General features: G+C 38.7%; 2 protein-coding genes across 2 annotated transcripts in view; both read right to left on the bottom strand.

The window, feature by feature from the left end:
• Positions 1-53,632, bottom strand: part of LOC150082029 (rho guanine nucleotide exchange factor 17-like) — an 862,761-nt gene extending 809,129 nt beyond the window's left edge. The window contains exons 1-2 of the mRNA XM_090380403.1: positions 53,242-53,632; positions 1-2,785 (exon numbers count right to left, since the gene is read on the bottom strand). The exon at positions 1-2,785 is cut by the window's left edge and continues 975 nt beyond it. Of these exons, the coding sequence (XP_090236529.1) occupies positions 1-2,679 (2,679 nt within the window). The 5' untranslated portion in view covers positions 2,680-2,785; positions 53,242-53,632. The remainder of the gene's footprint in view (positions 2,786-53,241) is intronic.
• A 21,973-nt stretch (positions 53,633-75,605) lies between these two features.
• On the bottom strand, positions 75,606-130,572 carry RpS3 (ribosomal protein S3). Its single transcript, XM_090379914.1, has 5 exons — positions 130,457-130,572; positions 103,618-103,842; positions 94,836-94,930; positions 87,492-87,679; positions 75,606-75,827 (listed from the first exon to the last, which is right to left on the bottom strand). Exons 1-5 carry the CDS (start codon positions 130,484-130,486, stop codon positions 75,649-75,651), a joined length of 717 nt encoding a protein of 238 aa, XP_090236040.1. The 5' UTR covers positions 130,487-130,572; the 3' UTR covers positions 75,606-75,648.
• Between the last annotated feature and the right edge of the window lie 13,607 nt (positions 130,573-144,179).

The following is a 144,179-nucleotide window of genomic DNA, read 5'->3' as shown; positions in this document are numbered from 1 at the left end:
ACGGTGGGCCTCTGGCACTAACTGTACTGCCAAGCTTACACTTGTTTTGAGAGATTTCAACCCATTACTATCCACAGATGTATAATCCAGTTCTTCTTCTGATATGGAGCATTTTCGTTGCGGTGGATAAGTAAGTGAACGACCATTTCCCGATTTAGTAACCTCAGTTCCGCTTGACTGAAACCCCACTGCCGGACTTCCAATGCCCTTCCGCCTTTTCCTTTTATCTGATGCTGAAGATACAACTGCAGCGCCACTTTTCTTGTCATCGTTTTTACTCCGATCTTCGGACAAAGGTTGTTCCTCTGCGGAATTTAATTTATTTCCTGGGAGTGACGGAGATCCTACTGATGTAACACTGCAATATGCGTTGACGAAACAAGGTGCAGAGTCGGAATCTGATACAAGACCTTCATCGGTAATAGAGTCTACTGCAGAATCTACAGACAAAGTTGATTTCACTATATCACAAGAGGGCATTTCCAAACGAGTGATATCGGGATGAGATGATTTAGTTCCTTCACACATGACAGCAACGGTAACTGGTGTTTTTCTCCTGGGAAGTGTAGATATAACCTTAACATTCCTCGTCTGATCCTCACAAGAAGTATCCTCACTTTCTTTATTCCCTCCACAACTAGATAGTTCCACTTGAGAAAAAGAGGAGCTTCGAGCCACTAGAAAAGGTTTGCGATGTGAAGATATGGTTGATGACCGTGATTCTCGAGGTAAATTCAAATTAGGCGATGCAGGAGCTGTAGCAGGTCCTTGTGGCTTAAGTTTGTCTGTCAGGTCTTTCAATTTCGAACTATTAGGCTCAGGCGGTGAAGGAACTTCTGACGATTTCTCCATTGTATCGTCCTCAGGTATGACAGCTGGAGATTCCTTAGGATTCTCAGCTTTATCTCTCTGCCGCCCTGACCTTCCACGGCGATATTTAGAAAAATCCAATCCAGCTAATATAGCACGAACTTTTTCTAATTCCGAAGATCCCAGTTCATTATCTTCACTAACAGGAGATTTATTTTTGCTTGGTCCTTTCCTTCCTAATGTTAAATACGCCGGTAGGTCGGGCTTCTGTCGTACAGGTGATTTTTGGAGTAAATCCAAGGAAAAAGAAGAATCAACAGACTCTGCTGCAGGAACTTTCGCTAACGTGGTAACCAACAAACTGGGAAAGATGACAGATGTAGAAATTGAGGGTTTAAATCCATGTTTGTAAACATGAGGTAGTGAACTGTTGAAACTATCATGAAGGTCATTTTTCTCATCACTTTCTACCCCATCCTTAGGTGAACTGGAATTAGAAAGAACGAAACAACTACGGTCATTACATGCATTAATAGGTTTTACCTGCTTTCCACAGGAATCACTTTCATAATCATACAGTCTAGGATTTACCTCCTTATATTTGTTAACAGAAGGATAATTTATCGAGCCATTTCCTTCATCGGAGGTCGTTATGGCAGGATCACTAAAGGTGTCATGTGAATCACTCGCTTTTCTTTCAGGACAAACAATACGGGAAGCTGTCACACCAGGCTCTTCTTCCGCCCATCCCGCTGTACTAAACTCATCACAAATTTTCTCTAACGTACTAAGGATCTCATCTAAAGGTGATTGCGGAACTGTCTCCGCCTGTTTCTTCAGTCTCTCTGAATGAGAAGGCAATCTATCATCGGAGGAGCGGTCTCTAAAGATAGACGCACTATTCCAAGACTCTCCAGAAGCACGCGAAGTTCTAACTGAAGTAAATTTAGAAGCCTCCTCGTTCTCAGCAGTTTCACTGCTTCGACGTCCGCGTTCACAGTTTAGGCTTAATTTCGTTCCAACGGTCGAAGCTGTTTGCTCTTTTACAGGTGAGTGTGAACTGGCCCCCGCACCCTGCAGACCTCGTTTCGACTCTAGACTTCCTCTTGTGGAGTCCGAGTTGTTGATTTGAAGAGTACAGGTAACTAGGTAAGTGGGTGCTGCCGACGGCTCTGACCTGTTGCTGGCGTCTACACAGTCGCCTCCTTGATCACTGGGACTATCTTGTTTCTTTGTGCTGCTCGAGCATGTCACGTCACATTTCACATCTCCCGATTGTCCAATGTTAGAAAGAGCAGTCCGTTCACTTTTCACCGATTCACTAGGTTCTCTAAGGTCGCTGACGTATGTATGAAACACCGAAACTTGCCTTTCTACTGCACTGGTACTAGTCTCCTGCCCGCCATTTTGGCCCAACTGCTCTACACAGCTTATGACATCAGAAGCCAGGCCCTTCTCGTCTATTTTTGGCGCACACTCCCCGTACAAACAACAAGTTGCCTGTTTGCACCTTTTGCAGTGGCTGGAACCTAGTAGTGCCAGCTGGCCCGTGTCTATGACACTTACCGATTGAGGAGAAATGCTCCGACTCACTGCGAGACTGACCGATGGCTCTGATTTAGAATGATTAGATTCAGCATGAGTTTCTTTAGTTGACCACTGGTGACCACTAGCCGATGCCAAATGAATAGGAGCTGGGGACCGATCCGATTCCCCGTGCAGCTGTTCCTGCTGCTGTTGTGGAATCCATCGTTTCTGACTGTCCCAAAGCGTATTAGCAGGTTGAACTTCAGTAGCAGTTCGAGCGTTTATTTCCCGAGCCCTGGCCTTGACCGAAATGTGTGGCGGCTTCAGCTGTAACTCAGTCATTAGGCTAAACTCGTGGTGTCCATCACCCTCCGAGAGTAAAGATGCCTACAGTTTTAGCAGTCTAATGGAGAAAACATACGGATGGTCTATACTGCATCATCAAACACTGCAAAAGAAATAAAATTAATTAATATTTATTTTGGTGTGTGTGTGTAAGAATATCTACTTATTAAAATAATAAATAAATTTTCTGTTTATACTCCGGGACGACCAAACGGTCAGAGGAGTTCACAAGATAGACAGATTACAAGAAACAGTACCGTATTCAGTAGTCACGGGCTTGAACCCGGTCACTCAAAGCACGTGTACTTATGCACCCGCGCGCCTGACCACTAGGCTACACATGTATATATAACATTGAACATGCGATATTGTGCAAAAGGAGTTTTCTTGAAATACTGGATGAATAGAACAGTAATAAAGAACTGTAAAAAAAAAAAAAAACTATATGGAATAAAATAATAAATAAATTTTTCTGTTTATACTCCGGGACGACCAAACAGTCAGAGGAGTTAACAAGATAGACAGAATACAAGAAACAGCACCGTATTCAGCAGTCACGGGCTTGAACCCCGGTCACTCAAGGCACGTGTACTTAGGCACCCGCGCGCCTGACCACTAGGCTACGGCGGCCTATTAACAGTTGAATAGCCAATTAACAGTTGATTGATTATTTAAAATACATCTCAAAGCAACTAAGAACACGAAGTGTCAATATACTGAAAGGCTAAATTACACATCCGTAAATTACGGGTGTTTACGGCCTGTGTGCTTGCTTCGTTAAACTAATTAAATAAAACAATATTTCTCATTTTATTTCACGGTGCTTCTAATAAAGGCAACACATACGAAAATACACAAAAGAAAAGAAAATTACGGGCTGATCATTATTAAAACAATTTTTCTGTTATATTTAAACAATGCATCATAATTATTGAAATTAACTGTTCGCCACCAAGACGTTTTTACTTTCTTACTGAAATTGTCCACAGGAATAAATATATCCAGTACCAGTTGTCTGAACAAACTTATTAACTCTCTATTAAAACAAAAATAATAAAGACGATGATGTTTGGTGAAACTGGGGGGAGGCGGAATAAATTGGTATTGAAAATACTTTGGTCATAGTGAACCAAGCCATATGACACTGTAGTACCGCGTGGCACTTTGTGTTTTTTAGTGTGAGTATTATGTCTGCAAACTGTGTTCACAGAACGTAATGATGTGGTCCAACCACTGGTGTAGGTTTCCAGGTTGTTTCAACGGATCGAAAAGTACTAATTTTAGGGGAGAAGAGAAACAATTCCAGGAGACGGTAAAATATAGCTGCAAGAAAAAGGCAAACGGTGCTCCCAAGGGCGGCAGCAGCAACCACAACAACGACATAGAAAGATGATCAATGTCTGTTTTGAACAGTCGACGAAAGAGAAATAACTATATTTCAACTTGCAAAGGAACTCTCATCGGCCGCAGATCATACTAAACCAAAGCAAACGGTGTCTCCTAGACTTAAAAACAGGATCTACTCGAGCAAACCTGACATTTGCGTTCCTAAAACCTTGAACTCAGTCCTACAAGAAAATCTCTTATCACAGAGCACAAAAACAACCACAACTCGGTTAATGAATGTTTTCTGATCAGTCAACATTCAGCCAAAATCTCGACTTAGCAGCGAAAATAAAACTTTACTCTCAACGGTATCACCACTGGAAAGAAAGCGGCAGACGAAATCATTCCCCCAACATATTAGACAAGGATAGTTTGGATGACTGGAAAATAAATGGTATGGGCCACACGCAACTCTGTCTTCAAGCACGGAAACTTGACTGCTCAATAACTTAGAGGAAATATCTTAGAACCCAATGCGAGCCAAACCGAGAATGCAATTGACCCTAAATTCCTTATTAAAGCATCGCCCCATAGGATTCAGCTAGGGGACGAATTTACGGAGAGCAAAAATGACCAGAGAAGAGTGGCCTAGCATTCGTAAATCTCAACTCTACTATTAGATGAAGAGAATTGAAAGTCGCCACCCTTCCCCACGACCCTACATCAGCAAAAATCTGTCCTCAAAGAGTTGTAGAATTTTTGCCATTTACAGGAACTCCCCGACTTACGTAAGGGGTGCGTTCCGCAGAACGGTAGGTAGGCGGATTTTACATAAGTCGGAATTTCCATAAATAAGCATTTAGGGAAATTCCGCATTCGCAACGAATTTCATAGAAGCAAAAAAGCAATGTTCGACAAACATGTACACTAGTGTTCAAAGAAAGTGCATCACCTAGGAATTTCACATTTTTAATTCCCTTTTTCGCGATGGTATGTGACTAGCATCACAAATAGAAATAAAAACAAAAGATATTTATTAATAGTTAAGGCAAAGCTAAGTAATATTTGACAGGTGCTCTCAAAATATTCCAAAATCAGCATTTACAACCTTTATACAACAGCTTTGGTAAACACGACAATTATGCCTGAAATGTTATCAGAAGTCCTCAATTTTCTTCAGGTTATCATTTTAAATGGAAAACAAAATGAAAAGTTCACCAGGTGCAAACTATATTTAGTTCAACCGCCTCTGGCCCTGATGACAGCAGCACACCGTCGAGGCATTGACAAGATCAATTTCTGAAGATAATCAACTGATAGTTCGTGGTTCCAAACACGAATTACGAAGTTCACGAAGGATCTTTGGTTTCTTTCTGGCAACTGCTGTTGTTGTTGTTTGAGAGCTAATGGCGCAAGAGCAGCTTAGGCTATAATGCGCCTAGTCTAGGTTAGAGAGTTTCATATTTCGACATTTTTCATTATGTTGTTCAGAAGGAAGCCAAGATTTTATTTTATAATTACGTAGCTTTTTCGTAAATGTTATACTATTAATTTTTATATGTTTTGGTAGTATCCGATTAACTTAAGGAAAAAGAAACGTCGGTAATATTTGGCCGGTTATCTAAAATTGTTTTGAGCGTTAGGTTGTTTTCGGCATTCATGAGTGTTTGAAAGGCTCTTATACGTTCTGAATTAAATCTTTGACAGTTCACCATGAAGTGATGTACAGTGAGCGGAACTTGACAGCTTTGGCATTGAAGAGAGTCTTCACCTGGTTAGAATGAGTCATATGGGTATGCCCGATTCGCAATCCAGCAAGGATCACTTCTTCGTGTCGGATCGGCAACTGGTAGTCCATGGTCGGAGTGTTTGTTTAATTGCACGAAGTTTGTTGTTATTTTGATCTTTCCAGTGTTGTTGTTGCCATTGTTTTAAACTGCTTTGGTGGATTAAGGACTTGTAATCGGTATATGGTATTGAGCGGAAGGCATAGTAAGAGGTAGCAGCTTCTCTTGCCACTTTATCTGCTCTTTCATTTCCAGTTATTCCTGTGGCCTGGAATCCAGCAGAATCTGATCTTGTGATTATTTTGTAATAGCTTTGATACTGAATATTGGACCTGTTGTAAAACTGGGAGTGCTTTAGTATTGGCATTCTGCAAGGCAATGACAGAGCTAAGCGAGTCAGTGAAAATTATGCTGTCTGTTATCTGTTCATGTTTAATTTTGTTTACGGCCATCAAAATGGCTTGTAATTCAGCTGTAAAGACGCTGCATTCTTTTGGGAGTGGTTGGATGAGAGTAGAGTCGTCAGAGTGAATCGCAGCTCCTACACAAGTCTCTGTTTTTAAGCCATCTGTGTATATGAAAGTGTGATGTTCATATTTTTCTTTGTATGCTGCATGTAGTTGCTGGTAGTTTGTTTTCGGGAGATTTGTTTTCCCCCAAGGATTGAAAGTGCAGGTCATACGCAGGTTGAATTATAATCCATGGTAGAATGATCTGTGTAGTCGTAGTAGCTATGCTATCATAATTAAACTCTCGGCTTAACAGTAAATCTTTTAGAGGGATGTTAGAAGGTCGGTTTATTCGTGGATGGGCTTGGTATAAGTTTTCCCAGTACGATGAAAACAGAACCTCTCTATTTGGATGATCGGTGATGGATTTTATCTTTACGGCATAGTGTAATAATAAGTTCTGTCGTCTAAGTTGTAGTGAAGGTTCATGGGCTTCTGCATATAGGCTTTGTACAGATGAAGTGCGAAAGCTCCAAGTGCTATACTGAGCGCATTGTGGTGTATGGGATCTAACCATCTCAGTGCACTTGGTCTTGCGGAGTCGTAAACAGGTGCGCCATAGTCCAGCTAGGAACGCACTATTGCTCGATAAAGTTTAAGTAGTGTATGTCGATCTGCACCCCAAGTTGTTGCGGAAAGAATGAGTAGGTTTAACTTCTTGATGCAAGAATGTCTTAGTTGCTTAATATGTTCAAGGAATGTCAGTTTCTTATCTAAGAGAAGCCCTAAGAATCTTATGTTTGGTGCAACTGGGATCATATATCCCTCTAGTTTAAGTTCAGGATCAGAGTATAGGTTTCGTTTCCTACAGAAGTGTATACATGCAGTTTTTTGTGTGGAAAACCGGAAGCCACTTGTTTGCTCCTTGTAACTGCCATTCTATACTTCGCATATTCTGTGTGGAAAACCGGAAGCCATTTGTTTGCTCCTTGTAACTGCCATTCTATACTTCGCATATTCTGAGAGTGATAGGAAATACTGAAATCGTCAACATATAAAGCGGTATCAACAGGTTTTGGTATATGTTCAGTTATGGAGTTTATTTTGATAGCAAAGAGGGTTGTGCTAAGCACAGACCCCTGCCTGAGGCACGCCCTCTTCTTGGGTGAAGACTTTTGAAAGATCATTCTGCAACCTAACTTCAAATGACCTGTGGAGTAAGAAATTTTGAATATATTTGGGAAGTTGTCCACGTAATCCAAGGTGGTATGGGTTTTGAATTATTCCATAACGCCATGCAGTATCGTAAGCTTTTTCTATATCGAAACAGATCATTACGTGGTGATCTTTTCGGATAAAGGCATTCCGCACATTGTTTTCTAATTTGATAAGTAAATCGAGTGTTGAACGATTTTTCCTGAAACCATGCTGTGCTAGATTGAGAAGGTTATTTCTGTTCAAAAACCATGTTAGACGAGCATTGATAATTTTCTCTATAACTTTTCCCAGGCAACCGGTTAGAGCAATTGGACGGTAGTTGCATGGGTCAGAGAGGTCTTTCCCCAGTTTTGGGAAAGCAAGAATTATTGCATGACGCCAACTGTCTCTGGCAACTGCAGATTCCACACGATGCCAACAGTTCTCTGTAGGATTTGGGTCTGGGCTGTTTCCTGGCCAGCTAAGAGTTGTAATGGACCGTTCTTCCAACCATTTTTCACCTGTAACAAATGTAAACACGTTACTGTCGAACTTTTAATGCAGAAATGAAGCAAAAATAACTACAGAAGTGCCTACTTACACTTTTCGCCCGATGACAAGGAGCAGAGTCGTCCTGAAAGATGCAGTTACTTGGCAGGTTGAAATGGTCTCTAATGGCTGGCAGCAATTTGCCTTCCAATATAGCCAGGTATCCAATTGGCATTTACGGAACCTTTTATAAACTGCAGGTGACCTAATCCGCGATACGAAATGCACCCCATATCATTTGGCTGGTAGGGAGTTTCACTCTAGACACCATACAGTCTGGATGGTATTCTCACCACATTTACATTGAATCATTTGTCTCCCCTCAGAGCGATTCAGGTTGAATTTCTTCTCATCCGAGAAAATAACTGACTTGCACTGCTTTGGGGAGTCCATTTGACATGCTCCTTACACCAAATTAATCGGGCCTTTTTTCATTTTTTGTGTGAGGAGGGGCTTCTTCTTAGGACGACGAGTTACAAATCCATTTTTAAAGAGGCGTCTTCTTATGGTTACTGCACTTGCTACCACTCATGTATGTTCTTCCCATTCTCTTTTCAACTCAGACGAAGAAGCTTTACGGTTTTTAAGGCATAAGCGCTTCAAAACGCGGTCTTGTTTTGGCGTAGAGACTCGTTTGCGTCCGCTTCCTTTTTTCCTATCAACAGAACCAGTATTCTTGAGTTTGAAAAGAAATCTACTCACTGTCGACCAATTACAAGACACACTATAAGCAATATGACGGGAAGAACATCCTTCCTCACGTAAAGCAACAATAGCACTCTTTCTTCGTGGCGTCAACTGCACGTAACTCGCCATCCTGACACAAGCAAAGGAATCAGCTGTTACTTTCAGCTATATAAACAAGCTCTGCAACTCTTGCAGAGCATGCTTATATAGCTAAAAGTAACAGCTGATGCAATATTACATCATTCTTATTTGATGCAATCTGTAAGAAATAATGCCACTTAAAATTGTGCTTAAAATCACAATTTTAAGCAGTGATGCACTTTCTTTGAACACCAGTTTAAATAGAATTATTCAATTTTTTCATCTCATGCACAGGAAAAATTACAAAAAATTCAAAATTATAAAAAGAGAGAGGAGACAGGCATAACATCAGCAAGTTTTATCTTTCGAGCGTTGTTGCCAGAATTAACTCTCCAGCAGATAAGCACGCCACTGGCGAAGTTGAGGGCTGTGGAGATTTAGAAGGGATTTTTTTCCAGCACATCACAAAATTTATCTGCAGCTGCAGAATGGGCACTGGCGACTTCACCGCACACTTTGATTTGGAAACCAGCGGATGCTTGAACCTATTAAACCAATGTTGCTTGCCACGAACTTGGCTTGGAGTTTGCCGTACTTATCGTTATCTTCATAAATACTTCTTGCTTGAATGGCCGTTAGATTCAGGGGCATTTGCTTCTGAATCTGATTTTCCATCCATATTATTAATAGCATTTCCATCTTCGATATAGCACCTGAACACTGTTTTGTGATCACTGTTGGGGCGAACTGGCCCCGGTGTGAAATACGCTGATCCTTGAACATGTTCTTTTATACGTACACTGTCCCTTAAAATAGTATTCACTGTTTGAGAAATCGCGAGACCAAATTCCATGCAGCAGATGACAAACTTTGTCCTGCTTCGTACTTCTTAATTAATCATCTTCATTTCTAAATCAATTTTGTTTCGTTTCTTATCACTGCCAGCACTTGCACTTTCCGTTCGTCCTTTCCCCTTCACTATTGTAATAAGTAAATAGGAATGAAGAGAAGATTCTGAAAATTTATTTCACCATAATACCGTAACGTAAAAACCCACACAATTCCAGCTATCGGTATTATAGCAAATGCAATAAGATCGAGTTTACTACCCGTTTATAACAGACTGCGCTAACAGAAAAGCCCAATTAACCGGAAAGTGCATATTGTTTTATGGTAGTGATGTGTTTTAGAAAAATATCGCAAAGGTGGTCAAAATTGATTCTTATAATGGAACATGATAATGATGAAAGTGTTGTGCAATTTCCATTATAAAAATGACTTTTTAGAAAGATAAATAGCTTAGTTATATAGCGAAAATTAGCTTCCAAGGTCTTGGAACGAATTACAAAAAAAAAAAAAACAATGTGTTATTGGGTTCACATTACGATATTTTCACGGTACCTCCATTTATTCCTACGGGATGCAAAATATGTTTCCACGATTTTTTTAAGTTTGCACCGGCCGATAAAAACTTATGTAAAGTCGAATTTCTGTAGTCGAGTATTGCGTAAGTCGGGGAGTTCCTGTATTTCCTGAGTAACTTGGTTGGAAGCATGAGGGGCTCGATATGAAAGTTTTATAGTGGTAAGAGGTGATCTCAAACGTATTAATCCTCGTGAAACCGTTTATTAATGGTATAAAATTTACATGATTCTCTTCAGCTTCAGTTGATTACTCTTTAATTAACATAAACTTTCATTGTGCTTTTCCACTGACTCTCTGTGGTTTCATTTGAATGGCAATAGTTATAGCAATTGCTTTGTTACGAACGTAATCACAATGAAATGGGCGCCTCCGTAGCCAGGAGCAGCAGTGCGTAGCACACGCTTCTTGATTAGGCCGGGATTCGAGCCCGTGACCACCAAATACGAAGGATGCGGAAAGGTCAGGGAATGACCACAGCATATCCCCGGAGCAATATGGCCTTAGTTGCTAATGCTCCTAAAAACCAAATAACAAACAAACAAAACAACAATGAAATTCGTTTCTCAAAAAGAGCCTAATTTAATACACTGTCTCAAAAATATGCATGCACATTTTAGGAAATAAATAAAAATAATTAGAAACCGCAGAAACTATTGTTATCGTGCGTGTACAGAAGCAATAACTTCTGCCACATGGCAAATTAGTGTAGATGTTCAAATTGTCCATCATTTGCTTCCAGGAACTATTCACAGTGGGAACTCCTGAACGACAAACGTTCTGCAATGTAACTGCTAGGGCAGCTTTGCTTCTTTAATTTCATCCTGTAATTGTTGAATAGACGAAGGAAATACGGATGGATGTAGTATACCGTAGGTTATGCCCTACTAAATAGAGGCCTTCAGATAACCCCAGAAGTAGAAGTCGAGTGGGGGGTTAGATTAGGTGAACGTAAGGGATACTCAATACTTTCTCGTCAACCTAACCACCTTTCCAAAAATGATTAACAAGATAAGTCGTGACAATATGATGATAATGTTGCAGTGCCTCACCATGTCGGTAGTAAATAACTTTATCCCCAAACAGCTCATAAATGGCGGGCACAATGGATACATGAAGCATGTCTAGCCAACAGTCCAATAGGTCTCCAGGATAAGACATCCCACCAGGTTGTGACTCCTAGTAAATTCACTTCTTTCCCTACATGGATGTTTAGATTATAAGGGGATCAATATACCCAATTATGTGGGTTCACTATCCGACCAAATTATCTTTCAGAAAACTTTGCATCCTCCTCCACCTTCGCTTTAAGCCATTCACAAAACTCGACTCGGAGAGTCGAGTTTCGTAAACGATTAAATAAAAAAAATAAATAAATAAATAAAAATCATCTTTTTTCATACAATGTAGCAACCTTGGTACACACGATTTCTATTTTGCTCTTTTGAGAATGTTGTGTACACTTGTTCTAGAATTTTTCCTCACCCATGAAAAGCAGAGTCTCTGAGATCTCTGCTTGCGTAAAAATCTTGTAGAGTATCCAACCATACGTCTCAAATTTATCACGAATCCTCAAAATTTTTGTTTTCGTGATATGGTTGACAAATTTATGTCTCCGCTGTCTTTGAATTTCACACTCATTCTCGGGTTTCCAGTACCTCATTAAAATTTCTTTGAACGTCAAATGTCCAGCCGCCATGTTGATTACGCTTACTAGCGCCATATTTTATCAACAAAATATACAAATAAAACATGAAAATATTTTAAGTTCAACTATAAATTAAATATTTATGATGAAAATATGTGTGTACATCTTTTTTGAGACAGTGCATATAGCAGAAACTTTAATTTTTTTCTATCTTCCCTTTATATCTGTTTGATAAAAAAAATACATAATAAAAAAATGTAGGGTTTTTTTTTTAAACGAATATCTTTTATTTATTGTCCGTTTTTAATTTCTATCTGTCACCAACTTCTTTTAGATACATGTTATGCATCGGAGTAAGTAACGCTGTGGAGCACATCAGCATAGTGTGTCTGTAATTGCGTGCATTGTCGATCGGTTTGCTCTTTGTTGGGCGAAAAATCTGGGAGGGAAAAACCATTCTGAGCCTGATGAACTTAGCCACATTACGAAATGAGTCCAAAAAATTTCTTGCATTAACGACGGCATACAAACGCAGGCCTTTTCCATCCAGTGCGAGAGAGAGGACGGTGATAATAACCGCTGTGCTACAGTGATGGCCCAACTCCTTTTACTTGTGCATTTACAACCAAACAGAATATGAGGTGAGTTGAGAAAATTAAATCATCTGTTATATATTTCATTGAGTTATTCATACAAATGTGTCTACAAAATTTTACTGAAATCTCGACAGGTGGCGATGAGAGTTCTAGAAATATGCAACTTGCTTAGCTTTTTGCACATGTAAACGCAAGGGTAAATCTAAAGGGGTGAATATACTTAGGGATGAATTCTACATGCCAAAATGAACTAGAGTTGTACACATTGGTCGTAAAGTGCTCCTCTTCTGAGATAGTTAAGTAAATAAACCCTCATCGGCCACTCCTAATTCTTTAGTTTTAATTCTTTAGTTTTAGTCCGTCAAACAGTGAGTCAAGAATTTCTCTTACTCTGTCCCTCTCCCCAAGTTTAGCAGCACTGGCCTTAGCGACAGAAGAAGGAAGTGAGTCTGTTATCAGCAGAGTTACTACAAGACAACTGCAGGAGAGGGAGCTATGTGACCGGTCATCAAACAAAGAATGCCAAAGAGTTTTGTTCAGGGAAAACAGGCTAGGAAATTGAAAATGAAGTTTAAGTACACTCAGGGTAGTTGAAAATTAAAAAAAAATTGTGTGTGCCGAGCACGCATAGCGGAAGTTAAGTTTAGGCGAACATTTATCGCTTGACCGAGAATCCCGTATTGACCGTATGATTGCAGCAAGCGCCGAATCTGCATGAATGGGAGCCTCGGAGAAATTAGACGTTCCGTTACCAAATCTAGTTTCAGCAAGTGCTGTGGCATTGGATGATATTTAAAACCATTTGACTTCGATAGGGCGGAAGCCGACCGGGCTAGCCGGGTGGGTAAAGTGCCTGCCCGGCAACCCAAAGGTCGCGGGTTCGAATCCCGCCTCGGGCTTGGATCAAATTACTGCAAAAATCTTGGGAGGTGCATTATGGCCACAGAAGCCGATGCGCCAACAACTAACTAAAAATAAAAAATAAAAAATAAATAAAAAGATAGGGCGGAATCACTTTGTTCTTGAGAAATCCACGACAGCTGTTACATGCCGAAATTTGACTTACATCCTCATTTGGAAATGCTGTTTGAAGAAGAGCGTGATCTATAGCTGCTACAATCTTTACATCGTTCTTGAACCAAAGCCAATTACACTCGTAACAGACTGAACCGAAATCATTATCTAGGAATGTAGGTTTAAACCGTGGATGCTTCGGTGTTTCTTAAAATCCAGTTCTTGCTGTGTATTACGCCCGCTACGTATTGAATGATTTGATAGAGTACTTTTGGCGGTCGGTTTTCGCTTCTTCCATCATCCTCCTAACGCTGCTTAACTTCGCTTTTCGTTTACGGCTGGACTTCGAGGACTTTTCATTGTTTTCATTTGCAGTGTCAACTTCCATGACTCCTTCGAAATTCACTCCTAACATTTCTGGGGAGATGTAAGGCTCTGAAGATGTGGATGGACCTTCTATGGGGTCCTTTATTCAACTACATCGCACGCTGTAATTTCTTCTGCTGTCGAAATAGCTTAGATCTCTCCTTTGCACTCAATAGAGGTGGTTTCGATGGTCGCACATACAAGTTATTATTATTTTTATTATTATTATCTGTTTATTTCTCTTACGAGACACCCATAGACAGCACGTGGCTAGAGGGTGTGGTTACATTATATCAGTATTTACAAGCATATTTACGTGAACTTATTTACAATATTTGGAGATGAAAAAACACAGAGTATGTGTTAATGGATTAATTGAGAATGGTTGTTATATGCTAAATATTATTATATAAATTATTAAATTAGTCTTCTTATTATATTTGTACCTGCCGGAACACATTACCAAATATTTCTGTCCTATACATTTTGTCTGTACATAGTTTCTCTAGATCTATATTTAAATTATTAAAATAATTCACAGTATTTGCTGGGAAGAATCTCCCCAGAGAGTCCAATTGAGTCAGTTGGCACTTGAGACTTGGTTCTTCTCTGTTTATTCTCGGTCGTATCATCCGGGGGCGAGTGATCACGTTTCCCACTTTCGGCGCATCTGTTCTCTCCGTTAGTAGCTTTGCTAGAGTTAAGATGTTTCTGGTTGTGATGATATACTTCCAGGGTGTGATGTCCAGATTGGCAGACAAGACCGCTCTTGAGATGGTAAATGGTTTCCCGGAGATCTTGTTTAGCCATCTCAGGAGCCAGTATTCTACTCCTAAGAAGGCCTTGATGTTGTTCTCGGGGGCCGATGACCAGATAGTCGATGCGTACAACGGAATCAGTGTAACGCATTTAAGGATGTATTGAATCACGAGATGAGGGCTTCGGAGACCAGTGAGTTCTTGTCTAGTGCTCCAGAGTGCTGCGTATGTCTTTTTCCTAATGTGTTCGAAGTGAGGTATGAAGTTTAATCCTTCATCCCACTTGAGGCCAAGGTCAACATGTGCGGGGGATTTTTGGACTCTGGTATTATTCACTAGAATCGTAATTTCATTTTTCTTCTTTTTGTTGGTGAAGGTCATTTGGGCAGTTTTCTTTTCATTAAGTTTCAGGCCAATGTAGTGCAGATATTCTTCTAGTTTTCCTGATTGCCTTGTTTGCTTCCTCTGATAGATGGGGTGCAGTTTCTTGTTCTTTAGAGATTACAAAAAATTTCAAATCGTCAGCATATGTAATAAATTGCAACACAAAATGTTTCATCCCCCCGCCGTTTTTTATTAAGTACGGTGGAGAATGACGAAAGAAATAGCATGACGCAATCAGCAGGGGTACTGATTGGGTCATGCCTTGCTCGTGCCTCGTACGAAGTGGTACAATGGTGGGAGGGGGGATATGAAACATTTCGTGTTGCATTTTCTTGGAGATTTTTGTCAATCCATGGACGCATTGCACGTGTACGTACGCTATACGCCTTATAACGCTCACAATGCCGTTCACTATACTATATGTAGTAAACGCCGGTCATTGTGATCACGTTTATGAATTGAATTTTAATTTATTAACGGCGATTCTAATAAGTGAAATTAGGAGGAATGTTAGCCACAGGCTATAAAAGTAAAGATATAAAGCACAGATTTACACTTTATTATCTTACCAATGAACAAATGTTCATCTCCTTTGCGGAGATGAACTGACGTTCAGGTGCCGTCCTACATAAGATACTATACTATACTATACCAATGAACAAAGTTAAATGATACGTGAAAATCAGAAGAATATTTACCACAGGTTAACAAAAGAAAAAAAAGAAAGGAACCACACCCAGTATTCGCAGGTGTTTCACCCTACCAATTTGAAACGGCGTCTAACACTGCTTAACTTCGGTGATCGCACGAGAACCGAGGCATTTATCCTAGTACGATAACTTGCTGTTCAGAGTGCCTGTAATGCGTTTACTTATGGTAACGGTCGCATTTCGTTGCGATTTTTTTTTTTTTTGTCAATCCACGAAAGCAAGTTACTCCCATCTGAAAACTGCCTGGAGTGCGCCTAAGAAGTTTCACTTCAAAAAAAAAAAAAAAAAAAATATATATATATATATATATATATATATGTATATATTTTTTATTTTATCTTATTATATCATCTTATTTGATTATATTACTATCCATGTGAAACCCCTGGCAGTATGCCGTGATGGGTATATTGCATCTTGTCCTTATGTACAATAAAGAATAATAAATTATTATGAAAGTAATTTCCATGCATTTTCTGCCCTTCAATTTAAAAATAGATGCAACCCGAGTTTACTTCGCGGGTAGCCTGATATAAAAAAAAGTGGAGGGGGGGATCTATCACATAATTATCCACGAAGAAAATTTATTTATACATTTTGGTTAACATGTAGGTTAGCGCAAAAGATTTTAACATAGCTATCTACCAAAGTAGTTAAATTAATTAATTAAATTGGCATCATTTTGGTTATATCTCATATTGTGAATGCCTTCACAACGAGTTGCCATAGTATTGTACTACCAAAAATAAATAACACAAAATGATGCTTTTGCACTAACCTACATGTTAGTCATTCTACCACACAGCATGAGGCCTTTGCCCTTAAATATTTATAGTCTAGATCACTGCACACAATTAGACATCTCTCATATTGTGAAGTTATACTTCATAACTGGGTTTTCACTATTGCAACACCAGGGTACCTGCCCACCCACCGAAGAGTAGCCAACAAGCTTTGAAACGGTGCCGTCTGGGTGGTGGTATCCGCTGAGAATAAATAACAGTAGTCTTCTCCACTGGTGAAGTGTTATTTATTCGAGGTAGTACAATACTGTGGCAACTCGTTGTGAAGGCATTCACAATATGAGATATAACCAAAACGATGCCAATTTAATTAATTAATTTAACTACTTTGGTAGATAGCTATGTAAAAATGATGCTTTTGCACTAACCTACATGTTAGTCATTCTACCACGTAGCATGAAGCCTTTGCCCTTAAATATTTATAGTTTATACATTTAGGTTATGTTTTTGTTTTATTTATACAGCTGAACTCTTTTTTAGTAATAAACATATTTTTACCATCTACGACAGTTCAGTTTTATTTTATTTTGGCAAGGTAGCGTGTACAAGAATCATTGTGGAATTCAATTCCAGCCGTCATTAATTTTTAATTAAAAGTTTGGAGGGTAAACTTATTCCACAAAGTAAGACAAAGAAAAACGTGCCATTAATATCGAATGAAGAGATAAGCTGATCACACTTATCCTTCGATACTTCGTGAAAATGAAAAATAAAATAAGTTCCAAAACAAAAGGGCGGATTAGCGAGTTCGAAGATGGGAGTTGAAGACCAGTCAACTTCCAACTACTTCATAAACTAAGGGGGGGGGGGAGAACAAAATATGCAGTTTTCAGAATTTCTGAATAGCAGTACATCACACAATTAATGATTCAAAAGAACACCTCATGGTGTTATTCAGAAACCCACAGAATTAAATTAAAAGATAAAAACGAGTGCGAAATAAGATAAACGTTTCATTTATTACGAAGTTCAAGCTCTGAAAATATGTACTGTATATAAATTTATATTTTTATAAATTTCTACGGAATATAAGTTATATAAATCTGGCAAACATGAATGTCGTTGGTTGAAACGCTCACTCTATAAAGTTGAATTCTTTACAAGTCTTGACATTTTTCCTATCCGAGGTCGTTAACATTGTACAACTATATGAAGATCTGGATCAGTGTTTCTCAAACTACCCTAAGTTTGAGGGAAAAAAAATTTTTTTTTTTAACGAATATTAATTTCTGATACCTTCGTGCGAAAGAAACGTGGTAGTCGGGTATTGTTTGGTTAGGATTTTTGGCATCTCGATTGTTTTGGTCACAATGTGCAAATTCGTATGGTGCTTGGCTCAAGCAACCGCTCATGGTCCATTTGATTTCTGAATAATGGTTAGTTTGACGTTCTTTGGTGCAGAGGCGTCAAACCTTTTTAAGGCCAAGAGTCAAAACAGATAAAAGGCAAAAGGTCGCCGGCCGTATGGGATGTAACGGCAAGTGAGTTGCAGGCAAAAAAAATCCAGTTCCTTGCCACTAATTATGTATTTTTCGAAATAAAATTTAATTTTGTTATCAACATTCGTATTTTTTTTCACATTTAATAATTAATACAAAAAGCAACCAATAATTACATAATACTAATAACATTCCTACTGTATGGTTATAATAATATTGCTGAATTCTGAGGAAGATACATAAAATGAGAAAGCAATATAGAAAAATGGAATATTTAGATATTTTAAAAAATTAATGCGAAACTATATTTTGTGGCACGCTAGTTTTAAGCTCGGGAACACATAATACTTGAAGACTGCATATATGGCCGAGGGTTGGTGACCCCTGCTTTAGCCCATAACTGCAACTGTACTCGGAAAAATAACGTGGTGGTACTCCGTTGCTTTCCACGTCGCAGTACTATAGCAGAAAACATAGTTTCAGTCTTCCACTCGCAATGCAACTCTTTCAGTACTGCATGCGGTAGAAGTCATGAAGGCTGGAACAGCTGTGGTAAAGCAGGACGGATTGTTATTATTATTGCTCTTATATTATTTCTCCCTGACTGGGGTTCCACCTCTTGACGGGTATTGCTGCCAAGTACACAGGGTGGTGGTTGTTGTTATGCATGGTGTTACTGTTGGTCGAGAAACTCTCTGACTATCCTACAGGTGTTCAGGATTGCGACTTTCTGGAGTTCCTTGTAAGTGTTCACTGGGAGACCTATTGCTGCTAGGCTGTTATGTAGGGTCTTTGGCACCACACCTGTGGTTGACATGATGATCAGGATGGTCGTTATTTGTTGCATATGCCACATCTCTTTGATCTCCTGTCTTAGGTTTACTTCCTGATTTTTTCCCCATGGGTTTTCTGCAGGTTGCCAGTGTTGGGTACCGCTATGTCAATCAATTATTATTATTGTTGCTCTTATATTATTTCTCCCTGATTGGGGGATTCCACTCCGTGACGGGTACTGTTACCAAGTACACAGAGTGGTTGTAATGTCTATTATTACCGTTGGTCGAGGAAATCTCTGACTGTCCTACAGGTGTTCAGGATTGCGACTTTCTGGAGTTCCTTGTAGGTGTTCTCTGGGAGACCTATTGCTGCTAGGCTGCTGTGTAGAGTCTTTGGTAATATATCGGTAGTTCACACGATGATCGGGATGGTCGATACTTCTTGCATATGCCACATCTCTTTAACCTCATGTCTCAGGTTCGCGTACTTCCTAATTTTTTCCTCATGGGATTTCTAGACATTGCTAGTGTTGGGCACCGCTATGTCAAGCAGGTAGATAGCCTTTTCCATCTTGTCCACAAGGGTTATGTCCGGTCTGCTGTGCGGGATGGTCTTCTCAGTTATTATGGCGCGGTCCCAGTACAGCTTGTGGGTTCGGGTCTCTAGTACTGCCTGGGGTTCGTACTTGTAGTATGGTACACTTTCTTTGGTCAACTGGTATTTCCTCGCTAGCTTCTGATGTATTATCCTGGCTACCTGGTCGTGTCTATGAGTGTACTCAGTCTGGGTGATCACCTTGCACCCCGCGATGATGTGTTGGATAGTTTCTGAGGCCAGGCCTCAGAAACTATCCGCTCCCATAAGCAACAATGGGTTATGGGAGCGGCCGATCCACCAAGTCCCATTGCTAACACCACTACACAGGGCTCTATGCCTCAACTGGGCGAAAGAACATCGGCACTGGACTTTAAATGATTGGAGACTGGTCTCCTAGTCCGATCTCCCGTTTCCAGTTATTTCAAGCGGATGGGAGGGTACGTATCTGGTGGAAACCACACGAGGCTATGCATCCGTCATGTCAATAAGGAACTGTTTAGGCAAGTAAACGGTGGGTAATAGTCTGGGGCCTGTTTAAGTGGCATTTGTTGGGACCTCTGGTACATCTAGATGCATCTCTGAACGGTCCAGGTTACGTGTCGATCCTTGCAGATCATCTGCATCACCTTCATGGTCATTGTGCATCCACAGGGCAATGGACTCTTCCAGCAGGACAATACGACTCCCCACAGAGCCGTGGTGACTAGAACATGATTCGAAGAGCATTGACATGACGGGTGCATGGAATGACCTCCCCGTTCACCGGACATGTACTCTGTGGAGCATCTTTGGGATGCTGTGGAAAGGTCCGTTCGGGCTTTCGATCCTCCACCCAGGAATGTGACGAATTATAGACGGCGGTGCAACAAACATGGATGGATCGAAAAACCTGTGGAACGCTTTCGTCAACTAATGGACTCAGTGCCTCGCCGTGTGTCTGCCCTTATCCGGGCGGAAGGTGGGCCTACCCGTACTAGGTAGGCATCCCATGATTTCTGCCCACTTTTATATAACAACAGTAATATAAAAAAAAAGCAAATTTATCAGTCGGCATTTAGAGCTTTACGTTTTTAAACAGTTTTATTAAATACCATATTATTATTATTTAGTTTATTATTAAGATTGATTTCACCCCTGTACGGCTGGTTGGCTAGAAGGGTGTACATAGAATTATAAGTGAAAAAGACATACTGTACATACATACTGTATATTAAAAGGCCAATAGATAATGTTTGACAACCTGGAGTTGGGATAACGTGTGTACAGTGTATACAAATTTACAGATTTTAACATATATACCGGGAATTAATTAATTTTACAATATAAATTCAGTTTACAGTCTATTAAAAGACAGCCAAAATCTTGAACTTCAGAGAATTTTATGCGTTTGTGAATGGCATGTGGACTGGAAGATGGAGTGACTTGATCATGTTTGTCGAGATTCATTGGAGGTCGGTGCTTCTATGCAATTCTTCCAGGATATTCTTCCTGTATTTTTTGTCATCCAATAGTTCGTTGGGGTTAATTTACAGATTGTTGAAATGTTCCATAATGTTTGCTGGGAACATATCTCTAAGGCAGACAAGGTTGGTGAGAGTCGACCTATACTGTTGTTTATGTCGCTCTCTTGGATGGGTGCTTGAGGCTAAGATATTTCTTGCATGTTGGGAGAATCAATCCTATTAGTTAACAATTTGGCAAGAGTGATGAGGTTCTTTTCCAGAATTTTGATTTTCCACGGTGTCATGTTCATGTTTGCAAGTAGAATAGACCTAGAGATGGTGAACGGGTTCCCATGGATCCTGTTCAACCACCTCAGAATCAAATATTCAATTTCCAGGTATTTTTTTACAATACTTGATGGGGCTGAGGACCATAACTCAGACGCATATAAAGTGATCGGCGTGAGACACCTTTCAATATATTTGCATATTAGGGACGTAGTTTGGCAGCCAACAAGCTCCTGCCTGATCGCCCAGAAAGCTGCATATGTTTTCCCTTTTTGTGTACTGTATATGAAATGGTCCTGGAAAGTAAGCTTTTCGTCCCAGGTTAGACCAAGATCCGTGTGAGATGAAACTTTTGTGACCTTATTGCCATTTATTAGAGCTTGGATATCATTTTTGTTCCGCTTCTTGGTGATGGATATTTGGGAGGATTTTTTCTGATTCAGCTGGAGCCCTGCCATATCTAAGTAGTCAACAAATTCATTAATTTGTTCAGCAGTGTTTTGATTTATTTCCTGAACGCTTTTAATGTCATCAGAGATGACGTACAACTTCAAGTGATCAGCGTAAGAGCTGAAGTGAGAGAATAAAAATTCAAATTTATTAATTGTAAAATGCGCATACTACATATAATGTTCATTTTACACATATTATATTACTGTACCTGTTTAATAAAATCTTTTTAAGATACCGTACGTACTTTTACTGCAATCACTGTATGTAATAACTATTATCCCAAACTCCTACAAAAATAAAACTTGGGTTTCTAATATCCGAGGCAGTCTCGTCCTATTCACCTCAGATAAGCGAGATGCCACTGTATACTTCGTAAAGGCGCCAGTCCCACGATCTCACAATTCATAAATCATCGTTAAAAAATTCCCTAAGACAGAAAACTGGTGTTTGTTTTAATTGCTGTCGCCAGGGTTTCCCCTATATACCATATAGATAGAAAGAAAGCTGGTAAGGGCTGAGGCGATAATATGATTACTGTATATGTGTCGAGAAAGAGGCAAGCAACACTTCGCAAACCATTTCAATACACAGGAACCACCGCCGAGAAACCAGGTCAAGGCAATCCAGCAGTTCTAACACAAGAATTAAATCAATGATGTAGGTTTTTAATTAATGAAATAAAATAATAAAATAAATTTAGGTAATGTATGCATTGCAGTATTTCAGGCACGTTCGATTAAACCGGGCAAGAAATTTTTCCGCAGCAAGCATAAACAGTAGGTGATTCCTACAAATTTCCGGAACCGAATTCGGAACGGTAAGGCAAAATGTTCCATCACGCACAGCGTTGAGTAAAAGTGATAAGCAAAAAAAAAAAAAAAAAAAAAAAAAGTTTAAACAACGGTGTGTATCCAAGTAAACGCTCAACCAGTGTTTGAAAGTGTAAAGCAACTCTGCGGGAGTAAAAAAAAAAGTGTTATCGAGAAAAGATTCATATTCATAAACACAAGACAAACATATCAGAAGAATATGTCCTCATCATATAAAACTGGAAGTTCATCAACAGCAACCACTCCAGAAAATATGAATGAAGCTCATGACATAGTGATGGTTGATCAGCAAGGAACTGTAACAGAAATAGTAAAGGCTACAGGCAAAGTCCTGGAACCTATCTTCTAGGATTCAAAATAGATAATAATGGTATATCTTCCAAAGGTGTTTAAATAAAAACAATAAACTGAAAAAAAAAAAAAAAAACAATAAACGGATTAAGGATGCAGTCAAATAAAAGGCCAAGAAAGCTGACTAAAAATATTTTATTTCACCTGGACACGCACCTGTTCACATACTGGCTGTGGCAATTCATCAGGCTGGCTATGAAATGTTTCCCTACCCAAGATCTAGCCCCATTTGATTTCCCCCTGTTACTTGAAACTAAAAAAAAAAAAAAAACCACCGATTATAAAACAAATCATAAATCTGGAAAATCATTGGGGGGAAAATTATTTGTACTCTAGGACGACACGTTCAGAAGCGTTCAAAAAAACAGCACTATATTTAGCAGTCACGAGGACTTGAACCACGGTCATTTAAAGAGCGTGTACTTATGCACTCTAAGCCTGACCACTAAACTACGGCAGCCATAAAAAATTTCTGTTTATACTGCAGGACGACCATTTGCCAGAGGAGCTCACAAGATGGAGAGAGAGAGAATACAAGAAACAGCACCATATTTGGCATTCACGGGGGCTTGAACTACTCTCACTCAAAGCGCATCTACTTATTCACTCTGGCGAGTTTCAAGGAGACTACATCGAACAATAGTATAAAATCAACAGTAGATAATAACTCCTCTCTGCTAGGCTTAAAAACTAATCAAACATCTCTCGTAGCATCTACCTACAGAATTTTGATGTCAACAATGAGAACGAAATGTACAACTTTAATCAGGTCTTTAAATGAGACGTTTTCTTCGCGTGTGCTATCCATCAAGAAATAAACTATTCCAACACTTTACACCCAACGATAAATACACCGATAAAAAACGAGCGTCATCTATGGGGTACAAATTTGCCTTTCTCAAAGTGCTGATATCCTAAGAGGTCCATTCCATAGTTCTCCTCTTCTTTCTGTTTAAAGCAAACTGGCTAAATTTTTTTGTGTAAAAGGTCGCTTTTATTTTTATTTTTTAAAAGTCTCTTTCCTCTCCTACATTGAATTACCGCAAAGTTCTTATCACTATATGCCTGGACTCACTCGAGCGCATGCCATCCAAACTCAGATTATTTGGTGATCCTTTTAGCCACATATTTGTTGTATTCATCTATACGAGTTTCAATTCTCCACCTAAGTCTCCGTCTTGAAATTTTCAAATCTCCATCTCGCCTAAGTATACCTTACCACATTTACACTTATTTTTGTAAACTGCATGCCTTCCATCACAATCTGGAGTCAGACCACTGGACAAATTTAGTATTTAAAGATTACCTCAAGACAGTATTTATCACTGATTCTTTTTTTCTCACATGTCTTTTATGTGAGAAATCATTACCGCTCTTTTGCAATCAATTTCCATATTCTGTTATTATGTTAAATATATATACACAGTGCTGTCACTTTATTAGGTACACCTACCTAGTAGCGTGTTGAGCCTCCTTTAGCCTTCAAAACACCTGAAGTCTAGGAATGGACTGAACAAGATGCTGAAAACGTTGTGCAGGAACAGCGTACCATGCAGACATGAGTGTGTCACGCAGTTCCTTGAGATTCGACGGAGGTGTAGCCCTGCAGCGAACAGCCCTTTCCAGCTTATCCCAAAGATGTTTAAATAGGATTGAGATCCTGGGGACTGAGCGGTCCACTTCAGCAAAGAAAAGTCACTGTCATGTTCCTGGAACCATTCCGTAGTGATTCGGGCTTTGTGCACCGGCGCATTATCCTGCTGGAAGTAACCAGCTGACTGAGGATAAACTGTCAAGATGAACGAATGCATTTGGTCAGCAACAATGTTTACATACGATGTGGCATTCAGACGTGAATCTATGGGTATCAATGGACCCAACGTGTGCCAAGAAAACATTTCCCACACCATAACACTGCCCCCACCACCGTGCACAGTAGTTGTCAGACATGACAGATCCATGGATTCGAGTTGTTTTCGCCAAATTCTGAGTCTTCCATCAACATGACGCACCAGGAACTTCGACTCTTCAGACCAAGCAACTGTTTTCCAATTCTCGATAGTCCAGCGCTGGTGTTGCTGTGCCCACAGGAGGCGTGCTCCCTTGTTCTTCATTGATAACAAAAGTACGCGATGTGGCCGTCGGCTGTTGTAGCCCATTCGCGACAAAGTGCGATAGTGGTCCGTTGCGATATTTTGTTCTGCGCACCAAAATTGTATTCTGACGTGATGTGCGACATTATGGCCCGTCTGTTTGCTTGCACAATTCTAGCCATCCTCCTCTGACCTCTCGCATCAACATCTGCAGGTCCTAGCAGGAGCTCTTCCGCTGGACCTCGAGGTGACTAGATGTGGACTCATGTATTTACAGTCCAAGGATATGCCTGTCTCCATCTATGACTTTACTTTGGACCCAACCAACAGCCGGACGACAGAGAAACAACGAATAGTGGCTCACATGTTGAAGATTTGGCAGCACAGATGGGAGATGTAGCCAAAGGGTCAAGTTACAAGAAACTTCATACCGATAGTCGCAAAAATGTACCCAAAAGCACCCTCGTGGTTCTATCCTGGGCTAAATACAACCTTCCTCCTGACGGGCCACGGCCCATTTAAGGCAAAACTGAACGCACTCGGAATAATAGAAGAGTCCGCATGCACCTGTGGAGAACCTGAAACCTGGCAGCATATTATGCACGACTGTGAATCCTACGAAGAACGCAGAAGTAGACTTATAACTGAGATTCAATACTTGCCGAAAAATCAAGAGTACCATCTACTGGATTCAGAAGATGAATACAAAGCTCTCAGCCGATTTGCACTTGACGTCTTCAATAGACGACGAACAGAAATAGCCATCCACAACGAATAGATGACCACAAATAATAAATAAAGGCAAACTGTTAAAACATCAACACAGAGGAAAGGATCACAAAATACTAAGGACAAACGGCGTAATATGCAGCAGAATAAATGAAACAGCATCGACCCAGGAACCAATGGGAGTGGCACCAGCCAGGATGTCGTCGCTCCCAGGATGAACCCACACACCTAGAAAAGGACTAGGCCCCACCAATGAGTCATCATCGGACTGCACTTGCTGGAGGGCACTGCAAATTGCCGCTATGGCGAACTAGGCGGGGCTCCCTTGCCCAGCCCACTTTCTCTCCCCATCCCTGGTGGGGTGAGGGGATGGTCTTTCTGCCCACCCCACCACCCCCTCTTTTCCCTCTGGCAGAGAAGGGCATGCCCCACTGATATACCTGGGGTCGCCTTCCCTATTTACCCCATATTTCTGTCTTTTCTCCCCAGCCTTCCGTCTCTACCTATATCGCCAGCGAAAAGCGAATGCCCCAAACAACGAAAAATTTTAAATGCCAAACTCGACATACTTGCAACCTCTTTCGGCCTAATTAGATTCAAGCGTTTATTCCCCCCCCCCCCCATTTGTATAGTTCCTAGCCACTGAAACCTCAGAAAATTATGTGGCAAGACCTGCCAGAGTACTTATCTAAAAATACTGGTGTACCTGGTCTGCCTCCACGGGGCCAAGTGTGGGCAACGTTGGGCCTCAGTAGGGGGTCCAGCGGCTAAACGGCCAGATGACCAACAGAACACAACACTACACATGTACAATATCCATACACTTTTAAATCTCTGGGCTTCCCAGCGAACTGGTATACCCACAATGAAAGCAACGCGGAGATAGGGGAAACCCTGGTGCCGTTAGACACTAAATGCACTTTACACTTTTTCTCATCAACAAGTGATTTTCTTCCACCGGAGTGCAGTTGAGAGGATGTTCTGTTCGTTACACCATTCTCGATACACCCTTGAAACTGTGGTGCGTGAAAAGTTCAGAAGAACTGCCTTTTCAGAGATGCTTTGTCCAGCACCTACTACCATGCCACGTTCAAAGTCCGTTAGATCACTCCTTTTCCCCATTCTTACTTCGGTTTGTACGCTTAACTGATACTAGAAAGGTTGTTCTGCTGCATTTATATCCACAACTGTGGTCATGTGACTTGCAACGTTGTGGGACAAACCATTTGTGTGCACAGCAGGGGTGTACCTAATAAAGTAGCAGCACAGTGTATATTATTTAATTAGATTAATTAAAGTATTTAATTAATTTAATTTAAATTTTAATTTAATTAAAATATTTTCCATTTTATATTCGAGTGTTTTCAGTATTTTGTGTGGTCATCTAGTTGATTAAATGCCTTAAGGCCGATTGTTTAACAATCCTTAATAGTACTGATTTCATCGGCATTTTCTGTCGGTATTACAAATTTTCAGACACCTACTCATTAAATTGCAGGTGATTTTTTATAATTTTTTTCAGGTGATTAGACGCATGATTCTTTCATGGAAAACTCTGAAGGGGCAGAGTTTGCCATGAAAACTCTGCCCCTTCAAAGTATGAATCCGTTTCGTGGATGACTTGTTCCTAATTTGGGTACATGGGAAGGAAGAATTACTTAAATTCAACGAGCACCTAAACAGCATTCATCAGCCCATTACGTTTCAGCTTGAGGCCAATAATAGCTTGCCTTTCTTGGATGTCCTAGTGACTAAAGAGAAAGACAAACAAGTTCTCAGGTTTACATGAAGCCGACGGATTGGAAAATTAAAACATTTATATTCAAATATCATATTAAACAGAACAACGAATAATATAATTTTAAAAATAAATGAATTGTTACAAACGTTACTAACTGTAATTAACTAATTAAACATTAGTTAACTGTAATTTAATAAATGTGACAGTCCTTTCTAATCGTATTGTCTTTTTGAAAAAATCGGAAATACTCCGTTGAGTAAAGGTCCTATGTACTGCTGTTTCATAAATAAATTCTTCACCTCCCCTATTCTAAAAATATATTTTTAAATTTCTCTCAAATTAGAAAATTTGATAAGAATATCGAGGCAGCTTCTGTCTTCGCGTTATTTAACTTGTTCTTCCTCTTCTGTACTGTATTCGTTGAAAAGCTTTTGTTAATTTTTCTTCCGTCACCAAATCCAGCCTCATCTTCATCTAGCCACTTTCTTACATTCAACCAAATTAATATCCTTTTCGTCACTGTTGTGAAACAAATCTTGACACCCTCATCTTTGAAGTGATCCTTTTTCACCATCCGTCTAAATCAATACGAATATCGTCATCGTTTCATAGATTTTTCCACGCACTTTCGATTCTATTTTACTCTATTCCAACTTGCAGCCCAGTTGTATAGCACTTTTTATGTTATCTTCTTCTTAGGATTTATTTCGTTATTACAACGGTTCTCCTCAACCTAACGTAGAAAAGTCATTCCTTTATTCTTATTTTCCATTTTCTTCTATCTTCCCAATCTTCGTCCGCCAGTCCTCTTCCATTCATAGCTGCTCTCACACCCTCTATCTGCGTCCTTCTTGTCTTCCTCTCTTTTTCTTTCTCCATGGCATCCATTTCATGGCTCCTCTGGACAATCTGTAGTCCTCCATTCTCTTCACATGGCCAAACCATTCCAATGTTTTCTCCTCTATTTTATCAGTGATGGGTTTTTGAACGTTCACTGTATTCCTTATTACGTCATTTCTAACTTTTTCAGTCCTAGACTTTCTTGCCGATCTTCGCCAGAAATCCATCTCAACAGACAATAGTTTATTTATTTATTTATTATTATTTTTTTTTTTTTTTTGTCTTTCATTTAATATCGAACAGCCAGAAACGTTTGTAGCTAGAGACCAAACGAAAAAAGAGACCCTGGTCCTCCAAGTTGTGGGTTGATGCAATGGTCCAGCTCCCCATTCATCATAAAACATCCTTTCAATGCTAAAAGACCTTTTTATGTTATAATTTTTAATATTTGATAGAGACGTTCCGCTTTTTATGTCCTGCTCAGTGTAAAAATTGGAAGGAAAAAAAAAAAAAACACAGCTGTTTCCCTCGATACAATTGCCTACGACTTCCAAATCCATAGTCTATATGATGGATGTATTATTGGCAAAGGCACTTATTGCTGTCATTACTTGACAAAATATGAGTGGAGGCATGTGTAGGTACATTATATGACAATAACAATGCCTCAATGTTTACACTGTATTTGCATTTAATTTTTGCCTTTTAAATGATTTTACTTCCTTTGCAAATTGATTGTGAAACATTCTGAAAAAAATTTCAAAACTGATCTGCATTAATAGAATAAATACACCGATGAGCCAAAAGATTATGACCACGTACCTTATATGATGTCGGTCCTCCACGTGCAGCCAAAATAGCAAATGTGTCTTGTGGTATCGGGTACCAACATGTAACAGGTACCAACATGTTTGTGCTGTTCCAACACAAACCACAGATGCTCGATGGGACTGATGTATGGGGGATTTGGAGGCCAGGGCAATACCCGGAAGTCTTCCTCGTGTTCCGCGAACCAGTCTCGAACAATCCCGGCGGTGTGGCATGGCGCATTATCCTGCTAAAAGACGGCACTGCCAGAGGGGAAGACCGTTGCCATGAAAGGGTGTACCTGGTCAGCAATGATATTTAGGTAGGTGGTAGACGTCAGAGTGGCCGACACATGGATGACTGGACCCAGGGTATCCCAGCAGAACATCGCCCAAAGCACGACACCACCACCGGCTTGGTTTCATCCCATGGTGCATCCAGGCGCCATCACTTCCCCAGGTAAACGACGCACACATACCCGGCCGTCCACATGGTGCGGCCAGGTACGTGTGCCAGGAAACGTGATTCATCGGACCAGACGACCTTCTTCCAATCACTCAAGGTCGAGTTTCGATGTTCGTGTAGTGAACTGTGGTTAGCATGGGCACTCGGAGCGGCCTGCGACTACACAGCCTCATTTTCAGCAGAGTTGGATGTACTGTGCGTTGTGACACATTACTCCCGTCACCAGCATTCCAATTACCGGCGAGTTGCGCTACAGTTGCCCTTCTGTTTCCATGTACCATCCGGGAGCGCCTTCGCTCACCTCGAGCATCGATGAGCCATGGTCGTCCAACACATTGTCGACGGTTCGTGGTTTCCCCCTCCACGGACCACTTTCGGTAGGTACTAACCACGACTGACCGTGAGTATCCCACCAGTCGTGCCGTTTCGGATATGTTCTGATCCAGTCGTCTGGCCATTACAATTTGGCCTTTGTCAAACTCGCTCAAGTCCGCTACCTTTCCCATCTGAAGAACAAGAGTAACACTGATTAACAGAGCTCAGTATCAGGTGTTTTTTTTATACCGTGTCCCGACCTGCGCACACGCCATAGTTCACCTGCAATTGCTTCGATTTGCATAACGACTCGCTAGTCATAATGTTTTGGTTCATCGGTGAATCCGGTAAATCCTACAATTTATCAATCTGCACTGGTAAAAGACGAAATTCTGATTTTTACCAAAGCGATTTGATCAAAGTTCGCGATAGGACATTTCACTTGATTTTTCACTATTACATTACTGCTCTGCTGCACTAAATCATATCATTTAACAATTCATCATGGCCAAAACCCTGGCATGACGGAAGTACTGAACATTAGACGCTCCTAATATAGTGAATATCTTATCCAGAGAACCTTGCAGGATATCGGAAAAGTGAATAAAGCAGAAAATTATCATTGCTTCCCTTTTCGTACTGTGATACAAAAATTTGTATAGTGAATATATTTTACCGGGACATTGCGGGGATAGCAAATATATAAATATAGATACATAAAAACACGAAAATATTCTTGGAGTGCGTCTTTATTTTTACAGATTTTACAAATAGATTTATCTTTATATAAAAATACAGATAAAAATTAGTAAAAACAGAAATATCAAAGAAGACGTCCTCCTTGCAAGCATAGATGGCCTCTAGACTGAGTTAAACTTGCTCTTCATAACTTCCTCATGCAGCAAATTTCGGTGGCTGCTCCTCTTTTTAGCATGCAGCGGCAGTCGGCCATTATATTGACATTCGTCCCCCGCCCCTTACCGTTTTTTCATTTCATTTATATCCTGATGGAATTTATATTCCGCTCATCACTTAAACACTAAGACAGCTGGAAGTCAATCAGGTTGCTCACTTCATGGTAAAGTGTCTCTGCCCATATCTAATGGAACCACTGCTAGCTATTTATTATTATTATCTTTATTTTCTCCTAAGAGACACCCGCTTACAGCTATTAACCAGGGGGTGCACATTCATATATACAAATATAATTTATATACATAATTATCTATTTATAATTTATACAAATCAGTCTTTATAAATTATACAAATTATACAATGTCTAAATTATACATTTTCTAAATCATACATTGTGTGATTAATTATATTATACACATCATTGCCTTATTTTACATGACAGGCAGATAGAAAGAGAGCACAAGCATAATTTACAATTTTACAAGGAATTAGAGAATGTTCACATCTACAGCACTATTTACAGCGAGTTCACAGAAAGACAAGACGTCCAATATAAACATAACAGGAGCAAAAACAGTCCCGACCAGTTCATTTTCTTCATTTCCTGCATTCTCTTTTGTTTCCCTCTGTCGGCATCACTCAACATTTATAGGTGGAGTAATGCCTTTTGAAACACTTCGGTCCTGTATCTCTTCTCTGCGCAAAGCCTTTCTGGGTCTGCTTGAAGATCGTTGAACATTTTAATAGTGTTCAAAGGAAAAAATCGCCGAAGGCTTTCCAGCTGTGTGAGCGCGCTACTGATTGGAAGGGATGTTGTTCTATTCGCCCACCTTTGCGTCATGTGGGGCCGAGTCAGCAGGTGGTCAGTTTTCGGCGAGTCGACTCTTCCGGTCAGTAGTTTTGCAAGCGTGAGGATGTTCTTGGTGACAATAATGTGAGACCAAGGCGTGACATCCAAGTTGGCATATAAAATGGTTCTTGAGATTGTAAATGGCTTCGTAGTGATCCTGTTTAACCATCTCAGCATCCAGTACTCTAAACCCAGGAATTTATAACTCTATCCTTGCTTACAGAGTTTTCCCGGAAAACTGGAATAAGTATGCTGTACTCCCTATGCCAAAAATTACAAAGCCTAACCTCATGGAGCACTATAGGCCTACGGCATCTACACCCTTGAAGATACTGGAGAAAGCTCTACTGCCAAAGCTGAGGGAACAGATCCTGGCCAGTCAGCTTCAACAAATTCACTATGCAATATCTAACAAATCAAGAATTACGAACCTCCTTACCGTGCAAACCGCAATACTGAACTTGAAAATACTTTTCAAGCTGGAAATGAAGTTGCAATAATATATGCTGACATAAAGGCCACCGTCGATAGTCTGAATGTCCATGCGCTACTACGTCTGCTGCAATACGCATTCCAAATAAAAGGAGACTTGCTGAATTTCCTGCAGTCCCTACTAACTTGCCGTTCCATTTACTTCAGGCAGTCTGATCTCCAACGACCAGTCAATGCAGGAGTTCCACAAGGTGGCATCTTATCCAGACTCCTCTTTACCGTAATGATGAGCCCGTTCTGCGAGGGCAGGGACGATGTATACACGTACGCAGATGATTTTAAGATCTTAACGACAATCCAACCGTCCTTGTCTAATAGTGCATTGAGTGACCAGATCAATCATAAGCTTATGGAGCTATTTATACACTTAGATAAATTTGGCCTAGCCATAAATCCGCAGAAGAGTGCAATGATGGTGTACTCTCTCAAAAAATCACCAATGCTCGTACATCCAAAAATAAATGAAATGCCTATCCCAATTGTCACAACTCATAGAGATCTGGGAATATTTGAGGCCAAATTTACGTTCACGTCGCATATAGATTTACAGCCACTCCCCAGCTTACGTAATACTCGACTTTATTTTGCCTGCCGGTGCAAACTAAAAAAAATCATGGAAAAGTATTTTGCATCCATAGGAATAAATGGGCGTATCATAAAAATATCGTAATGTGAACCCAATAGCACATTTTTTTTTTTTTTTTTTTGTTAATTTGTTCCAAGACGCTATATAACAGCTATTTATCTCTCTAAAATGTTATTTTTATAATGGAATTTGCACTACACTTTCATGGTTATCATACGTGTTCCGTTATAAGAATCAATTTTGAACGCCTTTGTGATATTGTTCAAAAACACGTTTCTGAGAGTCACTATCAAAAAACAAAAAAAAATAATAACATTTAAAGGAAAAACGCATTTAAGATCAACATTGATCACAAAACAGCGTTCAGGTGCTATATCGAAGATGGAAAAGCTATTAATGATATGGATGGAAAATCAGATTTAGAAGCAAGTACCCCAGAGTCCAATGGCCATTCAAGCAAAAGCAAGAAGTATTTATGAAGATATTAAGGATAAGTACGGCGAGCCCCAAGCCAAGTTCGTGGCAAGCAAAGGGTGGTTTAATGTGTTCAAGCATCGCGCTGATTTCCAAAACATTAAAGTATGCGGTTAAGTCGCCAGTCCTGATTCTGCAGCTGCAGAGAAATTTTGTGATGCGTTGGAAATGCCCCTTCTAAATCTCCACAGCCCTCAACTTCCTCAGCGGCGTGCTTATCAGCTGGAGAGTTAATTCTGGCAATTATGCTCGAAAGGTAAAACTTGCAGACGTTATGCCTCTCTCTTCTCTCTTTTTGTAATTTAATAATTTTTAAATTTTTGTAATATTTCCTGCGCATGAGAAAAAAAAATGAATAAATACAGTGTAATTCTATTTACATGTTCGTCGAACATTTCTTTTTTGCTTCAATCAAATTCAATCAAATTTGCGAGTGCTGCATAAGCATTTAGGGAAATTCCGACTTACGTAGAGTTCCGCGGAACGCAACCCTTACTAAGTCTGAGAATGGCTGTACTTGTAAAGAGGATGAACTATCTACGTTGGCAATCCAAACAACACCTTTTGCACGTGAGACCAGCTGCGACAACTGTACGACACATAAGAAAAACGGTGTATTCGGTCATATTGTATGATGCTGAGTTGTGCCACCATTCGCACCAATAACAGTCGTTATTCGCCTAGGCACTGACTCTACTAAGTGTCTGAAGACGTCCTACGGCTGCAGCCATGCTGCTGCTTTCAAGACTTTCCACGGTGTAGCGAAAGTTATTAGTGGAGACCCCTGGGGTTCAGTGTTGGGCCCATTGTTGTTTTCTATAACAGGCCGCCGTAGTCGAGTGGCCAGGCACAAAGTGTATAAGTATACGTGCCTTGAGTGACCGGGATTCAAGCCCGTAACTGATGAATACGGTGCTGTTTCTTGTATTCTCTGTCTTACAACTACCATGATGGCACAAGCACTCGACATCCCGAGGTTGAAGTTCCTGATCGTTGAAAAGAGGCTGGTCTTCACAGCCAAACTCATCTCAGGCCAAATATCATCTCCAAATATTTGGAATGCTTGCTCTTGGAGGATTCCACAGCCAAGCCTAAGGTCGGTACCAGCCCTTGTGGCTCACCACAACAGGCTTGTACTCACCGAAAGATTTCTGCCCAAGCAGATGCTCGCTGCCCTCAACCGTGTGGACGCCGACATCGACACCATAATAAGTAAAAAGAAGGACAGACACAAGTTTATCAAAGCTCTTGAAACCTGAATCACTGCCAACTTGTATTTGTTTTTCTTTATTTGTGTTCAGCTCCTTGTTTTGATGATGTATTTGTATTTCTTTTTGCATTTGTAATCTGTATTTTGTAGCCTTTTGTATGTGTTCGCTATATTTTGTAGCCATTTGAATTTGTACTTATGTTATCTATATGTGAACCCCTGGCGCTCGTCGCCGTGATGGGATATTGTGCTGTAAATCTACTTCACAATAAAGATTTATTTATTTATTTATTTATTTGTGAACTCCTCTGACCGTGTGGTCGTCCCGGAGTACAAATAGCAAATGTAATTATTTATTTTTATTTATAAATAATTCTGATGAAGTCATATCAGACTTAATGTCCAAGTCTGCACATGATACAAAGGTTGGCAGGGTGGTTCATGACAGTAATGACAGCATGCTACAGCAACAAGATCTAGAAAAGTTCGGCAGATGGGCTGAGAAATGGCGATTGAAGTTTAACATTGATAAATGCAAAGTACTGGATACGGGTAGCTGTAACCCAAGAGTAATACCAACTGTGTGGTACTACACTCAGTGTAGTGGAAAATGATAGATACCGGAACTAATTGTGCAATCCCCGGCATTTACTGCCATGAAGGGAATTTGTCACTCACCAATGTAGCACTTTAGTTTGGCGGAACAAATAAAGATATGAAGTTCTTTGAGCAATGCAGACAGGCTGCCAGGACAGCTCATGATATACAGCTCCTGTATATCATGTCAATGATATACAGGAATTTTGCTAGCAGGGATAAGGAGGTGATTATCTCACTGTATAAGACAATAGTCAGGCCACATCTTGAGTACTACATACAGGTCTGGAAAACTCGTTTTAGGAAGGATGTGGAGCTGCTAGAACGGGTACAGAGAAGGGCAATGAGATTGGTGAGGGGAACAAAGTGGTTCTCTTAGCAAGATGGGCTTCAGTTCTGCAAACTGCAGTGTCTGGAGACTATGCACCTGCGAGGTGATCTGATTTAGGCGTTTAAGGCTTTCAATGGATTGAGCAAGATCATACCAATGAGATTCTTCCTCCTGCTCAGACCACACACACACGAGGGGCCATATATTCAAACCGAGGAAGGTCGGTTGCAGAATAGATGTGCGGAAGTTTGCTTTTAGCCAGAGGGTGGTTGATTTCTGGAACAAACTTCCATCTGCTGTTGTGGAAATTGTGTGAGATTGGTGAGGGGAACAAAGTGGTTCTCTTAGCAAGATGGGCTTCAGTTCTGCAAACTGCAGTGTCTGGAGACTATGCACCTGCGAGGTGATCTGATTTAGGCGTTTAAGGCTTTCAATGGATTGAGCAAGATCATACCAATGAGATTCTTCCTCCTGCTCAGACCACACACACACGAGGGGCCATATATTCAAACCGAGGAAGGTCGGTTGCAGAATAGATGTGCGGAAGTTTGCTTTTAGCCAGAGGGTGGTTGATTTCTGGAACAAACTTCCATCTGCTGTTGTGGAAATTGATAGCTTAAATAAATTCAAGGAAGAACTACACGAACTGTTGGATATATATGTATATATATATATATTTTTTTTTTTTTTTCTCGCGTTCTACAATCAGTCACATGGCTGTTTTTTTTTTTTTTATTATTATTATCATTATTATATATATATATTTTTTTTTTTTTTTTTTCTCTTCGCGTTCTACAATCAGTCACATGGTTGGTTTTTTTTTTTTTTTTTTTTTTTGCGTTCTTCAGGGTTGCTGTCACTTTTTTTTTTTGTTTTGTTTTGCGTTTTACAGTGATATCATTTTTTTTTTTTTTTTTTCCTTTCTTTTGCACCACGGGAAAATCTAAATAAATATATATGTTTCGTTTTTTTTTTTTTTTCTCTCCTCTGTAGTGGGCCCCTAGAGGAATCTGGGCCACCTTTTGGCAACATCAGGTGGCTCAGAGTCTCGTATTGAGACAGTACGTGATTAGCTGAGACTGGCCCACCTTCCCGTGGTGTGGACGAGTACCCAGAATCATCTGTCCAGGTGACTGATGCTTCTGGGTAGCCAAGCGGCCAGAACAGAACAAACATAATACACACAAACCTTCGTCACACACATATCTGGCCCATTTGTAGTGATACTGTTCTTCACAGAGATACGAGGCGGAGTTGAACTAACGTTCTAGGAGCCGCCAATTACAAAAACACATGTCCACACATGTTGGAGGGAATGAATGAATAGATGAAATGGGAGGTGTTTGTTTGTTTTTTTTTTTGCTGATGCTCTATAAGTTTGCTTTCTTGCATCATTTGATACTGCTAATGCTAATAACAATAGAAGCAAATCGTGCACTGCCTGTCTAAAGGTGCATTAAATGAATTTCTTTTTCCCGATACAAACTGTATGGAAAAAGGAAATAATGATTGCAGCATTTCTAATCGCCCAATTTTAATGAAATTTGCGACGGCTCGAGAAATCTTTCTAAAAGAACTAAATATAAAATTTCATGAAAATCTGTCTACAGGGTGTCGAGTTGTTACATGCGCGCGCGAACCAACAGACAGACGGAAGGAAGGAAGGACATCGTGTGGAAACAATAGGAGCTTATGCATGTATAAATGTAGACATAGTCACATGATTTAAATAATATTTCCACATGCCCGCGAACGCGCCTATAATGAAAGTAGTCCGAATTATGGAATGTCCAAATTGGAGGTTTTATTGTTTTACCGTACTAACAATGGAGTGTATGGCAAGTGAATGAATGATTTTAGGGTTGTTTTTTTTTTGGTGCATGAGCAACTAAAGCCATGATGTGCCAAGTCCAATGGTGTGTAAGCAGCAATCAAAAATCAGTTTAGCAGCGCATGATAACCAAACATGCATGCTGGATAGAGCGCAGCACCTTCCACTTCATTTAACTTTGTGTATGGTACTATCTATCAGAAAGGTAACTCCTTCAGCATCACTGTTACGATTACATTACCTTGAAAACTCCATGCGTGATTAAAAAAAAAAAAAAAAAAAAAAAAAAACAATTACACTTATGGATTCACTGCTCGTGGTATAGGGAAAACAAAAAAAAAAAAAAAAAAAAAAAACACGTTGAACAAGTGAAGTAGGATTTCTGCAGCAGTACTTCTTGAGGGTGGAAGCACAGGAGAATTTGGTTAACCTATCGACATAAAATTTGGAAACTTTGTAAAAAAAAGGTTCAGAACAATATTCTAAATAAGTCCTGAAACTTTAAAAGGACTGTAGCTACTGTTACAAATATATGGCATATGCTGTTGCAATTCTCCATGGAACACTGGCTAGAAGGGAATGGGCTATGAAATCAGAATTGGACCCGAAACCTTCCAAAGAACGAACAACACGTAAGCTGCAAAATTAGTATCCATCCCATTTTTTTCCCTTCTCGAATAATGCTTGAGCAAGATACTGAACTTTTCATTCTCGTGTGTTCTCCGTCGTAGCTTAGTTGGCACAATTCACGTTCTTCTGTCACCCTTCTAAAGAGATCGTGGTTTGATACTCGTCAACGACGCAAGAAATTTCTAAAGTCCTCTTGAATAAAGGCTGTGTTATGCGGAAGGAATAAGATTTTTGCCAGCAAAGTAGTCTGAGTTCTTCAGCACGACACAAGAAAATATCAGTCTTGGAACGCAAATTCTACAAAGAAATACAAAAATATGGATCTGAAAGACAAGCTCTAATGTCGTTAAAATAATAATTTGAATTTGTTTCCTTCCCGAGTAACGCCCGAAGATCTGAAACATACTTTCATTTATATAAATTTCCTTAAGGAGAAACTTAGAGAAAACGCATCGAATCAGGACGAGACATAAAACCTTCCAAGGAACCTGCTTACTGTATTAGCATTAGCAAAGGCACATGATGCAAGAAAGCAAGCTTATATAGCATCAACCAAAAAAAAAAAAAAAAAACCCTTATTTCACCCATCCACTCGCTCCAAATTTTGTCAAGTTCTGCCTTGAATCCATTTAAGCTATCAACTTCTACAACGACAGATGGAAGTTTATTCCAGCAAACAACCACCGGCTGGCTAAAGGCAAACTTCCGCACATTTATCCTACAACCGTCTTTCCTCAATTTGAATTTATGCCCTGTCAGGGCATAAATTCAATATACCCTGTCAGGGTATTCTGAGCAAGAGGAAGAATCCCATCAGCATTGAGCATGCTCAAACCATTCAAGGCTTTATACACCTCAATCAGATCACCTCGCAGGTGACTAGTCTCCAGACACTGTAATTTGCAAAACTTAAGCCTTTCTTCGTAAGAGTAACCGTTTGTTCCATTCACTAATCTTGCTGCCCTTCTCTGTACTAGTTCCAACAGCTCTACATCTTTCAATGAGGCCTCCAGACCTGTATACAGTACTCAAGGTGTGGTCTGACCATTGCTTTATACAAGGGGATAATCACCTCCTTATCCTTGCTAGAAAAATTCCTGTATATCATTGACAAGACACCATGAGCTACTCTTGCAAACCGTCTGCACTGCTCAGAAAACTTCATATCTGCCTGCACAATTACCCCCAGGTCTTTTTCATTCTCTAACATTGTCAGTGTGGTACCACAGAGTTGATACGTTACTCTAGGATTACTGCTTCCCATATGTAGTACTTTACATTTGTCAATGTTAAACTTCATTTGCCACCTCTCAGCCCATCTGCTCAACTTTTCTAGATCTGTACTAGATCCTGTACTGTCATTAGTGTCATTAACAACCCTGCCAACCTTCGTATCGTCTGCAAACTTGGACATTAAGCTTGATATACCATCATCAATATCATTTATAAATACAGAAAACAATAATGGACCCAACACTGAACTCTGAAGGACTCCACTAATAACATTAGTCCACGAAGAGCAGTGTCCATTGATTACAATTCTCTGTCTTCTCACACTCAACCATCCCTTTATTCATAGCAGCAATTTGCCTCCAATGCCACACTTCCTTTGTGACTACATCATAGTATCCAATCAAATTAGTCAGACAAGACTTCCCCTTAACAAACCCATGCTGTGCCCGAGCTTTATAACTGAAGTCTTGTCTAGATGATCCTGCAATGCTTCTTTAACCAGTGCCTCCATTAATTTCCCTGGAACAGAAGTTAAACTAACAGGTCTATAATTACTTGTGTCACCCTTTGATCCTCCTTTGTGGATTGGGGTCATATTTGCTCATTCCAGTCCATAGGTACCTCCCTGAGTCCAGGGAAGCTCTCCTAATTATGGCTAAGGGTTTGCTTACTGCCTTTGCCGCCTCCTTTAATATAACTGGATAGATTCCATCCACCCCAGGTGCCTTTCTTGTGTTTACCTTCAACAATTTCTCCTCCACTTTACTCTCAGTTATTACAAGATTATCTAGCTTACTGCCAGAGTTGAATACACCTCTGGCATTCCTCTCAAGGATAATGTTATCATTCGTGTTATGTTACTACTTTTATGAAGTCCCGATCAGCCTATACTGATACACAAAAACACAACGTTTATTGTAATGAACGCTTCGGTTTTAGTTATCGCTTTATTGCCATGTCGCAGTTTACGCATGTGCAGGGGAAGTGGTTACGTGACATCTTCTGAAGCGATGTGATTATTGCTTAAATAATTAGCACCAATTTAGAACTCATACGATTATAGTTCGTTCCAAACCAAATTTACATTTCATGTGAGGGTGCCCTTGGCAAAGGTTTGCTCCCAGGCTTCAGCAAGCCTGTCGTTAGATTTTGTATGGTTTCCGAGCAGGACTTATGTGAGATAAGCATTCATTCTCTGCTAGCAAGCCTGTCATTAACCAAGAGAGTTATCTGGTTCTCACCATTAATTGATTGGCAGGAACAGTGCCATGGCGGAAGGGTTTTTTTTTTTTTCTTTTTTAATGCGATACAGTGGTGAAACTATAACACAGCCGGATCCACCACCACAAAGAGGCCCGAAAAGTCAGCGGTCGACGTCTGGTTTGGTATGGCTGATAAAGATCACGTGGTGCGTTCAGCAACCTGGCGCGGGGAGGGGGGAACCGAAATTTATAGTTTGATCTGACATCCTGAAATAATAACAATATTCTTTAATAACTGCAAAGTTTCAGTGCTTCCTAAAACATTATACCCAGAGAAATCCAAGTTAGTTAATGTACAGTGCGTTACACTTCAGGAGCATTAGCAAATACAATAATTCAGGATTCATAACAAAATAAGTCAACCCATCCACACGTAAATTCGTTATGAAGATTCCTAAAATATTCTAAGCAATCACTGAAATTTTGAAAATGGATCAGAACTCCTGTTCCAAATTTATAGTATTTTGTATGAGGAGGGAATGCTGTGAAATCGGAATTGAACTTAGAACCATCCCAGAGGCCAACAGAGTATGTGTTGAAAATTTCTTAAATCCACGTTTTTCTTGTCGATTAACGTGAATACTTTCATTTACGCCGATTTTTGTGGGGGAAGGAAGGTAAAGTGAGGGCTGTGAAATTGTAACTAGACCTGAAATTTTCCCAGGGACCAACAGAACAGAGGCTGAAAATTTAGCATCGATACAACCTTTCGTTCTAGGTCGGGGTAATGAAAATATGATATTGATTAACTTTTTCTTATTAAGTAACGTCTAAACATCCAACAACATACTTCCATTATAAGTCAGGTAATATACTCAATGTATTACATTTCAGGCGCATTCGATTTTTTTTCTTAAAATTAATTGAATTTTTTATACGTTTCTGTGATTAACTGCAGCGAAAAGTAAACACAGGTATCTTCTTAGCAATTAATTACTAAGATTATAATTGTATAGAAGACTAAATGGGGATGATAGCATAAAGACTTAATTGTATTGGACATTTAAAACGCTATAGTTTTTGCGTTCTCAAAACTTAGCCGTTCAATTTAATTACAACTGTATATTATTTATTGCATTAAAACTAAGTTTAATCTATGAATTTTCTTTTCCCATACAACCTGTATGGAAAAAAAAAAGAAATAATTGCCAGATTTCTATTTGTCCGATTTCAATGGAATTCGGGATGGATCGACAAATCTTCTATATGAACCAAATATAAAATTTTATGAAAATCCGTCCACTAGGAGAAACTCTGTTACATGCGGACAGATATGGTGAAGACAATATGCATATATGCTAACGCGCCTGAAATTCAATCTTAACAACAATTAACAACAATTCTCAACAGTACATTGTGATTACAAACGCTAAAAAGAAAACAAAACGTCCATCATCTTATGCACATCGCTGAACACCGGTGAAGACACTCCATGACAACATAAGCTTATGCAAGTCTCTGGGCACAGGCGAACACACCGCATGATAACATAGTGAAATATTGGTCCGTCAGCACTAATCAATTGTACTTAATTTTTATACAATAAAAGTCACCAATTTAAATACTCAGAGGAATTTAATCTATATCGGAGGAATTCAATCTAAGTAAGAAGCCTGTTAAAGAGAAGCCTCAGTTTGAATATTCCTCAAGAGAAGTTCGGCTGCGAGGGTGGTGATATCAAAAGGGCGTCAGTTTCAGTTCAATGATTTCTACAGGGTGGTTCAAAATCTATGAAACAAGGTGTAAGTGTTAATTTAACACTGATAGCTTAATGGAATTTCATTCTAACTGTTACAATAGTATCATATATATTCATAATTGAAAAATCTATGATCCGAAGATTTTTACCTTTTCAACCACATAAAAGGCGTAGTATACACGCCACTCACTAACTGACTTTTTACAGTGAGCTGGACTCCAACTGAACAATGCCAAGTCAGCCCACATGACAATCACGATGAGGGAGGTCAAGAATGACATTCGAGTTACAGTTAATGGTGAGACAATCCCCAAATTTCATCTGGTACTGACCTGGGACGAAGACTTAAATTTCAAGGAACACTTTCTAAAGACAAAGAAGAAGACCTATGCTGCTTTCTGGGCTATCCGCCAGGAGCTCGCAGGCTGTCACAACACCAAACTTATCGAACAATACATTAATAGATGTCTCACACCTATACCACTATATGCCTCAGAAATCTAGTCCTCTGCATCTACCTCTATGTGGAACATTGGATTCTGCGGTGGCTGAACCGTCTGAAAGGGAACCCATTCACCATCTCGAAATCCATTCTCCTAGTCAACCTAGGCATGACCTCCTGGAAGCTCACTATCCTCAAAAAAAAATCTGTCAACACTCACCAAGCTGCTAACTCGCCAGACTGATGCCCCATCGATAGAAGATATCATCGCACTAACAAGAGGAAGAAATAGAAGCCATCCCCTACTTAGGATGAAGCTATCAAAACTTAGAGTCCCTAAAAGTAATGTTCCCATGTAACACCACTGAACACTTCAACACCTTCTCCATTGATTCGGTAAAGTTTGAAATCAATAAAACATACAGAACTAGATCGTAGATATAGCATAGCTTAATTTTTCAGCACTCACATCATAGTAATCCGCTTAGTTGGTTGAAAGTTTTACCACGTACATAGTGGTTATGAGATTCTAATGACTTGCGGGGATTATTGTACGTGGTAAAACTTTCAACCAACTAAGCGGATTACTATGAGGTGAGTGCTGAAAAATTAAGCTAAGCTATATCTACGATCTAGTCATTACATCACAGCATATAAAGACTCCTTAAAATATCATCAGTCAACATACAGAACCTAAATTATAGACCAAATCTGGACTAAATCACCAGGACTGCTGTGAAAATTGAGCAGTTTTTATCAGAAATTTGTATGATGTGAACAATTAAATACGATAATATAATGAAAAATAAATAAATCTGTTATGTTAGTTACTGAAGAAAAGATATATGTCAACCTTAACATTGTACTACCAATCCCTCAAATGCCGATCTTCAGCTAATTCTCCAGTGGGGCAAAGACAACTTAGTTGATTTCAACCCTTCTAAAACTCAGTCTTGTCTTATATCTCGTAAAAAGGATTCTTCTGCTAATATGCTTACCTTTGGTGACACTCCAATTTCTAGGCAAAATGAAATATCTCTTTTGGGGATTACCCTGACTTCTAATCTCTCTTAGCACAAGCGCATTACAAATATTGCTTCCTCTGCATCTAAAAAACTTGGTTTTCTCTTTCGCTCTCGGCGTTACTTTTCTTCCAAACAGCTGCTCACTCTGTATAAATCGCAAATCCGCCCTGCCATGGAATATTGTTCCCACATCTGGGGTGGTGCCCCCAAAACCTCTCTCAGGCTTCTTGATTCCATTCAGAAGAGGGCAGTTAGGTTAATTAATGATTCATCTCTAACAGAGTATCTCCACTCGCTTTCTCATAGAAGTTCTGTTTCTGCTGCATGCCTCTTCTACAGATACTTCCATGGGCACTGTTCTTCTGAATTGGCTTCTATAATTCCCAATCTCTCTCTCTTTTAAAACAGTCCAATCACGTGCCGCCACCAGCCAACATCCATTTATTGTCCAACTTCAAACTCACAGAACCAACTTTTCATCTTTCTCATTTATTCATTCAACTGCCGTTTTCTGGAACAACCTTCCTTCATACGTGTTTCCTGAAAATTACAGTCTACAGAAATTCAAGTCCAATGTCAACAAATATCTTCTTTCGTTCTTCTCAACCTCCAACCTAAGCACGATACTAAGTACTATAGGTTCTAATACCGCTCGTGTTTGGGGTTTACATAAAAAAATAAAATAAAAAAATAAAAATCAACTCTTCAATTATTAAGATCTATGTTATTTCAAAGTGAATACAATTAAGTAAATGTATTTATCTATTTAATAATTATTACAATACAATAATTATATTGTACAGATCTGAAAATTTGTATAGAAGTGTATAATGTATATTTCAAAATTTCTGTACACCCTCCTAGCCCACTAGCTGTACAGGGGGTGAACCTTGAGTTAATAAAATAATAATAATAATATTGGTACATTCCCCCCCTTGACTTGTTTCCCCCTTGACCAAGCACTATGTGTCAAGTGGTGCATGGGTAATTTTACTTTTTCCAGATCTATTCTCCAAAGCTAATCTAGGCACCACTCTCTGGAGAGTTCTCATCACGACAAGAAATGCCCTCACGCTAACACGGCTTATCATGGGCCGAACTGATGCTCCAACTGTATCCCCAGTATTCTCCTCTTGTCTTCTTTTGGCCAGAGATTAATGGGGATACAGTTGGAGCATCAGTTCGGCCCATGATAAGCCGTGTTAGCGTGAAGGCATTTCTTGTCGTGATGAGAACTCTCCAGCAAGGTAAAAGAAACATAAATGCAGCAGGCAGAAAAGTCCAGGTGATCCTTACAGATTCAATAGCTGGTAACAGTTCTTAAGGATTTCCTTTCTGTAGAGCTTCCCTCACAGAACTTATCTGGGCGGATTACGCTTACAAACATCAATTCCCTGATGGACATGTTTCCAGTCAACTGCCTCCAGATATTTAATAAATTGGACATCCGCCCAGATAAGTTCTGTGAGGGAAGCTCTACAGAAAGGAAATCCTTAAGAACTGTTACCAGCTATTGAATCTGTGAGGATCACCTGGACTTTTCTGCCTGCTGCATTTATGTTTCTTTTACCTTGCTGTTTATTATTACATTTGTTTTTATTTCAAGCTTATGTAAGATGAATTCTGTAAATATCTCAGGTCGAGCACGTATGTACTCTTATACATTGTACATGTGGTTTCTCGCACCTCAGTCTGTAAATTCCACACCTTCCTGGCACATTGCCGTCCTGGAGTGACCCACAGTTTCTTGTGGTTAATAAACTGATACTAATAATATACATTTATAGCAATTAGTTCTGTAATTCTTTATAACAGTGAAAGTTCCACCTTCCTTCATTATACTGACTTCTATCTAAGCTTTTTGCCTCAATCAGATGCTCTCTAAGATACCTGGTTGCAAAAAGCTCTGTAGTTCACATAATCGAAGTCTTTCCTTGTAGGGTCGCCCTTTTGCCGATCATACCATGCCTGCGTTTGACAATTTAAAGAAGCTCAATATCTTTTTTCAGCTAAGGTTCCATATTTGGATACACTATTGGAAATGTGATCTTACAATTGCTTCATAAGTGAGATTATTGCCTCCCTATCTCTACAGGATATTGTTCGATAAATCATCGATAGGACAACTTGGGTTTTCCTGGCCGCCTGTTTACAATTCTCAAAGGAATTTATATCTGCCAGTATCATAATTCCCAGACACCTTTCTTCCTTTACTGTTTTTAATTCAACGCAACCCAGTGTATAATTTATTTTAGGGTTGCTATTCCCTAAGTATAAGATCTTGCTGCACTAAAACATAGCTGCCACTTTTCTGGACATTCCTGAACCCTGTTCAAATCATCCCGAAGGAGCGCTGCTTGACAATGATCATCGACGACTTTCCCAACCTGTACACGGCCTTATGTCCACTCGTCGATTCATTTATGAAAATAATAAACAACAGTGATCGAAGAACCGATTCTTGAGGAACCTCACTTTTGACATTACACCAATCTGAAGGATATCTATTAATTACAACCCTCTACCTTCTGCCCTGCATCCACCCTGCAATCCATCTTATAATCTATCAAATAATCCCAATACGTTCCTGCTTATGCAGTAACCTCTCATTAGAGAATACGTCATACACCTTGATAAAATCCAAATAAATTATTTTGAAATTGTTCCTTATATCCAGCTCATAGGTAACCATGTCAAAATAGCTTACCAGGTTAGTTAAACATAATTTTCAGTTAACAAAACCGTGTTGTGTATCTTTCGGATTGTCATTTGTCTAAATGTTCCTGAATTGCTCTTTTAATCAATGCCTATAAGGTTTTCCGCCCTAGGTAGCACAGTTGGTATAATCACCGTTCACCCTACACCGCGTGGAAAAGACCTGAATTTGAATCCGTCAATTATGAGAGAAATTTTTATGGACCTTTTTTGCAATGTTGGCCAGTTACTAGGTCTCGGGATAGCATGGTTTTTTCCTACTGGAAACTTGGATTTTTCGTCCAGCAAACCAGCCAGAACACATGCAATTTACAAATATATATATATATAACGCAATGCGGCTTAAGTTGCTGATGCACCCTATAACAACAACCAAGATATTTCCTAATACTGAAGTCAAACTAACTGATCTGTAGTTATTAATTCTTTTAAAACCGCCTTTATATATTGGCGAAACACTGTCACTTCCCCAGTCCAAAGATGCCCTCATAATTAACAATAATGGTTCAATGCACTCTCTGGTCGCATCCATCAGCTCCAGGAGTCTTACTTGCCTTTAGGGTTGAAAGGTTTCTAATAAACAGTCATCTGTAATTTCGATATATGTCTCAGCCTCAGTGTTAACGGTCTTTCGTAAGTAAAGATCGATGCATAGTACCTATTCAATTCATCAGCTGGGTTATAAATATAATCTTTATTGTGTACAAAAGGATGTATACAATATACCCTTCAAGGCAGGAATTCCAAGGGCTAACCGGCCCCCGGCATTCCTGCCGTGAAGGGTATCTAAGACTTACCCATACCTAGTATACAATGGTCGGTCTGTTCGTTTTTTTTTTTGTTTTTTTTTTATTCTTTGTTTTAACATACAAGAAAACTTCTTGTCCCTATTCTTTACTCTTAGCCAGTGTTCTCATATTCAGCCTTGGCCTCCCAGACCTTATCTGTGGTACTATCATAGATCAACTTTTATCTACTGTAAGCTTCATTACTTTCATCGCTCTGTAACTTGCCCATGCTATCTTCTTCTCCAGGAGAAGAAGCTATATTTTTAAGAGACTATAGTAAGTTTCAGATGTTCCAGGTATTTGCTAAAGAAGTGTTTGAACTAAGGAAAAGTATGATTCCAGTGATACGAGGTTGATCAAATCCATCTGGCTGGAGGCATTTTGATGCTGCCATTCTTAATGGTTGCACAACTGGAAGATCTACCCTTCTTTTCTTTATCTCTCTCTCTCTCTCTCTCTCTCTCTCTTCCCCTCCTTCGGTTTTTCCCCCTTTCGGTTTTTGGTATATATATGTATGTTTGTTTGTGTATATATACTAAAAACCAATATATATATATATTTTTTTTTTTTATTTATTATTATTTTTTTTTTTGCTATCTTAGTTAATTATTTTTATTCTTCTCTTTCTCTTCCTTTTGGATTTTTTTTTTTTTTCCTTCATCTTAAGTGGGCCCCAGAAAAGGAATTTTTTTTTTTTGTTGTTGTCTCATACTCTGAGACCATAGGTGTCCCATCTACTGGAACTGGCCCACCTTCCCGTTTTGTGGACGAGTCCCCAGAATCATCTGTCCAGGTGACTGATGCTTCTGGGTAGCCAAGTGACCAGAACACACACATAATACACACAAACCTCCGTTACACACATATCTGGCCCATTTGTAGTGATACTGTTCTTTACAGAGACACGAGGCGGAGTTGAACTGACGTGCTACGAGCCGCCCCTTACATAAACATGTCCACATGACAATAGGGGTGGCCATATCTCCTACTGAGGACCACCTCTTCCCTTTGTTCCATCTTTGGCAGTGATGCATCTGTATCATGACAGCCAGTGCTATGTTGCCATTTTTGAATAAAATCCCTATGTACTGTTTTGTTTCCGTTGTTATGTTTGTTTGATGAAGGTATTGTTTCCTTCATCATTTCTGTACCTCACGAGGTTCCTTTGGTATGCTTTTCCCATATCCAGGCCATTCCTATGAGAAGCTACAGGTGAAAACCTGACTGGTCCTTAAATTTTGCACACCAGTGTATTTCTCTATTTTTTTTAGAGGCCCTCCCTGACAAACTCAGGCGAGGCCAGGATTTATCCCAGCCAGAACACTGAACCCTACTTCCTGGCCAACCTCCTCGTGGTTGTGGACGAGCAACGGGAGGATCTTAGTTCTCCAAAGGCCCACAGCTAAGAGGCCAGATAAACAACATACTTGTTGTTTACATACTTGTACCAACATAATACAATAAACGCAAACCACATTATCTATTAGCCTTTATAGAGATTGCATTGTGTCACAAAGTTAAATCGCGAATTAGAAATAAATTCAGTTCGACCAGTAAATGCAGTAGCTAATTGTATTTAATGACAGTAGATAAGTATAATTAATGACAGCAGCTTTCGGGATAACATATTCCTTCATCGGCTGTAGAAGTAGGGATACGTCATCCCGAAAGCTAGTGTCGTTAATTATACTTATCTACTGTCATTAAATACTGTACAATTAGCTACTGCATTTACTGGTCGAACTAAATTTATTTCTAAATCATGGAACCCAGTGACACAGGCCTCTCTTCTTTTAATTCGCGAAGTTGGGGAACCCCTCCCCAAGAGCCGCAAGACAGGGAAACACTATGCTCATACAGTATTTCTGGCCACTTACTGAGTCCAGTATCATAACACATCACCATGGCGGAATTAAATTAACCTTCAAGAGCCATCCTGCATAGGACAACTTTATTATGCCTTTAATATGAACAGTGGTCATGTCCACTTCTCGTATCACAGACGACTACGGAAATGTGAAATAAATGTTAGGACCAATATAAATGGGATGTCGCTGGGAACTTCAAGATACTGGGGTTCCATCTTTCTGTGCAAGGTGATTTCAATACGTTCTCTTGCTTTCTCTACCTCTGGGACAGCAGGGCAGAGTATCAGCACTACAAAAGGCAATGGTCTTCCAGAATTGAGTTGCAGCATGACTCACAAAATATAGTAAACAATCCCTTGATTTCTCCCCACCACTACATATGAAGCTGGACTGATATTTGTTAAAGCACCGGATTCTCAAGTTGACACTTTTATGAATATACAATCTATGTTTCCAAAATTGTCTAATGCAAAAGTGAAAGGTAGTACTGTATATTATTCGTCAACAAGATAAACAGATGTTGGTTTCACAAGAGCTGAAAGACAAATAACTAACGGTGAACGAAATGCCCGGCAATCAGGTTCGTCTTTAGTGAATGGTTTTTTTGGTAGTACATAAGGGCGAACGCTGCAAGACCGCAAATTACTTAAAAAGTACCAAGGAAGTACTAAGACCTACTATAAATTTTTTCATTCTACCAAGGAAGTTTAAATGAAGCTTATTAGCGACTACATCTGGTTCTTTGTTCGGTTCACACTGACTACAGGGCGCCTCCGTAGCCAGGTGGGAAGGAGCAACAGTGCGTAGCACACGCTTCTTGATTAGACCGGGGTTCGAGCCCGTCACCACCAAATACGGAGGATGCGGAAAGGTCAGGGAATGACCACCGCATATCCCCGGAGCAATATAGTTTCTAATGCTCCAAAAAAACAAAAGCAGCCTTAGTTGCTAATGCTCCAAAAAAAACAAATAACAACAAACACTGACTACAGAAGACGAAACTATTCAAACGTATATCAAAATGTAAGCTTGAATAGTTCGTCTAGTGTGAAAAAATTTGCTAAAAAGTGTACAAAAGTACATTTTGATGTACTTTTGCACTTTTTAGCTTCCCAAGAACTGGAAGACAAAATGAAGATGAGTACGCTTGTTTTATTATCCACTGTTGAATGAATAAATAAATGGTTAACAGACGATGAAACCAACAAATAACACAAAAGAGTTGAATTATTATGTAAAATTACAGGTGCAGTTAAATTATTAAAGCTTCGTATAACTGCCATAACAGATACAAATTCCAGCTGCAAAAAAAAAAAAAAGGTTCACCGCTCTCTGCTATTAATTCAGCTTAAAGTATGAATAAGTGAAAAGTATAAATATGAAAACTTAATAAAATAATCCTATCAACAGCAAAAAAAAAAAAAATAAAATAAATAAATAAATAACGGGAAAGCCGAGATTTCACCTACAGAAATTTGGCATTAGCTGTTATCAGAGGTGCCCTCTGAGACCTGAAAAAAGGCATGGCTCTTTCTAGATGAAATGTAAATAAGAATTTTAAATATTTTTTTTATGAAATAGGCACATTTTCACCTCTAATATCATTGAGGTTTCATCGAGTTATTTTTCACTTCGCAATTTGGGCGATGCAATTTCCTCCAATATTTTTACGTGGTGGACAAAAAAGTTCCAAGCCTCCTTCGCCATTCAGTTCTAGTGGTTGCAGGATTTTAGGCTCATCAGCAACTTAGGCCATATTGCGCCGTATATATTATGTCTGTAAACTACGCGTGTTCTGTGGTCGATTTGCTGTTTGCTGGACGAAAAACCCGGGTTTAGGTTGGGAAAAAGTAATGTTACCCTCCCCCGAGACAGACTAACTCAGCCACGTTTGATAAAGACCCATGAAAATTGCTCACGTCACTGGCGGAATTCGAACTCGGGTCTTTTTCACCCAGTATGAGGAAGACGGTGATTATACCGACTGCAATACCCACGAGTACTTCAATTCTGGTGCCACTGTTCCAATGAATTCAATTCAAATTATTATATTAGGGCCACCAGTAATTTCTCACATATACTGTTCCAATGAATAAATTTATTATGGAAGATTAGTAAAAATATATATATATTAAGAATAAGCACTCTGTTACATAACATTGGTTTGGCGCCTCCGTAGCCGGAGCAGCAGTGCATAGCACCCGCTTCTTGATTAGACCGGGATTCGAGCCCGTCACCACCAAATACGGAGAATGTGGAAAGGTCAGGGAATGACCACCGCATATCCCCGGAGCAATATGGCCTTAGTTGCTAGTGCTCCAAACAACAACATTGGCACGACCGCCGCCTCCCACCCACATTTTATTTTACCCTCTCACTCTTCTTTTATGTTATTACAAAAAGCATAATAAAAGTTGACTATTGAGTCTGTCAGTTACACATTTACGACAGCGTCAACCGTCCTCTGCATTTTTTCTGACTGCTATAGATATCAGTCAGAATTTTCCTCCTGCAGAGCATGTTTGGAAATCAGCCCCGTTTTTCCGCAGCCTAATCCAGAACTGCAAGTCATCCCACAGATATTCAATGCAGTTGAGGTCTGGACTCTCAGCCAGTAAAAATAATAAATAAATAAATAAATTTTCTCTTTATACTCCGGGACGACCAAACGGTCAGAGGAGTCCACAAGATAGACAAAATACATAAAACAGCACCGTATTCAGCAGTCACGGGCTTGAACCCCGGTCACTCAAGGCACGTGTACTTATGCACCCGCGCGCCTGACCACTAGGCTACGGCGGCCTCTATAGGACTATTCAATGTCATTGTCCACGACCCTACATGTTGATACTAATAGGGACTGTTTCCATAGTATCCCCAAAGTATATGTAATGCATAACGGTCCTGAACTCCCAATTAGATCGTGGCCCTAACACCAAGTCAGAACTAGATGAAACAGCTCCGCTCCACAGCATTAGATTGCCTCCACCAAACTTCATGGTCGAGATGATACTCCAATGCTTTATAGGCAGTCTCCATTTCCAAATGTGTTTCAGGAAGAAACATTGTGTAGTGGGATTCGTCACTCGGTAAAACTTTCTGTTATTGTTCTTGAGCCCATGACCATTAGAAACGACCCCACTCCAAACGCTATTTGCCACTGGCAACTGTGGTATTCAGCTAAGTGCAGTTTGCCTTACCACTGAACACAGGGCTACGTAATCTCCTACATATGGTTGACGTGCTGTCGGCTGTTTTCTAAAGCCTCTTCTTGGACGTGCTCCATGATGTTTCCAGCAGGCGATATGTGTAAAGCACTAACTACCCACTTTATAGAAGAAGAACTCTTTATTGCATACAAAACGCACATGCCGTACACAATACCCTTCACGGCTACAAGCCAGGGGTTATGGTCTGTTGAAAAATTTCGGTGAATTTATGAGCGAAGCAAAAAGTATTTGCTTCGCTCATAAATTTTATTTTATTTTATTTTTTTTTTTTACGTATCATCTATCTTCCATCTCTGAATGACATCCTGGAACTTGAAACATTCACACGAATCTCAGCTGCGTGCACAGAAAGATACTGATGTAGCATCCAGTATTCCTGAAGAGGTTATTTGTCATAACGTTTCCCATTACTGAAGAAATTATTCAATCTTAAATATAAGAATTGTTTAAAATATTCAAGCGTGTTTTTAGGGCTCTACAACGTTCAAGAGAAACTAATAATTGCCCATCCGCTTCCTCCATAATACTTCGTAGCCACAGCTTTGACATCCCTACCATTATTACGTAACAAAATACTCCACCTGAAGTCACATTAAATTACTATAAAAAAAAACTGTTATATAATATCCATGCGGCCACCCCTAGCAACTCTTCGTAACATTTTATCTGACCTTCCCCTCTTTGCATTTACGTAATTTTACGTACTTGTGACGTGTTGGTTCCATGAATATATAGCTTAAAACAATTATTCTATAAAATATTGTTTTTAGACAATATTTACATGAATGATAAAAAAAAGAATTACATATTTGTTGCGTTACAGAAATGGCCAAGTCATTTAACAAAAATTTTATATCTACTAATTCTTCAAAATCGCAATAAATTATATTCCTTAATGACACTGGGTGAGTTGTTTCTTAATGTGGTAAAGTAGCTTAAAAATGCAACAAACTTCAAATTTTATTTTATTGTAAACGTTGATATTTCGTAATGTTCCTTACATACTTCCAAAAAATCCTTGTACCCTAAAAGGAATTTAGGAATGATTATTAAAATTATACTTTTTTAATAATTTTAATGATAAAATTTAATTTGCATTTCCTATGTATCGGAATCTGCCTACTGACAATATGTCAATGACCAATTGCAACCTGGAGAATGTTTATACACACCAACATAATGTTTAGTGCTGATGAAGTTCGTTGTCATACATGAAATACAGTTTTCAATGACATGTAACAAGAAAACAAAAAAAAAAAGTGTGGTAGCGAAATGTCTTTAGCTTCGTACTATTAATGCTGTATTATATCGTACTTTAAATAGGTCACTATGAAACTGTTATTATTGTAAATAATATTCATTATGTAATTGTTCCCATACTTAAACTTATAATTGCCTATCGGAAATTGTTCGTGAAGTAGGAAAGAATTTACTTACAGTATCACTGTGAAAGCTGGTGCAAAGAATTATCTTCATTTTTCACGCTGCTATAATTTAGTTCACACATTCCTGCCTAGCAAACGACTGATGCTGCACTTAGGATTAGGCCTAACGAGTCTCATTCACCACTGACCGCATGAGCTAACACTATTCGACTGCATCAAGGCTTAGTGAACAAACAGTGGCGCTGCTGTTTCATTTTAGCTTTGTAATCCTAAAACTCAACAGGTTGTAATATCAAATACCGACACTGCATTATTAAAATGACAATGTTTCCCAGAAACACGTTTTAATTCCTCTAAACACTAACAGTAAAAGCTTATAAAATAAACATTACTACAACCAAACACACTTCAAATACTCCTTTTCCAGCACTCGACATCTCCGGCGTCTGTCGATACGACCACCGGTTATTGTTGTGGTTTGAATGCTCTGAAATTTCTCTGTAGATGGCGCTAAATTGCACTGCAGTTGGCTTGTCACAGTAAGAAGAAATGGAATTTTATAATTAATAAAATACTAGATTCACGCTCAAACAACCAGTTCAAAAAATAATGGGCTTTCAGTCTTACTAAATTTACAAATTATTCAAAATCATTTTAAGTACTTCATTACAAGGAAACTAGACATACAAACGTACATCTATTCTACATCTGTAAAATTAAGAAAAGACAGATGTAGAATAGATGTGGGGAAATTTGCCTTTAGCCACGGGGTGGTTAATTGCTGGAACAAACTTCCATCTGTTGTTGTGGAAGTTGATAGGTGGAATAAATTTAAGGAGGAACTGGACAGGCATTTGGAGGGAATGGTGTGATTTTTTTTTTTTTTTTTTTTTTGGCTGATGTTGCATAAGCTCATACACATGCTTTCTTGCATCACATGACACTACTACCACGTTATGCAGCAGAAAATACAAAAATCTTTCCATATACACTGTTCATAAAAAGTTTACAAATTTTAGGACGGATTCTATGTGCAAAACTAAAATAAAACAGTTTATATAAATATAATAAAATAGACCTTTAGAGAATAGTTGGTTAGTAAGCAATTTTTGAATAATAATCGCTTATTTTATAATGCGTAGTGAGTTAAGCAAATATTAATATAATATTACTGGGTTAAATGAATTACAACTAATAGCATTAAAAAAGATACAACGAATATATAAATAAATATAAAACTAATCATAAACCAAAGTATATATTATCTTATCAAGAAGCCACAACACGACTATGGCTCCTTGATAAGATAATATGTAATGAGTAGGTGAATTTATTCTTTCTATCATTTCTATCTATTAGTTCTAATTCATTTAATATTATTACATTAATTTTTACCTGACTCACTCCGCATTATATAAAAAAAAGCCATTATTATTTAAAAGTTGTTTACTTAACCTATTATTCCCTAAAAGCGTATTTTATTTTACTACTCATTCTCGGCTATGGTTGCTCAGTGGTGGGAGGGCGGTTCCTATCATCATCATCAGCCATTTTCAATCCACTGCAGGATGAAGGCCTCTCCAGCAACTTTCCAGTTTCTTCTGTTTTGAGCACTGGCCATCCATTTACTACCCACAAACTCATGAATTTCATCTATCCATCTCCGCCTTTGTCTTCCAGGTTTTCTTCTAGCTCCTCTTGGGTACATTCTGTTATTTTCTTAGTCCATCTGTCATCATGTCTTCGAGCTATGTGTCCTGCCCAAGACCATTTTAGTTCTTTAGTTTTGATAAGAATGTCCTTTACTTGAGTTTGCTGCCTAATCCATGTGTTTTTCTTCTTATCTAACAGTCTGATTCCCAATATAATACGTTCCATTCTTCGCTGTGTAGTTCTCAGCTTCTCTTCCATTCTTTTGGTGAGTGCCCAAGTTTCACTTCCATAAGTCATGGTGGGGAGTATACATTGGTTCATTATTTTACGTTTCAGACAAACTGGGATATTGCTCTCCAGTATGTGATTATATTTCCTGAATGATATCCATCCAAAATTTATTCTTCTCTTGACTTCCAGCCATTTATCATTATTACAGTAATAACTTGTCCAAGATAAGTATATGACTCCACCTTTTCAATTACTGCTCCTTCAATCATTATTTCCCTTTCTGTGGCATACTTGTTCATCATTACTTTTGTTTTAGCGATATTCATTTTTAGTCCAAAATCCTTACTAACTGTGCATAACTGATTAAGATTTTCCTCTAATTTTTTGGGATCATGACTTATGACCACAATGTCATCTGCAAATCGTAAATGGTTTAGGTACTCTCCGTTCACATTGACTCCTTTCTGCGACCAGTCTAATCTTCTGAAAGCTTCCTCAAGGGCAGCAGTAAACAGCTTCGGAAATATTGTGTCTCCTTGTCGAACTCCTTTCTCGATTTTAAATTTGCTACTGTCTTTGTCTAGTCTAATGAAGGAGGTAGCACTCTCATATATTTTCTTCAAAATCATAATATATGGGGTCTCTATGCCTTGTCTTTCCAGTGCCCGAAACATTGCCTTATGCTGTATGGAGTCAAATGCCTTTTCAAAATCCACAAATGCCAGGCATAATGGTGTTTTATATTCATTTGCTTTCTCCATTAGCTATGATATTACGTGAAGGTGATCCATAGTTGAGAATCCTGTCCTAAAGCCAGCTTGCTCTTTCGGTTGATTCTCATCAAGTATTCTTTCTAATCTGTTAGTAATGACCCTTGTGAACAACTTGTAGATGTGGGATAACAAGCTAATTGGTCTATAATTTCCAATTTCTGATTTATCTCCTTTCTTATGCAGCAAAACTATGATTGCATTATTCCACTGCTTAGGCGTCACACCTTTTCTAATGCACTTTGTGAAGAGCCTTGCCAGTTTTTGTGTTATGTCTCTTCCTCCCAATTTTAACAACTCTAGAGTAACTTCATCTTCCCCCTGGGCTTTCTGATTCTTCATTTTCTTCAATGCATGTTCTACCTCATCAGGAAGAATATCGGGTATGTCGTATGTGTTGCTACTTTGCAATCCATCTTCCCCACTGCTGCATCATTCCCCTGCTCCTTGTATAATTCTCTATAATAGTCTTCTGCTATTTGAATTATGCCTTCTCTGCTGTTTATAAGTACACCATCGCTATTCTTCAGTTTCAGTATCATTTGTCTTTCTGTATTACTGCTTATGGCTGCTGATTTAAATTCTTTGTTTTCCCTTAATGCTTGTTCTACTTTTCTTGTGTTAAATCTTCTTATGTCCTCTCTGAGTCTCTTTCTAATGGCTTTGCATAACTCAGTATACTCAATTTTCTCCCTGTCAGTGTTTTTCTTGCTCTTCATTTGTCGTCTTCGGTTCATCATGACAAGTGTTTCTTGACTAATTTTTTCTTCTTTGGATTTCTTTTTCCCTATAGGTTTCTTGGGCTTTATCACTTTCAGAAAATTGTAATATTCCTTGTTGATATCTTGGTCCTGAGCAGTCTGCAGAAGCTCAAACTTGTTCTTAAGTTCCAGCACATACTGCTTTTTCTCCTCTTCTGTTATCTCAAAAACCTTTGTATTATTTACTCGAGTCAGTTTTTTCCTTTCCTTTCCTACATCTATATCAAGTGTACATCTTACCATTCTGTGATCACTTCCAACATTTACCTTATTCAGGACGGTAACATCATTCACAATATATCTTCTGTTAGTGAGGATGAAGTCAATTTCATTAGTAGTTAATCCATTTGGACTCTTCCATGTCCACTTTCTGTTCACCCTTTTCTTGAAAAAGTGTTCGTTACTGACAGTCCTTGAGATTCTGCAAATTCCACAAGTCTTTCACCAATTTCAAAATTTCCTATAGTTCCCCTTTCTGTGCTGTTTTGTCTTTTTCCAACCTTAGCATTGAAGTCCCCCATAATAATAGTGTACTGGGTTTCTGCTCATCTAGAAGACTCTCAATTTCGGTGTACATTTCTTCAACCTCTTCATCCTCATGGCTCGATGTTGGTGCATAAATCATTACAATCTTTAGCTTGTACCTCTTAGAAATCTTGAGTATTAGTCTTGACACCCTTGATGATGTACTTTTGAATTCCAAAATGTTGTTTTTTAAATCTTTATGGACCAGAAACCCAACTCCACCTTCACTCCTTTCACTGTTTCCATTGGTGTACAGCAGATTTCCACTTGATAAACCTATGATTCATTTCTTCTTCTTGTTTCAGCCAAACCGATGATATTCCAATTCACATTTTCTAATTCCTTTTCCAGCTCTAATATCCTGTCTTCACCGATGAGCGATCTTACGTTATAACAGCCCAAGTTCAGTTTCCGCGCATGGCAGCCTGGTCGTACCCAGAGATTTTTTGCACCCTCTGCTTCCACTCTGATCCTCTCGCTGCCGTAAGAGGGAGAGTGAAAGCTGCTGGGGACTGAGGGCCATTTGTTTTGTCGTGCTGTCATATGCTGGAGGGTTTGGTCTTTTCCTCTTCACGCTGACCAGGCGTCTTGAAGAGAACCACTCTACACGTTCGTTGCCACCTAAGTGACGTAACAGGGCTTACCATCGAGAAGGTGTGCATGAATGGATTTTAGGGAGGCAGGCCAACCGGACTTCTCCTAAATCTTCTGTAATAGAGAGATATTGGATCCATCAGTGTTTTAGGCTGAGTGTCTGATAACACACAGGATACCTGTTCCCCTCTAAGCCCATACGGTTCCTATACGGTTCTACCTATTCGCCATATTTTCATAACCGTTCCACGTGTAAGCTCTACTTTTGTTTTCCCCAGAAAAAAAATTTTAGGAAGCCCTCCTAGGCTTTTTCCAACCTTACTCCACGATTCATTACATTGCGGCAAGTGCACTGTACTGAAACCATAACTATTCACCCTCCTGAACCCATAAATTCAAAAATATTCTTATATTATTAATTATTACAACAGCTTAAGAGCAGTAATTATTTCTCTTTCTCTCTCTCTAAATATATATATATATATATATATATATATATATATATAGATTATATATATAATTATATATATATATATATATATATATATATTTATTCTCTCTAAATATATATATATATATATATATATTTAGAGAGAGAGAGAGAGAGAGAGAGAGAGAGAGAGAGAGAGAGAGAGAGAGAGAGAGACAGAGATAGGAAGGTAATTAGGATAGAAATAGGCACTCCTGCCCTCGTAGTACACTCAGATTCTTGTCTAGTATGACTCCAAGGTGGTTTAATCCGGTGGTAAGCTTAACTCTGTTACCGTGTATCTTGATTTGAGGAGGTCGTCTGGTATCTAGGGTTCCTTTTAATAACATAGATCTCGTCTTCGAGGATGAGATCTTCAAGTTATTGCTGGTAGGCCAGTTTCGATGCTAGCGTGACCATCGTAGGCACTGTCGCCGGTGAACCGTGGTTAGCATGGGCACTCGGAGCACTGCGCAACACACAGTACATCGAACCCCATTTTCAGTAGGATTCGATGTACTGTGTCTTGTGACACATTACTCCCATCACCAGCATTCCAATTACCAGCGAGTTGTGCTACAGTTGCCCTTCTGTTTCCATGTACCATCCGGGAGAGCCTTCGCTCACCTCGAGCATCGATGAGCCGTGGTTGTCCAACACCTCGCTGGTGGTTCGTGGGTTTCCTCACCTCGGACCACTTTCGGTAGATACTAACCACGGCTGACCATGAGTATCTCACCAGCCGTGCCGTTTCGGATATGCTCTCACACAGTCGTCGGCCGTTACAATTTTGGCCTTTGTCAAACTCTCTTAAGTCTGCTGCCTTTCCCATCTGAAGAACAAGAGTAACATTGATTAACAAAGCTCAGTATCAGGTGATTTTTATACCGTGTCCCGACCCGCGCCGTATTTCACCTGCAGTTGCTTCGATTTGCATAACGACTCGCTGATCATATGTTTTGGCTCATCGGTGTACACACACACACACACACACACACACACACACAATGAGCGATCCCTGAATTATAAGTAACTAATACCGTATTCGGTCATCGCCGCTTGCATGTATAACAGTCGCTATACGCCTAGACACTGACCCCCAGATGTCTGAAGACATGTAGAGATCTGTAGCCGTGCTGCCTGCAAGGCATTCACAATGTCGGCATAGATGACGGTTGTTTGTCCATATCCTCGCTTCATGTTCCAAAACTTCCCACAGGTGTTCATTTGGATTGAGGTCAGGCGAATTTGGAGACCAATCAAGATAAGTGATGTCTTCACTGTATTCCGCAAACCACTTGTGCACAGTGTGCACATGGCGTCCTTTCTGTCTGGATTCCATTTGTGTCCAGGAAAAAAATGCAACGTGGCAGGGTGCACATGGGCTCCTAAGAGCTGCCGGTAGAACTCACCAATAAAACGTTGGCCCATACGCAACAGGGGTCCCAGTTCTTGTCACCAAAACATGCCCATATTAAGCAACCAAACCCAGACCTGAAATAGTGGGCATCATGCACGATGGGTTGTGTCCATGAACTCGTGTTGCTTGCACTACACACGAAGGCGTCCATTGGCGCTTTGCCACAGGTATTTTGATTCATCCCACCAGAACTCTCGTTTCCAGTCCTCCATGTCCAACCAGCGTGGTCTTGACACCACAGCATTCGCCCTCAATGATTAGCGGTGAGAGAAGAGGGTATCTCTTGAATCGTCTGTTGTGGAATCCTATGCGTCTGGGTGTGCCGCACATCGTCATTTGTGATATTTTACTTGTATTCCCCATATTGTATTGCGATGTCAACTGTCGCACCTGCCGTTTAGCTCGTACAACGCGCTGCACCCTTTGCCTTCCAAGAACATCTACATTGCGCAATCCTTTACAGTTCCTTCGGTAGTTTGACTTTTTCGACGCCATTCTTTGTACACTTTAATCACAGTGAGCCGTGCGCAACTGACAAGACATGCCGTTTTCGATATGGAAGCACCCGACCCCGACGTACGGGCACCCAAAATTATAAATTTATTATTTGTATGTAATATATTTGAGGATATAATAAATTAATTAAAATATGCCCTTTGAAATTCTGCGATTTCATTACTACGTCCCGTTAACTGTTACTTTATCAATTTTATTTGCATGACCATATGCAATTACCACTGCTCTAGCGTAGGAAGCTGTTTGGCTTTTTATACTGAGAGTATACAGCACAGTCCATTACGGATGGGGTGGTCAATTTCAGTAATCATTTAATCTTTTATTCTCTAAAAGCGTATTTTATTTTACTACCCACTCCCGCCTATAGCTGCTTAGCCCTGGTCGGAGGGCGGTTCCTGTATATATAAGAGATATAAGTAATAGAATGGAGAAACAGAAAAGTATACACAAGTAACAGATTGAAAAAACATAGAAAAGAGCAAAAAATAAATAAATAAATAAAAACGAAAGAAATTATAGTACATAAAAAACACAGAAAATATACGTAAATATAAAATAATAAAATTAGAAAAGTATATTGTTGTATATCGCACAACACTGATGCGCCATATTCGACTCTATACAGTACTTTTATGTTTTATGTTTTTTTTTTTTTATCTACCATAATTTCTTCGTTTCTTTGCTCTTTTCTATACTTTTTCACTCTATTACTTATATTACTTATTTTTATTATGGTCGTTGAGTGTTTTTCTGTCTAATTTTTTTTTTATTAATCACAAAAAACAGCAATAAGCCTTACATTTTTGAAAAACAGTTTGAAATATAATAACATATAAAAATAAAAGTAATACAAATAAACTTCAGTAAAGTTAAAATATAAAGAATTAATACAAAAACATGAATGGGCTAAAACAACAGTTTGTGATATTCATTTTTAACAATAGTTTTATTAATAAAAATATCAATTTTATTTTAATTAATTTATTATATCCTCAAATATATAACATACAAATAATAAATTTATAATAAGTGCTCAGCACTTCTTATAAATTTAATATAATTACTTAGCACTGCCTTCGTTTTCCAAATATACGTACTTCAAACTAGCTAACCCCCACCCCTCCCTCTAAGAGATCATTTGTGCGTAACAAATTTCGGACGAAATAACCTCTACTGCTTTCATCGGCAATAACTAAAAAAAGGAAAACCGTATTCGCCCAGACCATGTTTATGTGGCCTTATTTTTGTTTTGCGCTTGGGACCATCCTGAAATTAATGAAAGATAAAATATATAAGTATAAAAATATTTACAATCAGAACGGCAATTTATCACTTTGATTTAGCTAAAAAATATATATATATATTTATATATTTACTGAGTGTATATATATACACACATATTGAGTAATCACTGAATTATAACCACCTAACTAATACTTGATAGGTCTTCCTTTTGCCCTCAGTACAGCAACTATCCGACGTGGCATTGATTCAACAAGATGTCGGAAGCGTTCGGGAGGTATGGCCAAATAAGCTGTGTGTAATGAGGTAGCAATGCAAGTATGGGGGGGGGGGGTGATTGGTGTATCTGAACGTCTGATATAAATAAATAAATTTTCTGTTTATACTCCGGGACGACCAAACGGTCAGAGGAGTTTAGAAGATACACAGAATACAAGAAACAGCACCGTATTCAGCAGTCACGGGCTTGAACCCCGGTCACTCAAGGCACGTGTACTTATGCACCCGTACGCCTGACCATGCTTTTCCTTAGTGTCCCACAAGTGCTCTATGGGATTGATATCGCGGGAGTTCGGAGGCCAATCGAAATGCTGGAAGTCAGAACTGTGTTCCTCAAACCATTCCTGCACAACAAGTGCCCGATGGCTTGGCGCACTGTCATCTTGGAAGACATCATCGCCATGCGGATAAAGGTGTAACATAGCGTGGTGTACACAGTCAGTAAGCAGTTAGCGATAGCGAAGACCACTGATATGTTGTTCCACGTGCACCAGGGGTAAAACATGCCCCACACCTTATAATCCGTACACGACCATCCACGGTGTGGAGTAAATAACGTGACTCATCCAACCAGCACACCTTCTTCTAGTCTTCTATCGTCCAACTTGCATGCTCTTTGCACCAGGCGAGTGTTTTACGCCGATGAACCTTGGTTAGGAGAGGATGCCATAGGGGCCGTCTGCTGGTATAGCCCATACGTGCGACGCATGGTCATGCCAGATATTTTTTCGGGTTGACCCATGTTGTATTGGGTAGTCAACTGTTCAACAGTGCTGCGCCTGTACGAGTCGTCGGATCTGGTACTAACCTCTAACGTCAACCTTTCACTGACCTTTGCAGTTTTTCCGTCGGGTCGTTGTTTGACCATTTTGATGCCAGTCCTGGTACACTTTAACTACGAAGGCTCTAGACCACCTCACCAGTTCAGCCGTTTGAGAAATCGAGGCCCAAGCTCCTCGAGCACCCACAATCTGTCCTTTATCAAAGTCCGATAAATCCTTCCATTTACCCATCACGCTCGGAATTTTACTACCTACTGAACCACTGACACCTTATCTGTGCTACGTAGGTCGACTGACTGCGCATTCTTGTACCTCACGTGGTCAACGGGTCGCTTTCAGTTTTCATTGGGGTGGTCATAATTCAGTGATCACTCAAATGTATATATATATATACATATACAGGGTGTCTCAAAAATACACGGCATAACTTCAGGAATGAGTTCCTCATATGTAGACAATAAAAATATTTTATATCAACATAGTTCCGGAAATTCTTGGTTTCCGAGTTTTGAAGGTCTGTCTATGACATTAACTGTTCACATCACCTTATAGTAATTGTTCAAAATGTCCACCTTCTGCCTGAATACAGTCCTCACATTGACGTCTCATGGACTCGCGAAGACGATGCCAAATTCCTGGCATGTTTCGTATTGTCTCACAACCTGTCACAATTCGATTTCGAAGAGTCCACATCAGCTACCGGAGTCAAATACACCAATGACTTTAAAAGTTAAAATCAGATAAGCGTGGAGCCCAGGCATTTAGTCCACCTCTACCTATCCACCGACCAGGAAACCTTCGATTCAGGTAATTGTGGGCTAGGTGGCTGAAATGTGCGGGAGCGCCATCGTGCATGAAGTGTGCTTGTTGACGAATGATCAATGCGTGTCGTCCAAGAAATCAGGCATATTGTTTTCCAGAAAGTTTCTGTATGCCTGCCCTGTGAGTTTGTTTGGAAGTACATGGGGCACAAATAACTTATCACCAAAAACAGCCGCCCAGATGTTGAGGCTGAACCGCTGTTGGTGATGTGATGGAAGAATGCATGTGGGTTTTCCTCAGCCCATACATGCTGATTGTGAAAGTTTTGCATTCCGTCTCGTGTGAACTGTGCTTCATCTGTGAATATCACTAAGGCAGGAAAGTGAGGAGTTGTACCACACTGCTGCAAGAACCACTGGCAGAACATTACTCGCGCAGGATAATCTGCTGGTGAGAAGGCCTGTACCCGTTGCAGATGGTAAGGGTACAATTTGTGTTTCGCAACACTCTCCAAATAATAGAACGTTGAACAGCCAGTTGCATTGCTATTCTGCGTGTGCTGATTCCAGGAGTGGCATGCACAACATCCAAAATCTCCTCCTCTACTTCAGGAGTCGTAGATCTTGGTCGTCCTCTGTCCGCATCACGAGGTGTAAAGGTCCCATGTTCACAAAGGCGGCGATGGATACCTTGAAACATTTTCTTGTCTGGACATCTTCGTTCTGGGAACCTTTTGTGGTACAAAAGATGAGCCTCCAGAGAATTGCCGTCGTCCAAACCGTACATAAAGTGCATATCCGCTTGCTCCTGATTTTCTGTACCTAGTCGGAATGGAAAACCACCAGATTCTGTCAGTACCTCGTGATGAAAGAAATCACCTGCGGGAATTAAGACATTCCGGTTAATAACTCGGGAACCCAGAATTTCCGAAACTATGTTGATATAAAATATTTTTATTGTCTACATATGAGGAACTGATATCTGAAGTTATGCCGTGTATATTTTTGAGACACCTTGTATAAACCTTTTCGAAAAGACTATGGACGCCACGATTAATTATGAAAGTGCATGAACTTCTAATAGGTATTAACCATTTAAACATTTCAGAAACTTATTATTTGTTTGAAGTATTTGACAAACGGAATGCATTAAATTCAATCTTAAAAATACATTTATGAACCTAAACCGTGTGCCATCACGTTCCAGCCTTCAAAGGCTGTCTTTCGGGGAAAAAAACAAAACAAAAGAAACAATTAACAATATGTTTGCTGTTTGGAAATTTAACTTTGTATAGGGATATTCATAAATAGCTCCTAAGTACAAAGTGACAAAGACTGAATGGAGAATTCTAAATTTTCGAACACCGTGTCCTGGACTTCAACCACAACACTAACAACTTTTATCCTCCCTCCATTATTATGTAACGAAATTCAAATCACATTTTTATTTTATTTTTTTTTATTGAAAAACAATTAAAAAATAATAATTTGATCTTGTTTATACTCCGGTGCAACCGCCAGGTTAGTGGAGTTGTTTTCAATAAATCATTAGTACAGTACAAACATTAAACAGTAGCCACGGTCCACTCATAAGCGTGCGCTATTGTACTCTTTCTCCTGACCACTCGGCTACGTCAATAACTTTCATACGATTGCCTCCACGCCTTTACCATAATGCGTCGTACCATTTTATCTTATAATACCATAATACCATCTAGAAAGGGATTATCTTATAATCACTTTCCAGTTCGTCGCACGCATTCATAATTTTATGATTCATTATTAAATATAAGGTACTTTATTATATAGCGTTCCTTTTCATAAAAGGTTCTATTTCGATCCTTGTCCTTTCCCTCTCCTGGCGTTAATTACTGTCTGATTGATCCCTTAAAGAAGGAATTGGGAACCTTTTTAGTACCAGGGACGAATTGCAAGTGCATAAGAACATATGAAGACGCATCTTTGCTGAGAAAAATAATGAATCTTAAATTTCACAAATTCATTGGTATCCACACAATCGCACTAAGCAATATTACTTGGAATGTTATAAAATGCATTAATTAACCACACAGTTATAATGCTTTAAATACCAAAGACACTATAGTTATGCACCTTAATGAGAAGATTGGCCATGCTTTGCTTTGGAACGCCCAGAGATGATAGATGGCACTGATGATGCCACAATTCGTAGTTTGTTTGCAAGATTATCATCCGTAAGACTATCACGGTTTTTGGCTAAATTTAATGTTAAGAAAAACTGTTCACATCGGTAAGTAGTAGAAAACAGTGATGCAATTTTCAAAGCATGATTCCTGAAAAATGAATATTTTTCAGTATCTACATAGGATTCATAAAATTCCAAAATAAATAAATTTTCTGTTTATACTCCTGGACGACCAAACGGTCAGAGGAGTTTACAAGATACACAGAATATAAGAAACAGCATCGTATTCAGCAGTCACGGGCTTGAACCCCGATCACTTCAAAGTATTATCTGATTGTAAATGAATTAACTCTAGTTGCAAGGAATCAGAAGCTTCATCTGGCATCAAAAGGAGTTTCGCACATTCTTAGTTTCAGTTCATGATTTTGTAAATTTTTGAAACTGATTCAAAGGATTAGAACACTTTGCAGCATACTCCACTATCGATTCTAGTTTCAGTTCTTTCGGTGTTTGAAAATGTACCATGCAGTGTTTTTTCAGTTGACTTACGAACAACTGCAACACTGATTCAAAGCTCCTGATATTGACAAGAAGAGAGGTAATAAGCTGATTTGGCCCTTAATTTCAAATTTAGATCATTTAAGTGGCTAGTGATATCGACAAAAAATGCCAAATCACATAACCAATTTTGGTCCTCTAATTCTATAATGGGAGAGCCTTTAATATACATTTTGTTACCAATTTCATCACGTTGGTCATTCTTAGAAAATGCGTACATAAATTTTGTTGGTGAATAAGAGTGTCACACTGTTACCACATTAGATTACAGTTGATGGCTCTACAATTCTTTCTTGATTAAAGCAACAATTTTAGCTTGAGATCTTACCATAGATGGCGCACCATCCCTAACTACGCCGCTCAGTTTTTCGTAGAGTAAATCGAAATCAGTTATTGCTGATTTGACTTCAGAAAAGGGATCTACGCCTGTGGTATTCCCGTGCATCGATTTTAAAACAAGCAAATCTTCTTGTATCGTTAAGTTTGCCATTACCCATGTAAAAATATAGCCAAATGTGCCGTATTTGCTATGTCTGTTGTCTCATCTACAACTATGGAATAAAACACAAATTCTTGTTTCAAGATACTTGGATATCGTTCGCTATGTCTTTTATACGGTCAGAAACTGTCCTCCTTGATAAACTAATTCTCAAACAATCCGACTTTTTCTGGAGTTAAAATTCGTGCAACAAAACAAAACACTAACAAAAACTCGCCTTCGATGTGTGATTTTAGTTTCTTTGCAATTAGCTCACACAATTCATCACTTGCTTGCGTTTCATGAATAATATGTCTTTTGAAAATAGATTGCTGATTGCATAATATTATTTTAAAAATGTTACCTGGTCTAAATGCTGTCTCTTTCAGTTTTTCATATTCTTTATGCGTGGTCAAATAGTGAAGTTCAAGATTGTACTTTTTATAAACTGCAACCGATTCTTTACAAATGAAACACACATACAAAAAACAATTTGATAGTATGAACCAGAGCTATAAAGCTCAATACGTTCTACGTCGATATCAATATTTGTAAAAGAATAAGAGAAGTTTACCTCAATATGATACGTAGAACTCTTCAGAAATTAAAACGAAAAAAATTTTAAAAAATCGAAAATCTTACATTACAGCAAGAAATAATTAACAATAACGAAAAATCAAATGAACACAATTAAAAATCAATTTAACATAATTAAAAATTAAGAAAAAAAATTAATTTAACGAAAAAAATTTTCCGTTAAATTAATTTTCCTTCGTGAAGATGACAATTCTTTTCGACAGTATGTCTGATCACAGGAATGAAAATTACCAAATAAAAAGGGGTGAGCATGGAACTTAAAAAAAAATTTTTAAGGGATTATTTATTAAAAATGTTTTTTAAGGGATTAGGGATTATTTGTCTTCGCGCATGCGCATAAAGTACAATGAGTCGGAGATTAGATATGGCCGGCGAACATTAACAGAATTCTCATGTAATTTCCAAGACATTTTACATTCGTTTAATAACATTCATTCTAGACTCAAATTTACATGGGGGAGAGAGAATAAGGATACTAAGTCATTAAATTTTCTACACTTCCCGCTTACGGGACTCGAATAAAATCCAATTTAACATCTATCGTAAACCTACAAACACCAGTATGCTTCTGCATTATCATCCGTTCACCTACAAAAGATTGATTATCTCTAATCAATTTCTCAATGCTTATAAATATTCAACGACGGAATCTGATTTGGGCTCAGAAATACAAATATTAACCAGAAGATTCTTAAACGTGGGTTGCCCACTTGCTACAATAGACAGAATTAGGGTACAAGCTAAGGTAGAATACAAAAAAATACACCAACCAACAATAGTAATATCAAAAAATACTTTATTTCTGTCCCATATGTTACAGTGGCACAAACAACTTAACAGATTCTTTAAAGATGCCGAATTTAAAATTGTAGCCAGGCCAATGTGGAAATTACACACTATACTGAACAATCGCTGAGTCTTTTCTTCGTTCGCAACACAAATAAATGACCTAGTATATAACATTTCTTGCGGTGATTGCGACTCGTCTTTTCAGGGTTCTATGCAGTTTCCTTTGAATTTTCTTGTTAATCAATACGCGGCCCTGTTTGTGCTTCTCGTTCACTGCGTCAAAATTACCCTTTCATGCCGTTAATGAAAAACATACTTTATATTTAACGAGGCCAAAATACTTAGCGTCGAACATAATTATGACACTATTAATTGCAGAAACCGTATAAATTAAATTACACGAGAATTCTGTTAATGTTCGCCGACTCGTGGTCCTTTACGTGCATGCGCGAAGACAAATAATCCCTATTTGTTTCATGCTCACCCCTATTCGGTAATTTTCGATTCCTGTGATCATGACATACGGTCGAAAAGCATTGTCAGCTTCAGGAAGGAAAATGGTTTTGCAATTTTTTTCGTTAAATTAATGGTTTTCTTAATATTTAATTGCATTAAAATTGATTTTTAATTGTGTTCATTTGATTTTTATTATAATTCTTTCTTGCTGTAATGCAAGTTTTTTCGATTTTTTTGAAAAAAATGTTTTTGGTTTTTAACTTATGGAGAGTATCATATTGAGGTAAACTTCTCTTATTCTTTTACAAATACAAAAAACACAATACAACGAATCCATCAAAGAACTTTCGCCTGCAGATCTTTTATTATTACTGGTCATTGCAGAAAGGGGTTACTTTTATGCAATTTACAATATTGACTTAAATAGAAATAAGCAAATGAACCATAAATATTGCCAGCATTCAAACTTATTGCACTTAATTTGCAATGATGTGTAATGACGTTTATCAACCAAGACAAAACTTAAATCAACACTGGCTATCACCAAAAACAACTAATAGAACAGAGCCAATGCGCGCAAGAGTAGTTTCGGAGGGGGGGGGGGGTACAAATTGTAAATGCTCATTGTCTGTTATAATGGTTTGACCATTACGCCATCAGTTTGTACATATTCCGATTCATGATTGTCACAAAACAAGGGCTAACAAAAATTTATTTACTTAAAACAACTTATATTAAATGACTGTTTTGCCCTTATGGCTTATGCTGTTTTTTCATATTGTATTTTATAAGTATAGTATTTTTATTTTTTAATATTTTTTTGTTGTGATTACTTGTGTTCCTTTTAAAGGCACAAATTAGTTGTGCCCTTACCTTTTAACGCACAACTAATTCTCATTCTACATTCGATGAACGGAGGAATTTTTATGGGCCGTTATCAAAACGTGACTAAATTATTCGATATCGGACAATGGTAACATGGCTTTTTCTCCTGGAAACTCGAGTTTTTCATCTAGAAAAACAGCAAATCGACCTACAAGATATGCCATTTACACACAATATACACGAAGCAACATGGCCTCAGTCGCTGATGCTCCTAAAATCCTATTACTACTGCAACTATTCCTATTATCAAAGATGGTTAATTAATTGGATGAAAAAGCAATGCAGGTTTATCTTGACAAGAATGCAGTTATATGGCAATCACATCGTGAATTTAACATGGTCAGACAAGCGATCTTATAGCACCATGTACTTTCAGAATTCATTGATTTGCTAACTAAACACTACAGGGTGTCTCAAAAATATTGGTACAAGCGTTTAGGGGAGGTAGGTAACATCTAAAGGAATGTGAATCGAATAGGAACCCATAACCGGAAACGTCACAGGAAAGTAGTAGCAGAGGTACAAAAAGCAGAAATGACACGACAGTAAATAGTGGCAAATATTTATTTGACATATCAACAATGGAGTACGAGAGGGATACATTTCATGATGTTACAATACCGATGCTCGAAGATTCCACCATGAGACGTCATGCATGCCTGACAGCGACGCAGCATTGATTGGTGGACACGGTCGAACCCACCTGGAGTTTCTCTGACAGTAGCAGCAGCGCAGACGAGTCTCGCCACGAGATCCATTTCCGTCTCCCCCCCCACAGAAAAATCAAGGCTCCATAAATCAGGTCAGCGCGGGGGTCAGGCAACGGGTTCACCACGGCCAATCCATCGATGCCAAAACGCCTGTTCAAATGGTCACGAACACATCTTCCATAATGGGCAGGCACCCCGTCATGTTGAAACCAAATGTTGCGTCTCACATTTGCTGGAACATCGTCAAGTAACCCTGGTAGAACTTGTTCAAGAAAGATCCGATATTTAGCGAAGTTCATGCGGGATGGTAACAGATATGAAGTGACTAAGCAGTCACCGACGTTACCTGCCCACACATTTATTATGAAGTGACGTTGTGCCGCATGGGGGGGGGGCACACTGTGTGGGTTGTCGTGAGCCCACACATGAGCATTGTGCTGACTGAATAAGACTTCCCGATTGAAATAAGCCTCATTCGTGAACAAAACATAGGCTGGAAAATTAAGTCTTGTTGAACACTTTCTTCCACTGCCCAAAAGCCACACGTGCAGGAAGATCTTGGGAGAGCAGTAACTGAACCCTTTGGAGATGAAAGGGGTGTAAGGAATCGTCGTGCTAGACAAGATGTACACTGCGACGACACTCATAAGGCAGAGGCAACGGCACGTGTGCTGGTAGTAGGATTATTATGGACGGCATTCAACACTTTCTTCCATGGCGGGAGTTCACGTCGAACGTGGTCTGCCCGCACTATTCCTGTTACCTCTATATGACCCATAATCGCACAAATTTTGATGCACACACGCAAACGGTGGTCCGGTACATGTCTGGGAAGTGTTCTCCCTAAATTCGTTGAACGGCTCGTCCATTGCCCTCTGCTAATCCATACACTAGGTGCATGTTTGCCAGCTCAGTTCGTATATCGATGCATGCTCTTCGTGCGGAGACTACTGCTTGAATGAGTATAAACCAGAAATTTTTCCTCTCGCGAACTGATGAACAGCGCCATCTACCGACTTATGGGTTCCTATGCAATTCACATTCCTTTAGATGTTACCTACCGCCCCTAAACGTTTGTACCAATATTCTGGAGACACCCTGTATAAAAATAAAGTCTGACACAGAAAAATGATTTCATGGAGAACTCGACTCCCAATTTTTACGGATCTCTTGTCCTATGGGATGTGAACCCAAAACACCTCACAAATGTGTACACATTTTGGATACCCACACCGACAATGACTAACTTTACTTTTTACATCACTGTAACCTACTGTTAAGTACAAAGGGTACTAGGAGTTTTGCAATATGACGCAACAATGAATCACAGGAAGCTGCTTGTTGCTGCATGTTGAGACATGTTCATACGTGCATAGTAGCCACCGCGCCAAGTCGATGGGCTCAGTTATTCATTAGTAGTGAGAGTGTAAAGTGCTTGCGATGGCATCCTGGTCACGAAATGAGATAAGGCCAGTTTTGCAGTATAATTTTGTGCGTGGTTTAACCATAGACCAGTGCTTAGAAGAAAGGACTCTTGCACTAGATGATGATTGTCCACATCGTACAACGATATTCAGGTGGTATAGAGAATTCCAAAGGGGAAATTTCACCCTGGAGGATTCTGAGAGGCCGGGAAGGCCACGAACGTCAGTTACGGAGGAAAACGTTACTGCTGTGAGGAAAATGCTTGACAAAAACAGGCGAGTGACTTACCAACTGATAGAGGATACTTTGGGCCTAAATGCACCAGCAATTCGTTCGATTCTGCAAGATCATTTGCACGCGAAGAAACTTTGTTCTCCCTGGATGCCGCATCAACTGACTGAAGAGCAGATGACACGACGTGTGACTTGGTGCCGGGAGATGTTAAAAAAGTTTGATATGGGACAATCTCGGTATGTGAACAACATCGTGACAGGTGACGAGACTTGGCTGTACTATTACGATCTGCCGACCAAGGCTCAAAACAAAGTTTGGGTCTTTGATGATGACGACACACCCGTAATTGTCAGAAAATCCCGATCTGTAAAGAAGAAAATGATAGCTGTTTTCAAATCGAGTGGAATTGTGGAACGTGTCGTTTTGGACACGCAGAAGACAGTCACAGCTAAGTGGTATACTGAACAATGCCTGCTTAAAGTCGTTGGATCTATGAAGAACTTGCGGCCAGTCAAGAATGGACACCTGGTACCTCCATCACGATAATGCTGCAGCTCACCGCGCCAAAGCCTGCACCGAATATTTGACCACGACAGGACTGAAACTTCTCGAGCACCCTCCCTACAGTCCGGACCTTGCTCACTGCGACTTTGCACTGTTCCCGCATGTGAAAATGAAGCTAAAAGGGAGGCGGTTTTCCAGTGATGAGGACCTTCTACGGCTTGGGACGAGTGTGCTTTACTCCCTAGTGAAACGTGCAGAACTGGTTTAAAGATTGGTTTCGGAGGATGGAGAGGGTGTATTGAATGTAGAGGAAATTACTTTGAAAAAATTAAATAAACAAAGCTGTATTGCAAAACTTTCCTAGTACCCTTTGTACAAATTTTGCAGGAGCGAGTGTAACTCTAAATTCAGCCTTAAACTTATGCTAGCTGTACTATGGAAATTCCTGATTATAACTTTTGGGAGATGAAAGTAGTGATGGCAGTGGAGGTTCTTTTCATGGAATTGAATTGGACTGATGGTTTTTATAAATGGTGCCATGAAGATTCCTGTGATATTCTAGAGCAGCGTTGGTCAAACTGCATTCTGCAGAACACTAGTGTTCCAAGAAAAATCGTAATTAATAAAATAAATGACCATGGATTTGTGGTTGAAAAAGGGAACTTTAAAACGAGAAGCAAAGTAGTTCCAGTAATACAACTGTGGTCGATGTAAACGAACACAATATTGTCACACTTCAAAGTGAGGATGAACAATCGCAGCCTTGTTCCCCAAAAAATCCACAAAAGTGAAAAAACAGGAACCGACTAATAAAAGACCAAAACGAAAGTATGATGGAAATAAAGATGCCTTTGATGTACATAGCATCGTTTGTAATAAAATATTACAAACAGTTCTTTGGCTCCCACTAAACTTGCGTTCCATAAATATATTGAGATGAAAAGTATTCAGTGACTAAAAAAGTTTAGGAAACGCTGTAGTAGATGTCACCTCATCCTTTTTTGTGAATGGTCTGTAAATAAAATTGTAATTTGATTTCAATTGTAGACTCGAGAAATTCATCGTGAAAACTGTCTAGACCACTCAGCTGGTCTTGTGTGATAATCCCCCCACTCCCAACATTTCATTTCTGCCCTTTGCAATTTACAGACATGATTTTCTTTGTACTTTGTTAATTTTTCAGCAGTGGGATTGAATACTTCAGTGTAATGGAATTTTACAGTGTACAACCATGACGATTCAGCAGGAAAATGTTTCTGGCTGTAAAGCATAAATGCAAAATACCAGATTGAAGAGAACAGGCTGCTACTGGAATGGACAGCTTGGAGTCCAAATATTAATCCCAGTGGGGCCTGTGTTAGCTGTTTGACAGTACCATGGGTTCCCCCCATCACTTATCTAACGTTTTAAACCTCTCTGTAATAAGTAACTTTTTTTCATAACATTTCAAAAAGTCCCTTATATGAATCTCTTTTTGTCCCAATAGTTCTGATACCAGTGTGTACGCACAAGGTGAGCACGGTACATTTTTATCCCACTGCTGAAAAATTAATGATATACAAAGAAAATCATGTCTGTAAATTGCACGTATTCTAGGCTGAATTGCAAAGGGCAGAAATGAATCATGTTGGGAGTGGGGGATTATCACACAGCTGAGTGATCTTGAAGTCTTCACAATGAATTTCTCCAGCGTACAACAGAAATCAAATTAAAATTTTATTTACAGACCATTAAAAAAAAAAAAAGGATGAGGCAACATCTACTAGATGTTAAAGATACCACACTATTACAGTTTTGATCTGAATTTGAAGATGCCCTCAGCCTCTTGAAAGTAGATTGTTAGGGTGCAATCAAAGTTAAAATCAATGTTGACCAGCACATGTTGGATAGCTCTCCCTGTACAAAACTGGGTTTCTGCTTAGTGCAATATCATACTGGGGAGCCACTTTTCCATGGTATTGAACTACTCTAAATAAAAGCACTTCTCCAATGGAGTAAACTGATATTTATTTAAAGTGTATGCTAGTACCCAGTTTATGGTTTTGACCGTGAGTTCTCAGAAGACAGATGGGCACTCAACACCCAAACAACTGAGAGACAAGATATTGAAATTCAAATGAAGTAGAGTAGACCTGGTTAAATCTAGGGCAAAAGCCTCAGGTTATGTAAAGAGTTTAACTAATGTACAAGTTAGTGCAATTACACCATTTCCGTACAAAGTCAACTACTTAAGTAGTTATAAACTGGCATCGTTAAGTTTATCACATTGTGAATACCTTCACATTGCACCACCTCAAATAAGTAATGCTTCACCATAGAAGGCTCTTGATGTAAACCTGAGGCTTTAGCCCAAAACTATATCGTAATCTAAATTACTCCACATCATCGGGCATCTCTCATTTGTGGATTTATACTTTGCAACTGAGTTGCATCATCGCAACACCAGGGTATCTGCCCACCCACTGATAAGGGGCCAATAAGCTCCAAAACTGCTATATGGGTGATGGTATCAGCTGAAAATAAGTAACGTCTTCACCTATGGTGAAGTGTTACTTATTTGAGGTGGTGCAATATCAAGGCAACCCGTGAAGGTATTCACAATATAAGATATACTTAATGATGCCAATTCACAAACTAATTAAGTAGTTGGCTATGATGCAATTGCACTAACTTGTACATCAGTTATGACATCTTGTAACTGGGTTGTTTTTATCTTTAATTAGCAGTACTTTTCCATTGGAGAAGGGACTTATTTAGAATGCAATACTGGCGACCAATCATAGCACAATGAGATACTTTTCACATAACTTTTTATGCTTTCATACTTGAATTTGTGGGTGTCCATAAATGTTTCCAACTGATATTTTTTTGTTCAGAATTACTTCAAGCTACACACCAGCTGAAAGATCAATTCAATAAGTTTCATGGAGGTACAAAGTCATTGGTAAAAGTTCAATGTGGGCACCATGAGTAACTAATATCATAGCAACATTCAATCTCCTGCCACATGCTGTGCTTCATTTTGCAAAATTTTACCAAAGGGCTGTGATCCATGCCTTCAGCTTCTGCTTCAGTTGGTCCCTGGATTTCAACGGCTGCAACATATGTAATCAATATGGGTGGGGTTGAAGGACTTCCCAACTGTTTTTGTTGCATTAAGTCCTCTACTGGCACAACGTAAACAGACATTTGTCGAATGGCTTCAAAGCTCACTGATGGTCTGCTAGCACTTCTGTTTACACACACAGCCTCAGTAACAGAATGCTCGTACCAAGCACGAATTGGTTTACTCAGAGGAGCCTTCCTGTACTCTCGTTGAAAGTGCCACTGCACTGTAACAGCAGATTTTGTTGCATGAAATGCCAACACACGAATGCTTTCTCTGACCCGGTTGTGATTTTGCCATTATGATGAATGTAGTGCTGCATAGTGTGTAGAATGCAAAACTGGCAGCCAAGCGCCAATTTTAATAAAACTTATTGATCTTTCAAGCTGGTATGCATTTTCTGAGTGTAGTTTGAAGTAATTCTGAATAAAAAAATATCAAAATCATACATCATTTACAGACACCTTTACTTAACGTTAACTTTATTATAAAAGTAATAAACCAAGGCAGTTTTTTCCCCCAATTTATTTTTCAAACAGGTATTAAATTTTTAGGCCTGGCCAGGAACAGGTTGTTTCTCTCCTCCTTTCTGTTCACTGTAAGGTTGAGCAGGAAGTGTTTCTTCTTTTGGTTCAACGATGCTGACATTATCAGGCAAGGGATTCTTAGGTCCAGTTTTTCCATTTGGATCCCAAGGAAGCATAATCTTTACTTTAATTCCTAAAACACCTGAAAAAAAAAAAACTTTTTGTAGGCTACAATGTAAAATTTGAGCAAATTTTCAATAACAGAAAAATACATTGTCCTACCATTAAAATCCAGACACCCCTCCATTGATAGCTAGTCACATCCAACCCAAGCACCATGTGCCAGACACTATAAATATCTCATAGGCCTTCAAGGAGAAAGCAATACAACTATGAATGAAAATGGCACAATCTGCAGAGTTAAGACCTCCAGTGCAGAATGACAATAGGGAAAGGTGCTGCATAAACAACGTCTGTATGTGACATTTTACACAACCACTGCAGATCCCCTGTTGACAAAGGATTATGAGAGTGGAAAATGAAAGCAGACTGGTATTGAAACTAACAATCATGAAACGCCCCAAAAAACCTGATATGGATTACCAGCCATGCAACAAACCACTAACCAACCTAATGCCAGACACTTTCTAGCTAAGTATAAAGTCCAGCGGTTCTTAGACTAGACCAATGGAAAGCTGTGCTTTAAAGTTAGCATTAGCAGAGGCATTTGATGCAAGAAAGCAAGCTTATGCAGCATCAGCCAAAAAAAAAAAAAAAAACCACTTCCACTTCATCCCTCTGTTCGTTCAAAATACCTGTCCAGCTCAGCCTTAAACTTATTTAGGCTATCAGCCTCCACCACAAGGGATGGAAGTCTGTTCCACCAACCAACCACCCGCTGGCTAAAGGCAAATTTCCGCACGTCTATCCTACATCTGTCTTTCCTCAATTTGAATTTATGCCCTCTCAGGTGATTATTCTGAGCAAGAGGAAGAATCCCATCAGCATTGAGAATGCTCAAACCATTCAAGGCTTTGTACACCTCTATCAGATCACCTCGCTGCTGCCTAGTCTCCAGACACTGTAATTCGCAAAACTTAAGCCTTTCTTCGTAAGAGCACCCCTTTGTTCCATTCACTAATCTTGTTGCCCTTCTCTGTACTCGTTCCAGCAGCTCTACATCCTTCTTGAAATGAGGTCTCCAGGCCTGTATACAGTACTCTAGGTGTGGCCTGACCATTGCCTTATACAATGGAATAATCACCTCCTTATCCCTGCTGGAAAAATTCCTGTATATCATTGACAATACTCCATGAGCTACTCTTGCAGCCCGTCTGCACTGCTCAGAGAACTTCATATCTGCCTGCACAACCACCTCCAAGTCCCTTTCATTCTCTACCACTGTCACTGTAGTACCACAGAGTTGATACATTGCTCTGGGGTTGCTGCTTCCCATGTGTAGTACTTTACATTTGTCAATGTTAAACTTCATTTGCCACCTCTCAGCCCATCTGCTCAACCTTTCCAGATCCTGTTGCAGCAGCATAGTGTCAGTAGTGTCCTTGACAACCCTGCCAACCTTTGTAACGTCTGCAAACTTGGACATTAAGCTTGATATACCATCATCAATATCATTTATAAATACAGAAAACAATAATGGAGCCAACACTGAGCCCTGAGGGACTCCACTAATAACATTAGTCCACGATGAGCAGTGTCCATTGATTACCACTATCTGTCTTCTCCCCCTCAACCACCCCTTTATCCATAGCAGCAATTTGCCTCCAATGTCACACTGTTCCAATTTGTGTAGCAGTCTTCCATGTGCAACAGTATCAAAAGCCTTTCTAAGATCCAAGTATATAATATCAAAGTTATTCCCTGCATCCAGTTCTTTTGTGACTGCATCATAGTACAGTCGGTCCTCGTATAACACGTGTTTGCATTACACGAATTCGATCATACACGATTTATAAATAGGGGAACGTTATCTTATATAACACGAACCGAATTTGCTTATACACGATTCGCCTTTGTGTTTACAAGAAATGGCAGTCGAATGCGGAATCACCCCAACTGAACGCAACACGATAGGAACGAAGAAGATTCTGAAAATGTATTTATGTGTTTTATATCAGTGAAGGGGAAACACATTTCACCATAATAATGTAAAAACCAACAATTCCAGCTATCGATATAATCGCAAATGCAATTAGATGGAGTTTACTACCAGTTTATAACAGATTCCACTAGCATAAACGCAACTGGAAATTGTTTTTATTGTTTTATGGTAGTAACCCCCAGAAATGTGCTTTAGTAAAATGTGAGGTGTTAATAGTGTATCTCGGCCTTTACGGTGTTGTTTATTCAGTTGCTACACGCGCGCAGCTTTGTTTATGTGTATCAAGCGTGCCTCCTCGTTTTGTAATTGCGCTTTATTCCCTAAAAATTAGTAAAATACTTAAAAGGTGTGAAAAGGAAGCGTCCTGGCTAAGACACTGCAGATTCAGAGAGAAAAAAAAAGAAGCAATATCGATAAACAGAGGCAGACTGGATCAAAAATTCTTACCTGGGAAAATTTGTAGTGGCCTCATACTACGGTTTATGGCCAAAATCACACCGGCCTCCGGCCCACCGTGGTTTCCCCCGTAAGGCTTATGGCCAGTCCGCTTCTGTCGATAGAGAAAAAATATGAAATTTTGAAACGCTTTGAGCGAAATGAAAGACCATGTGATATTGCACGTGCTACAGAACTAAATGAGGCAACACGGAGAATTACAAAGAATGCAGAGAAAATAAAAACAACTTTCATAGCGGGAACAACTCAAAGTGTAATTAAAATCCATTAGATTAAGACACAAAGAATTGGAAGAGATGGAACGGCTGTCATCTCTTTGGATAGAAAATCAAACAAAAAGCAAGTTTGCTTACGATAGAAGCAAAAGCATTAGCAATATTTTATTACGACTATTTTATTTAATATAATAAATTTTTTACGAATAAAATATGTATTTTATCCGTAAAAAATATTTTTTAGTATTAAAAAATACTAAAAATACTTTATTATAATATAATATTTTTATTACGTATTTTAATCGTTATAAAATACGTAAGTATTTTATAACAATTAAAATTACCCAATTATTTATTGTGTTTGGTAATGTTTTGGTTCCAAATGTGTGTTCAATCTTGGGTGGACGGCACCTAACCCCACTTTTCCCATAGGGCCTGTTGTTTATATTGCACGATTTTGCATTGCACGAGGGTTTCTAGGAACGCAACTATCGTGCTATACGAGGACAGACTGTACCCAATCAAGTTGGTCAGGCAAGACTTCCCCTTAACAAAACCATGCTGTGTCTGAGCTATAACTGAAGTCTTGTCTAAATGATCCTGCAGTGCTTCTTTAACCAGTGCCTCCATTAATTTTCCTGGAACAGAAGTTAAGCTCACAGGTCTATAATTACTTGTGTCAGCCTTTGATCCTCCTTTGTGAATTGGGGTCACATTTGCACATTTCCAGTCTATGGGTACCTCCCCTGAGTCCAAGGAAGCTCTCATAATTATGGCTAAGGGTTTGCTTACTTCCTTTGCTGCCTCCTTTAATATAACTGGATAGATCCCATCCACCCCAGGTGCCTTTCTTGTGTTTATCTTCAACAGTTTCTCCTCCACTTTACTCCCAGTTATTTCAAGATTCTGTAGTTTACTGCTAGAGTTGAATGCACCTCTGGCATTCCCCTCGCTGAATAACTTCTCATGTGTGAATGTCGATGCAAAATATTCATTTAGTTTGTTGGCTACCTGAGCAGGATCATCAACACTTGACCCATCAATATCGAGTGGACAAATCTGATTCATCCCCTTCCTTCTAGAGTTTACATAAGTAAAGAACTCTTTGCTTGTATAAAGGAAGATTGTTCCAGAAAAGTTGGTTCTGTGAGTTTGAAGTTGGACAGTAAAAGGATGCTGACTGGTCGTGGCATGTATTCGAACTGCTTTGAAATAGAGTGCAGGAATTATAGAAGCCAATGTCAGAAGAACTGTGCCCATGGAAGTATCTATAGAAAAGGCATCCAGCAAAAACAGAACGTCTATGAGACAGAATGAAGAGAGACTGTTAGAGATAAGTCCTTAATTACCCTAACTGCCCTCTTTTGAATGGGGGGGGAGGGGGAGAGAGAGAGAGAGAGAGAGAGAGAGAGCGCGCGAGAGAGCGATTTTGGGGCACTACCCCAGATTTGGGAACAATATTCCACGGTGGGGCAGATGTGATTTTTACAGCGTGAACAGCTGTTTGGAAGGAAAGTAATGCGGATAGTGAAAGAGAATGCCAGGTTTTTTAGATGCACATGCCATCAGCACATTACAATATTTGTAATGTGCTGATGAACAGAGAGATTAGAAGTAATGAGTAATCGCCAAAACAGATATATGATGTAGTCCAGAAATTGCAGTGTCATCGAAGATAAGAAAAAAGCAGAAGATTCCTTTTTGTGAGATATAAGGCAGAACGGACTTTTAGAAGGATTGAAATCAACTAAGTTATCTCTGCACCACTGGAGAATTACGTGGAGATAGACTTTTAGGGAATTGGTAGTGGATATATGAGAAGGGCACAGTTTCTCACTCTGGAAAGTTGAATGCAATGTGCTATCATCAGCAAACCTATGGATAGGATTTCCGGTCAATGGAAGGTCATTAATATAAAAGAGGAAAGGTGCAAGAGAAAGTTTGTTTGTTATTTGGTTTTTAGGAGCATTAGCAACTAAGGCCATATTGCTCAGGGATATGCGGTGGTCATTCCCTGACCTTTCCGCATCCTCCGTATTTGGTGGTGACGGGCTCGAACCCCGGTCTAATCAAGAAGCGTGTGCTATGCACTGCTGCTCTGCTCCTGCCCACCTGGCTACAGAGGCAACCGCAGGAGAAAGAACTGAACTTGAAGGAACACTACCATTAGTGGAGAAGTTAGAATACAGTCATCTACCATCACCTGCAGTGAGTGGTCAGAGAAAACTGGATACCTGATTACAAAAAAAAAAAAAAAAACCCAGTTGGCAAACCACACAATATGGAAGCTTATTTAGAGGTTGTTGTTGTTATTGTTATTTGGTTTTTTGGAGCATTAGCAACTAAGGCCATATTGCTCCAGGAATATGCGGTGGTCATTCCCTGACCTTTCCGCATCCTCCGTATTTGGTGGTGACTGGCTCGAACCCTGATCTAATCAAGAAGCGTGTGCTATGCACTGCTGCTCCTTCCCACCTGGCTACAGAGGTGCCTCTTATTTAGAGGACCTTTATGCCAAGCGTGATCAAAAGCCTTTGAAATGTCAAGATCAAATACTCAGGTTGACCAAAATTTTCCATCGAATTTGTCAGTAGATGGGTAACATAAGCAAGAATATCATCAGGGGGATTGACACTGATGGAATCCATACTAGCGATTGTTGATCAAATGGAAAGTTTCTAGATAGTTTAGGACCAGGGGTCGATAGAAAAATAAGATGCCATTGTACGGGTAATATTCACTTCAGTCAACTTGGATTACCTCCACCCTGAATGACAACGCAATTAAGAGTGAATCGTGGGAACAGTGACATGAATAGGATCTGTAAGATGGAGCAAGGTCATGAAATAGTATGGAGGCCAAAATGACGTATTTACCAATAAACGGATGTCAGTGGTTCCAAGCTGGCAGGCGCGAGCGAGATTGCAACATGTGTGCGGTTGCTTATTTACTTATACTTACACGTATTCGATCCCAGTCTCATTTTTACGCATCGACATACAAGTGAACGTTAATGTTCTAAAATTCATCAACATACATATAATTCAATCGTTATTCATTCATGAACTAAACTTCTCTATGTTGAAAAGTTCAGCAGGACTGGTAGTTTTGTACATCCTATAGAAGTACATGAGTAGGTATATCATTTAGACTTATTACTTTTGCTTACTGACTTCAATTTTACTTATTTCGTTACAACCCCAAGTACCCACAATTGCAGCTTCAGATTATAAAAAGAAATGCAGACAATATTCATAAGAATATTTTAAACGCTGGTTTATTGCTTCATTAACAAACAAAACTATGCCTATGTGTCTTATTTGTGAAAAAACATTTAGTAACGATGCAATGAAACCAGCAAAAATGAAATATCATCTTCAAAGACTCCATCCCGATAAGAAAGATAAAGATCTAGACTTTTTTAAAGAACTGAAAGAGAAATACACACATTGACCAACTATAAAATCATTTATGAAAGCACCTGCCGAAGCTGACAATAAACAAGGATTAACAGCCTCCAACAATATTTCTTTTAATATAGCAAAAAAGGAAAACCATATACAATTGCAGAGGACTGTTATACCTGCAATTAAAGAAGTAATTGAAACCACAATGAAAAAAGATTCTGGCCCTGTTTTAAAATGCTTACCACTGAGTGCGAATATACCGTGAAGTGGCTGAAGATGTAGAAAAAAAAACTGTAGTATCAGAACTAAAACATAATAAGTTCTCCATCCAACTCGATGAATCTACATTCGATAGTTCTATTCTTATGGCTTATGTAAGATATTATAGTAAAAAAGTGAAGTCATTATCGACCCACTGCAGAATGGAAGCCTCCTCAACAATTTCATGGTGTGGGAAATGGACCATAATCTGCCAAACTGGTCCAGTGCGGGTTGGCAGATCGACCGTATTCAGCAGTCAGCGGCTTGAACCCCGGTCTACTCAAAGAGCATGTGCTACTGCACTCCCGCTCCTGACCACTCGGTAAAACCAAACATCAAATTATTGACAAATTTTTATTTGCAAAATATCTTGAAAGTGATGAACGGGGTTGACAATTTTTCAGCAATTGGAGGAATATTTAAATAAGTATGATATTCCATTTACTAATATAACAGCAGTAGCCACAGATGGCACACCTGCAATGGTTGGCTGTTATCCAGGTTTCGCTGCCTTTCTGAAAGAAAACGTTCAAAGTGTACGTACTATTCACACTGTGTTGCACCAAAACCATTTGGTGGCAAAAACTCTCAGTGACAAACTGCATGATACTCTAAGAGTGTGTATTAAAAATATTAATCAAATTAGAGCTCATCCTCTTAAATCGTGATTGTTCGCCAAACTTTGTGAAAAAAATTGACGTATCAAACCAATTACTCTTGCATACTGCAGTAAGATTGTTGTCTAGAGGTGCAAGTCTACAAAGATTTGTTGAGTTGTTTGACTCACCCCTAGAGTTTCTTACAGATGTTAATTTGTTTTTGAGTGATGAACTGAAGAGAAATAAGAATCATATTTTCTACTTGGCAGAATTATTTTCAAAGTTTAATGACATACAGACCAGTCTACAAGGTAAAGATGTCACAATTATTCAAGCTCGGATTCTTTTAGGTTTCCAAGCTAAATTGGCCTTATTTAAATCATCATTATTACGAAAAGATTTCCAGTACTTTTCGAATCTACGGCAATTGAAGTAAAAGATGAAGACTTAGAAATATATACAAAACATCTTCAAAATTTGAGCGATGATTTTAAATTGCGCTTTGCAGATTTTGAAAACATGCACATGTGGGATTATCACGCCATTTTTTGCAGATATTGAAAACATCAAATGTAACTTACAAGATGAACTTAGTGAATTGTCAGTTGATCTTGAAGCTAAGACGCTTTTTAAAAATAGGACTTTTGGACGAATATAAATGTAGAAAAATATCCAAAAACTTTCTGAAGTACTGCCCTTTTTGCTTCCATTTCCAAGCTTGTACATAGTTGAAGCTGGTTTCAGCCATGTTAATTCCATTTTAACAAAATGAAGAAATAAGCTAGATATAGAATTCTGTGGCAATTTAAGGCTAAAACTTACTAATTTTGAACCCAACATTGCTAATCTTGTCAAGAGTCACAAAGCACTTCACATTGACAATGTTAGTAAACTGTATACTGTTAATAAGTCTTATTTTCATATATATATAAGGAAGACGGTATTATTGTTATCTAAATTAAATTTTATATATTATTTATCCCTCTTATCAAATATGTAATGTTAAGAAGGATGTCAAAAACAAAAACGTATCCCTTTGCCGTTAAGCCAATATAATATATACTATATTATACATACAATAAACACTAACTATAAAATAAACAATCTAAAAACTCACATAATCATCTTTTTGCTTGTTCTATTATAATTACATAATAGTAAAATAGAGGGGGGGATCGATAAAAAGTCAAGAAACTCTTGAAGGGGTCGAAGGTCAAAGAAGTTTGGCAAACCCCGGTTTAGGAGTTGGCGGTTAATTGATTTCTCCATTATTTTAGAAAGAGTAGAAGTAATTGCAATGGGATGATAAAAGGAGGGATTTGCCACCCTTTTTAGGAATACTAGCAAATTTCCAAGCTGAAGGAAAAACACCTTTGGAATAAGGAAGTGTAAAAAGGCAACACAGAACAGGAGTAGGTTCAGGAGCACAGGTTTTGAGAACAAGTGGATAAGTACTGTCAGGACATGGATCTTTTTTAGCATCGAATTCATCAAAATCCTTCTGACATCCTTTTGATTGAAGATCACAGGAGGCATTGAATGGAGGGAAGTGGTTTACCAAGATCATTCATACACGATTTGGAAGAAAAATCAGATGCTAGCAGGTTGGCTTTATCCCTGGCTGAAGTGGCAATAGAACCATCTGGTTTTGACAAAAGTGGGAACAGAGATGGGCAAGAGTTATGGCCAATAGCTTTGTCAAGAGAAAAGAATGCTCGGCTACCATATGTACAAGAAGCAAGTTTATTACTCTTAACCTGTTTGAAATCTAGTCTGGCCTGATTAATAACTGCTTTACAATTTTGTGAGCTTTGGTGTAGGCAGAAAATTAACTTGAATATTTGGATATGAGCAATTACAATGTGTAACATTCTTCTCTTGCACATTTATTGGAAAACCAACGTTTAGATAAATGATGAGATTTTAAGGTAGTGTGTGGAATTCCATCCCTACAAAATTAATTTCGCTGACATGACCTGAAAAATGTTTACATCAGAAATTTTGAAACAGTAATTCGATCAAGGAAGGAAAAAAAAAAAAAAAAATCTCACAAATCATCCCATTTTACATTCTTGTAATACCAAACAACATGAGGTTGGAAACTGCAATGAGAGAAAGGCTCCACTGGAGAAGAGACCACCACCAAGTTGTAATCTGAGGTGCCTAGAGACTCACTTTGACCGTGTACTTGGGTTGGTTGTGAGAAAAAGATCAAGTTGGGATTGTTTGTTTGTTATTTGGTTTTTAGGAGCATTAGCAACTAAGGCCATATTGCTCCGGGATATGCGGTGGTCATTCCCTGACCTTTCCGCATCCTCCGTATTTGGTGGTGACGGGCTCGAACCCCGGTCTAATCAAGAAGCGTGTGCTACGCACTGCTGCTCCTTCCCACCTGGCTACGGAGGTGCCTATTGGGATTGTCTGGTATTCTGGTAGGTAAATGAACAATCCATGCAAGGTCATTAGTAATTGCAAAAACCTTAGCATTTCGACAAGTTGGGTTTGTGTGACTAGAAAACAGAAGCCAGCTAAAGTTGTGAACATTAAAATCGCAAAGGAAAATGACCTCCCTGTTAGGAAAATTAGACTGGAGAAAGTCAAGAGAGGAAGTGAAAGAGTTCCAAGTGATTAGTGAAACTGGTAGAATGATACAGGCAACAGATGAATTTAAGCCAGAGAAGATCGAAAAGAGGAGATTCCAAATTACCAAGTCTCTGACAAGGAACATCAGGACATATGCGCAAGTCCCACTTTTGAAGTGAAAAGAGTCATATATCAAATAATTTTAACAATTCAGATGATCAGTAGGTGACTCAATCGATAACTAAAATTCTGTCAGAAAAATGTACACTGGGTTTGGCAGACTATAAGTGGAAATGGACATCACTGAGATTAAAACTGAGACCACATATATTTGTAAAATGAAAGAGGAAGTGTTTGAGAGGTTTAGAGCTTTTCACAGATATAGAAGAACTCTTTATTATATACAGAAAGCACATTGCTGTATACAACACCCTTCACGGCTACAAGCCAGGGGTTCACTGTATTAGTTTGACAATTCATGGTGTATACAATAACAAGAAAAATGTGTGTGTGGGAGGGGGGGGGAGGCATGTTTTATGAAGTAATGAATTTTTGGATGTAGCACCCACATGTTAAGAATATAGCCAGCTCCTTGACAAAGCATGGTCTCGACAATGCCCTCTGCATATGCACTACTCGGACTCCCTCCAACAGAGTAGAAGCAGCAAGATTATACACTAGGTAATCCCTGAAGCCTCCTAGAGTTACTAATAGGTTGGTCTGGTGTACTAACTAGCAGCCGGCCTGTGCACACCGTTTCAGAGCTGTACCCTCAAAATGTAATGAAGATTGGATCTTGCCATGGTGTCCATCAAAACTTCAAAAGATATCAATCTTACTGCATGATGGAAGAGGTAGGGGAGGGTTTACCAGAGCTTTGTCCTTGAGGCTAAACATTGGATCTAACACTTCCACCCTCCAAGAAGCAAAGTGGCGGTATTTCACTGGTTGATGAGTCATCTACCACCTAGCGTTGTCTGGTGACAGAGGAGTGGCATTTTCTCTGTGTGGTGTGGGTGCCACAACTCTACCCCTATTAGTAACCCAGGGTATAACCCCCATGTGCAAGTCCGCAAATACAGCACCTGGGTGGTCATTGTGTGCAGTATGCTGTATTTCAGGACTTGCACATAAGGAGATATACCCTGGGTTACTAACAGTCTCACCATTGTGAAGGCCCAAGCAGAGGATTTCGCTGTCACAGACTGACCAGACTTTGCCAAAATTAGGTCTACTGATTTGAGTGTCACTGCATTTTAAGAAAGACTCCCAGGTAGCAAGCACAGCTTGGCATATATGAGAATGTTTGCAACATCCTCAAAGCTATACAAGTGATGAACTTATAATTCATATAGGAAATTGCATACAGCAACTTCTGCCTAAGCCACGCTATCCTCAGATAAGGTATTCAAAGTGCAGGCAACCATTAAGGCAAGAATTAAACTGACAAAATAATACATTAAGCAGTTACCAAAGCTTTATCTCTATTTAAAAATTTAAGTTTACAAGACACTGAAAAAAAAAAAAAAATGTAATTTAGTAGAATTAAATGTTAAAGAAAATAATTTCATATCCAAATTTAATTCCATAACCTGACAATATAATTTGAGAGCTAAGTGACACACACCTGCTCTCTGTGACTGCCAACTGTCTGCTGTTGTAATAAACATCTGAAATAGAGGAGATAGTGTCGTAACAGAAATGTTAAACATTTCTATTAGATACTTTTTATGTATAAAATTTTGTGAACCGTGGAAAGTCATCTATCCTTCAATGATAGATGACTTTCCACAGTTAATTTTTAATACAATTGCACTTCGTATTTTCCCATTGCTTTGCCAGCGTAATCTTTAACATTTTTTCAAAGAAAAATACAACAGCAGTATCAGTTGCATTCACTAAGTGTATATATTTGTTTGTTTGTTATTTGGTTTTTAGGAGCATTAGCAACTAAGGCCATATTGCTCCGGGAATATGCGGTGGTCATTCCCTGACCTTTCCGCATCCTCCGTATTTGGTGGTTCGAGCCCGTCACCACCAAATACAGAGGATGCAGTGGTGACTGGCTCAAATCCCGGTCTAATCAAGAAGCGTGTGCTACGCACTGCTGCTCCTTCCCACCTGGCTACAGAGGCGCCTAAGTGTATATAGAGTTAGCTTATGTGCATAGAGGGAAAATTTTAAAATTAAGGTCTTTTTAAAAAATTCATGCTTAATATTTACCTTGCCTAAGAAGAACATGACGTACAGCTGTGTCTACATAATCATTTGTTGGTTCTCCACTATGAATCATAAGACCATCAACAAACTTCATAGACTTTGCTCGCTGACCACGCAGTTTACCCGAAACAACTACCTCACATCCCTTGGCTCCACTTTCCATTATAAATCTCAAAACACCATAACAAGCCCTGCAATTATTTTACAGAAATAAGAAACAAGAACAGAAAAAAAAAAAAAAAAAAACACACACACACACACACACATATATATATAAATATAAAATAAAATAAATTAAAAGATTGCCTCAAACTAATGTTGCATCTTCATATTTGATCTTTAAGGACACACTTGCATTTAATAGCAGATAGACCATTAAACCATGCAATGTTAATCTGGAAAACAACTGTGATGGAACTGTTTTTTACATTACCTATGTTTTATGATAATAAATAATAGTAATAAAACATTAAACACTTTCACCAACTGAATGAGTTTTTTTTTTTTTTTTTTTTTTTACAGTTTGCAATTTTGCAGGAGAGTAAATGAAGCATGCAATGGTTCTGATGTAATAGCTATTTTGGCAAGTCTTCCTAAAAGCTTATTCAATTCATGTATTTTTATATGGAAAAAATTCAGGTCTCAATTCAGGTTGTGATTAACAACTCCTACTTGCTTCTTACAATGCACCCACTCTGTGTTGTGATTAACTGGTCTTAAAATTAAAAGTGGAGTTACACAAGGATCTGTACTGGAACCACTGCAGTTTGATTTTCATAATTGACATTGACAAAGGAATAAATGTAATGTAAAAATTCGCAGATGATATTTTTTTTTTTTTTTTTTTTGTTAGTGCATTGGCTTCTGTGGCCATAATGCACCTTCCAAAGTTTTTTCATTTTACTCTGATCCAAGCCCGAGGCGGGATTCGAACCCGCAACGTTTGGGTTGCCAGTACAGATGATATAAAATATTGAGAAAATAGTTAATGATTAGCATCAAGTGGCACTCCTTCAGTGACTCAGATATGCTTCAAGGAAAAGGTTTTACACTTGGGGAATTGCAATCCAAAAATAACATATATTTAGCGAGGTTGAATTAAAAACAGAAGGAAGAAAAGAAAGGGATTTAGGAGTTATGATACAGTTGGACATGAAGTTCTCCAAGCTGCACAGAAACATGGCAAATAAGGTCTATGGCATCCTATCGATGATAGGATGTAGAGATAAGGTCATGAACACTGTGTCCAAATATGGAGACTACAAATAAAATGGGAGAACTTCTTGAAAGGGTGCAAAAATGGGCAATCCACTTGGTGAGTTGTGCAAAATAGCACCTGTACAAAGGACTTAGAATATGTGGGCTACAGAATCTTGGAGAGGGAGTGTTGAGGTCCACAACGTTCTGAGAGATAGGAAAATGAATGAATGTGAAATTCACTGTTATAAATGATTACAGAACTAGAAGCTATAAGTTCAAATTTAAGGGAAGAGATTTAAACTGAACTGCACGAAATTTTCTATTAGCTAACAAGCTGTTAACTACTGGAATAAGTTACCTCCCTGGGCATGTGAGGCTTGATGGATTAGGGAAATTCAAAGGTTGGCTGGATAGTTACCTACACAAGAAGAGAAACAAATCGGCAATTATTTTATTTTCATTTATTATTAATTTGTGCTGACGTAGCAAAAGCCTGTAGCTTCACTGTACTATATGGATAATACTAATACCTGTGCCACAGTAGCCTTGGTTTTATGGGGATCAGTGCTATATTGCACCTACGGATTTTGTGCAATTTGTTGGCACCAAACGTCCGTATTTCTCTACTATGGCTTCTGCACATTTGCATTATATTCTCGTAGCCCATCGGACGAAAACAGTCCTAAAACCAGAACTGAAATGAGTCATGCTGAAGTGCATGAGGGATCTGCATTTGGCCAGTCCTATTAACTTGGTGAGTTCATGATTCATAATATTAAGAATGCAGAGAAGAGACAAGATGCTATTAAGCATGCTGTTGTTATTTGGTTTTTAGGAGCATTAGCAACTAAGGCCATATTGCTCAGTGGGTACGCGGTGGTCATTCCTTGACCTTTCCGCATCCTCCATATTTGGTGGTAACGGGCTTGAACCCCGGGCTAATCAAGAAGCGTGTGCTACGCACTGTTGCTCCTGCCCACCTGGCAACGGAGACGCCACTATTAAGCATGTAAAACTTCTTTCTGTCAAGATAAAAACAAAGGTGAGAAATCCAGCAAGTACATGCAGCATGAAATCAAGAAGCAGGCTTAACAGCACTATGATTACATTACTAGTAATAAAGGGTTCTTGAAAGAAAGAACTCTTTATCACTAGTAAAGGCTGACTTGATAAATTTATTAAATAACAGAACCTCCACAGATTGAAAGTGAATGAGAAAGCAGAAGATAAAAATCATATTGCTTCAGCTGAGTTTTCAGAGGAGATTCAAGCTATCATAGCAGAAGGGTTACAGCTGTAAGCAGGTTTTTAATGCTGATAAAACAAGCCTTTTCTGAAATATGCCATTGAAGTTACAGGAGTAAAAAGGAAAAGACAGGCTTAATCTCCTTTTGTATAGCAACCTAGCAAGTAGTGAAGCCACTGATAGTTTAACCACTCCCCAAATCCCCATGCATTAACATGACTCAGAAAGAATATATGTTGCCTGTTCACTGAATACTGGTCTCATTTTGCCACACAGGCTGTGGTGCTGCTAAGAAGCTAACCTTGCATTCAAGATGCTGGTCATTATGGGAAAAACTTTCACCTATAACAAGTGTAATAGGGTTGCCAAAAGCCATAAAATATAAAACTTAATTTGTCTATACAGTAATGTCAAGATGTTAGGTGTAAGACCTAGGGAACCATAGGTGGTGGAGGATATAAGAGAAATTGAGGAAAAAAGAAAATGGGAAAATACAATACCAAAGATGATAAGAGAAGGTATAAAGAGATTAACAATAGGCTTAGAAGCAAGAAAGGAATGGTGGGATGCGCTTTCTACAAAATTACAAGTATTAGAAAGGTTACAAAAATACAATTTAACCTATGAGGGAGTAAAAAACAAGCATGGAGAAAAAGAGAACAGGTCAAGGTGCTATAGAGGGAAGGAATGGGATGATACTAAGAAAACCAGAGGAGATGAGGAAAAGGTGGGTGGAATATATAAGGGAGTTATGTGGATAAAACAAGTGAGAAACAAAGATAATTTTGATAATGTAGAAATAATGGATCAGGAGGGATTGGGGCCAGTCATGGTGGAGCAAGAATTAATCATTAAATGAAATAAGACAGTAATTATAGATGCGAGTTCCAGTGGAGTTACCAAAATTACTGGGGAAGTGGGCTTAATGGAATCAGCTGAATTATGTAGGTTAACATATAAGATGTGGTTGTTAAATAATCCAACTGCACATGCAGACACTACACACCAAACAAAGGAACAGCAGTTCACCTCAAACCCTCCCCAGTTGTCTGCCAAGTCATGTTCCAACATGCTGATTTGCTTTGTTTGCACTGAGACAAGTGTTTTTGCAGTTTGCTGTAAAAATGACAGACAACAGAATCGAACAAGAATCAACCTAAAATTTTTAACAAAACTAAAGAAAGCAACAATTGAAAGTTATGAGTTATGCTGAGTTTATGGGGAAGATACTATGTCAAGAGCTCATGCCCGAATGGATAAAAGAATTTTTGGAAGGAAGAGAAAACGTGGAGGATGACGATGTATCCATGAAAACGGATAAAAATGTGGAGCAGGTAAGGACATTGATTAGAAGTGATCATTTTTAAGCATTAGAATGGTTGCATCAGATCTCAAAATGGACAATGAAACAGTTGGATAAATTTTAACTGAATATTTTGGGGAAAAAAAAAAAAAAAAAAAAAAAAACCAAAGATCCAAACTGTGAGTACTGTAATTACTTGCAATGAAAGTTGGCTGTTCCAGTACAACCCAGAATCTAGCCAAGGCTGCATGAAAAATTAAAAAGGAAGAAACCTGAATTGTGGAAGGTTTGATTTGAGTTTGGTTTTCATAGTGCAATGATGACTAAGGCTATGGTGAGCCAAGTCAAGAATTGTGGAAGGATGGTTGGATGTTCCATCAAAATGTGCCAACACACAACTTTCTGTTCACTCACCAATTTCTGTCCAAAAAAACAAATCCGTGTGGAAACATGAACTCTACTCCTTGCCCCCTTTTTCTTTCCCTAAACTGAAAAGATTACTTAAGGGAACCCATTTTCATTCCACTGAAGACATTTAGAGAGAGAAAAAGAGAAAAAGAAAGGCTGAAATGTTAAAAGGACTTACAAAAGATGACTTTCAGAAATGTTTTTGTGCTTGTAAAAACATATGGAACAGTGTGTGCAAGAGAAGTGGCCAGAGTATTTTAAGCCCACAATTAACAATACAATAGAAAAGCCATGAAGTAAAATGTAAAGATTTTATAACTATAAATTTGGCACTACATATGGAAAAGATAATGCTAAGAATATTAAATAGAATGCTGATTAAAAAGAATGGGGGAAATTGAGGAAAGACAGTTTTTGTTTTCAGGAAGGGATGCGATAGGCACGCTGAAAACATGGACAGAAATACATCGAGAAACAAACAAAAATTATGTTTATATTTTAAAAATCAGAGAAGGCTTTTGATCTGGCAGAACATGTTAAATTATTAAATAAATTGGAAAGACAAAAGTATGATTAGTAGATTATATTGGGGGACAAAAATTAATAGGGTAGGAAAGGTGACACTGAAAGTGTCAGAGACAGGAAGAGATAAGAGAGGGGTTTTGTCTGTTCCCAACAGTTAAAAAGGTTTTGATAAAGGATATGGATGATGAAGAATTGGAATGGGAAAAGATGGGGTAAGAATATTAGAGATGTTAGATTTGCAAATGATATGGCACTGGTTGCAGATTCTGAGAAAGGACAGCAGAAGTTAGTTAACAAGCTAAAAGAAAGTTCTAAAAGGCTTACAGTGAGAATAAATATTGGTGAAACAAAGGTTATTAGAGCAGATATGTGCAAATTAAATACTGAAATAGGAGATAGAATAGAAAAGGTGAGCTAGTACAGGTCTTTCAGAAGCCTAATGGCACAAGACGCAAAGGAATAAAAGCAAAGAAGATTATTGTGCAAGGATTAGGAATGTCTGGTATGGAGTATGGTACTTCAAGCAGAAGCAGTGAGCAAAGAAGGTATTAGAAGACTGGAAAATTGAGATGTGGGTATGGAGAAGGATGGAAAAGATAAGATTGGTTGATAAAGTGAGAAATGAGGAAGTTTTAAGAAGGGTGGAGGAGAAGAGATATGAGAAATGATCAGAAGATGGAAAAGAAATTGGATTAGACACATGCTGTGGGTGAGGGGCTGATGAAAGACGTTACGTCGTTATATTATGTTATTTGGTTTTTAGGAGCATTAGCAACTAAGGCCATATTGCTCCGGGAATACGTGGTGGTCATTCCCTTGACCTTTCCGCATCCGCCGTATTTGGTGGTGACGGGCTCAATCCCAGGTCTAATCAAGAAGTGTGTGCTATGCACTGCTGCTCCTTCCCACCTGGCTACAGAGGCACACCAATGAAGGATGTGATGGAGAAAAAGTTGAGGTGAACAGAGGGGGGGGGGGGGAAGAGAACTGATGATGATAATAATGATGACAGGATTTGAGCTTTTAATCATGTCAACTAATGCTATGTAGTTGGATACAGTGTCACTCAAAAAGATGAAATGATGATTTTGGAAATTGTGTAATTAGGAGAAAAAGAGAGAGACCAAGGGATGGCTTAACCAAGGAAGACTGAAAACTAGGATTAACTGTACAGGATAGATGTCTGATAGCCAGTTCCAGCTTTGTCCTTTCTAATTAGGCCTAATGGCAAGATTAAATAAGGAATCCTGAAATATAATCAATTATTAGGTACAGCACCATTTCCAATTGAAGACTCTTTCCTACTTTAATAGTCTTCAATTGGAAATGGTGTAGTATTACTGGCCACAATGACTCCCATGAAATGCTGGGCTGCATAAATTTAATATAGAGGAGACCTCTAAAACACTGACTTCTGTTCAAGATTGCACTAACTTCTTCAAAGTCCTAGAGATGGGTTATGTGCCTAGTGAGATTAAACAAACAAACAAAAAGAAAAAGGTACCCAGTTGGATTAACAAAGAGACATCTACACGAGGAAAGACCTCAAATATGCAAGCTACAGAGCTTGATAGCCAAATCATTTAGAGGAGGATCTGATTAATGTCTATAAGGTTCTGAGAGGGGACAGAAAAATGAAGACAAAATTTATGTTCAAATTATAGGGAAAGAGAGACTGGATTGTAGGAAAATTTTTAGCTAATGAGTTGTTAATCATTGGAATAATTACACTTCTACGGACAAACGAGGATGAAAGTTTGAGATTTGCTGGATGAAAAAAAAAAAAAAAAAAGTTTCTGAGGTGAGGGAACATGACTCAACCTTTGCTTGAAAATAACTCAGCACTAGTATGATAGAGGAAAAAAAAAAAAAAAAGGCCATAAAAAATCCTCCTATTTTGATGAAATCTGAACCAAAAAAACTCTTTCTGCAGCATGGCAGGATGCTAACATAGCTACCATGCTACCTGGGAAAGTTTGTAGTGAAAGAGACAATGAAACAAGAAAAACATGAAATAAAGAATTATAAATATCTAACTTTCCTGTGCTTTTAAGCTATGCCATTTTAAAATTCTTCTTTCTCTTAAGGAATCTGTACTCTGTTGGAAGACTAATAAATAAATATCTCAGTAGTTGTACATCACATATTACAGTGCATATTTAAGCGAATATGGAAAATTTTCCAAAAAAAAAAAAAATCTTTCTGCAATGCAAAATCTTTATCTAAAATTCATGAGTAAATTTCAAAAATTATCATGTATTCATCTCTAAAAATGATAATGTATATTCCATCAACTTTATAAAATAACCAAACCTTGCAGTAACACAAGAATATTTCATTAAAGTCAATTAAGTCTTTGATATTTAATTACATTTAGATAACTGAAGACTATTTTAATTGAATTAAATCAAGAATTCTCTGCAAGGGGTGATCCAAGGTTATGAAAAAATTAAAAGATAGTGTGCGGTTATGGTTGAGTACCTCCAGTATAACAAGTAAATTTAAGAGTTTTCTCTAACAAACTCCTCATCTCTACAATATTGTTGCAAACAAATAAAATGTAATCCTAGAATACTTGGTATTATAACCAAGAGTGTGTCATAACTTGAATGTCAAATTAAGCTTAAATTTACACAGAAGAAAAACAAAATAAAATGGTGCATACCTACGAACTGCAAGACCACCAATTAACTTGTAACGAAGTGATTCACACTGAGCAATTGCACAAAGGCCCCTGGCTGCTACCTTTTCAGCATACAACTAAAAGAGAATTATATAACTTAACCATCAACACACAAGTGTTAAATGGACAAAACTGTATTTGGAATGCAATACTAAAAATATGAAATTTATTTTTTAATGATGAAGCAAGCCATCCTGTGTGACTACTCCCTCCCAAAGAGTGTATTAGATACTGGTAGAGGAAGTGGTAATAGTAATAGCATTTTTTAAAATGCTAAATTAAGTGGGGGAAAGCATTATAAAAAAATGCAATATTCCAAATTTTTTCCATATCAACCTCACTGCTACCATAAATTGTTTTGTAATATGTTTCTCCCTGCCAACTAGAAGACTGTTCGGCAGAACCTTGAAGTGTAGCCAACCTATATTGTTATGTTGTTATTTGGTTTTTAGGAGCATTAGCAACTAAGGCCACATTGCTCCGGGGATATGCAGTGGTCATTCCCTGACTTTTCCGCACCCTCCGTATTTGGTGGTCACAGGCTGGAACCCCGATCTAATCAAGAAGCATGTGCTACGCACTGCTGCTCCTGCCCACCTGGCTATGGAGGTGCCAGATGGGAGTGGATGAAACCCACTGAAGGCATTATTGCTGCAGCCAAAATGATGGCCTTCTTCTCAAATGCTCTGCCAGCTGTTTTGCACAAGATATTAAAGTCAAAACCTACTGGAACTTGGTAGAAATTATGCCCAGGAGGGTTAAGCCTGTCATAGAAGCCAACAACCCAGCCCTACTGTGTCTTAGGCTCTTGAAATTAGAAGTGTTTTTTGCAACCACCATCATCATCATCAGCCATTTTCAATCCACTGCAGGATGAAGGCCTCTCCAGCAACTTTCCAGTTCCTTCTGTTTTGAGCACTGGCCATCCATTTACTACTCAAAAACTCATGAATTTCATCTATCCATCTCCGCCTTTGTCTTCCAGGTTTTCTTCTAGCTCCTCTTGGGTACCACTCTTATTTTCTTAGTCCATCTGTCATCATGTCTTCGAGCTATGTGTCCTGCCCAAGACCATTTTAGTTCTTTAGTTTTGATAAGAATGTCCTTTACTTGAGTTTGCTGCCTAATCCATGTGTTTCTCTTCTTATCTAACAGTCTGATTCCCAATATAATTCGTTCCATTCTTCACTGTGCAGTTCTTAGCTTCTCTTCCATTCTTTTGGTGAATGCCCAAGTTTCACTTCCATAGGTCATGGTGGGGAGTATACATTGATTCATTATTTTACGTTTCAGACAAACTGGGATATTGCTCTTCAGTATGTGACTATATTTCCTGAATGCTATCCATCCAAAATTTATTCTTCTCTTGACTTCCAGCCATTTACCATTATTACAGCTAATAACTTGTCCCAGATAAGTATATGACTCCACCTTTTCAATTACTGCTCCTTCAATCATTATTTCCCTTTCCGTGGCATACTTGTTCATCATTACTTTTGTTTTAGCCATATTCATCTTTAGTCCAAAATCCTTACTAACTGTACATAACTGATTAAGATTTTCCTAATTCTTTGGGATCGTGGCTTATGACCACAATGTCATCTGCAAATCGTAAATGGTTTAGGTACTCTCCGTTCACATTGACTCCTTTCTGCGACCAGTCTAATCTTCTGAAAGCTTCCTCAAGGGCGGCAGTAAACAGCTTCGGAGATATTGTGTCTCCTTGTCAAACTCCTTTCTCGATTTTAAATTTGCTACTGTCTTTGTCTAGTCTAATAAAGGATGTAGCACTCTCATATATTTTCTTCAAAATCATAATATATGGAGTATCTATGCCTTGTCTTTCCATTGCCCGAAACATTGCCTTATGCTGTATGGAGTCAAATGCCTTTTCATAATCCACAAATGCCAGGCATAATGGTGTTTTATATTCATTTGCTTTCTCCATTAGCTGTGATATTACGTGAAGGTGATCCATAGTTGAGAATCCTGTCCTAAAGCCAGCTTGCTCTTTCGGTTGATTCTCATCAAGTATTCTTTCTAATCTGTTAGTAATGACCCTTGTGAACAACTTGTAGATATGGGATAACAAGCTAATTGGTCTATAATTTCCAATTTCTGATTTATCTCCTTTCTTATGCAGCAAAACTATGATTGCATTATTCCACTCCATAGGCATCACACCTTTTCTAATGCACTTTGTGAAGAGCCTTGCCAGTTTTTGTTATGTCTCTTCCTCCCAATTTTAACAACTCTACAGTAACTTCATCTTCCCCCGGGGCTTTCCGATTCTTCATTTTCTTCAATGCATGTTCTACCTCATCAGAAAGAATATCGGGTATGTCGTATGTGTTGCTACTTTGCAATCCATCTTCCCCACTGCTGGTATCATTCCCTCACTCCTTGTATAATTCTCTATAGTAGTCTTCTGCTATTTGAATTATGCCTTCTCTGCTGTTTATAAGTACACCATCGCTATTCTTCAGTTTCAGTATCATTTGTCTTTCTGTATTACTGCTCATGGCTGCTGATTTAAATCTTTTGTTTTCCCTTAATGATTGTTCTACTTTTCTTGTGTTAAATCTTCTTATGTCCTCTCTGAGTCTCTTTCTAATGGCTTTGCATAACTCAGTGCACTCAATTTTCTCCCTGTCAGTGTTTTTCTTGCTCTTCATTTGTCGTCTTTGGTTCATCATGACAAGTGTTTCTTGACTAATTTTTTCTTCTTTGGATTTCTGTTTCCCTATAGGTTTCTTGGGCTTTATCACTTTCAGAAAGTTGTAATATTCCTCGTCGATATCTTGGTCCTGAGCAGTCTGCAGAAGCTCAAACTTGTTCTTAAGTTCCAGTACATACTGCTTCTTCTCCTCCTCTGTTATTTCAAAGACCTTTGTATTATTTATTCGAGTCAGTTTTTTCCTTTCCTTTCCTACATCTATATCAAGTGTACATCTTACCATTCTGTGATCACTTCCAACATTTACCTTATTCAGAACGGTAACATCATTCACAATATATCTTCTGTTAGTGAGGATGAAGTCGATTTCATTAGTTGTTAATCCATTTGGACTCTTCCATGTCCACTTTCTGTTCACCTTTTCTTGAAAAAAAAAAAAGTGTTCATTACTGACATTCCTTGAGATTCTGCAAATTCCACAAGTCTTTCACCTCTTATTTCTTTCACCAATTCCAAAATTTCCTATAGTTCCTCTTTCTGCACTGTTTTGCCTTTTTCCAACCTTAGCATTGAAGTCCCCCATAATAATAGTGTAGTGGGTTTTCTGCTCATCTAGAAGACTCTCAATTTCAGTGTACATTTCTTCAACCTCTTCATCATCATGGCTCGATGTTGGTGCATAAATCATTATAATCTTTAGCTTGTACCTCTTAGAAATCTTGAGTATGTCTTGACACCCTTGGTGATGTACTTTTGAATTCCAAAATGTTGGTTTTAAAATCTTTATGGACCAGAAACCCAACTCCACCTTCACTCCTTTCACTGTTTCCATTGGTGTACAGCAGATTTCCACTTGATAAACTTATGATTCATTTCTTCTTCTTGTTTCAGCCAAACCGATGATATTCCAATTCACATTTTCTAATTCCTTTTCCAGCTCTAATATCCTGTCTTCACCGATGAGTGATCGTACGTTATAACAGGCCAAGTTCAATTTCCGTGCATGGCAGCCTGGTCGTACCCAGAGATTCTTAGCACCCTCTGCCTCCACTCTGATCCTCTCGCTGTCGTAAGAGGGAGAGTGAAAGCTGCTGGGGACTGAGGGCCATTTGTATTGTTGTGCTCTTATTGCTGGAGGGTTTGGTCTTTTCCTCTTCACGCTGACCAGGCGTCTTGAAGAGAACCACTCTACACGTTCGTTGCCACCTAAGTGACGTAACAGGGCTTACCATCGAGAAGGTGTGCATGAGTGGATTTTAGGGAGGCAGGCCAACCGGACTTCTCCTAAATCTTCTGTAATAGAGAGATATTGGATCCATCAGTGTTTTAGGCTGAGTGTCTGATAACACCCAGGATACCTGTTCCCCTCTAAGCCCCTGCAACCACCAGTCTGTATCCAAATAATATGCAGTGGAAACCCCCCTGGTAACTGATAACACCCAGGATACCTGTTCCCCTCTAAGCCCCTGCAACCACCAGTCTGCATCCAAATAATATGCAGTGGAAACCCCCCCCCCCCACTTTAAATGATACGTGAAAACTGAAGAATTTTTCCAGTTAGCAAAATAAAAATAAATTTACACTTACATACATAGCTTAATTAATACTTCCTGTAATATGTACATGCTAATTCATATATTTCTATTCACTGATTTATTTTTTTTTTGTTTGGTTGTAAAATTTAAAACGGTAAAAATGATAAGCAATTAATAACAAAGAACATGGCATGCACAAGTTGCAATAAACACTGTACAGAGTAATGAGTTTCTGAAAATTTGTTTTTTATATAATTGAATATTTCATGGAAGGGGAAACACATTTCACCATAATAACATGAAAACCCACAAAATTCCAGCTATCAGTAACACAGCAAATACAAGAAGATCAAGTTTACCTGTTTATAATTGATTACACTAACAGAAAAAAACCAATAAAGCGGAAAGTGAAAAACTGTTGTTATTGTTTTATAGTAGTGACCTCCAGAAATGTGCTTTAGAAAAATATCACAAATGTGATACTAGCAAGCCTACAGCAGGGATTCACAAAAAGGAATGGAAATGTTGAAAATTATATCTAACATAATAGCAGACTTTTCCCAGCACAAAAATATATTATGCAAGATTTCCAGCAATTCTCAACCACTGTTAGAGTAAAAGCTTGTTGTAGAAGTACTGTGCGAGGAATGCCGTAATTTATCAATCATGTTAGAGCAAAACCATGTTGTAGAAGTACCGTGAGGTTGCCTGTACTCAAAATTTAGCCTAACCATTGCCTTACACAATGGGATACCAGGGATAAGCAGGTGATTACACAATAATCACCTACTTATCCCTGCTAGCAAAATTCCTGTATATCATTGACAAAACACCATAAGCTGTCCTGGCAGTTTGTTTTGCATTGCTCAGAACTTCATGTCTGACTGCACAATAATCACCGGGTCTGTGTCATTTTCCACTATCCTGAGTGTAGAACCACACAGTTTAAGTTATTCTGGGGTTACTTTTCATTTATCAACGTTACATTTCAATTGCCACTTTTCATCGCATCTACTGAACCTTTCTAGATCCTGTTGCAGTAGAATACTGTCCTTACTAGCATTAACCACCCTGCCAACCTTTGTATTCATCTGCAAACTTGGATATTAAGCCAGATGTTTTTATTAATATCACTGATAAATAAGAAAAACAACAATGGGCACCAAACCCTGAGGGATTCCACCAATAACATTAGTCCACGAACAGCAATGTCCACTGATTGGCATTAGCAGTGGCATATGATGCAAAAAAACAAGTTTATACAGTATGAGGAAGAAAAAAATATATATATAATAATAAATAAATGAAAATCGTCTAACCATTCGCTCAAAGAGTTTATCCAGATCTTCCTTGAATCTATTTAAGCTATCAACTTCCACAATGACAGACCAAAGTTTATTTCGGCAATCAACTACTTGGCTAAAGGCAAATTTCAGTACATCTATTCTGCAACTGCATTTCCTCGATTTGAATTTATGCCCCCCTCACATGTGTAATCTGAGCAAGAAGAAGAATCACATCAGCACCGAGCTTGCAGGTGCCTAGTCTCCAGATCCTGAAATTTGCATAACTTAAGCCTTTCTTAGTAAGATCACCCCTTTATTCCCCTCATCAATCTCATTGACCTCTGTGCTTGTTCAAACAGCTCTACATCTTTCCTAAAATGAGGCTTCCAGACCTGTATGCAGTACTCAAAGTGTGGCCTGGCCACTACTTTATACAAGGGAGTAATCACATCCTCATCCCTGCTAGCAAACGTTTCTGTACATCATTGACAACCATGAGCTGCTCTGGCAGCCCGTCTGCACTGCTCAGAAAACTTCATATCTGACGGCACAGTTACTCTCAGGTCTTTTTCATTCTCCACTATCCTGAGTGTAGTACCCACACAGCTAGTATATTACTCTCGGGTTACTGCTACGATATACAGCATTTTGCATTTGTCAACGTTAAATTTCAGTTGCCACCTCTCAGCGAAGCTACCAAACGTTTTTATATCCTGTTGCAGTAGTGTACTCTCATTATTGTCATTAACAAACTTGCCAACCTTGTATCATCCACAAACTTGGACATTAAGCCTGATATACCTTCGTCAATATTGCTGAAAAATAGAGAAAACAACAGTGGGCCCAACACCAAACCTTGAGGGACTCCACTAATAACATTAGTCCACAAAGAACAGTGTCCATTGATTACCGCTCTGTCTTCTCTGACTCAACCAGCCCTTTATCCATAATATCAACTTGCCCTTAATGCCATATTGTTTCAGTTTTTACAGTAGTCTTATGTGCAACAGTATCAAGATTTCCTGAAATCCGAGTATATGATATCAAAATTATTTTTTGCATCCAGTTCTTTTGTGGCCACACTGTAGTATCCATTCAAATTGGTCATGCAAGATTTCCCTTAGACCCAAGCTGTGTCTAAGCCATAGCTGTAGTCTTGTCTAGATGATCGCACATTGCTTCTTTAACCAGTGACTCCATTATTTTCTGGAACAGAAGTTGTGAATTTAGGATACATTTGCACATCTCCAATTCATGAGAGCCTCCCCTTGAATTCAAGGATGTTCTCATAGTTATGGCTAATGGTTTGCTTACTTCCTTTGCTGCCTCTCTTAATATAACTGGATAGATCCCAACCACCACATTTGCCTTTATGTTTAACTTCAGCAAATTTCTCCTTCAATTCCCTCTCAGTTATTACAAAATCATTTAACTCCCTGTTCACGTTTGAGCTCACTTCCTTACAGAATTCCTCATGTGTGAATGTAAATAGAAAATACTCATTCAGTTTATCATTTACCTGAGCACCATCGACATCAAGTGGACCAATCTGATTCATCCTTTCCTTCTAGAGTTTACATAAGTAAAGAAATCTTTGCTGTTTTTCTATGCATCCTTTGCCAAAGATTTCTCGCAATCCACCTTTGCTTGCCTAACCTCCTTTCTGACTTGATTACAGACTAGCCTATATCTGCCATAGGTGTCTGTGTTACCTGATAATTTGTACACATCCCATGCATTTTTCTTCGTTTTTACGAGTCTCATTAGTTCATCTGACATCCACTGAAGCCTAAACCTTGAACAATATTTCTTAGTTGGTATGGAAAGTCTAGTAGCTTCCAAGATTAATTTCTTGAATGCTTCCCCATTTAGAATTTCTGTCATTACCATCATCAGTTGGTTCCATTGCATAGAATTTAAAAACTGTCTGAAACCACCATAGTCACCTTTACGAAAACAAAAGCCCTTCCTTTTACCCCGATGGTAGTTACATCTTTAAGTAAATCCAACATCAGTAGACTGTGATCACTGCCACCTGTTCCTTTATCAGCAGATTCTTAATGCATGAATAATCACACCAGATTGAATGGGAGTTGCAATAAGAATAGGTAGACGCTTTTGCTCACCTGACATCTGCTACACGCAAAACAAAAATTTAATGTCTCATAAATCATAGAATATTGAAATGAAAACAAAAAATACAGTATAACCAGTTAGGGAATACTGGTGTGGAAAGGTGCACAGGCAGAACTGATTTTATTTCTAGATTTTAAAAAATTTTAAAAAGTGGAGTTTAGTAGACACCATGCAAACAGATTAAACTGTCCTTGACAGCTGTACAAAAAGCTGAACAGAACCACTTGAAGTAGTACAGGAATGTTGATCCATGCCATTAATCTTCATCTTTCAAATGACTCTCCTAACAATCTTCCAAAGAGTTAAATACCAGTTCCAAAGCTCCTCTCCCCAAAAGCAGAGTAAGTATCTAGGTCCATGACATTAACATCCAAACCTCCACCCATCCAAAGTCAGAGGTATCAAACTCAGAAATGGTAGCAGACCACAATCATAGGATTAGTGATTGGTTACAACAGCGTGCACAAAGTACACTAGTGTGACATTACCAAAAGAAATATTTTCTTATACAGAGATAAAAAATACACAATCAAGACTGGAAATATTGAAAGCCCATATAATCTGAATTTAAGTAACCTTTATGTATCCCCATTTACCAATATTTTCTACAGATTAATCTCTATCAGCTTTTACAGATTGTTCATCTGTAAAAGCTGATAACACTTGGTAGCTTCACAACAGATGTTTGAAAGTTGCATGTGCACCAAGTTTTACATGCCTGTCCCAACCCCCCCAACCTCCCATTAGTTTTCCCAAACCTTTAAAGCTTTCTACAACAGTAGAACCATCTGTGATACTTAGACCCCTATACCCCCTCCATTCAAATGAAATTATCTTAATTAAAATTCCTTCTTTAAAGCAGAGCAGGCTGTGCTAAGGAAAATTTTTCCCATAAGCTGCAACAACCTTAAGCCTAGGAGTTAGTGAACACTGCTCTCATAATTGGATGGAATTGTAGGCACAGTAACATTTTGACCCATCGCATGTCTAATTTTAAATTATGGCAAAACACTAATGTGAGGGAAAGATATTCCCTTAACTTTTCAGTATTAAAACATGGTTCATTCACAGTAAGCAAAAACTAAAGTTTGTTTCAAATTTAACTTCTCGATATAAGAGAATGATCTTACCTCAACACTTCCTTCAGGGAAGTTGAAACGCTTCTGAACAACAGAGGTAAGTTCTCGAATACGCCGACCCTTCTCACCTAATACACTTTGTGTTCGGGTAGCTAAGATGATGATTTCAGTTCTAGTTGGTGTAACTCTCACCTCTACACCACTGTATCCATCTTCGGCCAATTCTCGGCGTAGAAATTCATTTAATTCTGCTTTGAAAATACCATCTGAAACAAACTTTAAAATTTGGAAATGTTAAAGGGCATAATTTTTACACTGGCAAAAATACAGGTCACTCTAGTAGAGGAAACATGATAAATACAGAATATGTTCCTAATGTGGAATACCATGGTATCACAGAACCAAAATGTGACAACAGTGTAAGAAACTCAAACGTGCATGCAAAGTGGTCTCAAGAGCTAGCAGTAAATGCTTCCTTCAGATGCATTTTTTGTGGTAACTGCATACTGTGATTTTCCATTAAGTGTTTGAAGACAGGATTTACACTAATTCAAGAAAAGGTTTTGATAAAATACTGAATGTTTAGATCACGAACCCATGAATTTGAAATCAAGCAGTTATATTAGATAAAGAGAAACATTATGCACATAATGGTATTCCATAACAGGAACCATATTTTCAAATGGGTAAATAATTATATTTTGAATAAATATTTTTGTGACAAAAAAAAATAATAATTTGGATTTCAAAGCACATTGTAGCATGAGCTACTACTTCTAGAATTAAAAGTTCTCACAAAATTTCACCACTTTATACAAAATTAAAACAGTATTTCATATTTTGCATCTTTCCTCTCAGTGAATTTGTTACTGATATTAAATTGCACTGATAGTAACATTGCACTCAACATCAAGTAAGATATGAAAAATGGTTCCCGAGATTCTCACATAAAATTTATTATATTGGACTACAATTATATATCTAATTATATATTTTGAAAAGCTAATGCAATATACTAGGACCATACTATAGCCAGTGCAACTGCAACCAAAATCAAACTTTGTGGTGTTCTCTTCCATCAAGTGTATGAATCATTACAGAATTCGAGGAATTCTTTGATCAAACTGACTCCCCTCCTCTTCCATCTAAGTGAAAATCAATGCTACATTTGTATCCAAAATTTTGATTTCTCCTTCCCCTCAAAAGGTACTGTGATATTTAAACATTATTTTGAAATTCACTTGATCGAATTCTCATTGAAAAATGCTTCAATACAAGAACGTTTTGCCAAGGAACTTTCTTTAGAAATTATTCAAGACATTCATCAAGGCAACTTTTGTGCTTTTTCTGGACCAGCCCAGGGGCTGGTCCAGAAAAAGCACAAAAGCAGCCAAGGTCACAAAGCCTTCAATGTAGACTTTCGTTTTATGAGTGTTCACTTAAACAAATTTGAAAAACCAGTACCTCTTTTTCAGTATACACAGTGAATTTTTGCAACCACAAAAACATGGCAAGCAGTGCACGTGAAGAATATCCATATTTTGATGAGAGAGAGAGAGAGAATTTGTAAAAGCTGATAACACTTGGGTTTATCAGCTTTTACAAATCACTTTGCCCACTTTCCCATAACCTTCCCAAACATGTTTAAATTATATTTTCAAAGAACGACTTGAATATGGAACACAGCTTCAACATAAGCTGAAAAGTTGAGCACCCTTTGTTGCTATAGGCAGCTCTATAAAAATGAAGGAACAATGAGCTAAACATATGACTCAATGCCTTCAAGTCATGAAATCCAGCAATTCCTTGTTTTGGCTACAGAACATTATCCATCAACTTCTACCAGTAAACGAGCCATAGTTTCTCTTAAACTCTATGTTCATTTATACATTTAATACAGAAACCGTTTTATTTCGACAGCCAGTGTGAACGATAGGCTTAACCGATCAGGCTGGAAGTGGTCTCAAATTGAAGCAATTTCTTCCTAGGTGTGCACAAAGTTGTTAAAATTAAAAAAATTCAAATTGTTTTATTTTACACAGTGGCCCAGTTTTGTAGTACAAATGAGAATAGTTCAACGGTGCTTCATAGGTGGAGCCACAGGAAGATGTTAACCATTAAACAAGCAGTTGTCTAAATTAATAAGGCATTTTTTCTTATTAACAATTTCCATGTTCGCACAATCATGTCCTTTGTTCCAGAAATATATAAATAAATAATAAATAAATAAAATAATAAAACTGCCACCAATTGCAAAATTTTTGCAACAGGTACAGCTAGCCTTAGCTATTGCATATGATAGGCCTAACCGATTTGGTCTCAAATTGATATTTTTTCCTACATGTGCAGAAACATGGGAAAATATAAAAATTCTGAATTGTTTTATTTTACAGAACAGGGCAATTTTCTCTACTAGTGCTGCCTACCTTAAAAGAAAGAACAGTTTTATTTTGCAGAAATAAGAAAGGATTCGATGCATAGTGGCTTACCTGCTCACGATCAAACATGGACTACATTTCTTTAGGACAGCTAGAGAAACTCTGCTACCAACTGTGAAATTTTTGCAAATAAATACGTATGCAGTGTCTCAGGTCACCATATCTCTATTGCTGCTGTTTAAATTAATGGGAAATCGAATTTTCATTTAATAAATGATTTAAGGAACATATCCCTTTCATAAAACAAGCAATTAGTGCATTGTTTCTAACTGGTCACTTCGCTTGTTTTGCAGAAGAAAACCAATGTAAGCCATACCAGACAGACTAAACTTAGCGGTGTGAAAAAAGCCCACAAAAAGTTCCTGCTGATGTGAATTTCATTTGAACCTATGATGTAAAACAGCAATTGTAACTACTACCTTGCCAACATCTAAATTCATAGGCAAGAACTTCAACTAGTGGCACATTATTGTGCCACTATGATATTCTAATACCATGTATGGGATGATGGTAAAGAAGACAGGAAATACTTATTTAAATCAAATTTCTGAAGAAATATATCACAAGGAAGGCTGTTTCACAGAAGTAGAAGAGATAAAAGAAAAGCAGTTCAAGACTGAAGATGGTGTGTGAGTACTGAGAAGTTTCCATGAAAATATCTGTAGAAATTATACACTACAAAACGGAATATCTCCATGATGGGGAGAGACTGAGCCAGTGGTCAACAATCTCTAAAAGTATATATGTGGATTTTGTTTAACAAAATTCATGTATATAACAAAAATGCCTTTCTGACTGATTTCACCTCAAATCAGAATTAACACATTATCCTTACCATAAAGCATGCTGTTTTTCATGGAAAAGGTTGCCCCAAATCCCCCTGCATTTTATGATCTGAATGTACAGGGTGTCCCAAAAAGGTGTAACCAATTTTAAATGTTTGTAACAAATGTAATTTTAATGATAGAAAGACAAAACCTGCGCTAAATGTGAGAAAAACAGTTGAAGTTTTTACTTCAATAATCCGTTATTTTCTTTTGCAGATTATGACAGTTATCCAGAAGTTTAAGTAGAGAGGTAACAAATGGATCCTGGGAGCAAAGCACAGATAGTGGAGTAGTTTATTGAAACCAATCTGAAACGCAGGTTCAATGTAATTTCAGGAGTAAATACGGGATAAAGCCACCAACCCACACCAGCATCAGCAAGTGGTATCAGCTATTCAAGGAAACAGGTAGCGTCCATCCTAAGAAAAGACGTGGTCAACCAGCATTGATGCAGGAAAGAGTGGAAGTTGTGAGAGACGCATTCGTTCGTAGTCCTTGAAAATCCATTAGAACAGCAGCACAGCAAATGGCCATCTTCAAGACTTCAGTGCATAGTGTTGCAAAGAAAATTGAAAATACACCCTTATAAACCGCAGATTCTCCAGCACATAACCCGGGATGACTGTGTGAAACGTAAACAATTCACAGAAAACATGTTGGAGAAAATGGAACAAGATGAACGTGTAATGACACGGATTTGTTTCACAGACAAGTGCACATTTCATGTTTCAGGAAAGGTGAATAAGCAAAATGTCAGAATTTGGGGACTGAAAACCCACACTGTGCACAGGAGTATCAGCAAGATAGCCTAAAGGTGAACGTGTGGTATGATGGTTGATCGTGTTATTGGACCCTTTTTCTTTCAAGAAGCGACTGTGAGAGTGGATAATTACCAAGACATGCTTGAGCTTTATGTGTATCCTCAACTGGATAAACTGCAAATGGGGTTATTTTCCAACAGGATGGGGCACCACCACATTGGGCTTTGAGTATGAGGGCTCTTAATGACAAGTTTCCTGGCCGTTGGATTGGGCATGGTCCCATTGCATGGCCACCACGTTCACCAGATTTATTCCCTTGTGATTTCTTCTTATGGGGATTCATCAAATACACAGTCTACAAGACCTCTATTGCAGACATCACAAGCGTGACATCCTTGAAAAAACATGGGATGAACTTTATTACCAATTAGATATTGTTCGTGTGACAAGTGGTGAACACATTGAATGCCAGTAAAAACTTGAACTGTTTTTCTCACATTTAGTGCAGGTTTTGTGTTTCTATCATTAAAATTACACTTGTTACAAGCATTTAAAATTGGTTACACCTTTTTGGAACACCCTGTATACTTGGTGCATGTAGTAATTTTTTTTAGATCAGACTTTATATTGCGGGGGCAGGACCACCCTTGTGGCATGTGTGCCACAATCAGCTCTGTCAGTGGCACATAAATCCATTTTAAATTTCACATTTATTGCCAAAAATTAGCATTAGTAGAGGCATATGATGCAAGAAAGCAAGCTTATAAACAAGCTAGAAAGCACGCTTTTAAAAAAAAAAAAAAAAAAAAACTTCCTGTTTCACCCATCCATTCACTGCAAAGATTTGTCTACTTCAGCCTTGAATTTATTTAAGCTGTCAACTTCCACAACAACAGATGGAAGTTTGTTCCAGTAACCAACCAGACGCTGGCTAAAGGCAACTCATTCCAGCAGCTCTACATCTTTCCTAAAATGAGGCTTCCAGACCTGTATGCAATATTCAAGGTGTGGCCTGACCATTGCCTTGTACAAGGGGATATTCACCTCCTTATCCCTACTAGCAAAATTCCTATATATCATTGACAAGACCCCATGAGCTACTCTTGCAGCCTTTTTGCACTGCTCAGAAAACTTCATATCTGATTGCACAATTACCCAAGTCTTTTTCATTCTCCACTACCCCAAGTGTAGTACCACAGTTGCTATTTTACTCTGGGGTTACTGCAACCCATATGCAGCACTTGGCATTGGTCAATGTTAAACTTAAGCTGCCACCTCTCAGCCCATCTACTCAACTTTCCAGATCCTGTTGCAGTAGAATACTGTCCTGTCATTAACAACTCTACCAACATTCGTATTGCCTGCAAACTTGGACATTAACTCAGATTGAAATCTAGGTTATAATTGTTGGCAATAAATGTGGAATTTTATGAAAAGAACCCATGACTCTCTTTTAACATGTTCACTGCCAATTGTATCTGAGGGAGTACAGTCAATGTGCTGCAACTTTCAGAACATTAAAGAAATTCCAACATTCCAAATATTCATAAATAATAGTTGAAAAATGAAAATCTGGAATTCATAGCCAAAAGGGAACACTTACTTTTGGGCTGAGCTAGTCAGGACAAAAATCCAATTTTATGAAAAGTTTATTCCATGTACATAAACTGACCTCAACCCAAGGAAGAATCTTTAAACTAATCTTTAAACAAAAATGAAGCATTGCAACTAACAGCCCAGAAATCAATCGGCATATCAACAGCATAGAATTGTTAACATCATGTGCATTTACTTTTACAACCTTTATTACACTGACCACCTATATGGCACAGCAGTTGTACCATTTAATGAGTCAGTGCAGTGATGTTTTAACATTAATTTAGCCCCACAATCAATATTACAAGCTTCCTAATGTGAGTTTCACATAATACTGATTTTGCAAGAATATTTGTTAATCAAGGTTAAATTTATTTTATAAACACTAAATTGTTTATTTTTTTATTTTTTATTTTTTTATTAAAATGGCTTAATATGTAGTTAGCAAGAAAATTTGGTGGAATAGATTAGTAGTTGGGAGGGTGTTTTTTTTTTTTTTTTTTTTTTAATGAGAATCTCAAACACGAGGTATTAGAACCGTGCTTGGGTTGGAGGTTGAGCAGACAAAAGAAGATATTTGTTTACATTAGACGAAGTTCTGAGGCTGTAATTTTCAGGAAATATGTATGAAAGAATTTTGTTCCAGAAAACAACAGTTGAAAGAATAAATGAAGAAGATGAAAAGTTGGTTCTGTGAGTTAAGTTGGACAGTAAATGGATTTTGGCTGGTAGCAGCACATGTTGGGACTGTTTTGAAAGAGAGAGCGGGAATTATAGAAGCCAGTTCAGAAGAACAGTTCCTGTGGAAGTATCTGTAGAAAAGGCATGCAGCAGAAACAAAATGTCTATTAGACAGAGTGCAGAGAGTCTCTTAGAGATGAGTCATTAATTAACCTAACTGCCCTCTTCTGAATGGAATCTAGAAGCCTGAGAGAGGTTTTGGGGACACCACCCCAAACGTGGGAACAATATTCCACGGTAGGGTGAATTTGCAATTTGTACAGAGTGAACAGCTGTTTGGAAGAAAAGTAACGCTGAGAGCAAAAGAGAAAACCAAGTTTTTTAGAAGCAGACGAAGCAATATTTGTAAAATGTGCTTATGCCAAGAGAGATTAGAAGTCAGGGTAATCCCCAAAAGAGACATCATCTTGCCTAGAAATTGGAGTGTCACCAAAGATAAGCATAGGAGCTGAAGAATCCTTTTTGCAAAACATAAGGCAGGACTGAGTTTTAGAAGGATTGAAATCAACTAAATTGTCTTTGCCCCACTGGAGAATTACCTGGCGATCGGCATTTAAGTAATTGGTAGAGGATATTCGAGAAGTTGAAGCTGATTGAGCAGGGCAAGTTTCTCAAACTGGAAAGTGAAATGCAATGTGCTATCATCGGCAAAACTATGGATAGGATTTCCAGTCAATGGAAGGTCATCAATATACAAGAGGAAAAGAGCGGGGGATATAGCCGAACCTTGGGGGGACACCAGCATTAGTGGAGAAGTTAGAAGACAGAGAGCCATTTACCATCACCTTCAGTGAACAGTCAGAGAGAAAACTGGTTAACCAATTACAAAAAACAGAAAAACAGTTGGCAAACCATAAGATGGAAGCTTATTCAGAAGACCTTTATGCCAAACATGATCGAAAGCCTTTGAGATGTCAAGAGCAACTACATGTGTTTCATCGAACGTTTCCATAAATGGGTAACATAAGCCAGAATATCACCAGTGGATCAACACTGATGGAATCCATACTGGCATTGTTGATAAGACAGAAGGATTTTCAGTAGTTTAAAAGTTGGCAGTTAATTGATTTTTCCACTACTTTAGAAAGAGTAGAAGTGATTGCAATGGGTCGATAATTGGATGGGAGGGATTTGTCACCCTTTTTAGGAACTGTCTGAACAGGAGCAAATTTCCAAGCAGAAGGAAAAACACCTTTGGAATAAGAAAGTGTAAAAAAGGTGACAGTACAGGAGTATATTCAGGAGCACAAGTTTTTTGAGAACAAGTGGAGAAAGATTTGTCCAAATCCTTCTGACATCCTTTTTACAGAAGACCACAGGAGGCATTGAATGGAGCGTGTTGGAATATTGGGAGTGTTTTATCAAGATCATTAATACACGAGTTGGAAGAAAAATGGGATGCTAGCAGGTCAGCTTTATCCTTGGCTGAAGTGACAATAGAACTACCTGGTTTTGACAGACGGTGGGAGCAGAGATGAGCAAAAGTTGCAGCCAATAGCTTTGGCAAGAGACCAGAATGCTCGGCTACCATTAGGTCAAGAAACAAGTTTTCTTGCATTGGTCAAAGGCTGAGAAAGTGAAACAGCTGTTGGCATTAAAAATGAATTTCTATAGATCATAATTTTCAGGAAATTACGCATTGAAGGGATGTTTTTCCAGAAAACAGAAATTGAAGTTATGAGGAAGAAGAAAAGTTGGTTATGTAAGTCTGAACTTGGACAGTAAAAGGATGTTGACTGGTTGCAGCACATCTTCATACTGGTTAGGAAAAGAGAACAGAAATTGTAGAGGCCAATTCAGAACAGTACCTATAGATGTATTCATAAAAAAAAAAAGGCATGCACCAGAAACAGAACATCTATGAAGATAGAGTGAAGAGATTTTGTTATAGAAGAATTATTAATTAACCTAACTATCCTCTTCTGAATGGAATCTAGAAACCCGAGAAAGGTTTTGGGGACACTGCCCCAGATGTGGGAACACATCTGGGGCAGTGTCCCAGATGTGTTGGAAGAAAAGTAATGCTGACAGCAAACGAGAAAATCCACTTTTTTTAGATGCGGAGGAAGCTATATTTGTGATGTGCTTTATGCCAAGAGAGAGATCAGAAGTCAGGGTAATCGCCAATAGAGATATGTGATCCTGTCTAGAAATCAGAGTATCATTGGATAAAAGTATACGAGCAGAAAAATCTTTTTTGTCAGATATAAGACATGACTGAGTTTTAAAAGGATTGAAATCAAATGAGTGATCTTTGCCAGACTGGAGAATTACCTGGAAATCAGCATTTAAGAAATTCATAGTGTATATTAGAGAGGTTGAAACGGTTTGTGCATTTCAAGGTTTCTAAAAATGAAAGGTGAAATGCAATGTACTATCATCAGCAAAAATACGCATAAGATTTGCTGAACCTTGGGGAACACCTGCATCAATGGAGAAGTTAGAAGACAGAAAGCAGCCTGAGAGAAAACTGGAGACCCAATTACAAAAAACAGTGGGCAAACAAAAAGATGGAAGCTTATTTAGGAAAACTTTATATCAAATAAATAAATAAAAGACTTTGATACATCAAGAGAAACTGTAAGAGTTTCGTCAAACTTTTCCATTCAATTTGTCTATTGATGGATGTCATAAGCCAATATACCACCATTGGATTGAGAGTGATGAAATTCATGCTGGCAATCATCAGATGGAAGGTTTCTAGATAGTTTAAGAGTTGGCAGTTAGACTTCTCCATTATTTTAGAAAGATTAGAAGTAATTGCAATGCAACAAAAGAGATTTATTATCCATTTTAGGAACTGGCTGTATATGAGCAAATTTCCAAGCAGAAGGAAAAACACCTTTGGAATAAGAAAGTGTAAAAAGGTGACAGTACAAGAGTATGTTCAGGAGTACAAGTTTTGGGAACAAGCAGAGAATAACATCAGGATCTGGAGCTTCCTTAGCATCAAGATTCATCAAAATCCTTCTGACAAAAGACCACAGAAGGCACTGAATGGAGTGTTTTGGGAATGGAGGGAGGTGGTTTACCAAGATCATTAATACAAGAGTTGGAAGAAAAATAGGATGGTAGCAGGTCAGCTTAATCCTTGGCTGAAGAGGCAATAGAACCATATGGGTTTGACAAAAGTGGGAACAGAGATGGGCAAGAGTTGCAGCCAATAGCTTTGGCAAGAGACTAGAATGCTCGGCTACCATTTGGACAAGTAGTTTTCTACTCTTAGCCTGTTCGAAATCTAGTTTGGACTGATTAATAACTGCTTTACAGTTTTGTGAGCTTTGGTGTAGGCAGAAAATTAACTTGGCGATTTGAATACAAGCCAATTACAATCTGTAACATTCTTTCACCAGCTGGGTCCATGTGACTAAAAAACAGAAGCCAGCTGGAGTTGTGAACATTAAAATCACCAAGGAAATGACCTCAACTATTAGTTAAGTGAACCGGAGAAAGTCAAGTTTTGAAGAGAGGAAGTCAGCGTTCTATGTGATCGGTGGAGTTGGGAGAATGACAGAGGTAACAGATGAATTTGACAGAAAGTGGCAGAGGGATTTTAAGCCAGAAAATCGAAAAGGAGATTCCAAATTACTAAGTTTCTGACAGGGAATATCACAGCAGACATTACCACCTTTGAAGCGAAAGGAATTATACAGCGAATAATTCTTCCAACTGAGATGAGCAGTGGTTGAATCAACCGATAATTAGGATTCTGTCAGAAAAAAGTGCACGGGTTAGGCAGACAGTAAGTGGAAATGGATATCACAGACCATGTATAATTGTGAAATGAATTGTGTTTTAGAGGTTTACTTATCTGCAAACTTATGTTTGCAGATAAGTAAACCTCCAAAAGGCATTCTGCATGAAGTAATCAAATTTTTGGATATAGCAAAGTAATAAAATTTTTGGATACAACACAGGCAACAAGAATATACTAAACTAACAGATTCCTAACACAGTGCTACATATTCCGCTATCTAATTTTATGTCATACCTTACTCTATCCCGTATCGATCTAATATACTACAACCATGAGCAATATCCTGAAAAAGGCCTCTGAGGTTGGGAAAATTCATATTTTAGTATTAAATCAGCTCACACCAACCATAAGAATAAGTATTTACTGTAACTAAAATATTTATTTACATATTAAAATAAAATAAATATTTACAAAAACTACTATTATATTAAATATACATATAAAAGCATTAAAACTGTGATAAAATCCTTGAGATAAAATACACTAAAATAAACCGGATTAAAAGCGATGAAAACGATAAAAATCTCTGGAGCTTTCGGAAGCTTGCGCTCCCTTCCTCAGCAGTAACAAAACTTCCTGCAGCACGTCCATATATATAACAGGTTCACGGTACCTATACACGTGGTGCAGCCGGCGCATGGTCTGAACTGGAAGCGGAAATAGCTCGGGAGCATGTTAAGCAAAACCGTTCATCCGTACTTAGGATAATAGTTTCAAACAGAGGATGCATACGCATACCTCTGTCCCTATTCATAACATTGTGGTCGGATGAACAGATTCGTAGGCTCTCGAGCCATTTACGGTTCCAGAACCCATGCGCTCGATCCATGATAACCGCATCCTCTGGGGAAATTTGATGCTGCTTCTCCCAAAAATGTTCGGCCACAGCAGACTTATTGTAATCAGCGGTTTTTATAGCATTTGCATGCTCCCCCAGACGATCCTTGAGCCATCGTTTTGTCTCGCCCACATAACCCTCCCCACAATCCGGGCATTTTATCCTGTATACTACTCCACTACTCAGGTCCTTTGCTATTGGGTCTTTTACCTGAGACAACACTGTGTGCAACCTCCGCCCGGGAAGCTGCACACAGCGTGTTTTATAGCCCCGCAAAATTCTAGCGAGATGCTCAGTAACGCCCGGATAGTAAGGAATGTATGCGGTAGCGACAGGAACAAACGGTTCCTGACGGTTAGACTCTATTCCTCTACTAAATCTGTCTATGATCCTCTGGGGGTATCCGCATTTTCTAAGGTCTGCTGTGACCCGTCTAATTTCACATTCTTTGTCCTCAGAGGTGGTGCAGTGTGACCCTGCTCTATCTAGTAGAGCTTTCACTACACTGTTCTTATGCTGCCCAGCTTGTGCTGAACTATAATGGGTGTACTGGCCTCTGCACATAGGTTTTTTAAACACAGAAGTTTTTAGCCTAGGGCCTACCCTAGAGACCAGTACATCCAAGAAAGGAAGGGTACCTCCTGTTTCCACCTCTGAGGTAAATTGTATAAATTGGGAGAAGCTATTAAGCCAATGGAGTGCATCATCCTCTCTCCCCTTCTGGACCACGGTAAAGGTATCATCAACATACCTTTTCCATTTCTTTATGGGAAACTGACATCCACCAAAAACCCTTTCCTCTAACTCCTCCATGGCCAGATTGGCCACGATGGCGCTAATAGGAGATCCCATGGCTGTACCGTGGGATCTCCTATTAGCGCCAATGATGTCTCTTTGGGTAGTAGATCGCCTTTAAACGTAGAGGATATTTGTTCGGGTGTGGAACTTTGTCTGGCCAGCACCACTATGGTGTACCAAGGTGTTATGTACAAACAGGTTCACGGTACAGCCATGGGATCTCCTATTAGCGCCATCGTGGCCAATCTGGCCATGGAGGAGTTAGAGGAAAGGGTTTTTGGTGGATGTCAGTTTCCCATAAAGAAATGGAAAAGGTATGTTGATGATACCTTTACCGTGGTCCAGAAGGGGAGAGAGGATGATGCACTCCATTGGCTTAATAGCTTCTCCCAATTTATACAATTTACCTCAGAGGTGGAAACAGGAGGTACCCTTCCTTTCTTGGATGTACTGGTCTCTAGGGTAGGCCCTAGGCTAAAAACTTCTGTGTTTAAAAAACCTATGTGCAGAGGCCAGTACACCCATTATAGTTCAGCACAAGCTGGGCAGCATAAGAACAGTGTAGTGAAAGCTCTACTAGATAGAGCAGGGTCACACTGCACCACCTCTGAGGACAAAGAATGTGAAATTAGACGGGTCACAGCAGACCTTAGAAAATGCGGATACCCCCAGAGGATCATAGACAGATTTAGTAGAGGAATAGAGTCTAACCGTCAGGAACCGTTTGTTCCTGTCGCTACCGCATACATTCCTTACTATCCGGGCGTTACTGAGCATCTCGCTAGAATTTTGCGGGGCTATAAAACACGCTGTGTGCAGCTTCCCGGGCGGAGGTTGCACACAGTGTTGTCTCAGGTAAAAGACCCAATAGCAAAGGACCTGAGTAGTGGAGTAGTATACAGGATAAAATGCCCGGATTGTGGGGAGGGTTATGTGGGCGAGACAAAACGACGGCTCAAGGATCGTCTGGGGGAGCATGCAAATGCTATAAAAACCGCTGATTACAATAAGTCTGCTGTGGCCGAACATTTTTGGGAGAAGCAGCATCAAATTTCCCCAGAGGATGCGGTTATCATGGATCGAGCGCATGGGTTCTGGAACCGTAAATGGCTCGAGAGCCTACGAATCTGTTCATCCGACCACAATATTATGAATAGGGACAGAGGTATGCGTATGCATCCTCTGTTTGAAACTATTATCCTAAGTACGGATGAACGGTTTTGCTTAACACGCTCCCGAGCTATTTCCGCTTCCAGTTCAGACCATGCGCCGGCTGCACCACGTGTATAGGTACCGTGAACCTGTTATATATATGGACGTGCTGCAGGAAGTTTTGTTACTGCTGAGGAAGGGAGCGCAAGCTTCCGAAAGCTCCAGAGATTTTTATCGTTTTCATCGCTTTTAATCCGGTTTATTTTAGTGTATTTTATCTCAAGGATTTTATCACAGTTTTAATGCTTTTATATGTATATTTAATATAATAGTAGTTTTTGTAAATATTTATTTTATTTTAATATGTAAATAAATACTTATTCTTATGTTTGGTGTGAGCTGATTTAATACTAAAAAAACCATGAGCAACCATGACAAAATAGACTACTAAATTAGTTAAACATGTTAAGATTTTCCCTTAACAAAAAACATGTATCCCTTCAGAATGTCATATATCTAAATGTCCCTGGATTGCACTCAATCATTGACTAAGATTTTCCCTACCACTGAAGTCAGACTACCAGTCTGTAGTTAACGACTCCATGCTTAGAACAACCTTTATGTATTAGTGATACGTTGGCAATTCTCCCGTTCAAAAGAATCTCTACCAAGTCCAAAGATGCCTTCATAATTAACCTCAATAGTTCAATATACTCCCTTGCAGTCTCCCTCAAAACTACCAGTATGTGCCATCAACTCCAGAGCCTTACTTGCTTTTATGCTCAAAGGTTTTTCTAATAAACAATCATTTTAAAGATGTAACTACCATCAGGAGTAAAGGGAAGAGTTTTTGCTTTCATAAAGGCAACTACAGTGGTCTCAGAGATTTTTTAGGTTCTATACAGTGGAACCAACTGATAATTTTACCAACAGCAAATTCTAAATGGTAACCATTCAAGGAAGTAATTTTGGAAGCTACTAGGATTTTTGTTCCAACTAAGAAATACTGTTCTAGGTTCAGGCCCAAATGGATGTCAGATGAACTAATGAGACTCGTGGCAGAGAAGACAAAATGCATGGGATGCACATAAATTGTCAGGCAACATAAGCCTATGGTATATACAAGATAGTCTGTAATCAAGTCACAAAGTAGGTTAGGCAAGCGAAGGCAGAAAATCTTTGGCAAAGGATGCAAAGAAAAAAAGCAAAGACTTCTTTACTTATATAAACTCTAAAAAGAAGTGGATGAATCAGATTGGTCCACTTGATAACAATGTTTTGACTGTAGATGATCATTCTCAGATAGCTGCCAAACTAAATGAGTATTCTGTATCTACATATACACGAGGAGTTATTCAAAGAGGAGGGAGCCAGATGTTTATCAAACTCTAACAGGGAGTTAAAATGATTTTGTAATAACTCAGAGCAAAGTGGAGGAGAAATTGTTGAAGTTAAACATAAGAAAGGCACCTCGGGTGGATGGGATCTATCCAGTTGTATTAAAGGAGGCAGCAAAGGAAGTAAGTAAACCCTTAGCCATAATTATGAGAGCATCGTTGGAGGAAGTCCCCACAGACTGGAGATGTGCAAATGTATCTCCAATTCACAAAGGGGGATACAAGGGTGACACAAATAATTACAGACCTGTTAGTTTCACATCTGTTCCAGGGAAAATAATGGAGTCATTGGTTAAAGAAGCATTGCAGGATCATTTAGACAAGGCAGCAGTAATAATTCAGACACAGCATGGGTTTGTCAAGGGGAAGTCTTGTCTGACCAATTTGATTGGATTCTATGATTTGGTCACAAAGGAACTGGATGCAAAAAATAATTTTGTTAGCATAGACAGGTGATCACCGCTTAACACTGATAATTCGTTTCAGAAAAACAGAGTGCTAAGTGAATCTGCACTAAGTGAGCGCCGCATTCTCATAAGGTAACATATGTATTTGTGAGTTGCGGTTGGTGTGATAGGTTATTTCCTAATCAATAATAAACAGTAGTGAAAAGATGCACAAATGTTGGTCAAAATATTTAATATTCAAATATTTGTACATATAAAATATTCTGCATTGCATACATACATAATTATGTGATAACTACTAACGTATCAAAATTAAACTTAAAATTCCAATTAAAATCATGAAAAATGTGTCGATTTTGAGTTGTACTTTTTGGCCCGCTTCCTGGTAAACTAAAAGGGGTTTTAATTTTAAATCCCTCTGCAGCGTTACCACCCAACAATAAAGCTTTGAAACCCGGCATGTTTTTTCTTCTTTCAATATGAAACTTTTTTTAGGCATTCATAGATGAAATCCTGCTTCATTTATGTTAAAAACTTGTTGAGAAGTGCCAAAAATGTAATCTGTAAAAGAGCGGTATAGTGATTTGTGACAGCGTTATAACGAGGGCCTGGTATATTTGGATTTCAGGAAAGCTTTTGATACTGTTGTGCATGGAAGACTACTGTACAAATTGGAGCAGTGTGGCATTGGAGGCAAATTGCTGCTATGGATAAAGGGGTGGTTGAGGGGGAGAAGACAGAGAGTGGTAGTCAATGGACACTGCTCATCGTGGACTAATGTTATTAGTGGAGTCCCTCAGGGTTTGGTGTTGGGCCCATTGTTGTTTTGTATATTTATCAATGATATTGAAGGAGGAATATCAAGCTTAATGTCAAAGTTTGCAGATGATACAAAGGTTGGCACAGTTGTTAATAACAGTATGCTGCTGTTTCAACACGATCTGGAAAAGTTGGGTAGATGGGCTGACAAGTGGCAACTGAAGTTTAAATGTTGACAAATACAAAGTACTGCATTTGTCAATAGTAGCAGTAACCCCAGAGAAACGTACCAACTGGTGTTAACACTCAGGGTAGTGGAGAATGAGAGAGAGACCTAGGAGTAATTGTGCAGTAAGATATGAAGTTTTCTGAGTAGTGCAAACAGGCAGCCAGAGTAGATCATGGGGTGTTGTCAATGATATACAGGAATTTTGCAAGCAGGGATAAGGTGTTTATCCCCTTGTATAAGGCAATGGTCAGGCCACACCTTGAGTACAACTTACAGGTCTGGAAGCCTCATTTTAGGAAGGATGTAGATTTGCTAGAACAAGTACAGAGAAGAGCAAGAAGATCTAGCTTTCTTCTTCTTCATTGTATTTACATACAGTAAATGTGCTGGTTATAGTGATCACTGGTTATATGAATCAGCCACTTTATAAAATCAAATTTCAAAGCACCGATTCAAATCAATGATATACAGGAATTTTTCTAGCAGGGATAGGGATGTGATTATTCCCTTGTATAAGGCATTGGTCAGGCCACACCTTGAGTACTGTATACAGGTCTGGAGACCTCATTTCAAGAAGGATGTAGAGCTGCTGGAACGAGTACAGAGAAGGGCAACAAGATTAGTGAATGGAACAGAGGGTTGCTCTTACGAAGAAAGGCTTAAGTTTTGCAAATTACAGAATCTGGAGACTAGGCATCGGTGAGGTGATCTGATAGAGGTGTATAAGGCTTTGAATGGCTTGAGCATGCTCAATGCCGATGGGATTCTTCCTCTTGCTCAGAATAATCACCTGAGAGGGCATAAATTCAAATTGAGGAAGGACGGATGTTGGATAGATGTGCGGAAATTTGCCTTTAGCCAGCCTTTAGTTGGTTTGTGGAATAGACTTCCATCACTTGTTGTTGAAGTTGATAGTCTAAACAAATTTAAGGCTCAGCCGGACAGGTATTTCGAATGAACGGAGGGGTGAAATGGGAGTAGTGGTTGTGCTTTTTTTTTGGCTGATGCTGAATAAGCTTGCTTTCTTGCATCATATGCCTCTACTAATGCTAATGCTAAATCAATAAAATGCACTACACTTTCCTTGTTTATTAAAATCCCATCTTCAGTTATAAGAATCAATTTTTAATGTTTCTGTGATATATTTCTAAAGCACATTTCTGGAGGTTACAACCATATAACAATAAAAACAATTTGCAGTTTTTGGTTTTTTGGGCTTTTTTTTTTTTTTGCTTAAACAACCTGTTATAAATGGGTAGTAAACTCGGTCTTATTGCATTTGCAATAATACCGATAGCTGGAATTCTGCATGTTTTTACGATATTATAGTGAAATGCTTTTCCTCTTCACTGAAATCTTCAAATATATAAAAAATAAATGTTCAGAATCTGCACCTGAAACTTCATAAACTTTTTACTCCCTAAAATGTGCGTCATGTTAGTTCCAATTTGTGCATGCTGTGTGCTTTCTTATTGATTGACGCTTTTTTTTTATTGTCAGTGGATAGAAAGAGTGAATTTGAGTGTCTGGAATGAAGTTTCAGAAACCTGCATTAGCAACTGTTTCAAAAAATGTGGATTAATTATTCATGATGGCAACTAAGTCACGATAATTATGTTGAAAAGCTTAAAGAATGGGCAAACAGGAGTTTAACTGTTGGGTGAACATAGATGATCGATAAGTTATTACAACTTTAACAGATGAAGAAATTGACTGGTCCGTTACTGATAATTTCGCCAATGAGAATGAACCCGAAAGAATTCCAGTTACAAAACTAGCAAAATCATGATGCCATAGTCATCCTGGGGAATGTGTTGGAAGATACTGGTTCAAGCGATCGTGAATATAGACTGTTATACAATACTGAAAAAACTATAAATACAGTAAACTTCCACTATCCATGGGGGTTACGTTCCTGAGAAATGCCGCGAATACTGAGTTATGGCTCCCATAGTAATAAAGGGGTTCTGTTCCAAAGTATGAAATATATAAGAAAAACTAGTCTAAAATTTTGTCTATGTATGTATTATATGTACCTTCATAATATGACTATGTACATAGACAGTACATAGTGAAATGCGAGCATAAGGCATCGAATGAAAATAAACAGTTTAATATTGAATGTTATATTTAATAGAAATTTCAAACAAATCTTTCAATCCAGTACCTTTGCTATAGCTAAAAAACTTATCCCGCCAGTGCCATCACCAGTTTCGCTAAAGTGTTGATAAAGGTGTTTTGCCTTTTCACGAATGATGAGTGAACTTAAGGGAATTTTTATTTTCAGTTCGGTCTTCTATCCACAGATTTAAAGCCTTTTCCATTTTTTCCTAATTTAACGTCACGAGTTACAGAGCAAATTTTTTCTTTCGATTTCTTGATTGATTGTACCATTGACTTATTGATTTTATAATGTTTTGCAACTGATAAGACACTTTCACCATTAGAAATTGTCTAATAACTGAATTTTATTTGCTAATGTCATCACCTTCTTTGATCTTTTCACAATTCCCTTGTTATTCGTAGCCATATTTTTGTAGGGGTTAGAAAAGAACTTGTCAACAATAAAGTCACTTTCTTCCGTTAACACACTCGAAAAAGTCTGTTTACGCTAACACACTGCAAAACGGTAGATTTTTCACTTTTGTAAGCATATCAATTTATAAATTGATAAATTTATAAACATATAAATTAAAAGCAAACCATAAAACCTTCCATGACAAGCACATACTAAACAAGGATTAGTGAGAAACATCCACGCCGCGATTTTTTCACCCTCTCCCCCACCCACTGAGCGCTGTTTTGACCGAGAAAGATAATTTTAGCCACGCCCATGTTTTTTTATGGCGGAAAATGTTCACGGCGATTTAAAATTCACATTTTTTTAGGTTTCATTTTATATTAAATCAGCGACCGCGAATAGCGGGAGTTTACTGTACTTTGTAGTGATAATTTAAAGCAATCTAAAAAAAGTGACTACTGTATTTTAAATTATAATCATATTACAAAGTGTTATATTAAATTAATATGTACATTAATTAAGCTATGTAAGTATAAATTTATTTTTATTTTGCTAACCTGTACATAATATTCATCCGATTTTCACATTTCATTTAATTGGTAATAAACTTTTGGTAATAAAGTGTAATTTTGTGCGTTATAGCTTTAATTTTATAGCCTGTGGATAATATTCGGCGATTTTCGCTTATTAGAATCAAATTTCAATTTGCAAACATGATCACTATTGTTGTTGTTTGGTTTTTAGGAGCATTAGCAACTAAGGCCATATTGCTCTGGGAATATGCGGTGGTCATTCCCTGACATTTCCGCATCCTCCGCATTTGGGGGTAACGGGCTCGAACCCCAGTCTAATCAAGAAGCGTGTGCTACACACTGCTGCTCCTTCCCACCTGACTACGGAGGCGCCACATGATCACTACAACCACGGCTTACTGTATATGAAAAATTCCTTGTCCCCATTCTTTGCTCTCTTAGCCAAGGCTTTCTCATTTTTCTGAACTAAGGGAGAGTCATGATTTCAACACACCTGTAATCCAAAAGGATAATTATCCATTTCACAGAGATTCTACTGTTTTAAACTGGTATGAGGAACACAAGGGAATGGTAAAGTATTTAAATTGGCCAGCCAAATTACCATATTTAAAACCTATAGAGAAAAATAGAACTCTCTTGAAGAGAAAGCAAAACAGCATCCATGAAACCTGAATGAATTACAGAGTCAACTGTGTTCAGAATGTCCTAATACTAATATAAACTTTTTAACTTTTAAAGTTTTCAGGACAGGCCAATTACAGCCAGAACAACTTAGTGGTTTCATGCTCTTCACCTACTCCATCCATACAGCTGAAACTCTCAATACCTTTTTACAAATATATTTGTTTTGATTGTCCCATTTACAATTACAAAAAAAAAAAAAACACACTCCATTAGCTATCATTACAACAGAAGAAATGTTAGAGCAACTGCAAAATGCTACTAAGCCTTTTTAGTTTGTTCCTGGCTTAAGCAATTGAGGGTGGCCCTTGCTAAGTTGGCTTCAGAGAGCTCTCATTTGCTGGATTATTTCAAGCATCCATGGTTTGCTAGCTAACTATGGAGAATCAGCCACTACTAGCATGTGGTAGCAATAACTCATTTTTTTTAGCTAAGAAGTCCACACGCTCTCAAACGTTTAGATCAGAAAAAACACTAACAATTTCTTTGCACACAAAGAAAAATAAAAGTTCATGCACCTCGTTGTTTTTTGTAAAAAAAAAAAAAAATATATATATATATATATATATATATATATATATATATATATACACACACACACTTTCTGCAATTTGTACTGCATCCACCAACAAAATTTTAAACAAATTCATTTATTGGCAGCCTCATAAATTGCAAACTTGGTGGCAAACAGAGAATACGACATTGCCTATTGTATAAAAAATAAATCACAATAGTGACAGATTTGTTTTTTGAAAATGCTGTTATGGCACCTTCTGGATTTGATTTTATAACAAATTTAAAGAAAAAATAGCAGTATTGGCAACAACAAACTTCTAAAAAGTTGTATGAAAATTATTTGTATTGTTACAAAAATCTTTGACATAATCACAACATTTCAAGGAAAAATTCTCTAATTATCATGCAAACAAAAAAAAAAAAAAAAGGGGGGAGGGGGGGAATCAACTGACAAATGCTGCCACGTATAACTACGCAAATCTGGGTAATCCTGCAGTTTAGTGTCAGGAGTCAGTCAGCTCACAAGTCACTGCCAGCTCCAACCTATTATTGTGAATCATTCTGAAGAAGCAGTTCCGACTTGACTGAGCATGCACGACCCACTGTATCTGCAGGTCTACATACTGGCAATGTACAACATACTTGCAGTAATTTTTTTTCTTTCCCCCCCCCTCTTATCTGTATTCTGGGAAAATAGCTATTTCAACACATTTTCGGAAAGAATAAAAAAAACAATTTCCTGGCTACATAAGAATTTGATTATAAAAATTAAAGTAGATAATTACAAAAAAAACAATAATGGAAATAGACAATTATTAATTTTGGATTAATTATAACACTGGCATTGCATTACTTAAAAATATATACCAATTATTACATATATACATATGTAATAATTGGTATATATCGCACATTGCAGTGCTATGTACTTGCAGTAATTTTTTTTTCTTTTAAAGTGTTACACAGAGAACAAGGACCTTATGAATGAAAGGCAAGTGTCATATGTTAATTGGTAACACCAATTATTATTATTACTAGACATATAGTGCAACAAAGCCTGAGGCTTATGCTGCACCAGCCAAAAAAAATTTGAGTTACCCTGAGAGAGAGAAAAAGAAGGGAATCACCAGGAAAGAGAAGAATGATGATATCCAGCTCAGGACAATATGCGAGGTATACAAATATTTAGAATTAATCACAAAATATAGTCATATTATTATTATTTTTAGGTAATACAAAATGTCAGTGTTATAATTAAAAATTAATAATAATTACCTATTTTCATTATTGTTTTTATAATTATATACTTTAGCATTAGCATTAGTAGAGGCATTTGATGCAAGAAAGCAAGCTTATGCAGCATCAGCCAAAAAAATTAAAGTAAAATAAATAAATAAAAAATAACCACTTCCACTTCACCCCTCTGTTCGTTCAAAATACCTGTCCAGACGAGCCTTAAACTTATTTAGGCTATCAACTTCCACGGCAAGGGATGGAAGTCTGTTCCACCTACCAACCACCCGCTGGCTAAAGGCAAATTTCCGCACATCTATCCTACATCTGTCTTTCCTCAATTTGAATTTATGCCCTCTCAGGTGATTATTCTGAGCGAGAGGAAGAATCCCATCACCATTGAGCATGCTCAAACCATTCAATGCTTTATACACCTCTATCAGATCACCTCGCTGCTGCCTAGTCTCCAGACACTGTAATTCGCAAAACTTAAGCCTTTCTTCGTAAGAGCACCCCTTTGTTCCATTCACTAATCTTGTTGCCCTTCTCTGTACTCGTTCCAGCAGCTCTACATCCTTCTTGAAATGAGGTCTCCAGTCCTGTATACAGTACTCTAGGTGTGGCCTGACCATTGCCTTATACAAGGGAATAATCACCTCCTTATCCCTGCTAGAAAAATTCTTATATATCATTGACAATACACCATGAGCTACTCTTGCAGCCCGTCTGCACTGCTCAGAGAACATCATATCTGTCTGCACAACCACCCCCAGGTCCCTTTCATTCTCTACCACTGTCAGTGTAGTACCACAGAGTTGATACGTTGCTCTGGGGTTGCTGTTTCCCATGTGTAGTACTTTACATTTGTCAATGTTAAACTTCATTTGCCACCTCTCAGCCCATCTGCTCAACCTTTCCAGATCCTGTTGCAGCAGCATAGTGTCAGGAGTGTCCTTGACAACACTGCCAACCTTCATATCGTCTGCAAACTTGGACATTAAGCTTGATATACCATCATCAATATCATTTATAAACACAGAAAACAATAAAGGACCCAATACTGAACCCTGAGGGACTCCACTAATGACATTAGTCCACGATGAGCAGCAGTGTCCATTGACTACCACTCTGTCTTCTCCCCCTCAACCACCCCTTTATCCATAGCAGCAATTTGCCTCCAATGCCACACTGCTCCAATTTGTGCAGCAGTCTTCCATGTGCAACAGTATCAAAAGCCTTTCTAAGATCCAAGTATATAATATCAAAGTTATTCCCTGCATCCAGTTCTTTTGTGACTGCATCATAGTATCCAATCAAATTGGTCAGGCAAGACTTCCCCTTAACAAAACCATGCTGTGTCTGAGGTATAACTGAAGTCTTGTCTAGATGATCCTGCAGTGCTTCTTTAACCAGTGCCTCCATTATTTTTCCTGGAACAGAAGTTAAACTCACAGGTCTATAATTACTTGTGTCAGCCTTTGATCCTCCTTTGTGAATTGGGGTTACATTTGCACATCTGCAGTCCATGGGTACCTCCCCTGAGTCCAAGGAAGCTCTCATAATTATGGCTAAGGGTTTGCTTACTTCCATTGCTGCCTCCTTTAATATAACTGGATAGATTCCATCCACCCCAGGTGCCTTTCTTGTGTTTATCTTCAACAATTTCTCCTCCACTTTACTCTCAGTTATTACAAGATTCTCTAGCTTAATGACAGAGTTGAATACACCTCTGGCATTCCCCTTGCTGAATAACTCCTCATGTGTGAATGTCGATGCAAAATATTCATTTAGTTTGTTAGCTACCTGAGCAGGATCATCAACAGTTGACCCATCGATATCAAGTGGACCAACCTGATTCATCCCCTTTCTTCTAGAGTTTACATAAGTAAAGAACTCTTTGCTGTTTTTCTTCACATCCTTTGCCAAGGATTTCTCGTAAACTGCCACGCCTTGCCTAACCTCCTTTGTAACTTGGTTACAGATCAACTTGTATCTATCATAGGCTTCTGTGTCACGTGTTAATTTGTATGTATCCCATGCATTTTTCTTCTCTGCCATATGCCTCATTAGTTCATCTGACATCCATTTAGGCCTAAACCTTGAAAAATATTTCTTAGTTGGTATGTAATATTAATAAACAATATTTCTTAGTTGGTTATATGTTAATTGGTAACACCAATTATTATTATTACTAGACATATAGTGCAACAAAGCCTGAGGCTTATGCTGCACCAGCCAAAAAAAATTTGAGTTACCCTGAGAGAGAGAAATAGAAGGGAATCACCAGGAAAGAGAAGAATTATGATATCCAGCTCAGGACCAATGTGCGAGGTATACAAATATTTAGAATTAATCACAAAATATAATCATATTATTATTATTTTTAGGTAATACAAAATGTCAGGGTTATAATTAATTAAAAATTAATAATAATTACCTATTTTGATTATTGTTTTTATAATTATATACTTTAAATTCATATGTAGTCAGGAAATTGTTTTTTATTTCTGAAAACACATTGAAACAGTTATTTTCCCAGAATACAAATAAGAGAAAAAAAATAAATAAAAATTACTGCAAATATGTAGTATATTGTTGCCAGTATATAGACCAGCAGATAGAGTGTCGTGCATGCTCGGTCAGAATGATTCACAAAAGGTTGGAGCTGGTGGTGACTTGCAAGCTGACCGTGACTCCCAACACTAAACTGCAGGGTTTTTTTTTTTTTTTTATGGAAACTTTGTGAAAAGGTTGTTGAATGATCCCCTGTGGGAATACTGCAACTCAGTTACCTAATCCACTTGCTAAGTAATTCCCAACTACAGAATTAGAAAACAATTCACAGAAAAAGAAATTGAATGATGTTAATTTTATTTAAAATAACTACTCCAATTATTACTAAAAAATTTCGACAATTTTTTTCCTAATTAATGCTATCTTTACTATTTAACTAGATAGCAAAGTCAAATAATTAGGGGAAAAACTGAGAAAGTTTCATAAATGGCAGCTTGCTATTGATTTTCCTTGTGTCTCCTTTCAACCCAGTGTTCTTGTGTAACAATCATTGGAATGACTACTTAAGGGTGTCCAGTTATATTATAATTATAAAGCGTTTAGGGTGTAAGGCTCAAGCTATGGAAAAGTCTAGACTATGTATAAGTATAGTGCTAAAGTAAATCAATAATACATAGCCAAATCTGAACGAACAAAATATTAGCAAAGCGGCATCGTTTTAAGTTGTATCTCATATTGTGAATACCTTCACGAGTTATGACAATTATTGATGCTTTTGCACTAATACTTATACATGGGGGTCCAGTTATTATTAGCCATATAGTGCAAGGAAGCCTGAGGTTTATGCTGCACCAGTTAAATCCCTGTCAACGATAATTCATGAAGTTATTCGTGCTAAAGGAGGGGTACTAGTTACTATTCGAAAAGTTACACGGGTAACTATTTTTGTGTCAAAATTACTTTCTGCATCCAATTTCTTTATGACTACCTTATAGCACCAATCATGGTCAGACAAGATATAGCTCGGACACAGCATGGTTTTATTATTATTAGCTATACGGTGCAAGGAAGCCTGAGGCTTATGCTGCACTAGACAAAAAAAAAAAAAAAAAAAAAAAAAAAAAGAATTACCAAGAGAGAGAGAGAGAGAGAGAGGGAGAGAGAAGTGGAAGGAAATCACCAAGAAAGAGAAGAATGATGATATCCAGCTCAGGACTCTAGGTGTGCCAAGCCCATACTCACCATATACAAGCCCCAGGGGTTAAGGGAAAGTCTTGCCTGACCAATTTGATTGGACACTATGATGTGGTCACAAAGGAACTGGATGGAGTGAATAACTTTGATATCATATATTTGGATCTTAGAACGGCTTTTGATACTGTTGCACATGGAAGACTGCTGAACAAATTGGAGCAGTGTGCCATTGGAGACAAATTGCTGCTATGGATAAAGGGAGAAGACATTGTGGTAATCAATGGTCACTGCTCATCGTGGACTAATGTTATTAGTGGAGTCCCTCAGGGTTCAGTGTTGGGTCTATTATTGTTTTCTTATTTATAAATGATATTGATGGTATATCAAGCTTAATGTCCAAGTTTGCAGACGATACGAAGGTTGGCAGGGTTGTTAAGGACACTAATGACAGTACGCTGCTGCAACAGGATCTAGGAAAGTTGAGCAGATGGGCCGAGCAGTGGCAAATGAAGTTTAACATTGACAAATGTAAAGTACTACATATGGGAAGCAGTAACCCCAGAGTAACGTATCAACTCTGTGTTACTACACTGACAGTGGTAGAGAACGAGAAGGACCTGGGGGTAATTGTGCAGGCAGATAGGAAGTTTTTTGAGCAGTGCAGATGGTCTGCAAGAGTAGCTCATGGTGTTTTGTCAATGATATACAGGAATTTTTCTGGCAGGGATAAGGAGGTGATTATCCCCCTTGCATAAGGCAATGGTCAGGCCACATCTTGAGTACTGTATACAAGTCAGGAGGCCTCATTTTAAGAAGGATGTAGAGCTGTTGGAACGAGTACAGAGAAGGGCAACAAGATTAGTGAATGGAACAAAGGGTTGCTCTTACGAAGAAAGGCTTAAGTTTTGCAAATTACAGTGTCTGTAGAGTAGGCACCTGCGAGGTAATCTGATTGAGGTTTTGTATAAAGCCTTGAATGGTTTGAGCATGCTCAATGCTGATGAGATTCTTCCTCTTGCTCAGAATAATCACCTGAAGGCATAAATTCCAATTGAGGAATGACAGATGTAGGATAGATGTGCATAAGTTTGCCTTTAGCCAGCAGGTAGTTGGTTGGTGGAACAGACTTCTATTCTTTGTTGTGGAAGTTGAGAGCCTACATAAATTTAAGGCTGGGCTGACAGGTATTTGGAACGAACAGAGTGGTGAAATGGGAGGTTTTTTTTTTAGGCTGATGCTGCATAAGCTTGCTTTCTTGCATCATATGCTTCTACTAATGCTAAGATCTGCCCTTAACAAATCAGCAGTGATTATTATTCCGTTATTTTATCTAGCACCAAAAGCAAAATTGCAAGCTTTTAAGTTCTCATTTCCTCTGTGAATAGTGGAGACAATTCACACATCTCTAATCCATAGGGAATTACTATGAAGTAAAGGATGCTCTCACGACTAAAGGTTTGCTTAGCGCTTTTGCTGCTTCTACCAGCCACAGGTGCCTTATTAAATTTTACCTTAAACAATCTTACCTTCCACTTTTTTTCCCCATCGTAAAAAATAATAATAATATTTTTTTTTTTTTTTGTAACGTTCTGCGCACGTTTCACAAAGAATTAATACTTATGCAAAATAATTGGAAATGGAGCCTAAGGGAAACACTGAAACAAACTTCAGGGCTATGAATTATGGGAATGAATTCGAGGTATTAACTGATAATAGTAAATATAGTTGAACAATAATTTCAAGTTATTTTTAAGGAGATTAACTGGTCTCACACAAAAGTCAGTTTCTCAGCAATATGTTCTATCATTCACCAACTAAACTGGAAACGTACTTATTGTAAAAGTCGGCGTGTAACAATCTAATTCATCCTTATTAATCGATGGAGAAATACATGCAATATAAAAGGAATATAAAATGCAAAAGTACATATATCAATTTTTCAACTTATTGTCAACACAAACATTAGTAAATATCAGATACTTTAACAATAAGCTTTACCTTTCGCTTCTTGGAAACCTGGGACGTCATCTTTGATATCAAAATGAGCGCATATAATACAGAACATGCACAGAGAACTTTTAAACATCAAACCAGAGGGCGGTGCAAAACAATTTGGAGCACACCTCACCAATCATTTAAATAAATAAATAAGAAACTAGAGCGAGCTGACAAACAAAAGCAAACTTGTGACCAATTTTTCGGGTTAAAGGTAGTCATATTCATAGATTAAATAAGATTTCTTAATTAATCTGTGTTCTTATTACAGTGGAAATATTACTATTGATAAAATTTCAATTAAAACTATTAATACTTATATTATTAATTTTATTTGCCCTCTATTAATAATTAATAACATGGGTATTAATTAGTTTTAGTAGTGTAAGAATTATGAAAGGAAGCAAGCAAACAAGCCGCGACTTTTGTCAATTGTGGAGTTACATAAAATTCGAAATAACTGGTAGGCCAACAAAAGTAGATTACGAAAACAGAAATTACAACTGAAAATTCGCAGTATAGAATCTTTCATTAACCATTTTTCAAAATAACATTCTAAAAAATTATTCTTGCAGGAACGGAATCCTTTATACCACACTCCACTTTAAAACTCGTCCTTTAAATAAACCTTCGTTTTCCAATAAATGTGCTAAGGCTGTTCAAGAGAAGAATGTTGCATATCATAAGTGGCTTATTTCTAATCCTCCAGTTTCATAAGCTCGCAACAATTGTAGAGCAGTTATTAATCAGCCCAAACTAGGGTTTGAACAGACTACGAGTAGAAAACTTGCTTCTTTTCCTAATGGAGGCCGAGCATTCTGGTCTCTTGCCGAAGCTATTGGCCGCAACTTTTGCCGATCTCTGCTCCCACCTCTTTCAAAACCACATGGTTCTTTTTTCACTTCGGCCAAGGACAAAGCTGACCTGCTAGCATCCCATTTTCCTTCCAACCCATGTATTAATGATCTTGGTAAATCACTTCCCACTATTCCCAACACTTTCCATTCAATGCCTCCTGTGGTCTTCCATCAAAAGGATGTCAGAAGGATTTTGACGAATTTTGAGGCTGAGAAAGCTCGAGGTCCCGATGGTTTTTCTCCACTTGTTCTCAAAACCTGTGCTTTGAACTTACTCCTGTTCTTTGCCGCCTTTTTTTTCACTTTCTTATTCTAAACGTGTTTTTCCTTCTGGTTGGAAATTTTCTCATATCCAGCCAGTTCCTAAAAAGGGTGAAAAATCCCTCACATCCAATTATCCTCCCAATGCAATTACTTCTACTCTTTCTAAACTAATGAAGAAATCAATTAATCTCCAACTCTAAAACTACCTAGAAACCTTCCGTCTGATCAACGATCGCCAGGATGGATTCCGTCAATGTGGATCCACTAGTGATATTTGGCTTATATTACCCATTTATGGACTAATTCAATGGAAAGGTTCTGTGAGACACGAGTAGTTGCTCTTGTCATCTCAAAGGCTTTCGATCGTGTTTGGCCTAAATGACTTCTAAACAAGCTTCCATCTTATGGTTTGCCAACTGTTTTTAGTAATTGGTTATCCAGTTTTCTCTCTGATCTCTCATTCAGGGTGATGGTAGATGGCTCTCTGTCTTCTAACTTCTCCATTAATGCCGGTGTCCCCCAAGGTTCAGTTCTTTTTCCCACTCTTTTCCTCTTGTATATTAATGACCTTCTTCCATTGACTGGAAATCCTATCCATCGTTTTGCCGATGATAGCACATTGCATTCCACTTTCCATTTTGAGAAACCTTGTCCTACTCAATCAGCTTCAACTTCTCGAAACTCAGCTACCAATTCCTTAAATGCCGATCTTCAGGTAATTCTTCAGTGGGGCAAAGACAACTTAGTTGATTTCAACATTTCTAAACCTCCATCTTCTCTTATATCTCGCAAAAAGGATTCTTCTACTCATATGCTTATCTGTAGTGACACTCTGATTTCTAGGCAAAATGATATATCTCTTTTGTGGATTACTCTGACTTCTAATCTCTCTTGGCACAAGCGCATTACAAATATTGCTTCCTCTGCATCTAAAAACTTGGTTTTCTCTTTCGCTCTCAGGGTTACTTTTCTTCCAAACAGCTGTTCACTCTGTATAAATCTCAAATCCACCTAGCCATGAAATATTGTTCCCAGATCTGGGTTAGTGCCCCCAAAACCTCTCTCTGGCTTCTTGATTCCATTCGGAAGAAGGCAGTTAGGTTAATTAATGATTCATCTCTAACAGACTCTCTCCAGTCGCTGTCCCATAGACGTACTGTTTCTGCTGCATGCCTCTTCTACAGATACTCTCGTGTCTTATTCATTGAACTGCCGTTTTCTGGAACAAACTTCCTTCATACGTATTTCTTGATAATTACAGTCTACAGAAGTTCAAGTCCAAAATCAACAAATATCTACTTTCGTCTTCTCAATCTCCAACACAAGCACGGTACTAAGTACTATAGGTTCTAATACCTCTCGTGTTTGGGATTTACATAAAAAAAAAAAAAAAAAAAGATAGCAAGGTTCCACCCTCCCCTACCAGAAACTAGGGTTTTTTCGTCCAGCAAAACAGACAAATTGGCAAGAGAACACATGCAATTTACAGACAAAATAAATATATGGGTAGATGAAATCATTTACGGGGAATCCTAATATCATAATTTGTTTAAAAAGGACAGGTAGAATAGGACCAGAGATTGTCTGCCTGGGGCAAATGTTGATAAATTTGTAGAGCAAATATAATCTTTTAAGGGCAGAAAGAGTGATATTGTTGTACACGTTGGCACTAATGACATTAAGAGTAGAATATCTGCAGACTTACCAAAAATTACAGGTCGATATTGAAAAAAAGTCGTGAGTTAAATTTGAAAGTGGCTGGAATTCCTCCCAGACATGATAGGAAGGAGTATCTGGGCAGAATTGAAGAATTCCTTGTCAATCAATTCGAGCCTGCAAAGATTGTGCAAAGCTCATGTGGTAGAATTTTTCTAACGTAATCTGTGCTAGTAGTAGTGGAATGTGATGGAAGAAAGTAAGTGTATGAGCTTATGTAGCATCAGCCAAAAAAAAAAAATATATATATATATATATATATATATATATATATATATATATATATATATATATATACACCATTCCCCCTAAATGCCTGTCCAGTTCCTCCTTAAATTTATTTAACCTATCAACTACCATAACGAAAGATGGAAGTTTATTCCAGTAATTAACCACCCGCTGGCTAAAGGCAAATTTCCGCACATCTGTTCCACATCTGTCTTTTCTTAATTTGAATTTATGCTCCCTTAGGTTCGTAATCTCAACAAGTGGAAGGATCCCATCAGAATTCAGCGTGTTCAACCATTCAAGGCCTTATACACCTCAATCAGATCACCGCGCAGGTGCGTAGTCTCCAGGCATTGCAATTTGCAGAACATAAGCCTCTCTTTGTAAGACAATCACTTGATTCCCCTCACCAATCTTGTTGCTCTTCTCTGTACACGCTCAAGCAAATATACATCCTTCCTAAAATGTGTTAACAGGAGAGGCTGCTTCTATAGAGATGCGACACACTTAAATATAAAGGGGTACAAGAGCATTTGCCAATGCTATCGAGGCAGTGTTAAATTGGTCGGAAAACTTGGAGGTAATCAGAAAATAATAGATTAACAGTAACCGCAGGCAGAGGTGAAAGCGATCCTTCAACTGCTTCTGTTAGAATGGAGGGCGAGATATGGGGTTTTCAGGGACCGGTGGGATTCATCACGGAACAAATAAACACATAGGCTGTGTTAGAGTAACACAGAATAAGAACAGGTGCATGTGTAGTTGCACATATTCCAATTCTAGGCGTACAGTTAATAAATTTGATGAATTTGAGTGCTGGTCAAGACATCAAAGGCCGATATTGTTGGGATATCAGAGATATGGTATCACACAGATATAAGCATTTCAGAATTGGAATGTGGGAAGTACAATGTGTGCAGGAAGGCAGGAGGGGTTATGCTGTTAGTTAAGTAACACAAAATCTAAGGAAATGCATCCAGTTCACATAGATGGTCACTGCAATTTTGAGTCAATTTATTGTGACATAAACACTGGGAAAGCAAAACTGAGGGTATGAGTGTGTTATAGGTCTAATGATGTTGATGAGTACAACGAACAACTATATAAAGAAATAGAGTGGGCCAGTAAATCAGACTGTCTTATAATGGGAGATTTTAACTTTCCAGATATTGACTGGAACTTTCGGATTTACCACTCGCACCTCAGCATAACATGTTTTGGATTTACTGGATGATTGTTTTCTACAGCAACACTTTAGAGAGACAAGTTCAGTCAACCAGAGAGAGTAATACCCTTTATCTGGTTATCAACAGTGATTATTTTGGCATTAAGAATTTGCAGATAAAGGAATCACTAGGTGGTAGTGATCACAGTATACTGATGTGGGATTTATTTAAAGAAGCCAGACGTACCTCAGTGGTCAAGAGTGGAATACATGGCACAGGTTCCTTGAGTGGAACAGGGTTCAAACCCGTGACTACAAAATTTGCATTGACGATTTATTGTAAACTCTACTGACTTGGTTGTCGTGCCGCAGTATAAACAGGAATTTTTTTATTTTTTTTATATAACTGCCTTTAAAGGTAAAAGTAAGGGTTTTCGCTTTCGTATAGGTGACTTACAGTGGTCTCAGGCAGTTTTAGCATTAGCATTAGCATTAGCATTAGTAGAGGCATATGATGCAAGAAAGCAAGCTTATTCAGCATCAGCCAAAAAAAAAAAAAAAAAACCCTCTCCCATTTCACCCCTCCGTTCGTTCGAAATACCTGTCCAGTTGAGCTTTAAATTTGTTTAGGCTATCAACTTCAACAACAAGTGATGGAAGTCGGTTCCACCAACCAACCACCCGCTGGCCAAAGGCAAATTTCCGCACATCTATCCGACATCCGTCTTTCCTCAATTTGAATTTATGCCCTCTGAGGTGATTATTCTGAGAGAGATGAAGAATCCCATTGGCATTGAGCATGCTCAAACCATTCAAAGCCTTATACACCTCTATCAGATCACCTCGCCGGTGCCTAGTCTCCAGACTCTGTAATTTGCAAAACTTAAGCCTTTCTTCGTAAGAGCAACCCTTTGTTCCATTTACTAATCTTGTTGCCCTTCTCTGTACCCGTTCCAGCAGCTCTACATCCTTCTTGAAATGAGGCCTCCAGACCTGTATACAGTACTCAAGATGTGGCCTAACCATTGCCTTATACAAGGGAATAATCACCTCCTTATCCTTGCTAGAAAAATTCCTGTATATCATTGACAAGACACCATGAGCTACTCTTGCAGCTCGTCTGCACTGCTCAGAGAACTTGATATCTGCCTGCACAATTACCCCCAGGTCCTTTTCATTCTCCACCACTGTCAGTGTAGTACCGCAGAGTTGATACATTGCTCTGGGGTTACTGTTACCCATATGTAGTACTTTACATTTGTCAATGTTAAACTTCATTTGCCACCTCTCAGCCCATCTGTTCAACCTTTCCAGATCCTGTTGCAGCAGCATAGCGTCAGTAGTGTCCTTAACGACCCTGCCAACCTTTGTATCATCAGCAAACTTAGACATTAAACTTGATATCCCATCATCAATATCATTCATAAACACCGAAAACAACAATGGACCCAACACTGAACCTTGAGGAACTCCACTAATAACATTAGTCCACGTTGAGCAGTGTCCATTGATTACCACTCTCTGTCTTCTGCCACTCAACCATCCCCTTATCCATAGCAGCAATTTGCCTCCAATGTCACACTGCTCCAATTTGTGTAGCAGTCTTCCATGTGCAACAGTATCAAAAGCTTTCTAAGATCCAAGTATATAATATCAAAGTTATTCGTTGCATCCAGTTCTTTTGTGACTGCATCATAGTATCCAATCAAATTGGTCAGGCAAGACTTCCCCTTAACAAAACCATGCTGTGTCCGAGCTATAACTGAAGTCTTGTCTAGATGATCCTGTAGTGCTTCTTTAACCAGTGCCTCCATTAATTTTCCTGGAACAGAAATTAAACTCACAGGTCTATAATTACTTGTGTCAGCCTTTGATTCTCCTTTGTGAATTGGGGTCACATTTACACATCTCCAGTCTATGGGTACCTCCCGTGAGTCCAAGGAAGCTCTCATAATTATGGCTAAGGGTTTGCTTACTTCCTTTGCTGCCTCCTTTAATATAACTGGATAGATCCCATCCACCCCAGGTGTCTTTCTTGTGTTTATCTTCAACAATTTCTCCTCCACTTTACTCTCAGTTATTACAAGATTATCCAGCTTACTGCCACAGTTGAATACACCTTTGGCATTCCCATCGCTGAATAACTACTCATGTGTGAAAGTGGTTGCAAAATATTCATTTAGTTTGTTAGCTACCTCAGCAGGATCATCAACAGTTGAACCATCGATATCAAGTGGACCAATCTGATTCATCCCCTTCCTTCTAGAGTTTACATAAGTAAAGAACTCTTTGCTGTTTTTCTTTGCATCCCTTGCCAAAGATTTCTCGTAATCTGCCTTCGCCTGCCTAAACTCCTTTGTAACTTGGTTACAGATCCACTTATATCTATCATAGGCTTCTGTGTCACGTATTAATTTACATCTATCCCAAGCATTTTTCTTCTCTGCCATATGTCTCATTAGTTCATCTGACATCCATTTTGGCCTAAACCTTGAACAATATTTCTTAGTTGGTATGTAAAGCCTAGTAGCTTCCAAAATAAGTTCTTTGAATGCTTACCATTTTGAATTTGCCGTTGGTAACATCATCAGTTGGTCCCACTGTATAGAATTTAAATACTGTCTCAGACCGTCGTAGTCGCCTTTACGAGAGCAATAACCCTTCCCTTTACCCCTGAGGGTAGTTACTTCTTTAAGTAAATCCAACTTCAGCACACTGTGATCACTAGTGGTTCGTTTATCTGCAGATTCTTAATGCATGAATAATCACTACTGATAATCAGATCAAGAGTATTACTCCCTCTAGTTGCCTCCTGAACATGCTGATGTAGAAAAAATCATTCAATAAATCCATAAAAGCGTTGCTAATATTTGAGTGACCATCCCACAAATTCTAGTCAATATCTGGGAAAATAAAATTCCCATTATAAGACTCTCTGATTTACTGAGACGCTCTATTTCTCCGTACAGTTTCTTATTATAATAATCAGAGTCATTAGGCCTATAGCACACTCCTACTCTCAATTTTGATATCCGAATGCTTATGTCACACCAAACTGACTCGACACTGCACTGTCCAGTGATGTCGACTGGCTTCACTTCCTTGGATTTTATGTGTTTCTTAACTAATAGTATAACCCCTCCTCCCTTCCTATCCTGTCTATCCTTTCTGTACACATTGTACTCCCCAAATTCCAGTTCTGCATTCCTTACATCTGTGTGACACCACGTCTCTGATATCCCAACAATATCCACCTTTGATGCTTTGAGCAATACATCAAATTTATTTACCAAACTCTTAGCATTGGTGTGCAACCAAGTATACCTGCACCTGTTTCTACTCTTAGCTACCCTAACACAACCCATGTGTTTACTTGTACCGCAATGACTCCTAGCAGTCTCTGAAATATCCTGCATCTTGTTTTCCAGGCTTCTGCTCATTCCAATAGAAGCAGTGCAAGAATCACTTCCACCTCTGCCAGTGGCTATTGTTAATCTATTAGCCCTTGTATCCCCCAAAACTAGTAGTTTTCCGACCCACCTAACACTGACCCGATACCATAAGCAAATATTCTTGTACCCTTTCTATTTAAGAGTATCCCATCCCTGTAGAAGCAGTCCCTTCTGTTAACAAGTACAGTCCAGGCTGAAAAAAATTCTACCCCTTGAGCCTTGCACAATATTTCCAGGGACGAATTGATCGACAAGGCTCTCATCATATACACCCTCCTATCGTGTCTGGAAGAATTGCAGACACTTTCAAATTCAACCCTAATTCACGACTTTTTTTCAACAGTGACCTGTACTTGTTAAGTAATTCTGCCGGTCTCCTACTCTTAATATCATTAGTGCCAACGTGTACAAGTATATCACCATTTGTGCCCTTAAAAGATGATATCCGCTCTACAACGTCATCAACCTTTGCCCCTGGCAGACACCATATGGCAGATTCCAGATAAATTAATGAGACGAATGGCAGAGAAGAAAAATGTATTGGATGCATATAAATGATCAGGAGGGAGAGAGACAGAAGCCCATGATAGATATAAGCTAGTCTGTATTCAAGTCACAAAGGAAATTAGGCAAACGAAACGAAGTCAGGTTACGAGAAATTTTTGGCAAAGGATTCTAAGAAAAATAGCAAACACTTTAGTTATATAAACTGTTGATGGAAGGGGATGAATCAGATTGGTCCAGGTTATATCAATGGTTCGACTGTTCATGATCCTGCTCAGCTAACTTAGAGTCTGAAAGAGAGTTTTGCGTATGCATTCACACACGAAGTGTTATTAAGGGAGACGAGTGCCGGAGGTTTGTTAATTGTGTCAGGGTGCTTGATGGTTTTGTAATTACTGAAAGGAAATTGGAGGAGAATTTGTTGAAGTTAAACATTAGAAAGGCACTTGCGGTGACTGGATAAAACAACAACCAAATACTTCAGCCCTCAAAGTAATCCATGGGTCCAACCATTATCGAACTCTCTTCTAGAAACCACACCTACAACAAAAACGAAATGGAACACCTAAAGTTCAGGGCCCCCGGCAATAGGCACACAGACAGTGCAACGTCAGATAAGGGAAGATCTATAGTGCAGGTTGACAGGTTGGATCATCAGGAATTCCCAGTAGTAGAAGTGCTGAGGAAAATTGTTGATCAAGAAAGAGAGGCAAATCATCTCCCACCAGCAAATGAAACAAGTGAATACTTACAACTGCCAGAACAGCATCTGTATGCTGTTGATGACTCCAGTCAGGTTCTCATCTGCAGTAACAAAGCAGAAAATACAATAACCAAAAATAACTATTATATTAACAAACTGACTCCCTAACATCTATAAATGAAGCTACATCACAGCTTAAACGTGACATGGTGGCCTATATCACCCATGAGGTAAATAACATAACAATGTCTGCCATAAACTTTATTATAGATAAATGGACTGAAATGGAAGCCATAACAACAACTCTGATCATATAAATGAGAAATTAAAGGTAAGAGCAGAAGAACTCAAACAACAAGTTCACTACCAAAAATGCCATTTTCAAGCACTATCGGAACCCTCTAACAAGACATGTGCTACTTCTCTGCAACAGGGATTGACCAGTGTGGACTCCAAAAGTTACTCTAACTCTGTTGGTTCCCCACAACTTGCAGAAGTCAACTATATTCTAAGGCAATCTTGATCACATGAACAGCATCAAACTTCCCGGACATCTCCAAAACCAAATGTTTTGATCCTGCGTGCTACAGATAATTGAAAAATGGAATCAAGTAATGAAATCAAAAACACAGTTGCAAAAACACTGAGAGAAGAGTACAGGAATGTTAAAATAAGATCTTTATGCACAATTATGAATAAAGGCATTTTTCTGGAAACCATTGGCTCTGATGATCCAGATAAGCTTGCCTTCTGAGACAATTATCAAACAAGGTCTTTCTACAGCCAAGCCGAATATGAATGATCTCATGATACTTGTGTAGGATGTTTCCAAAGAATTATCAAAAGATGATATCATATCTGACATATACCACAAGAATTTCAGATATCATATCTGACCTATACCCATAGAATTTCAGATATCATATCTGACCTATACCCATAGAATTTTGGCTTCAAATTTGGTGAAGTCAAAGAATCCATCAATATCAGGTATAAAACAGGATCTAAAGCCAACTCAGCAAATTGGGTCATTGGCTTCCCTGCAAAATTTCTAAAATGTCTTTTTGAACAGGACACACTTTATCTTGGGTATCAAGCCCAAGATAAAGTCTGTCTTTACAAATTGCAGCTTCTGGAAACTAGGAACCTGCGATGTGATCTGATTGAGGTGTATAAGGCCTTAAATGGATTGAGCAGGCTCAATGCTGATGGGATTCTTCCTCTTGCTCAGATTACAATCCTAGGGACGGGGGTATAAATGCTGTTGAGGTGTGTTGTCCTCTTCGATGTGTTTGAAGGTGGCATTGAGAATGTTGTTGACGGTGTCGTGCCAGTTGTTGGTCATGGTGCCTTGTGGGGTGATGGTTGAGGGCGTAACCTCTCTCCCCTTGGTAACCTTTTTTGTGGTTATTCTATATATGATGCTCCATGGGTCTGTATTGCCGACTGTGGAAACCAAATGCTCCCAGGACAGTTTCTTCCGCTGCCTGATCATCGCAGTGTAGTTATTCCTGGCCTCCCTGTATTGTTGTCTGAGGGGTTCAACTCAGGAGGAGGCCAGGACCACCTGGCTCTTTGGAAGGCACGTCTTTTCCTGTTCATATCTCTCCTAAGTAGGTCAAGTTCCTGCGACCACCACGGCACAGCGCCTGGCCGGGGGACCCTTCTCCGGATCGACTGGTCCGCTGCTTGTAGGATGGCGTTAGTGACAGCACCCTGGTGTTGATCGGGGGTTTGGTTGTTGAGGTTATTGGAAAACAGGTTCTCAGTGTTCCTAATTATGGCTTCTTTAAAGTTGTTCTGGTTGGCCTTGTCAACGGCATATCTGTTGAGTTTGTAGCTGTTTGTTGGAGCCCGGTGAAGCGATCTGTGCATCGTGAAGGTGATAGCCCTGTGGTCTGAGGAGGTCCAGTCTTCCTGCACCGTCCAATCATTCAGGTGCCCAGCAAGGGATCTGGTAGCCATTGTTGCATCTATAGTGATCTCCCAGAGAGTTGAACTAAATGTGGTGAGATTCTTTTGTCGATTTAGGACAACGAAGCTGCTGTTAACCAGGAATTCCTCCACATATTGGCCATTCCTCGTTCCTCGACGTTCAGGAGTCTCACTATGCCACAGTAGCGAACGACAGTTTAGGTCCGCAGATACGAGGATACTTGAACCCAAAAGTTCCGTTTGTACTTGATTTAGGTATTGGATGGCTGGTTGGATGTCTGCTCCTGGGCGGCAGTACAGAGAGATGATATATAGCTCTCCCAATGGAGTAACAATGTGAGCGCAGGCCGCCCACTCCGAGCACAGGTGTGTTATTCTTGTTACAGTTATGCCGGGATTCCTGACAGCCACTGCAGCCCAGGGGGTGGCTCCCTCTACCTGAACTCCGTCTTGGAGCGCATTTCCCGTTCAGGTATTGGGACATTTTCTTTGCGGTTTTTCCGCTTCATCGGGGGGAGCCCGGATGGGATGTCCTCCCCATCCTCCTACAGGTAAACGATGACAGGATCATCCTTCTTCCTCTGAAGCTGGTTATCGCCGTTTTTACCTCGTTTTCCCTCCATTTTTAGTGTAATACGGTCAATCGAGAACAGTTCGGATTATCGGGGTTACACATCTTTGCCTGGATTGGGCTTTGGGAATGTTGACGAATGGTGTTTTCCACAAGTCTGTGGTGTAATTTGGGGGTTTCTAACGAACTTTTGAAATTTTGGGCTATCCCCCACTGACAGTTTGGGGGGGGGGGAGGACAGCCAAGTGCAAAAATATCCCTACAAGGTCGGGAATTTTTTCTTTAGGGGTGTTCCCCTTATCTGCAAAGACAATGGTGGCATCAGATTTGCTGTAATGTGTTTCAGAGCATTGATGGGTCCTCACCATGGAAAGTCTATGGTCGGGGGGGAGAAACACAAAAATCATTTCTTTGGTCAAAATTGCACAGAGTTTGGTAGGAAAGGTTGAGACACGTTCCCTGTCCAAAGTTACTATTGCAGCACGTTGAAACACTTCCCAAGTCAAGGGCCAGATCCTAGCGTGGCGGCCGCGTTATTAGCATTAGTAGAGGCATATGATGCAAGAAAGCAAGCTTATTCAGCATCAGCCAAAAAAAAAAAAAAAAAACACACACCACTCCCATTTCACCCCTCCGTTCGTTCGAAATACCTGTCCAGTTGAGCTTTAAATTTGTTTAGGCTATCAACTTCAACAACAAGTGATGGAAGTCGGTTCCACCAACCAACCACCCGCTGGCCAAAGGCAAATTTCCGCACATCTATCCGACATCCGTCCTTCCTCAATTTGAATTTATGCCCTCTGAGCTGATTATTCTGAGCAAGATGAAGAGTCCCATTGGCATTGAGCATGCTCAAACCATTCAAAGCCTTATACACCTTTATCAGATCACCTCTCCGGTGCCTAGTCTCCAGACTCTGTAATTTGCAAAACTTAAGCCTTTCTTCGTAAGAGCAACCCTTTTTTCCATTCACTAATCTTGTTGCCCTTCTCTGTACCCGTTCCAGCAGCTCCACATCCTTCCTGAAATGAGGCCTCCAGACCTGTATACAGTACTCAAGATGTGGCCTAACCATTGCCTTATACAAGGGAATAATCACCTCCTTATCCCTGCTAGAAAAATTCCTCTTTATCATTGACAAGACACCATGAGCTACTCTTGCAGCTCGTCTGCATTGCTCAGAGAACTTCATATCTGCCTGCACAATTATTCCCAGGTCCTTTTCATTCTCCACCACTGTCAGTGTAGTACCGCAGAGTTGATACGTTGCTCTGGGGTTACTGTTTCCCATATGTAGTACTTGACATTTGTCAATGTTAAACTTCATTTGCCACCTCTCAGCCCATCTGTTCAACCTTTCCAGATCCTGTTGCAGCAGCATAGCGTCAGTAGTGTCCTTAACAACCCTGCCAACCTTTGTATCATCTGCAAACTTGGACATTAAACTTGATATCCCATCATCAATATCATTCATAAACACCGAAAACAACAACGGACCCAACACTGAACCCTGAGGAACTCCACTAATAACATTAGTCCACGTTGAGCAGTGTCCATTGATTACCACTCTCTGTCTTCTGCCACTCAACCATCCCCTTATCCATAGCAGCGATTTGCCTCCAATGCCACACTGCTCCAATTTGTGCAGCAGTCTTCCATGTGCAACAGTATCAAAAGCCTTTCTAAGATCCAAATATATAATATCAAAGTTATTCCCTGCATCCAGTTCTTTTGTGACTACATCATAGTATCCAATCAAATTGGTCAGGCAAGACCTGCCCTTAACAAAACCATGCTGCGTCTGAGCTATAACTGAATTCTTGTCTAGATGATCCTGCAGTGCTTCTTTAACCAGTGCCTCCATTAATTTACCTGGAACAGAAGTTAAACTAACAGGTCTATAATTACTTGTGTCAGCCTTTGATCCTCCTTTGTGAATTGGGGTTACATTTCCACATCTCCAGTCTATGGGTACCTCCCCTGAGTCCAAAGAAGCTCTCATAATTATGGCTAGGGGCTTGCCTACTTCCTTTGCTGCCTCCTTTAATATAACTGGATAGATCCCATCCACCCCAGGTGCCTTTTTTATGTTTATCCTCAACCATCTCTCCTCCAGTTTCCTCTCAGTTATTACAAAATCATCCAGCTCACTGCCAATGTTTACTTTACCTACATCATTCTCCTTCCTGAATAACTCCTCATGCATGAATGTAGATGCAAAATACTCGTTTAAATTGTTAGCCACCTGAGCAGGATCCTCAACTGTTGAACCATCAATATCCAGTGGACCAATCTGATTCATCCCTTTCCTTCTTGAGTTTAAATATGTAA

This window comes from Mastigoproctus giganteus, chromosome 8, assembly GCF_048544385.1.
Source record: "Mastigoproctus giganteus isolate SK-2022 chromosome 8, ASM4854438v1, whole genome shotgun sequence".
Lineage (NCBI taxonomy): Eukaryota > Metazoa > Arthropoda > Arachnida > Uropygi > Thelyphonidae > Mastigoproctus > Mastigoproctus giganteus.
This window is presented reverse-complemented; position numbering and strand designations above follow the sequence as displayed.

Bases quoted from the DNA above. Each gene is read 5' to 3' on its own strand.
- RpS3 (XM_090379914.1), bottom strand. From the start codon at position 130,486: ATGACGTCCCAGGTTTCCAAGAAGCGAAAG. The intron at 103,843-130,456 runs GTAAAGCTTATT...CAAATTTTAAAG, and splicing joins AGGTTTCCAAGAAGCGAAAG to TTTGTTTCAGATGGTATTTT. The intron at 75,828-87,491 runs GTAAATATTAAG...TTTTTTTTTCAG, and splicing joins TCATGTTCTTCTTAGGCAAG to GTGTTTTAGGAATTAAAGTA.